General features: G+C 44.0%; 1 protein-coding gene across 1 annotated transcript; it reads right to left on the bottom strand.

The window, feature by feature from the left end:
* Positions 1–46,083: 46,083 nt before the first annotated feature.
* DUSP26 (dual specificity phosphatase 26) lies at positions 46,084–131,490 on the bottom strand. The gene is made up of 4 exons (XM_069766509.1): positions 131,382–131,490; positions 56,009–56,180; positions 53,968–54,179; positions 46,084–48,658 (listed from the first exon to the last, which is right to left on the bottom strand). The coding sequence occupies exons 2-4, from the start codon at positions 56,170–56,172 to the stop codon at positions 48,465–48,467; spliced, it is 570 nt and encodes a 189-aa protein (XP_069622610.1). The 5' UTR covers positions 56,173–56,180; positions 131,382–131,490; the 3' UTR covers positions 46,084–48,464.
* Positions 131,491–144,179: the final 12,689 nt, after the last annotated feature.

The following is a 144,179-nucleotide window of genomic DNA, read 5'->3' as shown; positions in this document are numbered from 1 at the left end:
TCACCGCTGTACTTAGCAGAGCTTCAATCAGCAAGATATCTTGAGTAAACAGTATTTACTTCATACTGGATAAACATGAGATACAATTCAGTGTCACACAGTCCGTGCACTGAACACAACACATTCATGAAGAAAAGCAAAACCGAAAGTAAGAAAAGCAACCAACCACTGAGAGCTTCCCTCCCCACATTACAGCAAGTATATAACTTTACACACTATCGCCATCTGCCTGTCTGGTTAGTATAAAGTCCTCCTTTCACTTATAATAAGTCCCAATCTGTTGCATATGCCAACAGTTTCTACTGTTTAGCCACATGAGGGGCTCTGCAAACGCAACGTGACGCCCGCAGAGCATTCCATCAAAGTCTGCATTTCAAAACGTTACTACTTCAATTCCGAGCCCCGGCATGTGCCCAAACAGTAGTTTACCCCCACATATGGGGTATCACCGTACTCAGGAGAAACTGGACAACAAATATTGGGGTCAAATTTCTCCTGTTACCCTTGGGAAAATTAAAAAATTCTGGGCTAAATAATTATTTTTGAGGAAAGAAAACGTATTTATTATTTTCACGGCTCTGCATTATAAACTTCTGTGAAGCACTTGGGGGTTCAAAGTGCTCACCACACATCTAGATAAGTTCCTTTCGGGGTCTAGTTTCCAAAATGGGATCACTTGTGGGGGGTTTCTACTGTTAAGCCACATCAGGGGCTCTGCAAACGCAACGTGACGCCCACAGAGCATTCCATCAAAGTCTGCATTTCAAAACGTCACTACCTCACTTCCGAGCCCCGGCATGTGCCCAAACAGTGGTTTACCCCCACATATGGGGTATCAGCGTACTCAGGAGAAACTGGACAACAACTTTTGGGGTCAAATTTCTCCTGTTACCCTTGGGAAAATAAAAAATTGCAGGCTAAAAGATCATTTTTGAGAAAATAATTTTTTTTTTTTAATTTTCATGGCTCTGCGTTATAGACTTCTGTGAAGCACTTGGGGGTTCAAAGTCCTCACAACACATCTAGATTAGTTCCTTTGGTGGACTAGTTTCCAAAATGGGGTCATTTCTGGGGGATCTCCAATGTTTAGGCACACAGGGGCTCTCCAAACGTGACATGGTGTCCGCTAATGATTGGAGCTAATTTTCCATTTGAAAAGCCAAATGGCGTGCCTTCCCTTCCGAGCCCTGCCGTGCGCCCAAACAGTGGTTTACCCCCACATATGGGGTTTCATCGTACTCAGGACAAACTGGACAACAACATTTGGGGTCCAATTTCTCCTATTACCCTTGGCAAAATAGGAAATTCCAGGCTAAAAAATCATTTTTGAGGAAAGAAAAATCATTTTTTATTTCATGGCTCTGCGCTATAAACTTCTGTGAAGCACCTGGGGGTTTAAAGTGCTCAATATTCATCTAGATAAGTTCCTTGGGGGGTCTAGTTTCCAAAATGGGGTCACTTGTGGGGGAGCTCCAATGTTTAGGCACACAGGGGCTCTCCAAACGCGACATGGTGTCCGCTAACAATTGGAGCTAATTTTCCATTCAAAAAGTCAAATGGTGCGCCTTCCCTTCCGAGCCCTGCCGAGTGCCCAAACAGTGGTTTACCCCCACATATGAGGTATCGGCGTACTCGGGAGAAATTGCCCAACAAATTTTATGATCCATTTTATCCTATTGCCCATGTGAAAATGAAAAAATTGAGGCGAAAAGAATTTTTTTGTGAAAAAAAAGTACTTTTTCATTTTTACAGATCAATTTGTGAAGCACCTGAGGGTTTAAAGTGCTCACTAGGCATCTAAAGAAGTTCCTTGGGGGGTCTAGTTTCCAATATGGGGTCACTTGTGGGGGAGCGCCAATGTTTAGGCACACAGGAGCTCTCCAAACGCGACATGGTGTCTGCTAACGATGGAGATAATTTTTCATTCAAAAAGTCAAATGGCGCTCCTTCCCTTCCGAGCCTTACCATGTGCCCAAACAGTGGTTTACCCCCACATATGAGGTATCAGTGTACTCAGGAGAAATTGCCCAACAAATTTTACATTCCATTTTATCTTGTTGCCCATGTGAAAATGAAAAATTTGAGGCTAAAAGAATTTTTTTGTGAAAAAAAAGTACTTTTTCATTTTTACGGATCAATTTGTGAAGCACCTGGGGGTTCAAAGTGCTCACTATGCATCTAGATAAGTTCCTTGGGGCGTCTAGTTTCCAAAATGGGGTCACTGTGGGGGAGCTCCAATTTTTAAGCACACGGGGGCTCTCCAAACGTGACATGGTGTCCGCTAAAGAGTGGAGCCAATTTTTGATTCAAAAAGTCAAATGGCGCTCCTTCCCTTCCAAGCCCTGCCGTGCGCCCAAACAGTGGTTTACCCCCACATATGAGGTATCAGCGTACTCAGGACAAATTGGACAACAACTTCCGTGGTTCAGTTTCTCCTTTTACCATTGGGAAAATAAAAAAATTGTTGCTAAAAGATAATTTTTGTGACTAAAAAGTTAAATGTTCATTTTTTCCTTCCATGTTGCTTCTGCTGCTGTGAAGCACCTGAAGGGTTAATAAACTTCTTGAATGTGGTTTTGAGTACCTTGAGGGGTGCAGTTTTTAGAATGGTGTCACTTTTGGGTATTTTCAGCCATATAGACACCTCAAACTGACTTCAAATGTGAGGTGGTCCCTAAAAAAAATGGTTTTGTAAATTTTGTTGTAAAAATGAGAAATCGCTGGTCAAATTTTAACCCTTATAACTTCCTAGCAAAAAAAAAATTTTTTTCCAAAATTGTGCTGATGTAAAGTAAACATGTGGGAAATGTTATTTATTAACTATTTTGTGTCACATAACTCTCTGGTTTAACAGAATAAAAATTCAAAATGTGAAAATTGCAAAATTTTCTAAATTTTCGCCAAATTTCCGTTTTTATCACAAATAAATGCAGAATTTATTGACCTAAATTTACCACTAACATGAAGCCCAATATGTCACGAAAAAACAATCTCAGAACCGCTAGGATCCGTTGAAGCGTTATTACCTCATAAAGGTTAAATAAATAAGGCAGCACACTGCAGCGCTAGAACATACAAACTTGAAATACGAAATTTGAACTGCATTACTGCACTAGAAATATGAAAAATGAGAGCGTTTAGCGCATAAAAATGGCCAATTTTATGTGTACCTGGTAGCCACTTTACGGCATCTCTCTTATACCAGGTCCTACGCTTGCCTTACCTCGCTGAGAATAAACGTCTCCATCTGAATGGGTACATGTGAAACCTCTTCCTAGACTAAAATTCTCTCTCTCTATGGAGGGGTATTGGACCTGCTGTAATTAAAACACCTGTGGCTAGAAGGCGGAGTGCACGATCAGAAGGCTAGAGAATACATTTCAAAAACCTGACCTGCACATCCAAACATAGACTAAGTGTGAACAGGTGCTGAACCTAGAGTCGCCAACTCGTATATAGTTAAATAAATAAGGCAGCACACTGCAGCGCTAGAACATACAAACTTGAAGTACGAAATTTGAACTGCATTGCTGCACTAGAAATATGAAAAATGAGAGCGTTTAGCGCATAAAAATGGCCAATTTTATGTGTACCTGGTAGCCACTTTATGGCATCTCTCTTATACCAGGTCCTACGCTTGCCTTACCTCGCTGAGAATAAACGTCTCCATCTGAATGGGTACATGTGAAACCTCTTCCTAGACTAAAATTCTCTCTCTCTATGGAGGGGTATTGGACCTGCTGTAATTAAAACTCCTGTGGCTAGAAGGCGGAGTGCACGATCAGAAGGCTAGAGAATACATTTCAAAAACCTGACCTGCACATCCAAACATAGACTAAGTGTGAACAGGTGCTGAACCTAGAGTCGCCAACTCGTATATAGTTAAATAAATAAGGCAGCACACTGCAGCGCTAGAACATACAAACTTGAAATACGATATTTGAACTGCATTACTGCACTAGAAATATGAAAAATGAGAGCGTTTAGCGCATAAAAATGGCCAATTTTATGTGTACCTGGTAGCCACTTTACGGCATCTCTCTTATACCAGGTCCTACGCTTGCCTTACCTCGCTGAGAATAAACGTCTCCATCTGAATGGGTACATGTGAAACCTCTTCCTAGACTAAAATTCTCTCTCTCTATGGAGGGGTATTGGACCTGCTGTAATTAAAACACCTGTGGCTAGAAGGCGGAGTGCACGATCAGAAGGCTAGAGAATACATTTCAAAAACCTGACCTGCACATCCAAACATAGACTAAGTGTGAACAGGTGCTGAACCTAGAGTCGCCAACTCGTATATAGTTAAATAAATAAGGCAGCACACTGCAGCGCTAGAACATACAAACTTGAAATACGAAATTTGAACTGCATTACTGCACTAGAAATATGAAAAATGAGAGCGTTTAGCGCATAAAAATGGCCAATTTTATGTGTACCTGGTAGCCACTTTACGGCATCTCTCTTATACCAGGTCCTACGCTTGCCTTACCTCGCTGAGAATAAACGTCTCCATCTGAATGGGTACATGTGAAACCTCTTCCTAGACTAAAATTCTCTCTCTCTATGGAGGGGTATTGGACCTGCTGTAATTAAAACACCTGTGACTAGAAGGCGGAGTGCACGATCAGAAGGCTAGAGAATACATTTCAAAAACCTGACCTGCACATCCAAACATAGACTAAGTGTGAACAGGTGCTGAACCTAGAGTCGCCAACTCGTATATAGTTAAATAAATAAGGCAGCACACTGCAGCGCTAGAACATACAAACTTGAAATACGAAATTTGAACTGCATTACTGCACTAGAAATATGAAAAATGAGAGCGTTTAGCGCATAAAAATGGCCAATTTTATGTGTACCTGGTAGCCACTTTACGGCATCTCTCTTATACCAGGTCCTACGCTTGCCTTACCTCGCTGAGAATAAACGTCTCCATCTGAATGGGTACATGTGAAACCTCTTCCAATACTAAAATTCTCTCTCTCTATGGAGGGGTATTGGACCTGCTGTAATTAAAACACCTGTGACTAGAAGGCGGAGTGCACGATCAGAAGGCTAGAGAATACATTTCAAAAACCTGACCTGCACATCCAAACATAGACTAAGTGTGAACAGGTGCTGAACCTAGAGTCGCCAACTCGTATATAGTTAAATAAATAAGGCAGCACACTGCAGCGCTAGAACATACAAACTTGAAATACGAAATTTGAACTGCATTACTGCACTAGAAATATGAAAAATGAGAGCGTTTAGCACATAAAAATGGCCAATTTTATGTGTACCTGGTAGCCACTTTACGGCATCTCTCTTATACCAGGTCCTACGCTTGCCTTACCTCGCTGAGAATAAACGTCTCCATCTGAATGGGTACATGTGAAACCTCTTCCTAGACTAAAATTCTCTCTCTCTATGGAGGGGTATTGGACCTGCTGTAATTAAAACACCTGTGGCTAGAAGGCGGAGTGCACGATCAGAAGGCTAGAGAATACATTTCAAAAACCTGACCTGCACATCCAAACATAGACTAAGTGTCAACAGGTGCTGAACCTAGAGTCGCCAACTCGTATATAGTTAAATAAATAAGGCAGCACACTGCAGCGCTAGAACATACAAACTTGAAATACGAAATTTGAACTGCATTACTGCACTAGAAATATGAAAAATGAGAGCATTTAGCGCATAAAAATGGCCAATTTTATGTGTACCTGGTAGCCACTTTACGGCATCTCTCTTATACCAGGTCCTACGCTTGCCTTACCTCGCTGAGAATAAACGTCTCCATCTGAATGGGAACATGTGAAACCTCTTCCTAGACTAAAATTCTCTCTCTCTATGGAGGGGTATTGGACCTGCTGTAATTAAAACACCTGTGTCCAATACCCCTCCATAGGGGGTACCTGTTCACACTTAGTCTATGTTTGGATGTGCAGGTCAGGTTTTTGAAATGTATTCTCTAGCCTTCTGATCGTGCACTCCGCCTTCTAGCCACAGGTGTTTTAATTACAGCAGGTCCAATACCCCTCCATAGAGAGAGAGAATTTTAGTCTAGGAAGAGGTTTCACATGTACCCATTCAGATGGAGACGTTTATTCTCAGCGAGGTAAGGCAAGCGTAGGACCTGGTATAAGAGAGATGCCGTAAAGTGGCTACCAGGTACACATAAAATTGGCCATTTTTATGCGCTAAACGCTCTCATTTTTCATATTTCTAGTGCAGTAATGCAGTTCAAATTTCGTATTTCAAGTTTGTATGTTCTAGCGCTGCAGTGTGCTGCCTTATTTATTTAACTATATACGAGTTGGCGACTCTAGGTTCAGCACCTGTTCACACTTAGTCTATGTTTGGATGTGCAGGTCAGGTTTTTGAAATGTATTCTCTAGCCTTCTGATCGTGCACTCCGCCTTCTAGCCACAGGTGTTTTAATTACAGCAGGTCCAATACCCCTCCATAGAGAGAGAGAATTTTAGTCTAGGAAGAGGTTTCACATGTACCCATTCAGATGGAGACGTTTATTCTCAGCGAGGTAAGGCAAGCGTAGGACCTGGTATAAGAGAGATGCCGTAAAGTGGCTACCAGGTACACATAAAATTGGCCATTTTTATGCGCTAAACGCTCTCATTTTTCATATTTCTAGTGCAGTAATGCAGTTCAAATTTCGTATTTCAAGTTTGTATGTTCTAGCGCTGCAGTGTGCTGCCTTATTTATTTAACTATATACGAGTTGGCGACTCTAGGTTCAGCACCTGTTCACACTTAGTCTATGTTTGGATGTGCAGGTCAGGTTTTTGAAATGTATTCTCTAGCCTCCTGATCATGCACTCCGCCTTCTAGCCACAGGTGTTTTAATTACAGCAGGTCCAATACCCCTCCATAGAGAGAGAGAATTTTAGTCTAGGAAGAGGTTTCACATGTACCCATTCAGATGGAGACGTTTATTCTCAGCGAGGTAAGGCAAGCGTAGGACCTGGTATAAGAGAGATGCCGTAAAGTGGCTACCAGGTACACATAAAATTGGCCATTTTTATGCGCTAAACGCTCTCATTTTTCATATTTCTAGTGCAGTAATGCAGTTCAAATTTCGTATTTCAAGTTTGTATGTTCTAGCGCTGCAGTGTGCTGCCTTATTTATTTAACTATATACGAGTTGGCGACTCTAGGTTCAGCACCTGTTCACACTTAGTCTATGTTTGGATGTGCAGGTCAGGTTTTTGAAATGTATTCTCTAGCCTTCTGATCGTGCACTCCTCCTTCTAGCCACAGGTGTTTTAATTACAGCAGGTCCAATACCCCTCCATAGAGAGAGAGAATTTTAGTCTAGTAAGAGGTTTCACATGTACCCATTCAGATGGAGACGTTTATTCTCAGCAAGGTAAGGCAAGCGTAGGACCTGGTATAAGAGAGATGCCGTAAAGTGGCTACCAGGTACACATAAAATTGGCCATTTTTATGCGCTAAACGCTCTCATTTTTCATATTTCTAGTGCAGTAATGCAGTTCAAATTTCGTATTTCAAGTTTGTATGTTCTAGCGCTGCAGTGTGCTGCCTTATTTATTTAACTATATACGAGTTGGCGACTCTAGGTTCAGCACCTGTTCACACTTAGTCTATGTTTGGATGTGCAGGTCAGGTTTTTGAAATGTATTCTCTAGCCTTCTGATCGTGCACTCCGCCTTCTAGCCACAGGTGTTTTAATTACAGCAGGTCCAATACCCCTCCATAGAGAGAGAGAATTTTAGTCTAGGAAGAGGTTTCACATGTACCCATTCAGATGGAGACGTTTATTCTCAGCGAGGTAAGGCAAGCGTAGGACCTGGTATAAGAGAGATGCCGTAAAGTGGCTACCAGGTACACATAAAATTGGCCATTTTTATGCGCTAAACGCTCTCATTTTTCATATTTCTAGTGCAGTAATGCAGTTCAAATTTCGTATTTCAAGTTTGTATGTTCTAGCGCTGCAGTGTGCTGCCTTATTTATTTAACTATATACGAGTTGGCGACTCTAGGTTCAGCACCTGTTCACACTTAGTCTATGTTTGGATGTGCAGGTCAGGTTTTTGAAATGTATTCTCTAGCCTTCTGATCGTGCACTCCGCCTTCTAGCCACAGGTGTTTTAATTACAGCAGGTCCAATACCCCTCCATAGAGAGAGAGAATTTTAGTCTAGGAAGAGGTTTCACATGTACCCATTCAGATGGAGACGTTTATTCTCAGCGAGGTAAGGCAAGCGTAGGACCTGGTATAAGAGAGATGCCGTAAAGTGGCTACCAGGTACACATAAAATTGGCCATTTTTATGCGCTAAACGCTCTCATTTTTCATATTTCTAGTGCAGTAATGCAGTTCAAATTTCGTATTTCAAGTTTGTATGTTCTAGCGCTGCAGTGTGCTGCCTTATTTATTTAACTATATACGAGTTGGCGACTCTAGGTTCAGCACCTGTTCACACTTAGTCTATGTTTGGATGTGCAGGTCAGGTTTTTGAAATGTATTCTCTAGCCTTCTGATCGTGCACTCCGCCTTCTAGCCACAGGTGTTTTAATTACAGCAGGTCCAATACCCCTCCATAGAGAGAGAGAATTTTAGTCTAGGAAGAGGTTTCACATGTACCCATTCAGATGGAGACGTTTATTCTCAGCGAGGTAAGGCAAGCGTAGGACCTGGTATAAGAGAGATGCCGTAAAGTGGCTACCAGGTACACATAAAATTGGCCATTTTTATGCGCTAAACGCTCTCATTTTTCATATTTCTAGTGCAGTAATGCAGTTCAAATTTCGTATTTCAAGTTTGTATGTTCTAGCGCTGCAGTGTGCTGCCTTATTTATTTAACTATATACGAGTTGGCGACTCTAGGTTCAGCACCTGTTCACACTTAGTCTATGTTTGGATGTGCAGGTCAGGTTTTTGAAATGTATTCTCTAGCCTTCTGATCGTGCACTCCGCCTTCTAGCCACAGGTGTTTTAATTACAGCAGGTCCAATACCCCTCCATAGAGAGAGAGAATTTTAGTCTAGGAAGAGGTTTCACATGTACCCATTCAGATGGAGACGTTTATTCTCAGCGAGGTAAGGCAAGCGTAGGACCTGGTATAAGAGAGATGCAGTAAAAAGTGGCTACCAGGTACACATATAATTGGCCATTTTTATGCGCTAAACGCTCTCATTTTTCATATTTCTAGTGCAGTAATGCAGTTCAAATTTCGTATTTCAAGTTTGTATGTTCTAGCGCTGCAGTGTGCTGCCTTATTTATTTAACTATATACGAGTTGGCGACTCTAGGTTCAGCACCTGTTCACACTTAGTCTATGTTTGGATGTGCAGGTCAGGTTTTTGAAATGTATTCTCTAGCCTTCTGATCGTGCACTCCGCCTTCTAGCCACAGGTGTTTTAATTACAGCAGGTCCAATACCCCTCCATAGAGAGAGAGAATTTTAGTCTAGGAAGAGGTTTCACATGTACCCATTCAGATGGAGACGTTTATTCTCAGCGAGGTAAGGCAAGCGTAGGACCTGGTATAAGAGAGATGCCGTAAAGTGGCTACCAGGTACACATAAAATTGGCCATTTTTATGCGCTAAACGCTCTCATTTTTCATATTTCTAGTGCAGTAATGCAGTTCAAATTTCGTATTTCAAGTTTGTATGTTCTAGCGCTGCAGTGTGCTGCCTTATTTATTTAACTATATACGAGTTGGCGACTCTAGGTTCAGCACCTGTTCACACTTAGTCTATGTTTGGATGTGCAGGTCAGGTTTTTGAAATGTATTCTCTAGCCTTCTGATCGTGCACTCCGCCTTCTAGCCACAGGTGTTTTAATTACAGCAGGTCCAATACCCCTCCATAGAGAGAGAGAATTTTAGTCTAGGAAGAGGTTTCACATGTACCCATTCAGATGGAGACGTTTATTCTCAGCGAGGTAAGGCAAGCGTAGGACCTGGTATAAGAGAGATGCAGTAAAAAGTGGCTACCAGGTACACATATAATTGGCCATTTTTATGCGCTAAACGCTCTCATTTTTCATATTTCTAGTGCAGTAATGCAGTTCAAATTTCGTATTTCAAGTTTGTATGTTCTAGCGCTGCAGTGTGCTGCCTTATTTATTTAACTATATACGAGTTGGCGACTCTAGGTTCAGCACCTGTTCACACTTAGTCTATGTTTGGATGTGCAGGTCAGGTTTTTGAAATGTATTCTCTAGCCTTCTGATCGTGCACTCCGCCTTCTAGCCACAGGTGTTTTAATTACAGCAGGTCCAATACCCCTCCATAGAGAGAGAGAATTTTAGTCTAGGAAGAGGTTTCACATGTACCCATTCAGATGGAGACGTTTATTCTCAGCGAGGTAAGGCAAGCGTAGGACCTGGTATAAGAGAGATGCCGTAAAGTGGCTACCAGGTACACATAAAATTGGCCATTTTTATGCGCTAAACGCTCTCATTTTTCATATTTCTAGTGCAGTAATGCAGTTCAAATTTCGTATTTCAAGTTTGTATGTTCTAGCGCTGCAGTGTGCTGCCTTATTTATTTAACTATATACGAGTTGGCGACTCTAGGTTCAGCACCTGTTCACACTTAGTCTATGTTTGGATGTGCAGGTCAGGTTTTTGAAATGTATTCTCTAGCCTTCTGATCGTGCACTCCGCCTTCTAGCCACAGGTGTTTTAATTACAGCAGGTCCAATACCCCTCCATAGAGAGAGAGAATTTTAGTCTAGGAAGAGGTTTCACATGTACCCATTCAGATGGAGACGTTTATTCTCAGCGAGGTAAGGCAAGCGTAGGACCTGGTATAAGAGAGATGCCGTAAAGTGGCTACCAGGTACACATAAAATTGGCCATTTTTATGCGCTAAACGCTCTCATTTTTCATATTTCTAGTGCAGTAATGCAGTTCAAATTTTGTATTTCAAGTTTGTATGTTCTAGCGCTGCAGTGTGCTGCCTTATTAATTTAACTATATACGAGTTGGCGACTCTAGGTTCAGCACCTGTTCACACTTAGTCTATGTTTGGATGTGCAGGTCAGGTTTTTGAAATGTATTCTCTAGCCTTCTGATCGTGCACTCCGCCTTCTAGCCACAGGTGTTTTAATTACAGCAGGTCCAATACCCCTCCATAGAGAGAGAGAATTTTAGTCTAGGAAGAGGTTTCACATGTACCCATTCAGATGGAGACGTTTATTCTCAGCGAGGTAAGGCAAGCGTAGGACCTGGTATAAGAGAGATGCCGTAAAGTGGCTACCAGGTACACATAAAATTGGCCATTTTTATGCGCTAAACGCTCTCATTTTTCATATTTCTAGTGCAGTAATGCAGTTCAAATTTCGTATTTCAAGTTTGTATGTTCTAGCGCTGCAGTGTGCTGCCTTATTTATTTAACTATATACGAGTTGGCGACTCTAGGTTCAGCACCTGTTCACACTTAGTCTATGTTTGGATGTGCAGGTCAGGTTTTTGAAATGTATTCTCTAGCCTTCTGATCGTGCACTCCGCCTTCTAGCCACAGGTGTTTTAATTACAGCAGGTCCAATACCCCTCCATAGAGAGAGAGAATTTTAGTCTAGGAAGAGGTTTCACATGTACCCATTCAGATGGAGACGTTTATTCTCAGCGAGGTAAGGCAAGCGTAGGACCTGGTATAAGAGAGATGCCGTAAAGTGGCTACCAGGTACACATAATATTGGCCATTTTTATGCGCTAAACGCTCTCATTTTTCATATTTCTAGTGCAGTAATGCAGTTCAAATTTCGTATTTCAAGTTTGTATGTTCTAGCGCTGCAGTGTGCTGCCTTATTTATTTAACTATATACGAGTTGGCGACTCTAGGTTCAGCACCTGTTCACACTTAGTCTATGTTTGGATGTGCAGGTCAGGTTTTTGAAATGTATTCTCTAGCCTTCTGATCGTGCACTCCGCCTTCTAGCCACAGGTGTTTTAATTACAGCAGGTCCAATACCCCTCCATAGAGAGAGAGAATTTTAGTCTAGGAAGAGGTTTCACATGTACCCATTCAGATGGAGACGTTTATTCTCAGTGAGGTAAGGCAAGCGTAGGACCTGGTATAAGAGAGATGCCGTAAAGTGGCTACCAGGTACACATAAAATTGGCCATTTTTATGCGCTAAACGCTCTCATTTTTCATATTTCTAGTGCAGTAATGCAGTTCAAATTTCGTATTTCAAGTTTGTATGTTCTAGCGCTGCAGTGTGCTGCCTTATTTATTTAACTATATACGAGTTGGCTACTCTAGGTTCAGCACCTGTTCACACTTAGTCTATGTTTGGATGTGCAGGTCAGGTTTTTGAAATGTATTCTCTAGCCTTCTGATCGTGCACTCCACCTTCTAGCCACAGGTGTTTTAATTACAGCAGGTCCAATACCCCTCCATAGAGAGAGAGAATTTTAGTCTAGGAAGAGGTTTCACATGTACCCATTCAGATGGAGACGTTTATTCTCAGCGAGGTAAGGCAAGCGTAGGACCTGGTATAAGAGAGATGCCGTAAAGTGGCTACCAGGTACACATAAAATTGGCCATTTTTATGCACTAAACGCTCTCATTTTTCATATTTCTAGTGCAGTAATGCAGTTCAAATTTCGTATTTCAAGTTTGTATGTTCTAGCGCTGCAGTGTGCTGCCTTATTTATTTAACTATATACGAGTTGGCGACTCTAGGTTCAGCACCTGTTGACACTTAGTCTATGTTTGGATGTGCAGGTCAGGTTTTTGAAATGTATTCTCTAGCCTTCTGATCGTGCACTCCGCCTTCTAGCCACAGGTGTTTTAATTACAGCAGGTCCAATACCCCTCCATAGAGAGAGAGAATTTTAGTCTAGGAAAAGGTTTCACATGTACCCATTCAGATGGAGACGTTTATTCTCAGCGAGGTAAGGCAAGTGTAGGACCTGGTATAAGAGAGATGCCGTAAAGTGGCTACCAGGTACACATAAAATTGGCCATTTTTATGCGCTAAACGCTCTCATTTTTCATATTTCTAGTGCAGTAATGCAGTTCAATTTTCGTATTTCAAGTTTGTATGTTCTAGCGCTGCAGTGTGCTGCCTTATTTATTTAGCTATATACGAGTTGGCGACTCTAGGTTCAGCACCTGTTCACACTTAGTCTATGTTTGGATGTGCAGGTCAGGTTTTTGAAATGTATTCTCTAGCCTTCTGATCGTGCACTCCGCCTTCTAGCCACAGGTGTTTTAATTACAGCAGGTCCAATACCCCTCCATAGAGAGAGAGAATTTTAGTCTAGGAAGAGGTTTCACATGTACCCATTCAGATGAAGACGTTTATTCTTAGCGAGGTAAGGCAAGCGTAGGACCTGGTATAAGAGAGATGCCGTAAAGTGGCTACCAGGTACACATAAAATTGGCCATTTTTATGCGCTAAACGCTCTCATTTTTCATATTTCTAGTGCAGTAATGCAGTTCAAATTTCGTATTTCAAGTTTGTATGTTCTAGCGCTGCAGTGTGCTGCCTTATTTATTTAGCTATATACGAGTTGGCGACTCTAGGTTCAGCACCTGTTCACACTTAGTCTATGTTTGGATGTGCAGGTCAGGTTTTTGAAATGTATTCTCTAGCCTTCTGATCGTGCACTCCGCCTTCTAGCCACAGGTGTTTTAATTACAGCAGGTCCAATACCCCTCCATAGAGAGAGAGAATTTTAGTCTAGGAAGAGGTTTCACATGTACCCATTCAGATGGAGACGTTTATTCTCAGCGAGGTAAGGCAAGCGTAGGACCTGGTATAAGAGAGATGCCATAAAGTGGCTACCAGGTACACATAAAATTGGCCATTTTTATGCGCTAAACGCTCTCATTTTTCATATTTCTAGTGCAGTAATGCAGTTCAAATTTCGTATTTCAAGTTTGTATGTTCTAGCGCTGCAGTGTGCTGCCTTATTTATTTAACTATATACGAGTTGGCGACTCTAGGTTCAGCACCTCTTCACACTTAGTCTATGTTTGGATGTGCAGGTCAGGTTTTTGAAATGTATTCTCTAGCCTTCTGATCGTGCACTCCGCCTTCTAGCCACAGGTGTTTTAATTACAGCAGGTCCAATACCCCTCCATAGAGAGAGAGAATTTTAGTCTAGGAAGAGGTTTCACATGTACCCATTCAGATGGAGACGTTTATTCTCAGCGAGGTAAGGCAAGCGTAGGACCTGGTATAAGAGAGATGCCGTAAAGTGGCTACCAGGTACACATAAAATTGGCCATTTTTATGCGCTAAATGCTCTCATTTTTCATATTTCTAGTGCAGTAATGCAGTTCAAATTTCGTATTTCAAGTTTGTATGTTCTAGCGCTGCAGTGTGCTGCCTTATTTATTTAACTATATACGAGTTGGCGACTCTAGGTTCAGCACCTGTTCACACTTAGTCTATGTTTGGATGTGCAGGTCAGGTTTTTGAAATGTATTCTCTAGCCTTCTGATCGTGCACTCCGCCTTCTAGCCACAGGTGTTTTAATTACAGCAGGTCCAATACCCCTCCATAGAGAGAGAGATTTTAGTCTAGGAAGAGGTTTCACATGTACCCATTCAGATGGAGACGTTTATTCTCAGCGAGGTAAGGCAAGCGTAGGACCTGGTATAAGAGAGATGCCGTAAAGTGGCTACCAGGTACACATAAAATTGGCCATTTTTATGCGCTAAACGCTCTCATTTTTCATATTTCTAGTGCAGTAATGCAGTTTAAATTTCGTATTTCAAGTTTGTATGTTCTAGCGCTGCAGTGTGCTGCCTTATTTATTTAACTATATACGAGTTGGCGACTCTAGGTTCAGCACCTGTTCACACTTAGTCTATGTTTGGATGTGCAGGTCAGGTTTTTGAAATGTATTCTCTAGCCTTCTGATCGTGCACTCCGCCTTCTAGCCACAGGTGTTTTAATTACAGCAGGTCCAATACTCCTCCATAGAGAGAGAGAATTTTAGTCTAGGAAGAGGTTTCACATGTACCCATTCAGATGGAGACGTTTATTCTCAGCGAGGTAAGGCAAGCGTAGGACCTGGTATAAGAGAGATGCCGTAAAGTGGCTACCAGGTACACATAAAATTGGCCATTTTTATGCGCTAAACGCTCTCATTTTTCATATTTCTAGTGCAGTAATGCAGTTTAAATTTCGTATTTCAAGTTTGTATGTTCTAGCGCTGCAGTGTGCTGCCTTATTTATTTAACTATATACGAGTTGGCGACTCTAGGTTCAGCACCTGTTCACACTTAGTCTATGTTTGGATGTGCAGGTCAGGTTTTTGAAATGTATTCTCTAGCCTTCTGATCGTGCACTCCGCCTTCTAGCCACAGGTGTTTTAATTACAGCAGGTCCAATACCCCTCCATAGAGAGAGAGAATTTTAGTCTAGGAAGAGGTTTCACATGTACCCATTCAGATGGAGACGTTTATTCTCAGCGAGGTAAGGCAAGCGTAGGACCTGGTATAAGAGAGATGCCGTAAAGTGGCTACCAGGTACACATAAAATTGGCCATTTTTATGCGCTAAACGCTCTCATTTTTCATATTTCTAGTGCAGTAATGCAGTTCAAATTTCGTATTTCAAGTTTGTATGTTCTAGCGCTGCAGTGTGCTGCCTTATTTATTTAACTATATACGAGTTGGCGACTCTAGGTTCAGCACCTGTTCACACTTAGTCTATGTTTGGATGTGCAGGTCAGGTTTTTGAAATGTATTCTCTAGCCTTCTGATCGTGCACTCCGCCTTCTAGCCACAGGTGTTTTAATTACAGCAGGTCCAATACCCCTCCATAGAGAGAGAGAATTTTAGTCTAGGAAGAGGTTTCACATGTACCCATTCAGATGGAGACGTTTATTCTCAGCGAGGTAAGGCAAGCGTAGGACCTGGTATAAGAGAGATGCCGTAAAGTGGCTACCAGGTACACATAAAATTGGCCATTTTTATGCGCTAAACGCTCTCATTTTTCATATTTCTAGTGCAGTAATGCAGTTCAAATTTCATATTTCAAGTTTGTATGTTCTAGCGCTGCAGTGTGCTGCCTTATTTATTTAACTATATACGAGTTGGCGACTCTAGGTTCAGCACCTATTCACACTTAGTCTATGTTTGGATGTGCAGGTCAGGTTTTTGAAATGTATTCTCTAGCCTTCTGATCGTGCACTCCGCCTTCTAGCCACAGGTGTTTTAATTACAGCAGGTCCAATACCCCTCCATAGAGAGAGAGAATTTTAGTCTAGGAAGAGGTTTCACATGTACCCATTCAGATGGGGACGTTTATTCTCAGCGAGGTAAGGCAAGCGTAGGACCTGGTATAAGAGAGATGCCGTAAAGTGGCTACCAGGTACACATAAAATTGGCCATTTTTATGCGCTAAACGCTCTCATTTTTCATATTTCTAGTGCAGTAATGCAGTTCAAATTTCGTATTTCAAGTTTGTATGTTCTAGCGCTGCAGTGTGCTGCCTTATTTATTTAACTATATACGAGTTGGCGACTCTAGGTTCAGCACCTGTTCACACTTAGTCTATGTTTGGATGTGCAGGTCAGGTTTTTGAAATGTATTCTCTAGCCTTCTGATCGTGCACTCCGCCTTCTAGCCACAGGTGTTTTAATTACAGCAGGTCCAATACCCCTCCATAGAGAGAGAGAATTTTAGTCTAGGAAGAGGTTTCACATGTACCCATTCAGATGGAGACGTTTATTCTCAGCGAGGTAAGGCAAGCGTAGGACCTGGTATAAGAGAGATGCCGTAAAGTGGCTACCAGGTACACATAAAATTGGCCATTTTTATTCGCTAAACGCTCTCATTTTTCATATTTCTAGTGCAGTAATGCAGTTCAAATTTCGTATTTCAAGTTTGTATGTTCTAGCGCTGCAGTGTGCTGCCTTATTTATTTAACTATATACGAGTTGGCGACTCTAGGTTCAGCTCCTGTTCACACTTAGTCTATGTTTGGATGTGCAGGTCAGGTTTTTGAAATGTATTCTCTAGCCTTCTGATCGTGCACTCCGCCTTCTAGCCACAGGTGTTTTAATTACAGCAGGTCCAATACCCCTCCATAGAGAGAGAGAATTTTAGTCTAGGAAGAGGTTTCACATGTACCCATTCAGATGGAGACGTTTATTCTCAGCGAGGTAAGGCAAGCGTAGGACCTGGTATAAGAGAGATGCCGTAAAGTGGCTACCAGGTACACATAAAATTGGCCATTTTTATGCACTAAACGCTCTCATTTTTCATATTTCTAGTGCAGTAATGCAGTTCAAATTTCGTATTTCAAGTTTGTATGTTCTAGCGCTGCAGTGTGCTGCCTTATTTATTTAACTATATACGAGTTGGCGACTCTAGGTTCAGCACCTGTTCACACTTAGTCTATGTTTGGATGTGCAGGTCAGGTTTTTGAAATGTATTCTCTAGCCTTCTGATCGTGCACTCCGCCTTCTAGCCACAGGTGTTTTAATTACAGCAGGTCCAATACCCCTCCATAGAGAGAGAGAATTTTAGTCTAGGAAGAGGTTTCACATGTACCCATTCAGATGGAGACGTTTATTCTCAGCGAGGTAAGGCAAGCGTAGGACCTGGTATAAGAGAGATGCCGTAAAGTGGCTACCAGGTACACATAAAATTGGCCATTTTTATGCGCTAAACGCTCTCATTTTTCATATTTCTAGTGCAGTAATGCAGTTCAAATTTCGTATTTCAAGTTTGTATGTTCTAGCGCTGCAGTGTGCTGCCTTATTTATTTAACTATATACGAGTTGGCGACTCTAGGTTCAGCACCTGTTCACACTTAGTCTATGTTTGGATGTGCAGGTCAGGTTTTTGAAATATATTACCTCATAAAGGGACACTGGTCAGAATTGCAAAAAACGGCAAGGTCTTTAAGGTCAAAATAGGCTGGGTCATGAAGGGGTTAAGTTTGCCAGTGCCGTATGCTGAAAAACAGCCCCATACAATAATGTTCCCACCTCCAAACTTTACTGTTGGTATGCTCTTTTTAGGGTGATATGCAGTGCCTTTTGGCCTCCAAGCATGTTATGTATCATGGCATCCAAAGAGTTCTATTTTGGTCTCATCTGACCAGACTATATTCTCTCAGTATTTCACAGGCTTGTCTAAATTTTGTTGCACATACTTTAAATGTGCTTGAACATGCTTGTTCTTCAGCAATGGACTCTTGTATGATGAGTATGCATACAGGCCATGGAGACACAATTGTACCTGCTGATTCCAGATCTTTCTGTAGCTCTCCACAGGTGTTCTTTTGCTTTTGGATAACTCTTATTTTCACTACTCTGTCTGTAATCTTGCAGGGAGTGCCTGGTCATGTCTGGTTTATGGTAAAATGAAGTGCTTTCCAATTCCGGATTATGACCCCAACAGTGCTCACTGGAACTGTTAGTAGAAATTCTTATGTTACCAATGCTATCAGCATGTTTTGTAACAATAAGGTTGAGAAGGTCTTGAGACCTCTCACTGGTATACCCATCATGTGATGTTTCTTGTGTGACACCTTGGTAATGTGATACCTTTTTTATAGGCCATCAATTGAATCAGCTGATATTATTTTTCACTAAGCGGCAGGATTGCTTTTTAATTACTGATAGATTTCAGCTGTTGTCATGACTTTCTATTGCTTTTTGCATCTCTCTTGCTTCATGCGTTCAATACTTTTTCCCTGTATCATAGCTCATTATTAAACATAATTTAATTTATGGACATCTATGGTTTGATTTCTTTACCTGTGTGGATTGAATGCGTTGTTACTATTTCATGTCAATAGCACCTTTAGAAATATATTTACTGTGAAAATTGGTGACATGTTCAATATTTATTCCACACACTATATAAATGCATTTAGAGCAGGTAGACTGCTCACAGTAGCACAAGAAACATGCAGTCTAGCAGTGTCCGTTGAAAAACAGTCCAGGGACTGTTTGAAGACTTGACCATAACAATAGTTACACGGCCAAATCAAGTAACGCCTAGTTGAAGTGTACCAGGAATGAAGACTAGAGGGCTTTGGCTTCCATACATTACGCCACCCTACACAGGAGTAGGACTGGTGTGTTGTTTTCACTTTGATGCCTCTTCATTGCATTACCCATTTGGTCTCCAGACCAATCTCTGGCTATTATTCAATCTAAGATAGAAGTGGGACTCATCACTGAAAAGGACAGACCTACATTGCCAGAATTCCAGTGTAAAAGCTTTGAAAAGTAGCAAAATTTAGGAACAACTCGGATTTTTCACACCACTTTAGGCTACTTTCACACTAGCGTTTTTCTCCGGGCGTCGAGAAGCGTCATTGCGATGCATCGACGGATGCGTCGCAAAGACAGGAAAACAGATACATTATTTCGACGGATGCGTCGGCAATTCGCTAGACGGTTCCGTAGAAAAAATGGATCCGTTGTATCCGTTGTTTCCATTTTTTTCATCCGTTTCATTCGTTTTTATGACAGATCCGTTTTCCACGCCTAAGAGTGGGAGTCTCCTTTTATGTGATTGGCTACTGGAAAATATGGTAAAGTATATACAGACAGTTTTTACAGCCCATCTTTGAAAGGGTTTAGAGAAAGTGGCAGAGATGGAAGGAGTGCTTGGGAGGATTGCGAGCGTGGTTACCGATGTGATTTTTGAGACTGTTAAATATTAATTATTCTTATTTTTATTCTGTACCGAGCACATGGTTTCTTGCTGACACTATCAAAAGCTATTTCTGTGTATGTAGCTCAGAGTATAAGTTAACTCCATATACAGAGGACACGTGATCTGTGTTGAACATATATAAACGTCTCTTAGGAGGGTGTGGGGTCTTTTTGTCACGTGGGACGGTCACCTCCTTCCTTCACCATCATTCTCCATGGACATGAGACAAGGAATAACAGCTGTTAGCTACTCCATGCCATGATGACTTCAAAATTCACACAGACAGACGGTTTTACCATTCAGGATCTTGGGAAAGATGAGTAACAAGACAAGCGCTGATATCTACACATGGACAATCTATTTTTATGTTTTCTGCAATTTGGTTTTTCTGTGGACTAGTCAATAAACCACTATACTTCTCTTCAGAATACCATGACATTTTTCTTTTAAGAACAACGCACCTGGTTAAGTCTTGATTAAATATTTTTGCGCAATAACGATTTTTAACAGAGACCAATCGCCTGGATATCATGGTTCGGGAGCAGGAGGCGGCAGCAGCAAAAAGACGGTGGAAGCGTCACCCTCGACGTCACAGACTATGGATTCATCCCATTAACGCACTGCGGATGACCCGGGGCGTCTGTTCTACCCTGTACATGGAGTTACGGCAAAACCCGGAGAAATTCTATAATTATCTTCGGATGAGGCAGGACCACTTTGATGTGTTGCTGGAAAAAGTCGGGGATGTCATCCAAAGGCAGGACACATGCATGAGGTCTTCCATTACACCGGCGGAGCGGCTGATGGTGACCCTGCGGTAAGTTAAATTTTTTTTTATCAAATTGCTCATATGTAATGCCATGCCAGCATATTTTAACGAATAGAAAACAACATCAGCAGTGAACATGGTCCCCAAAATACAGCGCTGTACACAGCGTTGCATTTTCTGGACCATGTAAATATTTACCATGTATGGGCCCATGTATGCAGAGATGTAAAAATGTTAATGTTTCATGTGCACTGCAACATCCTTACCCCCCAAAAAAGTGGCATTTTTAAATTGGTTACAAACAAATAAATAAATTTATTTAAATTGCTTTCAAATGTCATTTAGCTGTCTTTACAATCTTTTATAACTCTTGTCTTGCTTTTTCACAGCTTCTTGGCTACAGGAGAATCTCTAACATCACTACACTACCAGTTTCGACTTGGAATATCGACCATTTCAGGAATAGAGAAAGTGAGCTTCCAGGCGATATGGGATACCTTAAGACACAAAAGAGAATGGTAAAACCAAAAACACTCAGTTTGAAAAAATGTTTGCAGTAATCCGCAAGTGCTAGTAAAAGATGTAAATAACAGGGTATTTGGTTGATACGTTTTTTGCAAAAAATGTATACTAAGCTGCTCTACCAATCTTCACGGTATACCCTTATCAGAGCAGTCCTAACTAATGTATGCAATCCCTATCTGATGTATTTAAAAACCTGATCATCTGTATATTACCTGTGTGAACAGGGTTCAGAGAGGAAAAATCCATGTGTGCATACAGGGCAGAACAGCTTTTGTGCAGCTAGCCCAAGAGGAGTGGTGGAACTCCCCAGTCTTGTAGACACAAGAGAACAATTATGGAAACAGGAACACATGGGCTACTTGCACAGTGAACAAGTCTGTATGATCATGTTCACACACCACCAAGAAACCCGAAGACACAAAAGAGAATGGTAAAACCAAAAACACTCAGTTTGAAAAAATGTTTGCAGTAATCCGCAAGTGCTAGTAAAAGATGTAAATAACAGGGTATTTGGTTGATACGTTTTTTGCAAAAAATGTATACTAAGCTGCTCTACCAATCTTCACGGTATACCCTTATCAGAGCAGTCCTAACTAATGTATGCAATCCCTATCTGATGTATTTAAAAACCTGATCATCTGTATATTACCTGTGTGAACAGGGTTCAGAGAGGAAAAATCCATGTGTGCATACAGGGCAGAACAGCTTTTGTGCAGCTAGCCCAAGAGGAGTGGTGGAACTCCCCAGTCTTGTAGACACAAGAGAACAATTATGGAAACAGGAACACATGGGCTACTTGCACAGTGAACAAGTCTGTATGATCATGTTCACACACCACCAAGAAACCCAAAGACACAAAAGAGAATGGTAAAACCAAAAACACTCAGTTTGAAAAAATGTTTGCAGTAATCCGCAAGTGCTAGTAAAAGATGTAAATAACAGGGTATTTGGTTGATACGTTTTTTGCAAAAAATGTATACTAAGCTGCTCTACCAATCTTCACGGTATACCCTTATCAGAGCAGTCCTAACTAATGTATGCAATCCCTATCTGATGTATTTAAAAACCTGATCATCTGTATATTACCTGTGTGAACAGGGTTCAGAGAGGAAAAATCCATGTGTGCATACAGGGCAGAACAGCTTTTGTGCAGCTAGCCCAAGAGGAGTGGTGGAACTCCCCAGTCTTGTAGACACAAGAGAACAATTATGGAAACAGGAACACATGGGCTACTTGCACAGTGAACAAGTCTGTATGATCATGTTCACACACCACCAAGAAACCCGAAGACACAAAAGAGAATGGTAAAACCAAAAACACTCAGTTTGAAAAAATGTTTGCAGTAATCCGCAAGTGCTAGTAAAAGATGTAAATAACAGGGTATTTGGTTGATACGTTTTTTGCAAAAAATGTATACTAAGCTGCTCTACCAATCTTCACGGTATACCCTTATCAGAGCAGTCCTAACTAATGTATGCAATCCCTATCTGATGTATTTAAAAACCTGATCATCTGTATATTACCTGTGTGAACAGGGTTCAGAGAGGAAAAATCCATGTGTGCATATAGGGCAGAACAGCTTTTGTGCAGCTAGCCCAAGAGGAGTGGTGGAACTCCCCAGTCTTGTAGACACAAGAGAACAATTATGGAAACAGGAACACATGGGCTACTTGCACAGTGAACAAGTCTGTATGATCATGTTCACACACCACCAAGAAACCCGAAGACACAAAAGAGAATGGTAAAACCAAAAACACTCAGTTTGAAAAAATGTTTGCAGTAATCCGCAAGTGCTAGTAAAAGATGTAAATAACAGGGTATTTGGTTGATACGTTTTTTGCAAAAAATGTATACTAAGCTGCTCTACCAATCTTCACGGTATACCCTTATCAGAGCAGTCCTAACTAATGTATGCAATCCCTATCTGATGTATTTAAAAACCTGATCATCTGTATATTACCTGTGTGAACAGGGTTCAGAGAGGAAAAATCCATGTGTGCACACAGGGCAGAACAGCTTTTGTGCAGCTAGCCCAAGAGGAGTGGTGGAACTCCCCAGTCTTGTAGACACAAGAGAACAATTATGGAAACAGGAACACATGGGCTACTTGCACAGTGAACAAGTCTGTATGATCATGTTCACACACCACCAAGAAACCCGAAGACACAAAAGAGAATGGTAAAACCAAAAACACTCAGTTTGAAAAAATGTTTGCAGTAATCCGCAAGTGCTAGTAAAAGATGTAAATAACAGGGTATTTGGTTGATACGTTTTTTGCAAAAAATGTATACTAAGCTGCTCTACCAATCTTCACGGTATACCCTTATCAGAGCAGTCCTAACTAATGTATGCAATCCCTATCTGATGTATTTAAAAACCTGATCATCTGTATATTACCTGTGTGAACAGGGTTCAGAGAGGAAAAATCCATGTGTGCATACAGGGCAGAACAGCTTTTGTGCAGCTAGCCCAAGAGGAGTGGTGGAACTCCCCAGTCTTGTAGACACAAGAGAACAATTATGGAAACAGGAACACATGGGCTACTTGCACAGTGAACAAGTCTGTATGATCATGTTCACACACCACCAAGAAACCCGAAGACACAAAAGAGAATGGTAAAACCAAAAACACTCAGTTTGAAAAAATGTTTGCAGTAATCCGCAAGTGCTAGTAAAAGATGTAAATAACAGGGTATTTGGTTGATACGTTTTTTGCAAAAAATGTATACTAAGCTGCTCTACCAATCTTCACGGTATACCCTTATCAGAGCAGTCCTAACTAATGTATGCAATCCCTATCTGATGTATTTAAAAACCTGATCATCTGTATATTACCTGTGTGAACAGGGTTCAGAGAGGAAAAATCCATGTGTGCATACAGGGCAGAACAGCTTTTGTGCAGCTAGCCCAAGAGGAGTGGTGGAACTCCCCAGTCTTGTAGACACAAGAGAACAATTATGGAAACAGGAACACATGGGCTACTTGCACAGTGAACAAGTCTGTATGATCATGTTCACACACCACCAAGAAACCCGAAGACACAAAAGAGAATGGTAAAACCAAAAACACTCAGTTTGAAAAAATGTTTGCAGTAATCCGCAAGTGCTAGTAAAAGATGTAAATAACAGGGTATTTGGTTGATACGTTTTTTGCAAAAAATGTATACTAAGCTGCTCTACCAATCTTCACGGTATACCCTTATCAGAGCAGTCCTAACTAATGTATGCAATCCCTATCTGATGTATTTAAAAACCTGATCATCTGTATATTACCTGTGTGAACAGGGTTCAGAGAGGAAAAATCCATGTGTGCATACAGGGCAGAACAGCTTTTGTGCAGCTAGCCCAAGAGGAGTGGTGGAACTCCCCAGTCTTGTAGACACAAGAGAACAATTATGGAAACAGGAACACATGGGCTACTTGCACAGTGAACAAGTCTGTATGATCATGTTCACACACCACCAAGAAACCCGAAGACACAAAAGAGAATGGTAAAACCAAAAACACTCAGTTTGAAAAAATGTTTGCAGTAATCCGCAAGTGCTAGTAAAAGATGTAAATAACAGGGTATTTGGTTGATACGTTTTTTGCAAAAAATGTATACTAAGCTGCTCTACCAATGGGATACCTTGCACATGGAGTACATTCCACAACCAACAAGGGACATCTGGCTGCAGAGTGCAGAACAGTTTGAAAAAATGTGCCATTTCCCTAATTGCTTGGGGGCAGTGGATGGGAAACACATCCGTATAGCAAAACCGGCAGGAACAGGCTCGGAGTATTACAACTACAAGAAGTACTTTTCTATCGTACTCATGGCCATAGCAGATGCCAACTGCAAATTTATGGCTGTGGACATTGGAGCCTATGGACGGTCCAACGACTCCCAAGTGTTCAAAACTTCACCGATGGGCCGTTGTTTGTATGGCGATACATACGACTTTCCACCAGCCAGACCACTCCCGGGAACAACAGGACCACCTATGCCGTATGTCTGTGTGGGTGATGAGGCCTTTCAGTTGTCTCCACACCTCCTCAAACCGTACTCAAGCCAAAACTTGACCAGAACGACAAAAGTGTTCAATTATCGCTTAACAAGAGCAAGAAGAGTGGTGGAGTGTGCATTCGGCATTCTTACAGCAAAGTGGCGCGTACTGCTCACCGCCATAACTCTGCACATACGAACTGTGGATGAGGTTGTGAAGGCCTGCGTGGTCCTCCATAACTATGTACTTTCCAAGGAGCCCGTTTCCGTGGATGATGATGATTTGGAGACCACCCTGTGGGATTACCACAGCAGCTCTGTACGTTCTGCCGGTTCTGTTACCAGAATGAGGGACAACTTTGCTGAGTATTTTGTTTCACCTGTGGGTATGGTGCCATGGCAAGATAACATTGTGTGAACTTTTATTTCAGTTCTTGGTGATAAATGTTTGTATATTATGTTTTTTTATTACCACCAACTTCATAATTAGTTAAATACACTTTGGTATATGTGGTGTAATAAAACCAATGTTTATACGTTCAAACGTGTGGGGTGTTTTTATGTACAATTATTAAAAACATATCAAATGAATCCACCATAAGCAATTATTTTTTCAACCAAAAACATAATTTATTGAAACATTAAATTACTAACAAACATTTGAAAATATGTAATATAGTTTGGTTGACTGACCAAATAGTGTCAACATTTTTTTTTTTTGGCATTTTTTATTTTTTAGGGTACAATGTCAATTTCCTTTTTTCCCTTTTTTTTTTTAATCAACACATTTTTTTTATTTTTTTTTTGCTTTTTTGTTTTTTTACACCAAAAAAAAATTCACAACATAACAGCAAATTAATAAAAAAACAACAACAAAATTACAAATCCGTAAAATGTTGGGTGGAGATAGTAGCGGAGGGGCTGGAATGTTGGACCACGTCGATAGGTGGGGAACGCGTTTGTGGTGCAGAGTGCAGAGTACTAATACTGACCTACAAAGCCATCCACAACCTGTCTCCTCCATATATCTCTGAACTAATCTCCCGACATCTTCCCTCACATGATCTCCGGTCCTCTCAAGACCTCCTTCTCTCCTCCACACTTATTCGCTCCTCATCCAACCGCCTCCAAGACTTCTCCTGAATATCCCCCATCCTCTGGAATTCTTTGCCCCAACACGTCCGACTATCAACCACATTCAGATCCTTCAGACGGAACCTGAAAACTCATCTCTTCATGAAAGCCTACAGCCTGCACTGACCCCGCTGCCGCCTCATCACTACCGAAGCTACCGCCTCACCAACACCGGAGCTCCTGCAACCCTCAACCTACTGTCTCCTTCCCCATAATCCTGTAGAATGTAAGCCCGCAAGGGCAGGGTCTTCACTCCTCTGTATCAGTCTGTCATTGTTAGTTTGTTTACTGTAAGTGATATCTGTAACTTGTATGTAACCCCTTCTCATGTACAGCACCATGGAATCAATGGTGCTATATAAATAAATAATAATAATAATGGGGAGAAAAAGCAGTAGCCCGAGCTGGGGAGGGTGTAGTAGGGCTAGGGGTAGGAAGAGTAAAGGGGAAGGAAAGCTTGACGAGGAAAACATTGGGGAAGACATTGTGATTTGAGGCCGGGATGGGAATTGGGACTGGGTTTGGTTTTGGGACTGGGGTTGGTATTGGGACTGGGTTTGATATTGGGACTGGGGTTGGTATTGAGATTGGGGTTGGTATTGGGAATGGGGTTGGTATTGGGACTGGGGTTGGTATTGGGACTGGGGTTGGTATTGGGACTGGGGTTGGTATTGGGACTGGGGTGGGAAATTTGTAGTGGCAGTGTGGGGAGGTGTGGGAGTGTGGCTCATGACCCGCAGTAGAGCAGCATGGCAGTCGTGCATTACCTGCATCTGCTGGTCAAGAGATAGCTTTTCCATGCTCCTGAGCATTGATTGGAAAAAAAGGTTGGCCGGTGATTGACTTACATCTGAATGCAGCCTATTCAAGCGACTGCTGGTTTCAGTGTAGGTTTCACTGATGCGTGCTTGCACCATGCTGAAACCAGCAGTCACTTGCTCTCCCAAAATCTTGAAAGAGTTTTGAAAGGATGCATTCAGGTGCAAGAACTCAGGAGCATAGCTCCTTAACGGACCCCTCTGTCGCTGCTGCCACAAACCTAACGGTGGTCTAGAGGTGGCAGGATCAGAGGGGTGTGGTAAAGGGAACGCTACGTCTGGACCAGCAGATTCCAGTAACGAGGGCTGCGATGTTTCTCCAATGCTGGTGGCTGAGGATGTGGATGGGGTAGAGGTACCGTAAGGGCCAGATGAGGGGTCAGAGGGATGTGGCCTACCGACGTGGCCCTCGGTGACGGACTCCTGAGAGATCGCTACAGAGGGGTCCGAGGTTGTTGCAGGCGCCCGGTGGCTGGAGAAGGTGCTGTGAAATAGACAACAAATAACAATTAATATTGATTTGAGGCAAAGCCCTGACTGAAACCAAACAAAGAAGGTACAATTGGTCATTCGATGCCCTGTTGAATACTTACACTCTTTGCAGCATACTCTCATGGAGGAAAAACAGGGCCGGCCCATGTTTGTATGTAGTCCTTAGGCATCCTGAGCCACTCGGGGCCTGCATCTCCTTGTTGAACTCCCTCTTGTAGCGATCTCTGTGTGACCGCCACCGCTTCCTAACCCTTTCACCTGTAAAGACAAGAATACAATCAAGTGTTAGTTATAACGCATTTCATTCTGTTCAAAACATAACTGTAAACTTCATACTTACATTCTTCACTCTGCTGGCTTGGATCAAGGTCCTCCCACCTTGGCAAAACTCCCAAAGCCGACGTGTCACATATGTGTCTGCATGGCGGCGGTCACCCATATGCCAGAGCGGCTGCCGTTCGCGGACCTCCTCAATAAGACGGTCCACATCGATGCCCATTGTGTCCTCTGTGTCTGAATCGGCAGCGCGCTGTTGATATTTATAAAAAAAATAAAAAGAACATTACTACACTGAATCCAAAATAGATTATAATAGAGGCTCCCCCCAAAAAAAACCCACACCTGATGGCGACCGCGGCCACGAGAACGTCGGCTCCGGGAGCGGCTGGGAGGATCTTGCTGTGCAGCAGACTGGAAAACATTAACAAGAATTATGTTAAAGTTATGCATATGTTGTATGTGTACTGTTATGTATGATGTCATGGTTTTTATGTGTTGGTTGCTCAGTGATGCGTGAAGCTGTTTTGACAAAACTTACACTCTCTGCGCCCTCTCCTTGTGTTTCTCCACCCCTCTCATCTCCTTCTGAGAGTCCCTCGGCAGATTCAGCTTCCTGTGAAAAAGAATAAAGGCATATAGTGATAAAAAAACATTTTACGTGCAGCTACATCATATGTAAACATTGATAATTACCACAAAACGCTGCCGCTGTGGAGAAGGGCTCTCAGAAGAAGACATCGTTCCTGGACTCGGCACTTGTCCCAGTTGGCTCTGCAAGTATAAAAACCCTTGTAATCTACTATACACATTCAAATTGAAGCTGTAGTTGTAGGGTCTTTAATACTTACACCAGCAAAGCGGCTGTGGCCCCTGGGTTCCTTCCGAGCGGCTGTGGTCCCTGGTGGGCGGTGTTCCTTGGTGGGCCTCGGCACTTGTCTCTGTTGGCTCTGCACGTATGACAAGTTTATATGGTTAGAAACAAACCCCCAAAGTCCCAAATGTAAATGCTGTAATAACCACCCTGCTGACATTATCAGAGCAATGTTCATGCAGGCCACCTGCGAAAGTTTGGAGATACAAAACACCCCAAAAAATAAAAGACCCTCCAGTCTGAGCTGGATTCCATAATGGTATTGTATGTGCTACCTTTAAAACCATTTACCCCTCACCTCACCCCCCCAAAAAAAATATATCTTTTAAACTTGAAAGGCCTACACACCAGTTCAAAATGTATTGATTATACATGTGATTTTAAAAGATCCAACTGAATCAGATTTCATTTCCCTTCTTAAAAAAATATTAGATTACCTTTTATCTTTAAAAAATAAACCCTGCACCAACACAGTTTTGCCTGTGTGGACATTAGTACATACACCAGTTACAAATTTACCTTTGTGAAATGATACAACGGAGATATTTCATAAACATTTTATTAATTTTTTTTTGTTTCTAAATTTTTTTAGTGTCTTATCATCACAATAGGAGCAATACTGCTCTTTATTTTAAATACAAGTACATTACATGGAAATTAATTCAGCAATAAAACACAAAAAATATATGTTGAAAAACAAAGATCACACATGCTTGACACATGCTGACACACGCTCTCAAACTAACCACAGGCTGCACAAATCGCACAACTTGCTAAATACATCACATAAAAAAAACAAAAAACACGTGCATGGACGCATGCACCCGCACACAGACACATGCACGAAAGCACACATGTGCAGGCATAAAACGGACGAACATACCCAAAAGCACACAGCCGTACGCATACGCAAACACAAACACACATGCACGCACACAAAATAACACAGCCGGCCAAAAGCACAAGGCACACACAGACACGCACACACCCACAGACAAATGCAAAAATGGCAGGAATCAGGCTGGAGCTCAGCTGTCTGGATTCACAAGGGCAGGCCTTAGGCTGGAGCAGGACTCTTGGAGGACGCTGGCTGGTGCAGTACGATGTCAGGCCTCTGGCTGTATACAGGTTTTAGCTCTGGTTCAGGTTTAGCTCTGGTTCTGGTTCAGGTTTAGCTCTGGTATAGCTCTGACTGTATTCAGTACGTCACAAACACATGCACAAGCACACATGCACACAGACGCACGAAACAATTCCAGTATATATACTCACTCTGGAATGCTGCAGCTTTAAGGCCTCTGGACACTGGCAGGCAGGCTTGGCACAGGCTGGCAGGCTGGGCAGATGCTGGCAGGCAGTCTGGCTTCTGTCTTCAGTCTTTGGCATATCTGTGGTTGAAGGCTCAGGCCTGGTTTATATAGATTGGGTGCTGTCTGGTGAAATTGGCAACAAAATCCAGCTTCTGAGCATGCTCAGTGTATAAAACTGTATTGCAGTGCTGCATTCTGTCAAAAAACATGTCCCGACACATCCGCCGCTCATAGACCGCCATTGTAGCCAACGACGCATTAATAAGGAAGCGTCGCGACATGTTTTTACTGCGCAAACAAAAAACGTTACAATCAACGTTTTTTCCAGACGATGTTTCGGGACATTCCGACGCATCCGTAGAAAAACGTACACAACGCATGACAATCCGTCTCGATGCGTCGCTAATGCAAGTCTATGGGAAAAAAACGCATCCTGCGGGAGATTTTGCTGGATGCGTTTTCTTACCAAAACAACGCTTTTCGACGCCCGGAGAAAAACGCTAGTGTGAAAGTAGCCTTAACTTTACCAAAATGGGCAGAGCTGAGGCGGGAGGAGGACACAGCAGGGATGGAATAACACAGCTCATCTAACTCTTGACAGACTGTGGTGTTCTGTACTCAAGAGATCTGACTCCAGTATCTGGTGTAGTGAACAGAGGAGCACACCACGCCACGCCACGCCACGCCACGCCACACCAACTTCTTCACAAATCAGGAGCATCCAACTTTAGCATGCATGCCCTTCATCAAGAACAACGTGAAAAATGCTGGTCTTGATTAAATGAGCCCAGAATTCATTATTAAAGGGAACCTGTCACCCCGTTTTTTCAGATTGAGCTATAAGTACTGTTAAATAGGGCCTGCGCTGTGCGTTACTATAGTGTATGTAGTGTACCCTGATTCCCCATGTATGCTGAGAAATACATTACCAAAGTCGCCGTTTTCACCTGTCAATCAGGCTGGTCTGGTCAGGTGGGCGTGTTCACAGCGCTCTTTTCTTCTCCAGCTTTCCGTTGGTGGCGTAGTGGTGTGCGCATGTCCAAGGTCCGAATTCCCTGCGCCCACGTGAAGACACAGCGCGCGATCTGCGCTGTTATCCCTTGCATCGGTGGGGGCGGCCATCTTCCTGGGGCCGCGCGTGCGCAGATGGAGTGCTCTGCTGCACGGGGCTTCAGGAAAATGGTCGCGGGATGCCGCGCGTGCGCATTAGAGATCGCGGCGGCCATTTTTCCAAAGCCGAGATGCAAACTCGGCTTTGGAAAAATGGCCGCCGCGATCTCTAATGCGCACGCGCGGCATCCCGCGGCCATTTTCCTGAAGCCCCGTGCAGCAGAGCACTCCATCTGCGCACGCACGGCCCCAGGAAGATGGCCGCCCCCACCGATGCAAGGGATAACAGCGCAGATCGCGCGCTGTGTCTTCACGTGGGCGCAGGGAATTCGGACCTTGGACATGCGCACACCACTACGCCACCAACGGAAAGCTGGAGAAGAAAAGAGCGCTGTGAACACGCCCACCTGACCAGACCAGCCTGATTGACAGGCGAAAACGGCGACTTTGGTAATGTATTTCTCAGCATACATGGGGAATCAGGGTACACTACATACACTATAGTAACGCACAGCGCAGGCCCTATTTAACAGTATTTATAGCTCAATCTGAAAAAACGGGGTGACAGGTTCCCTTTAAGTTTTCATTCCAAGGCTTTTCCAATTCAGAAATTAAAATAGCCTTGATAACATAGTAACATAGTTAGTAAGGCCGAAAAAAGACATTTGTCCATCCAGTTCAGCCTATATTCCATCATAATAAATCCCCAGATCTACGTCCTTCTACAGAACCTAATAATTGTATGATACAAACACAAACACAAACACACATGCACACACACAAAATAACACAGCCGGCCAAAAGCACAAGGCACACACAGACATGCACACACCCACAGACAAATGCAAAAATGGCAGGAATCAGGCTGGAGCTCAGCTGACTGGATTCACAAGGGCAGGCCTTAGGCTGGAGCCTATTTTTATTAGAAGTTATAATTAGGGTTGAGCGACTTTTGTTTTTATAGGATCGGGTCGGATTTCACGAAACCCGACTTTTTCAAAAGTCGGGTCGAGTGAAATCGGCCGATCCTATAGAAAAGTCGGGGTCGGGGTCGGCCGAAACACGAAACCCAATGCAGTGCATTGGGTTTCTAATGGTTCCCAGGGTCTGAAGGAGAGGAAACTAATTCCTAATAGGTATATACTCACCCTCGGACGTGCCCTGGTTCTAACCCGCAGCCTTCCTTCCTAAGAATCAGCGCTTGAAGGACCTTTCGATGACGTCGCGGCTTGTGATTGGTCGCGTGACGCCCATGTGACCGCTCATGCGACCAATCACAAGCCGCGACGTAATCGAAAGGTCCTTCAGGCGCTCATTCCTAGGAAGGAAGGCTCCCGGTTACAACCAGGGCACGTCCGAGGGTGAGTATAGCAATATTTTTTATTTTTATTCTTTATTTTACACTTAAATCTGAATTCCGATACCGATTACCGATATCTTAAACATATCGGGAATCGGTATCGGAATTCCGATTCCAGATTCAGAAGATCGCCGACCTCATGGCCGACCCCACACAGGGGTCGGGTCGGGTTTCATGAAACCCGACTTTGCCAAAAGTCGGCGACTTCTGAATCTGGCCGACCCGTTTCGCTCAACCCTAGTTATAATTGCTATGAATATTGTTAAGTTATCCAGGTAAATGTCTGACGTTTCTCTACTATTTTTAAGTCCAGATGTTTGATATTACCCATATGAGGTTGATAAATTATCCAAGGGAGAGTTGTTTAGCCTGTGCAAGCCATCGCTTATGAACTTATGTATTGTGTTTCATGCAGATGACATAGATGAAGACAGCAGCAATTGCTCCAGTAAAGACGAAATATATTTAAGGAATTGGCTTTTAATAGTCTTTTTATTGATTTTGCCTCTGATAGCCCTCCTAATCCTATTTGGCAAAAGGAATCTAATGAAATATTTTCCAAACAGGTAAGTTATGGTAGATTTTTTTGCCTGCTTTTACACAATTAGTACAATTTACAACTGAAGACCACCATTAAAAATTGGAAACAATTTAAAAGAAGCACCCCATAGTGTAAAACTGCATAAAGATGATATAGAGTGGTGTACGAGAATATCCATTCACCGATTAGAGCTCTGCATATATCCGACACAACGCTGAAGCAAACTATTGTTGATCTCAGGGCTGCCGCTCCACTAGCTGGACCAGATGCAATACAATTCACTAAGTTAAAAACACAGTGGCAGAGGCGTAGCAAGGGGCTCAGCTCCAGGGGGGACAAAACATTTGAGTGGGCCCCTAACTGGTAATCCTAATTTCAACTGTGGTGGTGCAGCCTAATGATGGGTTTAGGGAAACTTTAGCGGACAGCCGCGCTGTTATGGTGACCTCATAGTGGTAGATACCATTCCTGCATAACATACAAGTGATCACAGTACAGTTATAGATAGTGACTTACAGATAACGTTCTTTCTTATGGAGTCGTTCACTTTTCTCATCTTTTCCATCTTGTCCAGACTGACTTGACAACTTCTCCAGCCACAACTCGTCTGCAGAGATTACAGCAAAGACACATTTGACTTTTCATGTTTCCAGCACTGTTCCTCATCTATCCCCAACCTGCACCAACTCTTGATTGATACCCTAATATTGAGCCACTGCTGACGTGTCCCTATTACTGAACTGTGGTACAAGAATGGCTCCTCTTACTGTTCCACGTAATAATGATGACCACCACTATGTCCTTTACATAATAATAATCCTTTGTCCACATTTTTCCTCTGTATGGAATGTAATCAGGGCGGTAATGGCCCGATGGGGGCAGGCATGTGGCGCTGTTGTTGCCTAATGGCATCCTGTGATAATCTAATGTCTTTTGCATCAGGGGACTCATGTGCCTGACGCCTACGCTTATATGCATTGTTTTTGTCCCAGTGATGCTGTTGCTCTTTATGAGTCTCATTTGCCCTTTGTTGTCTTCGACGTTGTGCCTTTGCTGCTTTCCTTTCATTGTGATTGGCGCAGTTTTTATGAGGAGCCATGTTGGCGTTGATATTTGCTTTTTAAAGGTGTTTTCCCACGAACAAAGTTAATTTTAATAATTGCCTGTGTCTGACCATGTACCGAACATAATACGGCCCCTGGGGGGGGGGGGAAGGAAATACAAAAGACAATACTGACATTACAGCAGGAGATCGCAGAGGATTTATTTTGTGAGGTAAAATATTTTTGAAAAACAGTCAGTGAAATATTTTACCTCACGAAATCAATCCACTGTGATCCCCTACTGTAATGTCAGTATTGTCTTTTGCTTCCTCCCCTGCCCAGGATATGTGGTACGCTCCGTACATGGTCAGACACAGGCAATTTTTAAAATGAACTTTCGTTCGTGGGAAAACCCCTTTAATGTGACCGGCTTCCTCTGCCTGTAGACACGTCGCGCATCTGCTGTCGGGATCAGCCGAATAATTCACTGCACCTGCGTGTAATTCGCACAGGCCCAGTAAATCAGACCACCGCCATCTTTGTGTAGACAGATAGCGGCGGTCACATTAAAACTGCACAAAAATGTAAGCAGTTCTTCTTTGCTTGATGGCTTGTGATTATCCATCTTCCTCTTGATTACATTCCAGAGGTTTTAATTGGGGTTCAGGTCTGGAGATTGGGCTGCCCATGACAGGGATTTGATGTGGTGGTCCTTCATCCACACCTTGATTGACCTAGCTGTGTGGCATGGCGCATTGTCGTGCTGCAAAAAAAACAGTTCTCAGAGTTGGGGAACATTGCCTGAGCAGAAGGAATCAACTGTTTTTCCTTGATAACCTTGTATGCGGCTTGATTCATACGTCCTTCGCAAAGATTAACCTGCCCAATTCCAGCCTTGCTAAAGCATCCCCAGATCATCACCTGGTAATCTAATGGTTAGACGAAGACCTGGAGAGGTGTACAAGCCACAGTGTCTTGCACCCACTGTGAAATTTGGTGGAGGATCGGTGATGATCTGGGGATGCTTCAGCAAGGCTGGAATTGGGCAGGTTGTTTTTTGCGAAGGATGTACTGTATGAATTAAGCTGCATACAAGGTTTTCCAGCAAGACAGTGCTTCATGCTACACATTAAATCCCTGTCATGGACAGCCCAGTCTCCAGACGTGAACCCTATTGAAAACCTCTGGAATGTAATCCAGAGGATGATGTATAGTCACAAGCTATCAAATAAAAAAGAACTGCTTACATTTTTTCGCCAGAAGCAGTGTGAAAGACTGGCGGAAAGCATGCCAAGACACATGAAAGCTGTGATTAAAAATCATGGCTATTCCACAAAATATTGATTTCTGAACTCTTCCTGAGTTAAAACATTAGCATTGTTATTTCTAAATGATTATGAACGTGTTTTCTTTGCATTATTTGAGGTCTGAAAGCACTGTTGTTTTTTTTTAAATTTTGACCATTTTTCTTTGTCAGAAAAAAAAAATTATTGCTTGGAAATTCAGAGACATGATTTCAGAAGTTTATAGAATAAAAGAACAATTTATATTTTACTCAAAAATATACCTATAAAGAGAAAAATCAGACAAACTGAACATTTTTCAATGGTCTCTTCATTTTTGCCAGAGCTGTATATACATTGCTCAAAAAAATAAAGGGAACACTAAAATCCCACATCCTAGATATCACTGAATGAAAGATTCCAGTTGTAAATCTTTATTCAATACGTAGTGGAATATGTTGAGAAGAATAAAACCTAAAAATGATCAACGTAAATCACAACTAATATCCCGCGGAGGTCTGAAGTTGGAATGCTGATCAAAATCAAAGTGGAAAATGAAGTTACAGGCTGATCCAAATTCAGTGGAAATGCCTCAAGACAAGGAAATGATGCTCAGTAGTGTGTGTGGCCTCCACATGCCAGTATGATCTCCCTACAGCACCTGGGCATACTCCTGATGATTTCTCCAAAGAAATGCTACCCCACCCCATAACTGACCCACTGCCAAACCGGTCATGCTGAAGGATGTTGCAGGCAGCAGATCACTCTCAACGGCATCTCCAGACTCTGTCACGTTTGTCACTTGTGCTCAGTGTGAACCTGCTTTCATCTGTGAAGAGCACAGGGGGCCAGTGGTGAATTTGCCAATCCTAGTGTTCTGTGGCAAATGCCAAGTATCCTGCTTGGTGTTTGGCTGTGAGGACAACCCCCATCTGTGGACATCGGGCACTCAGATCATCCTCATGGAGTTGGTTTCTAACTATTTGTGCAGACATGCACATTTGTGGCCTGCTGGTGGTCATTTTGCAGGGCTCTGGCAGTGCTTCTCCTGTTACTCCTTGCACAAAGACTGAGGTAGCGGTCCTGCTGCCGGGGTTTTGGCCTCCTATGGCCCCCTCCCCATCCTCTAGTGTACTGGCCTGTTTCCTGGTAGGGCCTCCAGCCTCTGGACACTACGCTGAGAGACATAGAAAAACTTCTTGCCACAGCTTGCATTGATGTGCCATCCTGGATGAGCTGCACTACCTGAGCCACTTGTGTGGGTTGTAGAGTCCATCTCATACTACCACGAGCCAATAATTTCCATCTGTTGTCTATTCCATTTGCACAACAGCATGTGAAATTGTCAAACAGTGTTGCTTCCTAAGTGGACAGTTTGATTTCACAGAAGTTTGATTTACTTGAAGTTATATTCTGTTGTTTAAAGGGAATCTGTCACCTGAATTTGGCAGGCTATGTAAATGCCCTGTTTTTGGTCAGATGGGCGGTGTTTCTTCTTTTTTCCTCCACCCCATCCTTCCCCGCAATATTTTCCGGAATTGGAGTCGGTGTCCTCCATAGTTCGCGCGTGCGCAATTCAATCTTGTCTCGCGCACGCGCAGTATGCTTTGCCCATTTGTGGGCAAAGTCGAAAAGCATTACTGCGCATGCGCCGGTGCACTATGTTCCAGCAGTATTTCTCTGTATTCCGGGACATAGTGCACCGGCGCATGCGCAGTAATGCTTTTGGCTTTGCCCACAGACTGGCAAAGCATAGTGCGCGTGCGCGAGACAAGATTGCATTGCGCACGTACAAACTATGGAGGTCACCTACTCCAATTTCGGAAAATATTGCGGATAGCGAGGAAGGATGGGGTGGAGGAAAAAATAAGAAACACCGCCTATCGGACCGAAAACAGGGCATTTACATAGCCCGCCATATTCAGGTGACAGATTTCCTTTAAGTGTTCCCTTTATTTTTTTGAGCAGTGTATATATAAATATACAGTTGTGCTCAAAAGTTTACATATCCCGGCAGAATTTTTGCTTTCTTGGCCCTTTTTCAGAGAATATGAATGATAACACCAAAACTTTTTCTCCACTCATGGTAAGTGGTTGGGTGAAGCCATTTATTGGCAAACTACTGTGTTTTCTCTTTTTAACCCCTTCATGACTTTGGGATTTTTCATTCTTCCGTGTTCGTTTTTCACTCCCCTCCTTCCCAGAGCCATAACTTTTTTATTTTTCTGTCAATTTGGCCATGTGGGGGCTTATTTTTTGCGGGACGAGTTGTACTTTTGAACTACATTATTGGTTTTAGCATGTCGTGTACTAGAAAGCAGGAAAACAATTCCAAGTGCGGTGAAATTGCAAAAAAAGTGCAATCACACGCTTGTTTTTTGTTTGGCTTTTTTGCTAGGTTCACTAAATGCTAAAACTGACCTGACATTATGATTCTCCAGGTCAGTACGAGTTCATAGACACCTAACATGACTAGGTTATTTTTTATCTAAGTGGTAAAAAAAAATTCCAAACTTTGCTAAAAAAAAAAACAAATTGCGCCATTTTCCGATACTCGTGGCGTCTCCATTTTTCGTGATCTGGGGTCAGTTGAGGGCTTATTTTTTGCGTGCCAAGATGACGTTTTTAATAATAGCATTTTGGTGCAGATACGTTCTTTTGATCGCCCGTTATTGCATTTTAATGCAATGTCGCGGCGACCTAAAAAACGTAATTCTGGCGTTTCAAATTTTTTTATCGCTACGCCGTTTATCGATCAGGTTAATGCTTTTTTTTAATTGATAGATCGGGCGATGCTGAGCGCGGCGATACCAAATATGTGTAGATTTGATTTTTTTTTATTGATTTATTTTGATTGGGGCGAAAGGGGGGTGATTTAAACTTTTATATTTTTTTTATTTTTTTCACATTTTTTTAAACTTTTTTTTTACTTTTGCCATGCTTCAATAGCCTCCATGGGAGGCTAGAAGCAGGCACAACTCGATCGCCTCTGCTACATAGCAGCGATCTGCTGATCGCTGCTATGTAGCAGAAATGGAGGTGTGCTGTGAGCGCCGACCACAGGGTGGCGCTCACAGCCACCGGTGATCAGTAACCATAGAGGTCTCTAGGACCTCTATGGTTACCATCCTGACGCATCGCTGACCCCCGATCATGTGACGGGGGTCGGCGATGACGTCATTTCCGGCTGCCTGGCCGGAAGCGTTAGTTAAATGCCACTGTCTGCGTTTGACTAGTTAATAGGTGTGGGCAGATCGCGATTCTGCCCGCGCCTATTACGGGCACATGTCAGCTGTTCAAAACAGCTGACATGTCCCGGCTTTGATGCGGGCTCACCGCTGAGCCCTGCATCAAAGCAGGGGATCTGACCTCGGACGTACTATCCCGTCCGAGGTCAGAAAGGGGTTAAATCATAATGACACCCCACAATATGCCTCCTTAGGATCTCTTTAGAGTGGTACATTCACATAGGTAACATCAAGGTAAATCATAAAAAATTGAAAGAATTGGAGTACTCACCCAGATCCTTCTTGATGTGCAATTTTAATCCATGGTAAAATGTGACATCAAACCATATTAAAATGCCAAGTGCAGGTATCAGGGGACCTATGCAGATGAGAGAGCCTGACCGACTATGGCCGTTTCGCGCTTGCTTAGCGTCTCTACGGGTCCATGCATGGATATAATATTATATATATATATATATATATATATATATATATATATATATATATATATATATACGTATATGCATACACAAAAGCTCCATCATACTCTCTAACAACATTTGAACAGATATTTAATCTAAACCCATATCTTAGGGCACTGTCTCACTCCTCTATGCATATCTAAACCATACCACCCACAGACTTCAGCTGACTTATGCACCTCGAAGGGAATCTGATATTGGCTCCACACTAACTGATGTATAATAACGGTTGTGTTATTTTTCTACATTATACGGTTGTGCAGGCCTGCTTAAGTCCATTCTATTTCCTTCTTTTTCTTGGTTATAATATAATAGTGGACTTGGCATTGCACCTGGTTTATCATTATTTTTCTTTTACAGCTAGAGTGCACCCTTTACCTATATCTTGTGCCACACTAACTGATGTTGACTAGACCAAATTTGGTCCTCTACCACAAGTGGCCTACTTATTACCTTGATCCTTTGATCCTAGAGACCAGTTACAAAGTCATTATGAAATGGAGCCTGACTCCAGCCAGAGTAGCCAAAGCTGTTACTGACGATTCCTCTAAATGTTTTAAAGGATCTATAGGATATATGTACCCTATATGCTTCCTTTGCCCAAAAGCACAAAGACTTTGCATTTGAGTGTGTTTCTTCATTCTCTCAGTTACAGGTCATGAACAAAAAACCCCTGGGTAGCTTTATTAAATAAAGGCATCTACAATATTCCCAAATATTCCCATACTTTCATTTCTTTCATATTTATTGCTGTCAAACAAACTTTCACCTCAGCCTGGAAAAAACAGGAATTGATTTCTCATAAGTATAAATACAGATCTCTTGGTATATGATTAATGAGAAACTTTCATCTGTATTATCTGATAATGTAGACAAATTTGAGACAATACGGTTGCCTTTGCAGAATGAAGCAATGATACTCCATTTGCGACACCACCTCAACGTTTACAAGTCGTTCTAGACTCTGGCTTTTCTTAACAAATCCTACCTATGATATAGGATTTGACTTCCTCTCAGGCCCCTCTCCATCCTTTCCCCTCTTTCTTCTTTCCTGCTATTCCCTCTAGTATTTTTATTTCTTAAATTTTAAGGTAAAAATTTGTACATATGTTTTTGAAAATACTATTGCATTGATTATGTTTTGAAACTTTAATAAAAATTATCGATGTAAAAAGACAAAAAAAGCTATCGATGATCCTGGAGGTCCCTTCCAACTATAACATTCTATGATTCTATAGCAACAAAGGTAGAAGTATGGGAGTTTATATGGGGTGTGGTTCTGTCCCATTGGCCACAGGAGGGAGATGATCATAACCGGTGACCTGGTGGACAGCACACTCGCCCCCTAGTCTAGCAGAGCTGAACCACAGGTCTCAACCAAACTAATCACAGGCTGGACAGTGTCTGTGGATTGAAGCAAATGTAGTTGGAGCAAGTACGGGAAGACGTGTGAAAGTGTGTGGAAGACATTCCTGAGCTTTTTCTGCAGACGATACTTGCTTCAGGCAAGCAAAAGCTGTCAACAGAGAAGATAGGGCATTTACAACAGAGTGCACAAAGTGGTTTACTGAGCATCTTGGCCACAGTATAGATGCGTCATGCATCCTTATTAGCATGTTTGATTTAACTTCAGTTTTTGAAGAATGGAAGCATTGATTAAAACACTGAGGCTGTGTGCCCACGATGAGTTTTTGGTGAGTTTTTGATGCTGCATATTTTCAGAGTGTCAGAGACGCAGCATCTTACAGTTCCAGAAAAGTGGCTGGAATTTATAAAAATTTCATGCCCAATGTGCCTTTTTTTTTACTCAGCGTAAACTGATCTTCGGTGGGTGTTTCAAATCCACAACTTGTCAATTTCCCTTGCTGGTATGCTGAGTTTTATATGCACATTTTTCCCATAGAATTGTGTGAGATGCGGAAAATTTGCAGTTAAAAAAACACGTAAAAAGCATAATGTTATACGCACATGACTGTATCAATAAAGTTTTGTCGAAGAGGAGTACCAGGAAGTATGAAAAAATAAAGCTGCTTTATTAAAACCATGACATACTAACAAGGGACAAAAAAGTGTCAAAAATGCGATACAAACAAGTGTAAAAACTCAGAAACACAATGAAAAAAATGCAAGTGTAGGATTTCATTTACTTAACAGGTATAGAAAATCTACAACATCAAAACTTATCAAAAGGTTATTGTGTGAACATAGCCTAAAGCCCTGATCCATCAAGACTGGTGATTTTCATGCCTCTCCTGATGAGGTGGTGTGGGAGAGTCAAACGTTTCTGTTTCATTATGAGGCACAAACCTTTTAATTATTCCAGTGTGTCTGACAAGTTTTATCACAAATCTCCAGTCAGGAATGCCACAACTCATCAGGGAATTAGACAAGTATAGAGACACCCCCATCACATCTCCGTCCTGACCCAGCTCTGCCCGTTTTGGTGAAATTGTGCAAAACTGGCCTGAAATTTCTAAGCTTTTTATGCCAGTTTTCTGGTGTAAAAGCCTTGATTAATTGAGGCCTATAGGTGTGATTTTTATAGGCGCTACAGTATATTCCCAATAAGGCTTTCTTCATAGTTTATACTGTCAGTTTGGTCGGAAAGACTCCATTAAATATATATATTGATATTGTAGGGATTCATACTTTCAGTTAGGCATTAGGTAGCATTTACACAGGCACTGGACTCGTATCAGCTTCCACCAGCAGACTCCACACACTGTTCTGTTTCCCAACGCACCAAAGACCCAGTAAACCCATTTCCTGGTTCTAGTAAAAAGCTTGGCGGGTGCTTCTAATCAAACCCTGCAAGGCTAGGATTTAACTATGTCCTATTGCTACAATATGGAAGTGAATAACCCACAGCTGCACACATAAACACGCCATGTCCTCCATTGAGGCGGCTCTCCGTGCCAGCTCTCCACTGCCGCTAAATGAAGATCTAGATTTTCAGAATCCCATAACATGCAAGAGGGTAATCTTGATCTGCCAATCTTAGCCATGGAGATCCTAGCCTGATGACTTAAGTGAATATTAATAGGATTATTATTATTATCATACACTGTGATGTTCATAGTCTAACTAATCATTTCATTTTCTATTGATTTCCTAAAGAACTGATGAAGAATCCAGTCCTAGTTCATCTGAAGTGAATACTATCACTGTGGAGATGACGGCTGAAGTTGACAAATGATTGTTCTTATATTCGTCATCGCGCCCATTCATCTGTCATTATTAGAAAAGTTTCCGCATCAGTTATAGAAAAAAGTTGAGATGTTCCAATGTACATTGTTTGTGTCAGATAAACTTATATTAAATTTTAGTTGTGTATGGTTATCTTTTTTTTTTTACATAGAACTCAGATGTTATACTTCAAGAACATTTGTAGCTACACATGTCTATAGCATGTTTCCTTTTTCACCATGATAGATCACAGTAGAAAAGTCACTGGTCACCTTAGCATCGTGGGATCCATTTTTAAAAATTCCATGATGAGTATGAGAAATATCTATCAATTATTTGTTTAATGATATTTAATTAGTGGTATTGCCTTATAACAGGCCCACCTGATTCATGCTTATCCTTATGATAATAGGATATCCCACTGATTATACTCATCATCAACCATACACAGGATAGGTGATCAATGTCTGATTAGTGGGAGGCCAATACCCTGGAGACAAAGGTTGCCAAATACTTATGTAGGAATATATCGTATCCTTCCTTTGAGAAATGCTAATACAGAAGGATGGTGAGCAGAACCTAATTACTCCTCTATCACCAAATATATCCATGTATGACTAACCTGCTCCAACTAATTCCAATAATAAGTTATTTAGATGTCTGTCTGGTGCCAACATATTTTTGGATATCCTATCATAAATCACAAATTCTAAAGAGTGACAAACTGTTCCTTGCCATCAATATATGAAAGAAAAGTAATAACCGTTTCACTTTTCGCTCATGGCAGTGATGTACTATTCTTCTCTAAGTTGGGTCAGAAAGTAGCGACTATTCAGGCTCTTTTCATGGTTTCTTTCTCCCTTTAGGTTATTGTATTTATGACGCTGACTGGGGATTTGGTGTCAATATTCCTTAAAGCCGTATTACTGTTTGAGCAAATATAGATTATAAATTGTATTATTCTAAAAATGTATAAGATTTTTTTATACAATTACTATTTTACTTCAATATGTCTGCTTGCGGTCATTGAAGGTGTAGGACTTGTTACGGTACAGTTATCAGATCTGTGTCTCGTAGCAAGTCCAGCACATGTGATCCTGACATGATCACGACAGATTTTATCCCCTGGACGTAAGCAATGATGTGTTACGCACTTACCTTGCCTTTAGGGTCTCTTCCGATATGTCTGGCACCCTTTACTATGCTTCATGTCGGGTCTTACAATCGACACGCATTCCTCAGTGACCTCATCTCTCAATTAACGCACAATTAGACACACCCCTTTGTCTGAGTATTGATTTTGTAATGTGATGCTTTTTGGAATTTGCCACCATCCAGTTGCCATCATCTGCTCATACTCCTGTGATTTCTACAATTTTCACCTAATACTCCTTAAGACCTGCTAGGTAATCTATAAGAGTTTTTACCTGCTTCTAAGCAGCCAGCTTATAAGCAATCTAGTAAGCAGTATGTAATTCCCCAATCCCCTCTGAATAGAACAAAAAATACTATTGATTATACCCCCATATGGTGCTGTGCGGTCCGGTCTGACCACGGTCACTGGTCTTAATCCAGCGCCTCCTCTCTCGTCACAATCACCATTCTCTTGCTTACTTCATGTGGATGACACATGACATCATCCGCACAATATCCCCCAATCACACTCCTGCGCAGGCGTACTTTGCGCTGCATTGCTGAGGGCATAGTAAAGTATTGTATTATGCATGCACCTGGAGAGACCAAAGAGCACTGATGACCCAGAAGTAAAGCTGGTGCATTAAAGGTGCTAGCATCTTCACCAAATAAGACATGTGAGGAGCTTCTAACCTGATCCACATTAATGAGGGCGATGAATGGAAGACAGCATACAGTACCCCTGATGATCATTATGAATATCTAGTTATGCCTTTAAAATTATGCAGTGCACTCGCTGTGTTCCAGCACTTTGTGAATGATGTCCTATGCGTAGTCTATCTGGATGATATCATAATCCTCTACACTTAAGCTCTCACTGTCTTCTGCTCTCCTCCATTATGAAGCGACTGTGACAAAACCATCTTCATGTCAAGTTGTAAAAATGTGTCTTTGAGCATCATGAACTAGTGTTCCTTATTTCTATTAGAGGTCTAAGAATGGATCCTGTATTGCTATTTTGGATTTATCACAACCAAATGGTCTCAAAGACCTTCAAAAGATTAATCAACTTTGCAAATTATTACCGTTAAGCCATTAAAAACAACAAGCGGTTGCTATTCTTCATGCCTCTTGGAGGATCCCATTTCTTGGAATGGATTGGATTTCGCAATTCGAGCATTACATGAACTTAAATCTTTTTTCTTTTTGCTCCTGTTCTACACCATCCTGAAGTCAATAGGCCATTTTACCTCAAGGTGGATTCCTCAGCTATTGGTGTAGGGGCAGATCTTTCACAAAATTCCTGTTGAGCAAACAATCATCCCCGTGGATTCTTTTTCCAGAAATTTTCTCCAGCAGAACTGAATTATTCCATTGGTAATTGTGAGCTCTTAGTCATTTACTTAAAGGAGCCAGTTCCCCTGTGACCATTTATACTGACCACAAAAATCTGGAAGATCTTCAGTCAGCCCATAGGCTAAATGTCACGACTCTGTTGTCCAGTGTCCCGGGACCAGGGGATCTTTCCCTATCCCTAACACTAGCTCGCCCTGTTTCCCAGATTACCTCTGATGGTGAAGACGCCGGGGCCACGTACCTTGCCTTAGCTCCTGAATCCATGCTTAGTCTGTACCCTTCCCCCACTCAGGGAAGAGGGGAGTAGTACTGTACCCTAATGCACCAACCAGGCTAACAATGCAATACGAACAGGGATAAAGGAAAATACCAATCATACAAATATACTCACACAAACAACAGAGGTGTACACTGGGGAATGGTAGGAGAAGTAGGAGGAGAAGGGGAATTAGCACACACCCAAAACCTAGCAACGGTTACAGATGAATCCACCAAACTCTTTCTCAAATAACAACCACCAACCTACAGTCATGCAGCATAAGCTACTCTGACAATGAGTGCTAGCCAGAGCCCAGATTATATAGGAAATGGGAGTGGCTAACAGTGAATAGCTCAACCTTAATGCAAGAAAGCTTCCAGCTCTCAACTGTGCAGATTACCCCCTGCACTGCTAAAATCAGTCTGCACCATTAAATATAAAGGTGAAGTGCTTCTAATCAGTGCAGGAGTAGGAGAAATAAGACGCTGCGGTTTTCTGGCTCCTCTCTGTCACGATAAACCTAATACTAAATCTCTGCCAAGCTCAATGCTCATTTTTCTCACAGTTTGACTTAATCCTCACCTATTCTGTTGCCAATGAACACTGCAGGGCTGATACCCAATCTTGATACTTTGATCTTGTGATGCCTTCTGAAGATGTGCTCTCGCATGTAGTTGAAACAAATTAACCTAATTTAGGTGGAGAATTATAAGAAGAAGGGATAGTAGCAAGGATACCTTCCATTTCAAAACCTGTTCCTGTAGAATGACAGTTTCCACTCCTACCCTGGGCACCCTCCATTGGTAGTTTATAGAGCAGTTCTCTTATTCACGGCTCTCACGTTCCTGATCTGCATGCTTGTTCAAAATCCCTGTTATTACTATTCATAAATAAAGTGATTTTGTTTTTTCTTCTGGTTTTCAGCTTCCGACAAAGATGTCATCTATATGGCTTACAACGCAAAGTTTTTATTAGATACTTCATACTGTGGCTTGCACCACCTGTAGTTCCATACTAGTCAGCCTGGTTGACTTTCTAGGACTCAACAGTTAAATCCTCTTCACGGTCTCTTCCGATGTAAGCACATTTTAAATTCAGCTCTTGGAAAAAAACGAAATCTGTGCTGTGATTGGTTTCTATGGGCAACTAAGCCAGTTTTGCTTTTATTTTCAGTCATTGGCCGTTTACCACTGATGTTACATTAACTACAGCCCTTTACTTTTTCATCGCCCTTTTTGAACCACCATGTATTTTGTCATCCAACAAAGGACAATAATCTTATATATTTATCACATACTCATATGCAGAGTAACATATTTATTGTAGACCGTTTTCTGTGTAATTCATGTAAAAATATTATACTTATATTCATCACTAATGCAATTCAAAATCACAGAGTTAGTAAGACTATTATCATTCACAAGCATTGCTGCTGAAACATATACATCATTTTAATAAAGGTATCTTCCTTGTTTAATCTGAGTTAATATAATATGCAAATTGTTGAGATTTCAAGAAATGGAAGAATATCTATGTTTCAAAATCTTGTCTTGTCCCAAACGTTTCCATCACAAATAGACTAAACCCAATATAGATGTCATGACATTTTTACAAACTGGGATGATGATGTTTACTGCTTCATCTGTCCTCTATACAGTATGTGCTCCTTCACTTTTTTAGGCCTTCGAGATTATTTGCAGGGATTTTGATCTCTCAACTTGATTTTTGGATTGGAGGGACTTTTTTAAATTGATAAAAAAAAATAATCAAATCTCTATCGTAAGGCCAATTAAAGATAACTTGTCAGGACAATTTTACCAATGACTCTAGTGGTATAGCTGTATAGGTCCTAAAACAATGCTAAAAATGAGATTTGCTTTGACGTAATCCAATTTGCCAGGGTTAAGAAAACAAGCTGTGAAGCCATATGCAAAAAATCCATGAAGTTCCATTGGGACATGTTAACGCACTGTAATTTTCACTTACTTTCAAAACTTAAAGGGTATATCTAGGATTTTATGAAAAGCAAAAAGTGAGCCTTAGCACTAACAGGCAAGTAGTTGCTGCCTTCCTGCCTGTTGTGCACAGCTCTGTTCTTCCACGGCACAGAGCAGTCACAGACCGCTCCTGGCGGGGATTCAACTGCCTCTGGTGACACCACATCGACAGAGCACCGGATTCTTTTCCATTCCACTCTGTTGAGAAGGCGGGACTTCGAAAATCATTCTGATTGACAGCCAAATTTTTCCTGCCTAACTGGTGAAGACGGTTGTCAATTAAAATGATGTCGGAAGTTACGCCACTTTCATAGAGCAGAACAGAAAAGAAGCCGCCACTTTGTTGACGTGACACCAGGAGAGGCAGTCTGTGACCACTCTGTCGGGGATGAACCACGCCGTGCACAACAGGCAGGTAACTGGGCACATAGTTGCTAGGCTCCGAAATGGTACCATGGGCGACCACAAAACTGGTATAATTTTTGTTTTTGTTCTAGGACCTACACAGCCATGTCATATTTCATTAGGAATATCATCCACAAAGATTCCCAGTTAAACAGGAAGTTTGCTCTGAATTCTTTTGGTGCCACCACCTATTAAAATGATCCTCAGAGATGTATCGATGAAATAGGGCTTGCAATTTTGTGATGACCCTGTGACAATGGTGGGCCTGGTCATTTCCGTTTATCTTCCTTAGTCACAGCTGACAGACATCACACAATAATGGTACTTAAGTAGTGATGAGTGGATCATCTGCAGAGGATCAAATGTAAATTAGCTGTAAAGTGTAAGGACTTAAAATCCTTTTTATTTCTCACCTTTAGGCCTCCTTCACATGTCCGTGTTTCCAACACGAATGGTATCCATTTTTTTAAGTATACCGCACGTACCCATTATAACCTATGGGGCTGCTCACATGTCTGTTTTTTTCTGGCAGCACAGATGACAAGGGCCAATACAAGTCTGTGGGTCCATGAAAAACACATACTGCACATGGATGGCATCCATGTGTCATCAGTGTGCTGTCCATATTTAATATTGCAACGTATAGGAGAAACGTTGTTTAATTCTTTTATCCATGCTGGAGTAACACCGATGGTAAAAACAGACACATTGATGGAAAACAATGATGACAGCAGTACTGGTTAAACACGGATGTGTGAATTAGGTCTTCAAGGGTAAGTTCTTATTGTCAGCGGGGTTCTCTCGCTCTTCTCCCTCACATGTATTTTCCAAGCAACTTTCATTATTGAGATTAGTTTGAATTTATTCAAAACAAATTAAATTACATTTGGTGAAAATTCAGCAAAATTGCAAATTCGAATTTCCAAAGCTCTGCTCATCTCTAGACGCAAGGTTGAATGCTATGTTTTTGCGAAAGAAAAATAAATAACTGAGAGCAATAGGGTACCTATGCTACCAGAATTGGTATGGTAAGTGTGTTACATTTTGGCTTATTTATTTTGTTTTACTTTTTTCCTTATTAAAACTAACTTGTGAATTGTGGAGAATGCTAACCTTTGCCATTTTTGAAATATTGTTTTCTTAACAATGCTAATCAATGCCTATCTTACAACATGATGAAACGAAAACAAGTTGTTAGATAGCCCTGGAATATATAATCGAATTCTCCCTAAGGAGCAAATGAATCTTAGTTGCTGGCTGGAAAACATTTAAAGCAGTCTGTTAACGCTTTCCTCTCAAGGTGTTGTCTAGCTCAAGTAACTGACGAAGAAATCCACGATTAGGGATGATTCCTCTTCGGTCCTTTACTGTGTTAATAGCTTCAACCAAAGTCATGTGATGGTAAATCATGAGATATGCAAGAACCAGTGTGGCTGATCTGCTAACCCCCACGGCACAATGCACCAAAATTTTGCCTAGCAAAGAAAGCAAAATATTGTTTTAGTAAACAATTATAATAGTGTGCATTATATCCCATACTTAAATGGAAGCTGTCGTGCGAAAATTGCTATTAACCTGCAGATATGGGGTTAATCTGCAGGTTAATAGTGTTCTGAATACACCAGAGCCCGCACTGAAAGCCTGGCCAATGGAAAGAAATTAACTTTATTCCTCCCATCAACCTTGGGCTTTTAGTCATAGGGGCGCGGTGGACTAGAAGGTTCTGTGTCTCTATAAAATATGTGAGCTCCCTGTGTAGTGGGGCACGCCTGTGACATTTTAACAGAATTTTCAGCTGGTGTAATGTCATTAATGTCCCCAAAAACAACGCATTAACTATTATTAGTAACTAGCTATTCAACCCGTTCTACGCCCGGGTGGCAAGCATTTATATTGGTATATGGTCTCCATCCTGTCATGTGCTGCTCCATCCTGCGTCCCCATCCTGTCATGTGCTGCTCCATCCTGTGTCCCCATCCTGTCATGCGCTGCTCCATCCTGCGTCCCCATCCTGTCATGTGCTGCTCCATCCTGCGTCCCCATCCTGTCATGCGCTGCTCCATCCTGCGTCCCCATCCTGTCATGTGCTGCTCCATCCTGCGTCCCCATCCTGTCATGCGCTGCTCCCATCCTGCGTCCCCATCCTGTCATGCGCTGCTCCCATCCTGCGTCCCCATCCTGTGATGCGCTGCTCCCATCCTGTGATGCGCTGCTCCCATCCTGCGTCCCCATCCTGTCATGTGCTGCTCCATCCTGCGTCCCCATCCTGTCATGTGCTGCTCCATCCTGCGTCCCCATCCTGTCATGTGCTGCTCCATCCTGCGTCCCCATCCTGTCATGCGCTGCTCCATCCTGCGCCTCCATACTGTCATGTGCTGCTGTTAGGGCACACGGGATGCGTGCCCACTGGGAGAGACACAGTTCAGACTTCTGCGACCATCGGTCAAGCTGAGAGCAGGAGCGGAACCAGAGTGACAGTGAAATTGCTCAGTACGTCTCCCTATCTTTTTCAGGCTGGCTGAGGTAGTACCACATATGCAAACCAACAAAACAGCAAAGCAGAGAGGCAAAAGCAAAAACAGATAAGGCAGACAATTAAGGAAATCGTGACCAGGGTGGGTTTTTGGTGCTAGGACTTGTCAGAACGGTCACTATGTCCGAGTCTGACAGCCGACTGACCTTTATCTCGGCACGGAAACACTGGAGGGTTATAGGTAAGATGAATGATTTTCTTACCTAGTAGGAGGTGCACTTCTCCACCCTCGAGTGGTCCGGTCCAAGATTGGAGGTCTTCTTCGCGGCTGGTCAGGTTCGAACTCTCGTCCTAGCCCCACGTTGGGCGCCAAATGTTAGGGCACACGGGATGCGTGTGTTCTCATCTTAGTTGTCTGCTGCCAAATTGGATGTGAGGTATTACGGCCGGAGAAATCAGGACACAAATGCAAGCAATTGTCTCTCAAAGACTTCTCGATCTTTATTCGTGGGACCGCTCTTTTTATGGAAAAATTGGGCAGTCTCAGCACATTACATCATGGGTTTTTCCAACTTAACACTTATCAGAAAACTCTTTTGATCTTACATGTTCTATGTTATTATCTTTATTACTATAGTACCATAATTCTAATGATTATTACTTTTAATCTATTCCTGTACCATTATCGCCCTAATGGTGCCTCTTGGGTCAAGCTGACAACTGTCTCTGCACGTATTCTACTTATCTTTGGTTTATTGGCGATCGATTCACCTTCGTGCAGATACATTTACTCTAGATAAGGGTAGGGGATTTACACAGCCTTTCTTAAAGTCCATCTGGATACTAGGTGTATCCTGGTACATCCTGGTACAGAGTGATCAACAGAATTTAGTCTTGTGACAGTGAATCAGAAAACCTTAAAGCTACACAAGTCTAATGTTAAGCAAAGCGTCCATATTGGTTTGATTTAAGTATATCTTCATATGCCATACATTCTCCCCTTAACACTGCTCCCATCCTGCGTCCCCATCCTGTCATGCGCTGCTCCATCCTGCGTCCCCATCCTGTCATGCGCTGCTCCCATCCTGCGTCCCCATCCTGTCATGCGCTGCTCCATCCTGCGCCTCCATACTGTCATGTGCTGCTCCCATCCTGCGTCCCCATCCTGTCATGTGCTGCTCCATCCTGCGCCTCCATTCTGTCAAGTGCTGCTCCCATCCTGCGTCCCCATCCTGTCATGCGCTGCTCCATCCTGCGTCCCCATCCTGTCATGTGCTGCTCCCATCCTGCGTCCCCATCCTGTGATGCGCTGCTCCCATCCTGCGTCCCCATCCTGTCATGTGCTGCTCCATCCTGCGTCCCCATCCTGTCATGTGCTGCTCCATCCTGCGCCCCCATCCTGTCATGTGCTGCTCCATCCTGCGTCCCCATCCTGTCGTGCGCTGCTCCCATCCTGCGTCCCCATCCTGTCATGTGCTGCTCCATCCTGCGTCCCCATCCTGTCATGCGCTGCTCCATCCTGCGTCCCCATCCTGTCATGTGCTGCTCCATCCTGCGTCCCCATCCTGTCATGCGCTGCTCCCATCTTGCGTCCCCATCCTGTCATGCGCTGCTCCCATCCTGCGTCCCCATCCTGTCATGCGCTGCACCCATCCTGCGTCCCCATCCTTATGTGCTGCTCCATCCTGCGTCCCCATCCTGTTATGTGCTGCTCCCATCCTGCGTCCCCATCCTGTGATGCGCTGCTCCCATCCTGCGTCCCCATCCTGTCATGTGCTGCTCCATCCTGCGTCCCCATCCTGTCATGTGCTGCTCCATCCTGCGCCCCCATCCTGTCATGTGCTGCTCCATCCTGCGTCCCCATCCTGTCGTGCGCTGCTCCCATCCTGCGTCCCCATCCTGTCATGTGCTGCTCCATCCTGCGTCCCCATCCTGTCATGTGCTGCTCCATCCTGCGCCCCCATCCTGTCATGTGCTGCTCCATCCTGCGTCCCCATCCTGTCATGCGCTGCTCCCATCTTGCGTCCCCATCCTGTCATGCGCTGCTCCCATCTTGCGTCCCCATCCTGTCATGCGCTGCTCCCATCCTGCGTCCCCATCCTGTCATGCGCTGCTCCCATCTTGCGTCCCCATCCTGTCATGCGCTGCTCCCATCTTGCGTCCCCATCCTGTCATGCGCTGCTCCCATCCTGCGTCCCCATCCTGTCATGCGCTGCACCCATCCTGCGTCCCCATCCTTATGTGCTGCTCCATCCTGCGTCCCCATCCTGTTATGTGCTGCTCCCATCCTGCGTCCCCATCCTCATGTGCTGCTCCATCCTGCGTCCCCATCCTTATGTGCTGCTCCATCCTGCGTCCCCATCCTTATGTGCTGCTCCATCCTGCGTCCCCATACTGCCTCTGACCCGCTCGGCGCCGAGTGCTGGGGGGCCTGAGCAGGCGGGGACACCGGCGCGCTGTGGGGGTCAGGTGCCGGTATCGCCGCCAGCTCAGGCCCCCCAGCACTTACTATATTCACCTGTCCTGCATATCGGCTATATTCACCTGTCCTGCGTTCCACCGCTGAGCGCCGCCATCTTCCCGGTCTCCTGGCTGTGACTGTTCAGTCAGAGGGCGGCGCCTGCGCGCATTAAGCGCGTCATCGCGCCCTCTGAACTGAAGGTCACAGGCCGAAGACCGGGAAGATGGCGGCGCTCAGCGGTGGAACGCAGGACAGGTGAATATAGCCGATACTCACCCTCCTGGCGGTCCCTGCTTCTCTGTTGGAGATCGCGGTGTGCGTTCAGTGTGAACGCACACCGCGATCTCCCGGGAGCGTCACTCTGTGAGGCCCAGACTGCGCCGGCGCTTGCGCCTGCGCAGTCTATAAAGGCTTCGGACAGAGTGACGCTCCCAGCGTTATATTATAGATATCACTTGGTTCAATGGTCTGATATTGGCACTAGAGTTGCATCTGTCAGACTCATATTGAGGTACTAGTATTCTCGTGAAATAAGAAGTCAAATTTGCTCTCCTCCTTGTTATTACATGTAGAATTGTGGTACTCATCTGGGGTCACAAATTGAGGAGACAAAATAAGAGGCTATGTAAATGAAAATTATATGCGTTTTTATGGGACATTGACCCACTTAAATTTACTGTTTTTTGGGGGATCAAGTCGCTTTCTCTAATTTTTAAAATGTTGCTGGATATTGCGAGACAATACTTCTATTTCCTCGTTTTTTAAATGTTTTTATTTTTCATATCAAATCAATACTGTCCTCATTAGTTTTGTATATCATCTCACTTCTTTTTTGAAAGATAAACCATAGTAACGTAGTAACATAGTTAGTAAGGCCGAAAAAAGACATTTGTCCATCCAGTTCAGCCTATATTCCATCATAATAAATCCCCAGATCTACGTCCTTCTACTGAACCTAATTGTATGATACAATATTGTTCTGCTCCAGGAAGACATCCAGGCCTCTCTTGAACCCCTCGACTGAGTTCGCCATCACCACCTCCTCAGGCAAGCAATTCCAGATTCTCACTGCCCTAACAGTAAAGAATCCTCTTCTATGTTGGTGGAAAAACCTTCTCTCCTCCAGACGCAAGAATGCCCCCTTATGCCCGTCACCTTCCTTGGTATAAACAGATCCTCAGCGAGATATTTGTATTGTCCCCTTATATACTTATACATGGTTATTAGATCGCCCCTCAGTCGTCTTTTTTCTAAACCAGATCGCCTTTTTAGAAAAATCAGATGAACAACATTTTTATTATTATTTTTTGCTTTAATTAACAATTAATAATTTTGGCTTAAACTTTATGTAATCTTTACATGGATACAGTATCTATACAAATAAAGTGAAGTGTAACTTCACTAAAAATTGCCATTTTTTGTGAAAAAATGATGTTCTATATGGCAAAATGTGTCACTATTGGACTCCAAAAAGCTGGTACAAATCCTTTGAGAAATCTCCCCCATTATGTTTATTTTTATACATCTGCTAGAAATAGCATAATGCATAATTTACATATGTTACATATGTATAAGTTTATTTATATTAGTATATCAGTGGCAATTATTGCAGTCTCCTGCATGACACTCCCACCCTGAGCATGGCTTCTGATGGCCCGTCACTGCCATCAGCAGCCTCTATTGAGCACCACTGCCATGTGCTAGTTTCCCATTACACCACAAGCATGCAACAATTCTCTAGAGAACCACAAATGGTTTCTAACGTCATTTTTTTCTGTATGATCACAAACCAAAATGGCTGCATTATCGTTTCCATAGAATTTGCTAACCAGCATTCCCAGTGGTCTTACCTCTTTCTCTGAGTGCCCGGTGAATAAAATCTGCTGCCTCATTGAAATGTACGCTCATATCAAAAGTGGGGGAGTCCTGAGCGTCAATCCCCATGTACGAAATGTTCATTCCTTTGTAGTATTCCTCTCCTCCTCTGAAGCGACTGTGCGTAGCGTTCAGGATGTGGGTAATACGCATCTGATAGAGTTCACCTTTATTGGCCGCTATCTCCCTGGACTCGGAATAAACAATACATGATAAGGAATTACATTTTTCTTACATGCAGGGACATTGTGATAGAATGGAAACCATGCCATTGGAAAATTTCAGGTAGAATTGTACCAATGATTATCATAGTAATCACAGTCTACAGTATTGAAGTTAGTTTGGATGACTTGGTCACGTGTCAAGCGTGGCACATCGGGTTCTGTGGCTTGGTGAAACAAACTCAACTAGGTTTTGTGTAACCATCAGCAAGAAATTGGGGGTGGTGTTGGAGTGAGAAGGTGTCAGGAGGACCAGCTCCAGGAATACACCAGGTCTTGAATGTCAAAGTCTCAGTAGTCCCCTCTTCACTTAAAGGTACTGTCACACTAGACGATATCGCTAGCGATCCGTGACGTTGCAGCGTCCTCGCTAGCGATATCGTCCAGTGTGACAGGCAGCAGCGATCAGGCCCCTGCTGGGAGATCGCTGGTCGGGGAAGAAAGTCCAGAACTTTATTTCGTCGCTGGACTCCCCGTAGACATCGCTGAATCGGCGTGTGTGACACCGATTCAGCGATGTCTTCACTGGTAACCAGGGTAAACATCGGGTAACTAAGCGCAGGGCCGCGCTTAGTAACCCGCTGTTTACCCTGGTTACCAGCGTAAAAAAACAAACAGTACATACTTACATTCAGCTGTCTGTCCCTTGCCGTCTGGTTCCTGCACTGACTGCTGGCCGTAAAGTGAAAGCAGAGCACAGCCACAGCGGTGAGTCACCGCTGTGTGACTCACCGCTGTGCTGTGCTTTCACTTTCACTTTACGGCCAGCAGTCAGTGCAGGAACCAGATGGCAAGGGACAGACAGCTGAATGTAAGTATGTACTGTTTGTTTTTTTACGCTGGTAACCAGGGTAAACAGCGGGTTACTAAGCGCGGCCCTGCGCTTAGTTACCCGATGTTTACCCTGGTTACCGGGGACCTCGGGATCGTTGGTCGCTGGAGAGCGGTCTGTGTGACAGCTCTCCAGCGACCAAACAGCGACGCTGCAGCGATCCGGATCGTTGTCGGTATCGCTGCAGCGTCGCTAAGTGTGACGGTACCTTTAGATTTTTCCTTCTCACCTTTTTCAGTCAACAAAATGTTATCATGTTTTTGTGTGTGTGTGTGTGTGTGTGTGTGTGTGGGGGGGGGGGGGGGGTACAACATTAACTTTTATCATTACCATTAGGAGGGTCATGAAACTTTCTTTTATCTTTTTAGTCCATTTTTTCAGGAGGTTAACTGACCAAAAACACAGCCATTCTGACAATTCAAATTTTTCCCTCGTTCTAGTGTTCACTAGTTCACCGTTTGGGATAAATATTGTAACATTATATTAGTTCCAATAGTTATGCATGTGGCGATATCAAAAATATTATTAATTATAAATTATTCATTTATTTTTTTAGAATAGGAGTGATTTCATTGTTTAGATACTTTTTTTAGATTTTAAAAATATGTATTTTTTCACCATTTTTTTTATTGTGGCCTGTAATGGGGGTTGTTTTACATTCTACAATTTCCTACAACTAAAATAATATACCCCACAAGAGATGACAGTAGGAATAAGAAAAAAATTGGTAGAATAGTAAGAATAATGGGCAATATTAATGTCAGGACCACTGAAGTTTGATAAATTGGATTTTCACAAATTGGTTGGTTTACAATTCACTGCCCATTGATGGATAAACTGTATATGGACACTGTACATCATGTCATAATTTGATGATATAGCAAAAGTATGAGTCTATATAGCAGTTTTTCACAGCAAATATGGGTCTATGCATAAAATATCGTTTTCTTGAACGTGACTTACTGATCTCCCAAGTAGAGCCCTGGCCACACCTCATCCGCATGGTTCCGTATACATTTCCCAGTATACAGTATCTTTTCCAGGTCAAACACACTAAGTATTGGGTGGCTGGCTCGTTGTAATGGTCCCCTAACGAATGGGCTGCGATAAGAAGATCTGGAAGTCATGATATGCTCTGTAAGATGAATTAAAAGGGTTAATGTAAGACTTTATATTACGCTGCAGTTAGGCATAGAAAGTATCATTTCTTTATTTTTTTTATTTTGTGCTATTAAAAAGTGATGTTGCCACTATTTGGGAAGTGCACATGACATAACCAGGAACAGGGACTGGTGGCCACATGCCCTGAATCTTTGGTCGAGTGCCACTAGGATGCTGATACAGTTGGATTTTGTGGTAGGGCAGGGAGCCGTAGGCTGCACCAAGTTCATCCTTTAGGATGGAGACTGATGTCAATGCGCGAGCCCACCCTCCATGCAAGTTAGAAGAGGACTCTGTGGCTCTGATTAAGTGAGTATTTTTGCAGGCTGTGTCAAAAAGGTAGCATTATTTGGTGTATGCAGTTAGGAGTCATCATTACTTTATATAAGAGGGCATTAACAATTTCTAAAGGATTCGTTCAGGGGTCATTCATTGTTTTAAGGGAGCACTTAGGAGGTATTATTATAGGGATAAGGGTGAGATACTTGCCTTGCCCTTGGTGCAGGTAACCTATGCTACGCTACTGCTTACATGATACCTTGAGGATCTCATTATTGACATTATCACAGTGGTAAAAGCAATGTAACAAATTGGCACTCCTTTTTTAATAGGGTAGAATGTGCAGGGAACCTCTGTTCATAGGTTTGGCAAACAATGGAGTGAATGTGTAAGCTGATGATTATGGAAAAAGAGGTGGCCTACATTAAAATCACGAGGCAAATGTTGTAATGGTGCTCTTCCTTTACACACACCCCAAAAATAATATTCGGAGGAGTAGGCCAGCTCATACATCCCAGATTAAGGAGGAGGAGAGAGACATAATGCAGCAGATACACAGTTATTATGGCAAAACTGAAGCCCCTTAGTGTTTTCACCCACTACTATACCACTTTTATGGCCCATTATATGGTATAATGCCCCCCCCCCCAAATTCCCCTGATCGTGCATGATACCCCAACAGTGAATTTTCTTCTTAATTTCACTCCATAGTCCCCACACATGCACAGCATGATGACATAACAGTGCCTCCAGCAAAGAGTGATGCCACAACAGTGGCACCCACAAATTATGATGGTGCCACATTTACTTCAACACAGTATAATACCTCCCACAGCATGATGCCCCTAAAGTGCCCCCCACACAGTAGGATGGTCCCATAACTCCCCTAAATAAAGCATGATGGCTCACAGCCCCTATACACAGGTAGCATAAGGGCCTCCACATTTCTTGTCATGTTCAATGATTTGGGAAACAGACAGTATTGTGTTATCGTAATGTTATGTTGTTCTGTTTCATTGCTATGCAATAAGGTTTGCACTCTTTAGAAGTTTGTACTTCTTCTCTCCCTGACTCTGTCTTATGTAGCTCTGATGACAGTAATCTCACCCTTCTCCATTTTTTTTCCTCATTATTGTCTATCAGCCATTTTAGAAGCCCATGTGTTTGCAGCTCTGGTCACAAAAGTTTTTTATTCCACTGTACATGTGCATATCTACAAGAATTCAGCTGGAAAATAAGACCGATCCAAGCTTTTCCTACGCAGAACCCAGTGGCCCTGATTTATCTCCTCTAAAGTTTGAGCATTCACATTCTAACATCAGAAACCACAGTGATCCAGTGTCAGTGAAAAAGACTGACATTTTTCCCACACCTACATCAGCTCCAGACAAGAGCAGCCAAGATAAAAGAGTTGAAAATCAGTGTCATGTTCCATGATTTGTGCCAGCTTGAGGAACCGGACACCGACGGAGAAATCAGAATAGCCATCTCTACATGCCACACATCTATGGCACCAAGGTTGAAGCTGAGGCCTCATCACTCTGGATGCATATCGAGCTGGTCATCGGCCATGCAGGCTAGTATTAACTCGATTTGCATTTCCAAGTGCTTCATGAGAGAAGGCATCACATGAAAAACATTGCTACTGACCACAGCTTACGGTGGTTAGCATACCTCCAGCGGTATTAGGACATGGAACATTCGTCATTTGGATTGTTTGTTGGTGGCAGTGTTTGCAAGTTGCAGCTTTCCTAATTTGAAGAAGGATTTTCTATTAAACTTGGATTTTCCTACTGTCGTGGACTTCAGACCACCAAACTGTTATAGTTATTGTTGCATGTATGTGTGTTTTTTTATCTCTCCAGTCACAGATAGACGGTGGACATCATCAGATGACAGTACGTCAAAATAGATCATCGTTAAATCTAAAGATTTCAGACGGAGAGTGTCATGTCCCATGATTTGGGAATGATACACACAGTACTTCATAAGCACTGTGTTATATTATGCTGTTTTGTTGCTATACACTGTGGCGTTGCGCCTGCTGTTTGTGTTGGAGAACGCTCCCTTGGCAGCGGATTAGCGTTGTCAGGCATGGTTTTTCACACAAAACAGTCCATACGGTTTATTAAAATGTCATAAACCGCACCCTAAGCCAGGTTGCACATCACCGGCTTACAAATAGTCCATTACTTCATCACGTATGGCTTTACAAAGCATTCACTAGTCACCCCTGTCTCTCTCCATGGCCGGGTGACTGCACAGTTCAGTAACTGTCCTTTGTCAGTGCACATAGTTCTTTCTCCATACCCGGGGTTACCTCTCAGGAGCTCCTGCTCCACAGGCTGACTCCTCGTCAGTCCAAGGTCCTCAACAGGATGGCGTCTTTCTCAATTTAGGGCCATCCCAGGCTCTGCATACACATGTGGCCTGTCCGGGTGCTATTCAGGGTGTTCGTCCAACACCTAGGCCACCAGGTCCAAGGTCTCTCCACGTGCTCTTCAGAAAGTCTCCACTTGCCAGAACTTCCAACACAGACCTGACCTCTTTCAGGACCTACAACACAGACCATTCAGGTCCAAACACTCTGACCATGTGACCAAACCCTGGTCACATTATGTAGCTGTAACCACCCCCATAGATGGGAGGTGTGTGTGGTTAGCCAGTACCGCCCAGCTCTCCAGCTAACCCCATAAGCCCCCCTTATATGTAAGTAAGCACAACAAACACTTGTTGAACTGTAAGTCCCAGCATAACCATATCATTTTGGGCATACAGTGCAGAGAACCTCTGCGACACATTTACAACAATGTCAGTCTCTAATTCACCATCATAATTATGCCTCCAAGTGCATCCTGAAGCGCACACACAGCCCCCCTGACTGTAACATGGGTTATTGCATCACAACACTAAGGTTTGCGCTCTTTAAAAGTTGTCCTTCCCCTATCCCTGTCTCTCTCTGATGTCAGTAAACACCACCCTTGTTCCCCATTCTTCTTCCTCTTTACTCTCTATCAGCCATCTTAGAAGACCATCTGTTTACCGACTGTATGTGTGCATATCTACAAGAATTGAGCTGGAAAATAAATCTTCTTTTGGAATCTTCATACATGCCTCCTACAGTCGAGTTCAAGATATCTGAGGACATCACTCTAGTGAAAGAGATAGCCTAGAAACGGCATCTCTGCGCCCTACACTTGCAGTTTATTTATGGAGTCAGAATAGTGCTACACCCAGGAAGTTGTCTCCTACAGGCAGTATGAGGGCTCCTACGCACAATATGACCCCCACAGACCTCACAGGTAGTGTAAGGGCCTTGACACACAGTATGCTACCTACGCCCCCTCACAAAGTAGGTACCATAGATACCGTTGAAATTGTGATGACAGGCAGGAGGAGTTAGGGTTGCGGGCCCCTGAGAAAAGGGATGATGTGCAATCAAATGTCAAGTCTGCATGTCTTTAACCTCATTTAATTGTTGCTGTGCCTTTCCCTCTCTTCTTTGCACTTCTAGATTTGACTACTGGGAACCAAATACTGACCTACAGGGATGAATTTACCTATAAACACAATAGGCAAAGGGAAAAGACTGTTTTTCTGTCTTTAGACAGATATATACTACAACACAAATGATATATACTACAACACAAAAACTTTAAAAGAAACCTTCAAAAGTATTAAAATATAAAAAAATAGATAAATTTGATATTGTTGTAATTAACCTGCAGAATGAAGGTAAAGTCAGTGATAAAAAGTTACAAAAAAAAACAGAATTGCTGGTTACATAACACTTAACACTTAATTGCTGGTTCACATAACACTCTGGAACCCTCTACCACAACACATCAGACTCTCGCCTACCATCGAAACCTTCAAAAAGAACCTGAAGACCTACCTCTTCCGACAAGCCTACAACCTGCAGTAACCACCGATCGACCAAACCGCCGCACGACCATCTCTACCCTCACCTACTGTATTCTCACCCATCCCTTGTAGATTGTGAGCCTTCGCGGGCAGGGTTCTCATTCCTCCTGTACCAGTTATGACTTGTATTGTTTAAGATTATTGTACTTGTTTTTAATATGTATACCCCTCCTCACATGTAAAGCGCCATGGAATAAATGGCGCTATAACAATAAATAATAATAATAATAATAACTTACAAAAATAGAATGAAAAGTAATAAAAAAATGTATTTACCTCAAAATAGTATCTAACACAAACTCAACATCTAAATAAGCACATATTAAATTGTTTGGGTTAGTAGTGTGTTATGATGCGGTGGTTTAGGAGCAACATGGAACGAGCTCTGAAGGAAGTGGTAACTGTACTGACCGCAGTCCCTAAGCTCAACACAACACTAGAAGTAGCCGTGGAATGCTCCTAACTCTCCCTAGGCATCTCGTCACAGCCTAAGAGCTAACTACCCCTAAAGAAAGAAGCAGGAAAACTATCTTGCCTCAGAGAAAATCCCCAAAGGATAGATTAGCCCCCCACAAATAATGACTGTGAGTGGAGAGGGAAAAGACATACACAGAATGAAACCAGGATGAGCACAGGAGGCCAGGCTAGCTAAATAGATAGGACAGGATGGAATACTGTGCGGTCAGTATAAAACACTACAAAAATCCATGCAGAGTTTACAAAAAATCTCCACACCTGACTAAAGGTGTGGAGGGCAAATCTGCCTCCCAGAGCTTCCAGCAAGACAGAATTAATTCACACTGATAAGCTGGACAAACATAGAAAGGACAGAATAGATAAGTCCACAATCTATGGACAGAAAAGAGCAAGCAAAAACTTAGCTTAGCTGAACTGGTCAGGATAACAGGGAACTCCAAAGAGATGTGAATCCAACCAGGAACCATTTACAAGTGGCACTGGCTGAAGAAAGAGCCAGACCTAAATAGCTGAGCAGAAGAGACGATAAGTGGAGGCAGCTGATGACAGCTAACTCCAAGGAGCAGCCATACCACTAGCAACCACAAGAGGGAGCCCAAGAGCAGAACTCACAAAAGTGCCACTTACAACCACCGGAGGGAGCCCAAGAGCGGAATTCACAACAGTAGTGTGAGATAGTGCTACCTAAGTGTGTTGGGGGACACACACTTGGCACGGGATTAAAGCACACAGGAGCGGTTTTTAAATCAGTCTATTTGGTTTAAATCAGTCCCCTTGTCTGGGGTTACCTTCCACGAGCTCCGCTTCTCACGCTGACTCCTTGTCAGTCCTGGCTTCGCCAACACAGAAGCCGTCCCAGGCTCTGTAGGTACATGGCCTCTCCGTGTGATCTTCAGGAGATCCATCCCCAGATGGGACTGTCCAACACACAGGTCACTGTTCTGAACAGGTAATTCAGAACCACAATGGACCTTGAAGTTCAGAGCACACAAGGTGACCTGACATTTACCAAAAACATAGGACAAGCTCTGAGACGTGGAAACTCTGCTGACCGCAATTCCTAATCCTAACACACCACACTAGAGGTAGCCGTGGATTGCGCCTAACGCTCCCTATGCAACTCGGCACAGCCTGAGAAACTAACTAGCCCTGAAGATAGAAAAAACAAGCCTACCTTGCCTCAGAGAAATTCCCCAAAGGAAAAGGCAGCCCCCCACATATAATGACTGTGAGTAAAGATGAAATACAAACACAGAGATGAAATAGATTTAGCAAAGTGAGGCCCGACTTACTGAATAGACCAAGGATAGGAAAGATAGCTTTGCGGTCAACACAAAAACCTACAAACAACCACGCAGAGGGGCAAAAAGACCCTCCGCACCGACTAACGGTACGGAGGTGCTCCCTCTGCGTCTCAGAGCTTCCAGCAAGCAAGAAAAAACCAATATAGCAGGCTGGACAGAAAATATAGCAAACAAAAAATAACACAAGCAGAACTTAGCTTATGCAGGATAGAGAGGCCACAGGAACGATCCAGGAGGAAGCAAGACCAATACTAGAACATTGACTGGAGGCCAGGATTGATGATCCAGGTGGAGTTAAATAGAGCAGCACCTAACGACTTAACCTCATCACCTGAGGAAGGAAACTCAGAAGCCGCAGTACCACTCTCATCCACCAAAGGAAGCTTATAGACAGAACCATCCGCAGTACCACTCACGACCACAGGAGGGAGCTTGCCCACAGAATTCACAACAGGTCACTCAGTGCCAAAGCTCCACCACATTCTATTCAGGGGGATAGCACTCCCAACGCATAGACTTTTCCAGGACCTTGCACATGGACCATACAGATCCAAACACTCTCCAACATGTGACCAAACCCTGGTCACATTATATAGCTGTAACCCCTCCCATAGGTGGAAGGTGTGTGTGGTTAGCCAGACCCACCCAGCTCTCTGATTAACCCTGCAAGCCTCCCTTTTAAGCAAACAAACACAAATACTTGTGGGACTACAGGTCCCAGAACAACCTTACTTCAGGCTTACAGCCCAGACTCCCTCTGCGACACATACCGGCCATTTACAATCCTGCCGGTCACTGTTTCACCATCACCATTACAGATACGCCTCCATGCATATCCTGAGGAGCACATACAGCGCCCCCTGGCTGTAACATGGGTCACTGCATCACAGTAGATACACAGCATGTCCAGACATCGCAGTCCATCCTAAGACAATGAATGTCAGACATGTGAAAATCACTAAACCACCTGTACCCACAGACTCCCGAGATGCAAATCTAGTACTGCAGATTCGGGACTATTTCTGCCATTACCACTCCTACTACAAGCAAAGCTATGGCCTCAAGCCTGATTGGGGTAGAGGACTATCGGGACAAGGAAGTAGATAGGGATATATACCGTATATATACTGTATATATAAATATACACGCTTATTTATATATAATATATATATTTTTTAAATATCATGGGCTGGAGAAGATGTGATTGGCTGGTGGGAGGGAGGGGTTGGGGATAAGCTTAAACTACAGAGGTGGAAGTCAATACCTTGTCTTTTAACACAGCATACTGCTCTCCAGCTCCTATTTAATGGTTGGTAGTTTGGGTGGAGTGTTGAATAGTTGAAGTGCACTGTTATAGCAAACCTTTTTCATAGGTCTTTGGTGATGGTTGATAACAACAACCCCAAGTAACTCTTCACCATTGTTATGAGCATACTGGAAGTTGTAAGGTTATGTGATACACGTGTACATAGACGTGCACTGACCTTACACTGCAATTTATCGTTGGTCTTAATGCTGTATTCATTTACTGATGGTGGTTCTTGTGATGTATTCCTGTATTGATAGTAGTCCTGGTGATGTATTCATGTACTAATGAAGGATTTGGTGATGTATTCCTGTACGGATAATGGTTGTGGGGATTTTAGAACATGACTATAGCCATAGATATCCTAACGGTGGTTCTAATGATGAATTCATGAACTAATAATGGTTCTGGGGATGTGCTCATGTACTGTTGGTGGGTCTGATGATTTATTCCTGTATTGATGGTGGTTCTGGTTTCATCAACTGATGGTAATTCTAGTTATATATTTATAAACTGATGGTGGCTCTGGTGCTGTATATATGTACTGATTGCGTTTCTAGTGAGGTTTTCCTTTACTAATGGTGGTTATGGTCATGAATTAATGTAATGATGATTGGTACATCAATACAACACTAAAACAATGATGCTTCCGATGCTGCATTCATGTACTGATGTTGGCACTAGTGCTGTATTCATGAACAGATGGGCATTATAAATTACCAAAACATAAAGTTATTTACCCTATATGGTAAAGAGAAAAAAATCAAAATCCCAGAATTACATTTTTTGCCACCTCTCCTCCCTAAAAAAATGCAATGAAAAGTGATCAAAACATCATATGCACCACAATTTGGTATAACTAAAACCGCAAGCTCACTACACAAAAAAAAAGTTTTACACAGCTCCATTGATGGAAAAAGCAAAAATGTTATGGGTCTCAAAAAATAACACCCTCAAACCGCAATTTTTACAATAAAAAAAAAAATTGAAAGTCTGGTATTATACTAAAGTGGAGAATTGTGTTCACAGGTCTACTTTACCATAAAATAAATTTTGTAAAAGCACAACCCAAAATGCACTGCAGGTTTACATTTTACTGTTGGGAGGAGCACTATTTAAATTTTTGCCACAGGCTGCAGGAAAGCAAAAATCATCTCTAGCCTATTTATTACATGTAGTATACAGCTCTGGCAAAAATTAAGAGACCACCACATCAAAACCCTGTCATGGGCAGCCCAATCTCCAGACCTGAACCCCATTGAAAACCTCTGGAATGTAATCAAGAGGATGATGGATAGTCACAAGCCATCAAACAAAGAAGAACTGCTTACATTTTTGCACCAGAAGCAGTGTGAAAGACTGGTGGAAAGCATGCCAAGACACATGAAAGCTGGGATTAATAATCATGGTTATTCCACATAATATTGATTTCTGAACTCTTCATGAGTTAAAACATTAGTATTTTTGTTTCTAAATGATTATGAACTTGTTTTCTTTGCATTATTTGGGGTCTGAAAGCACTGGGTATTTTGTAATTTTGATCATTTCTCCTTTTCAGAAAAAAAAATGCAAAATTTATTGCTTGGAATTTCAGAGACATGTTGTCAGAAGTTTATAGAATAGATTAAAAATGTATATTTGTATGTTTTACTCAAAAATATACCTATAAGGAGAATAATCAGACAAACTGAACATTTTGCAGCGATCTCTTAATTTTTGCCAGAGCTGTATGTGTTACATGACGATTTGTTAATAAACAGCTGGTGTGACCATTAAATACAGTAGGAGGCAGTCAGTGTCTATTTCTGGTGTATTGATTCTCGTAGTATAAAGGTAAAGGCTTATTTTGCAGTTCTGCTGCAGGGTCCTGTGAATAAAAGCCATGTCCCTGCTCTCTCGTACCTACTTGGTACTCTATAAATAAAGCCTGGTCTTATTTAATGCACCTCACATAAATTCCGGTATCTTCATTACGTGGTTTATATGCTGGTCCAGTAATAATATGCTGGCGGAGAATTGCACCTAATCATATTTTATTAACTTTACAATTCGAACAGGTAGATGAAGATTTTGGAGCTGAACGTCTCCTTTATAAAATTACTGTTCTCGTGATATTGCATATTATAATAGGTTGCATATTAAAAAGATTTCATCCCATTCTTACTTTTAATGACTTTATTTTAATTGTATTTGCATATTACAATATTTGCAAAGTCATTAAATAGTTATTATTTCTCTGCATAGCTAATCGAGATTCTATGTTGTGCCAGAAACATCTCACGTTGTGTAATCACCTCATTCCCTTTCATCCTAATACCCTCCTAGTGTATGTAATAGCTGAAATGTTCTTAGTACTCTGCATTGTGACCTTCATTGCTTACTTCTGGTCGTTACATAACGCCCAACCAGTTCTAACATGTCAAAATATGTTAGGAACCCATCCTGTTGACAGAGTGAATAGTTATCAGTTCAGTCATACACTTCCAGGAGGTGGAACAGATGAATGGAATAATGAAGTTCTAAAAATAGATGTTTCATAATTTTTATTTCCATTACACCTTTATCATAATTACCTTTCCTGGAGTTTGGTCTTTGACCAACCAAAATTTCAATCTTTTGCTAAATTTGGTGACTTGTATCTGTTAATTAGGAGGGCAGGATGTATGTGTTGTGATCCATTATCTCCAAAGGGCTGAGATGCCTGTCACTAGCATTTTAGCATTAGTTTGCTTCTCGCTATGTGACACGTTAGTTCTCCGGTAGAATTTGTACCCTTTTGGGTTTACAGGTAAGTATCATTGGTAAGGAGTTGATGAGTGTTTTTTTAGCTCGATTGGTTGGGTTGTAAAGTCAAGATTTTTGCTACCGGCCTAGGATCAGTTCTACAGGCCAATGATCAGTGCATACAGTACACATTTTCATTTGACCTACTCATGGTGAATAGAAACACTTGAATGTATTTTACCCACTACAAGTAAGACTTTGTGGGCAGAATGGTAAGTCCAGTCTAATGATAATTTAAAAGAAATGTACCAATTTCCCGATTTACACTTCAAACGGATTGTCCAGCCTAACAAGTCATTACCACCTCTCCCTTAGTAGTAAGGTCAATTTAGCTCAAATTAATCTAATACAAATTCCAACAAAATGTCTTTGGCTGATTTTTGTGTCTACTCAGTGTAGTCATCATCAGAAAAAAAAAGTCTACTATGATCTGCCAACGGGAAGTGGGTTATTTTCAAGATGGCCGTTGAAAACCGTCAAAATAGGCAAATTCCTCTATACTTTTTGTCTGCATCCACCCAGGAGTAAGGACTTGCGATATTTTATATTTGAATGCACTAATAAAGACTTTCAAGATTTTAAGGAGCTGGAATCTACACCTATTTTCTTCATGTATACATTCTTGCCATGCAGGACTTTAAAGAAATCATATACAACACAAGTGAACAGCACAAAGATTCCACTGTCTCAAGAATTGAAAGCGATACCCTAGACATTTCAAAAATGTATGCAAAGGTGTCACCAATGTTCACTTTTCTCAGCTGACCCCTCATTGAGAAATAACATCAATGGTATTGTGACGAAGGAAGACGTCAGTGTGCATGAGTACAAGTCAGTGGGAAGGAGCGTTGTGCACAGTATTTGATTTTCATTTGATTTTTAGAGGACCAACAAAGCAAAGACCCTGGGTAGTTTATCTGAAGTCACAGTTGCATAGGGCAAAAGCATTGATCCTGGCTTACTGTTCCAGCGATTTCTTGCAGTCTCTAAGACAGAACAACTAGATCTGGAGGAGATGATGTATGAGCTTAGTGCATACCGACCCATCACTGTTTGAGGACTTGCACATTTCGAGAAAGACAGATAAACCACAGTTAGCCCATGCCATTCATACGTGTATTAACAATCAAACTTCAACTGATACAGTTATGTGTATGGAAAGATATGTTATTGATGGAGGCTACTTGATACGCAAACAAAAGTGGAAAAAGGAAGATACATATTGAAAAAGCCAGAGTATATGCATACTTTACAATTAAACACTACAGGATGGCAACTGTTGTGTTTCATGGGTATGTGTCACACACAGTGTAGGACAGACTAAGTGCAACACAAAGGGATAAGGGAAGGGAAACCAAACACTAGGGAAGGGGGAGGTGGACACCCCTAGACTGATCTTACATCACCCTGTCTGTCCTACCATCCCTATATAGGTTCCCCACCTATTGCTAAACAGGATACCTAGTCCCTGTGTGACCCTGATGATAAGCCCTGTACCAGGAAGGACAGGATGACCCTAGTCAATCCCACTAACACTAAAGACAGTAAGGATAAATGAAACCAGGTGGAGATTTAGCTTGAGTAGACTCAGAGAGAAACGTTGATGTCCTCCAAACTCCAAGAGGAAGCTAGCAGACTGCAACAGCTCCAAGCTTCAACAGTGAAGTGGAAATAACACCGGCACCTCCAAACAGGAAGTAGGGAGTTATAAACACCCAGGTCCAAGTGTGGTGATTAGCATCGGGGTGAGGTGTCCACTATTCTGCAAAGCAAACCAAGGAGACCCTCTACAACAGATGCAGTGCAATGGTCTGCAGCCTCTGACACATCTGTGACAGTATGGCAGAGGTCCTTCAGTAAAGGATAATGCACTTAGGAGAAGACAATGAAAAATCAATCTTCCAATAGTTCATTTCACCAATGATACTGAGTTTGAAGGGAAGCAGGAAGAATTCCTTTCAGTCAGATGCAGGGCCAGTTTTAGACAAATTGGGGCCCTGAGCTGACTTTGTAAGTTTGCCCACTGACAAAGACTTGAACAGTCTATAATTTTAAGGGTAGCTGAATTTTAAAATTGAGAGATAGAATATCAAAAATAAAATCCAGAAAATCACATTGTATAAATTATATACATTTATTTGCATTTTGCAGTGAGAAATAGGTAATTGATCCCTTACCAACCATCAAAAAGTTCTGGCTCCTACAGACCAGTTACACGCTCCTAATCAACTCGTTACCTGCATTAAAGACAACCGTCTTACATAGTCACCTTTATAAAAGACTCCTGTCCACAGACTCAATTAATCAGTCAAACTCTAACCTCTACAACATAGGCAAGGCCAAAGAGCTTTCTAAGGATGTGAGGGACAAGATCATAGACCTGGATAAAGCTGGAATGGGATACAAAACCATGAGTAAGGCACTGGGTGAGAAGTAGACAACTGTTGGTGCAATAGTAAGAAAATGGAAGAAATACAAAATGACTGTCAATCGATATCAATCTGGGGCACCATGCAACATCTCATCTTGTGGGATATCCTTGAACATGAGGAAGGTGAGAGATCAGATTAAAACTACACGGGGGGGACTTTTTAATGATCTCAAGGCAGCTGGGACCACAGTCACCAAGAAAACCATTGGTAACACATTACGCTGTAAAGGTTTAAAATCCTGCAGTGCCCACAAGGTCCCCCTGCTGAAGAAGGCACATTTGCAGGCCCGTCTAAAGTTTGCAATGAACACCTGGATGATTCTGTGAGTGATTGGGAGAAGGGGCTGTGGTCAGATGAGACAAAAATTGAGGTCTTTGGCATTAACTCAACTTGCCGTGTTTGGAGGAAGCCTAGCCTTTGCTGGTTAGATTATATAGAGGGACCCCATATCAATTTTTTTCTGGGTTCGACTTGTAAACTAGCCAGTAAAGGTTAAGCAAACAGCTGTGAGCTGATATTATTAGCTTGGGAACCGTTATGACTATTTTCTCCTTCCCAGAATATTAACATCAGCCCTCAGACATTGTCTATCCCTCTGCTGGTCATGAAAGTTACCCTGGAGCTCGAGCAATTTTTCTAATTTTTTTTTGTAAAAATGAACAGTTGCTGTTTGGTTATAGCCTATGTAGGTTCATTCTGTTAACGCTCCTACATAGACTCGTTACAATGGGTGCGTGCGTATGTTTGTGTGCTTGTGCATGTGTGTGTGTTTACTTTCCAGCTTAGTAATGAGGGTATCTGGCTGACACCTTTTCATTCCTCAACCTAGGGCTTGGTGTCAATGACAGCTGCTGACATCAAGCTCTAATCCCATTACCCTGATTCTACTGCATCAGAATGAAAAATAAGGTTTTGAACAAATAAATTACATCATAAAACTTTTTTGTAAATATCTTTATTTAGCTCAAAAAAGCCTTCATTGCTGTACAAAAATGAGCCAAAAAGACGCGGAAAAACACGCAATTTTGCTGCAGTTTTTGCTGCCAGAAGATGCAGAAACTTTGCAGAAATTTCTGCAAGCAAACACTCAATGTGCGCACATAGCCTAAGGCTGGAGTCACACTAGCAATTTTAAAATCTGTCCGATTTTGTTCCTGCAAAGTCAGATGAGTGTAATGCAATGTCTTGTGTTTTTCATGCAAGTACAATCAGATTTTTAACACCTCCGTTTTACATCCTAAGGCCGGTTTCACACGTCCTGATATTTCCGGTACTGGAAAAAATGGTACTGGAGATGTCAGTGTCCATGTGTGTAATACATGTGGCACATGTGTGGCAACAGTGTGCCAGCTGTATGCCGCATCAGTACCACACGGTGGGTGACAGGGAAACAGTACAGTAAACGCTGTTCCCAGGCGCCGGGAGCTGAAGATGACTCTCATCATTATCCCCTGCTGTGTCAGCGATCAGAACGAGCAGGGGAGAATGATGAGAGTTGTATTCATGTGAGAATAATAACAGCAGGTGGCGGCTTACATCTGCTGCCGCTAATAAAAGTGACAGCAGGAGAGGCTGATGGGAGTATTTAAAAAATGGCGTGGGGTCCCCCCCATTTTTGACAACCAGCCTTGCTAAAGCTGACAGATGGAGGATGGTATTCTCAGACTGGTAAGGGGCCATGGATATTGACACCCCAGCCTAAAAATAGCAGTCCGCAGCTGCCCAGAAAGCACATCTATTAGATGTGACAATTCTGGCGCTTTGCCCAGATCTTCCCCCTTGTCCTGTAGCAGTGGCAAGTGGGGTTCATATTTGTGCGGTTGATGTCACCTTTGTATTGTCAGGTGACATCAAGCCCACGGCTTAGTAATGGAGAGACGTCTATTAGACACCTATCCATTACTAATCCGATAGTTATCTGGTAAATAAAGACACAGCCAGAATCAAGTCATTTATTAGAAATAAAACAAAACAAACTATTCAATTTTTATTTAAAAATAACAAACACTGTTATACTTACCTAATGCCTAATTCCACTGAATCCCTCTTATCCTGTAATAAAACAAAAATTAAAAACAACAATATCCCTCACGTTTCCATCGTTCTGTCTCACGCTGTAAGCCATATCTGGGGGATAATTAGTTTTCAACCTGGACGGTGCCAAGGTGCAACCGTCCAGGCTTAGAACCAGTGGTGAATGAGCTGCTGCGAGTGCAGCCTCAGTGACTAGCGGTGACATGATCAAGGTTACTGTGGTTCACTGAGGCTGCGTTCCCAGCCAGGCTAAACTGTGGTGACCTCAGTTCACCGCAGTTCAAGCTCAGTGACTTCACCGCAGATCACAGTGAGAATTCCAATTCTGACGCTTAGCCTCCACTCTTCCACATGCCCTGGTGCAGTGGCAAGTAGTGTAATAGTTGTGAGGTTGATGTCAGCTTTGTAATGTCAGCTGACATTAAGTCAAGGGGTTAGCAATGGAGAGGTGTCTATCAAAACCCCCCATTACTAACCCCATAGTCAAATTAATGGTTGTGCGCACATATTAAGTTTTTCACGTGGACCATGTGTCTGTGTGAAAAACCTGCAGACATGTCTGCACCACCATCGAATACAATGGGTGTGCATGTGTCCGTATTTGCGATCCTTAAAAAAAGTCCATTGATCAGTGGTGGATGGTGCTGGAGTCGAATCAATCTGATATTAGTGACCTATTCATATATATGCTCTACTTTTTCATGTTTTGCCTTGTTACTTTCTAGCAGATCATTATGCTTGCTAATTTATAGAACGCCAAAATACAATAAACTTGTCAAATCTTGAAGCCGGCTCAGCAAATTCTTCTGGTTTGTGCTGAAAATGCTGCATTACTTTGTATAACCAGGGGAACAATTCAGCTTGTTTTTGTAATAAGAAATCTCTATATATTTCTCAGCAAAACCCTGTGAAGAAAGGTCGTTCGTATGCTAAAAAATGACATCTGCTTTTTCTTCCGGCCTTCTGTTGTATTGGATCCCTAATTGTACAATGTGAGCTTCACAGTCAGGGGCCAAGGTGCCAATGTAACCATGCCGAATCCATAGAGGCTGGTATAATACAGAACTGGGCTTCTTTGTCTATGCTTGGCTAATTTAGTAGTGTTAGATTATAATAAGTGCTGGATTATAATACTCTCTAGTATATGATTAAAATGATTGCATATATGCGTTACAAAACATTACTTGTTTCAAGCTTCTCTTTAGATTACTGCTAAATATATTATTAGATTATTAGATATAATATTAGATTACTGCTAGATATATCAGCAGAGAAGGTGCCCATCCAAGTTCAAAATCTTCCAGCCTCCAAATAGACATGCATATCTAAATGGGTAGAGTAGAATAAGCTAATGTCAGACACCCCATGAGAACAAATGATTGAGAGTATGGAAATTTTGTTCCTTCTTTTCCGCGACATTAGTCATGGCTAGTGTTGAGCATTCCGATACTGCAAATATCGTTTATCAGCCGATATTCGCTGTATCGGATTTCTGATACTGAGTTCTGATACCTTCACAATAACGAATACCGGAATCGGAAGTTCCTATAGTGCAATGATGCACTATAATGGAGTGAGGGCGTTGCATGGGCGGAGACTGCGTGTCTGTGTGTGCGGGCGGGGTCTGTGCGTGACAGTGGGGGGTCTCTGCGGGCCTGCTGGGGGTCTGTACGGCCCTGCTGGGGGTCTGTACGGGCCTGCTGGTGGTCTGTGCGGGCTGCCGGGGGTCTGTGCGGGCCTGCCGGGGGTCTGTACGAGCCTGCCGGTGGTCTGTGCGGGCTGCTGGGGATCTGTGCGGGCCTGCCGGGGGTCTGTGCGGGCTGCCGGGGATCTGTGCGGGCCTGCCGGGGGTCTGTGCGGGCTGCCGGGGATCTGTGCGTGTGCAGCCATCGTCCGATGTGACAACAAGTCCTATCGGGCTGTGCCTGCTACAATGACAGTGATTGACACATTAACCAATGATGGGACAGTAGTGGTCCCATCATCCGGCTAATGTGTTGAATATAAAAAAAAAAAAAACACAAACATACAACATACTACATAAAACATACTACATACATACTACATACATCCAACATACTACATGCAACATACATACAACATACTACATACATACAACATACATACATACTACATACATAGAACATACATACTACATACATACTACATGCATAATACATACATACTACATACATACTACATACATACAACATACATACTACATACATACTACATACATACAACATACATACAACTTTCTACATACATACATATATGCATACTACATACCTACAACATACATACTACATACATACATACAACATTCTACATACATAATGCATACATACTACATACATTCATATATACAACATACTACATACATACAACATACCACATACATACTACATACATACAACATACATACTACATACATACAACATACATACTACATACATACAATACATTACATACAATACATACAGTACATATAGACATACAGTACATATAACATAGAGTACATACTCACCATCACTTGTCACTTTGTTCCCCGAAGCCAGTGTCATCTGTAAAAAATATGAAAATAACAAACAAACAATATACTCCCTGATACACAGAAATCCACGAGTGTCCCACGACGATCTCCCATGGAGATCGGCAGCATCAGCTGATGCGACAGCTCACTAGGGGCTTCAGGAATACAATGACGGGAGGAAGGTATACTTCTGCAATGTATTCCTCCACCGCTGTAGAAAAATAGTCCCTAGTCTCACTTTTGGCATTGCTGTGTGAGAAATTTCCCATGCAGCAAATGCCATAAAGTGAGACTCGAAACTAAGGTAACCTCTCAGTGATGCACTGCAGGAGCCATTGTCTCCTGTCAGTGTGTCACTGAAGGTCCTATAGAGCAGTGACATCACCCGATGTCACTGTTCTATAGGGGAGATCGTCGTGGGACACTCGTTATTAATTGGAATCCGGCGGACAGGTAGTATACAGTTTATTATTTTACGTTTTTTGCATGCGCTGAAGTATGGTAAGTATGGTTAAATGAAGAATATTAACCCCTTCCCGACCCATGACGCCACGTAGGCGTCATGAAAGTCGGTGCCAATCCGACCCATGACGCCTATGTGGCGTCATGGAAAGATCGCGTCCCTGCAGATCGGGTGAAAGGGTTAACTCCCATTTCACCCGATCTGCAGGGACAGGGGGAGTGGTAGTTTAGCCCAGGGGGGGTGGCTTCACCCCCTCGTGGCTACGATCGCTCTGATTGGCTGTTGAAAGTGAAACTGCCAATCAGAGCGATTTGTAATATTTCACCTATTATAACTGGTGAAATATTACAATCCAGCCATGGCCGATGCTGAAATATCATCGGCCATGGCTGGAAATACTAATGTGCCCCCACCCCACCGATCGCCCCCCCAGCCCCCCGATCTGGCCGGTACACTGCTCCGGCTCCCCTCCGTCCAGTGCTCCGCTCCCCCCCGTGCTCTTGTCCGCTCCCCCCGTGCTCCAATCACCCCCCCGTGCTCCAATCACCCCCCCTGCACTCCGATCCACCCCCCCGGTGCTCCGTTCCACCCCCCCGTGCTCCATTCCAGCCCCCCCGTGCTCCGTTCCACGCCCCCCGTGCTCCGTTCCACCCCTTCCGCGCTCCGATTCCCCCCCCGTGCTCCGATCCCCCCGTGGTCCCCCCCCACCCCATCATACTTACCGATCCAGCCGGGGTCCCGTCCGTCTTCTCCCTGGGCGCCGCCATCTTCCAAAATGGCGGGCGCATGCGCAGTGCGCCCGCCGAATCTGCCGGCCGGCAGATTCGTTCCAAAGTGCATTTTGATAACTGAGATATAATCTATCTCAGTGATCAAAATAAAAAAAATAATAAATGACCCCCCCCTTTGTCACCCCCATAGGTAGGGACAATAAAAAAATAAAGAAATTTTTTTTTCCACTAATGTTAGAATAGGGTTAGGGTTAGGGTTAGGGGTAGGGTTAGGGGTAGGGTTAGGGTTAGGGGTAGGGTTAGGGTTAGGGTTAGGGGTAGGGTTAGGGGTAGGGTTAGGGTTAGGGTTAGGGGTAGGGTTAGGGTTATGGGTAGGGTTAGGGCTAGGGCTAGGGTTTCGGTATGTGCACACGTATTCTGGTCCTCTGCGGATTTTTCCGCTGCGGATTTGATAAATCCGCAGTGCTAAACCGCTGCGGATTTATGGCGGATTTACCGCGTTTTTTTCTGCGCATTTCACTGCGGTTTTACAACTGCGATTTTCTATTGGAGCAGTTGTAAAACCGCTGCGGAATCCGCACAAAGAAGTGACATGCTGCGGAATGTAAACCGCTGCGTTTCCGTGCAGTTTTTCCGCAGCATGAGTACAGCGATTTTTGTTTCCCATAGGTTTACATTGAACTGTAAACTCATGGGAAACTGTTGCGGATCCGCAGCGTTTTCCGCAGCGTGTGCACATACCTTTAGAATTAGGCTATGTGCACACGGTGCAGATTTGGCTGCGGATTGGCCGCTGCGGATTCGCAGCAGTGTTCCATCAGGTTTACAGTACCATGTAAACATATGAAAAACCAAATCCGCTGTGCCCATAGTGCGGAAAATACCGCGCGGAAACGCTGCGTTGTATTTTCCGCAGCATGTCAATTCTTTGTGCGGATTCCGCAGCGTTTTACACCTGCTCCTCAATAGGAATCCGCAGGTGAAATCCGGACAAAAAACACTGGAAATCCGCGGAAAATCGGCAGGTAAAACGCAGTGCCTTTTACCCGCGGATTTTTCAAAAATGGTGCTGAAAAATCTCACACGAATCCGCAACGTGGGCACATAGGGTTAGGGTTAGGGTTGGAATTAGGGTTGTGGTTAGGGTTGTGATTAGGGTTATGGCTACAGTTGGGATTAGGGTTAGGGGTGTGTTGGGGTTAGTGTTGGAGTTAGAATTGAGGGGTTACCACTGTTTAGGCACATCAGGGGTCTCCAAACGCAACATGGCGCCACCATTGATTCCAGCCAATCTCGTATTCAAAAAGTCAAATGGTGCTCCCTCACTTCCGAGCCCTGACGTGTGCCCAAACAGTGGTTTACCCCCACATATGGGGTACCAGCATACTCAGGACAAACTGCGCAACAATTACTGGGGTCCAATTTCTCCTGTTACCCTTGTGAATCTAAAAAAATGCTTGCTAAAACATAATTTTTGAGGAAAGAAAAATGATTTTTTATTTTCACGGCTCTGCGTTGTAAACGTCTGTGAAGCACTTGGGGGTTCAAAGTGCTCACCACATATCTAGATAAGCAGACCATTCCATCAAAGTCTGCATTTCAAAAGTCACTACTTCCCTTCTGAGCCCCGACGTGTGCCCAAACAGTGGTTTACCCCCACTCATGGGGTATCAGCGTACTCAGGAGAAACTGGACAACAACTTTTGGGGTCCAATTTCTCCTGTAACCCTTGGGAAAATAAAAAATTCTGGGCTAAATAATTATTTTTGAGGAAAGAAAACGTATTTATTATTTTCACGGCTCTGCATTATAAACTTCTATGAAGCACTTGGGGGTTCAAAGTGCTCACCACACATCTAGATAAGTTCCTTTCGGGGTCTAGTTTCCAAAATGGGGTCACTTGTGGGGGGTTTCTACTGTTTAGGCACATCAGGGGCTCTGCAAACGCAACGTGACGCCCGCAGAGCATTCCATCAAAGTCTGCATTTCAAAACGTCACTACTTCAATTCCAAGCCCCGGCATGTGCCCAAACAGTAGTTTACCCCCACATATGGGGTATCACCATACTCAGGAGAAACTGGACAACAAATATTGGGGTCAAATTTCTCCTGCTACCCTTGGGAAAATTTAAAAATTCTGGGCTAAATGATTATTTTTGAGGAAAGAAAACGTATTTATTATTTTCACGGCTCTGCATTATAAACTTCTATGAAGCGCTTGGGGGTTCAAAGTGCTCACCACACATCTAGATAAGTTCCTCTCGGGGTCTAGTTTCCAAAATGGGGTCACTTGTGGGGGGTTTCTACTGTTAAGCCACATCAGGGGCTCTGCAAACGCAACGTGACGCCCACAGAGCATTCCATCAAAGTCTGCATTTCAAAACGTCACTACTTCACTTCCGAGCCTCGGCATGTGCCCAAACAGTGGTTTACCCCCACATATGGGGTATCAGCGTACTCAGGAGAAACTGGACCACAACTTTTGGGGTCCAATTTCTTCTGTAACCCTTGGGAAAATAAAAAATTCTGGGCTAAATAATTATTTTTGAGGAAAGAAAACGTATTTATTATTTTCACGGCTCTGCATTATTAACTTCTATGAAGCACTTGGGGGTTCAAAGTGCTCACCACACATCTAGATAAATTCCTTTGGGGGTCTAGTTTCCAAAATGGGGTCACTTGTGGGGGGTTTCTACTGTTAAGCCACATCAGGGGCTCTGCAAACGCAACGTGACGCCCACAGAGCATTCCATCAAAGTCTGCATTTCAAAACGTCACTACTTCACTTCCGAGCCCCGGCATGTGCCCAAACAGTGATTTACCCCTACATATGGGGTATCAGCGTACTCAGGAGAAACTGGACAACAACTTTTGGGGTCAAATTTCTCCTGTTACCCTTGGGAAAATAAAAAATTGCAGGCTAAAAGATCATTTTTGAGAAAATAATTTTTTTTTTTTATTTTCATGGCTCTGCGTTATAAACTTCTGTGAAGCACTTGGGGGTTCAAAGTCCTCACCACACATCTAGATTAGTTCCTTTGGGGGTCTAGTTTCCAAAATGGTGTCATTTCTGGGGGATCTCCAATGTTTAGGCACACAGGGGCTCTCCAAACGTGACATGGTGTCCGCTAATGATTGGAGCTAATTTTCCATTTAAAAAGCCAAATGGCGTGCCATCCCTTCCGAGCCCTGCCGTGCGCCCAAACAGTGGTTTACCCCCACATATGGGGTATCAGCGTACTCATGACAAACTGGACAACAATATTTGGGGTCCAATTTCTCCTATTATCCTTGGCAAAATAGGAAATTCCAGGCTAAAAAATCATTTTTGAGGAAAGAAAAATTATTTTTTATTTTCATGGCTCTGCGTTATAAACTTCTGTGAAGCACCTGGGGGTTTAAAGTGATCAATATGCATCTAGATAAGTTCCTTGGGGGGTCTAGTTTCCAAAATGGGGTCACTTGTGGGGGAGCTCCAATTTTTAGGCACACGGGGGCTCTCCAAACGTGACATGGTGTCCGCTAAAGAGTGGAGCCAATTTTTGATTCAAAAAGTCAAATGGCGCTCTTTCCCTTCCAAGCCCTGCCGTGCGCCCAAACAGTGGTTTACCCCCACATATGAGGTATCAGCGTACTCAGGACAAATTGGACAACAACTTTTGTGGTTCAGTTTCTCCTTTTACCATTGGGAAAATAAAAAAATTGTTGCTAAAAGATAATTTTTGTGACAAACGTTAAATGTTCATTTTTTCCTTCCATCTTGCTTCTGCTGCTGTGAAGCACCTGAAGGGTTAATAAACTTCTTGAATGTGGTTTTGAGTACCTTGAGGGGTGCAGTTTTTAGAATGAAAAGAAAAAGAGTTTGTAGCCAGCTCACCGGTAAATCACCGCAGGTGCACGGAACTCCGCTGCAGGAAGACGATCCAATCATCAGAGAAAAGAAAAAAAAAGTTGAATTCCAGCTCCTTAAAACATGACGTTTATTGTATCCAAATAAAAAATCCAAATGTCCATGGTGTGCAACCTCCCACCGGTAAGTGCCTGGGATGACAGAGATAAACGGCTACGCGTTTCGATCGGAGTGATCTTTATCAAAGCCATACCTGGATCAGGCAGCTTCTCCTACTTATAAGGAGGCTCACCCAACCAGATCATTCATTTGAGTCACATGGCAATTTGACAGGTCCTTTCATCTAAAATCATTGTTCTATATGTAACAACATAACAAAAATAAAGGATTAAAATCACATTCAGCAATAATGTAACATAACTTCATGTCTTTTATTCAATCCTGTTGGGACACAGGTGTTCAATTGGAAAATCCAATATGCTTCTCGTGTGAGAAGCCGGCGTCTAATGTCACCACCCCGACTAGGGGTATTAACCCGTTCTATGCCCTGAACCTGAAGAGTGACAGTGCTGCGTGCATGGTGCCTAACAAAATGTTTGGATGCTGCTGATATATTCCTGTCATTATTCTGAGTGTTACCTATGTCATATAAATGTTCCCTAATGCGTGTTTTCAATTTTCTGGACGTACAGCCCACATACGACAGGTTACACTCTATACATTTGATTTTGTATACCACATTGCAAGAATTACAATTGATGTACTGCTTTATATCAAATTTGATAGTTTCATCCGCATTATAAAATGTCTTTTCAATACTGGCGAATTTACATGTGCTACAATTTCGTGTGCCACACCTGAAAAATCCTGGATAATTTAACCAGGTTCTGATGGATTTATTTTTGGAGCAGAACAAGCTAGGGGCTATTTTATTACCAATGGTCGGGGCTCTTCTCGACACCACATTAATGCCAGAATTTAGTATGTTATACAGCTGCGGATCTTCATATAAAATAGGTAAATATCTGTTGACAATATCTCTAATTCTAGCGAACTGCGGGCTATATTGAAAGCATATGTATGGCTTTTGTTCCATTTGTAAATTTCTATGCTTTTGTGCTGTAACTAGTTCTTTACGATCTTTTCCTGCTACTATTTTTTTGGCCCGATTAATTGTCCATTGAGGGTATTGTCGATATGTTAATTTATTTGCTATTTGCTCGATTTCACCCTTGAGATCTTTTTCTGAACTGCAATTCCTTTTAATCCTGGTGAACTCACCCACCGGAATTGATTTAATTGTATGCCTGCTATGGCTGCTTTTGGCATGCAGTATTGTGTTACCCCTCACTGGCTTGTGATGTGTTCTGGTGACGATATTTGAATCTATTTGCCCCATGAGCTCCAGATCTAGAAATGATATACTTTTGCTATCTGCCCTATGTGTGAATCTAATATTGTACTCATTCTGATTCAGGTACTCCATGAAGCGCGGTATGGCAGACACATCACCCTCCCATATCATGAGCGTATCATCAATGTATCTGCCATACCACGCCACATATTCCAAATACGGATTGTTCACGGAAAAAACGCACTCCATCTCCCAGAAGGACATAACCAAATTAGCAAGGGAGGGAGAGTATTTCGCACCCATGGCCACTCCAGCTTGCTGCATATAAAATTGATTATCAAATGCAAAAAAATTACTAGTGAGCAAAAAATGTATTACCATCAGCAGATATTCAATCAAATCCTCAGAATACTGACTGAATTTGACAAGGTGATATTGGATCGCTCTTATTGCTAGATCGTGCGGGATGCATGTATATAAAGATATAACGTCGCAGCAGAGCCAGGAATAATTTTTTTGCCATATCTTACCATCAAAAATACGTAATACCTCCTTAGAGTCTTTTATATATCCAGGGGAACGTTTTACAAGTGGCTGGAGGAGAGAGTCTACCCATTGACAGAGTCTTTCATTGCAGGACCCGATTCCAGATACTATGGGTCGCATTGGGGGAATCCCCTCTTTTTTATGTATTTTAGGGACCCCATATATTATAGGAGTGACTGGACATTCAACTATTAGATATTCCATTTGTGTTTTAGTTAATACCCCCAGATCGAATCCCTCCTTGATAATGACATCTCTCTTTTTAATAATTTCTTGTGAGGGATTATTTGTTAGTTTCTTATACGTGATTTGATCAGATAATAGTTCCAGCATTTTTTTCTGATAGTCCACTGTGTCCAATACCACTACCACCCCTCCCTTATCTGACATTTTAATTGTAAGATCTGGCATATTTTGTAGCTCTCTTATAGCGTTACGTTTTTTTATAGATATATTCTTAGGGTTGTATTTATTATTAGTTTTTATTTCCTTGTTTAATTGTCTGAGTTCCCTTTCTATGTTTTCTTGAAATTTGTCCATACACTCAGATCTGGCCTGGATTGGATAATAGTAGGGATTTTTTGTAGTAAAATTCTTGGAAACATGCACCCGGTCACTATCCAGCAATGTATCTGAGCTGAGATCTTGTAGCGCAATTAGTGCTACTTGTTCTTTGAAGTCCATCTGTGAGTACTCATTATCCACCATAGGTGGTGCTACAGATCCTTCCTGACTTAATTCCTCTTCAGTATTTTGCTCCTGATAAAAATGTTTTCTGATGGTCAGGTTGCGGATAAATTTATTAGTGTCCATAATTGTTGCAAATAGGTCAAAATCCTGGTCAGGAACAAAATTTAATCCCAAGGATAAAACTTGGACCTGTTCTGATGATAAACTTCTGGATGACAGGTTAAGTACATTCGTATATACTTACCATGTGCCCAAACAGTGGTTTACCCCCACATGTGAGGTATTGGTGTACTCAGGAGAAATTTCCCAACACATTTTAGGATCCATTTTATCCTGTTGCCCATGTGAAAATGAAAAAATTGAGGCTAAAAGAATTTTTTTGTGAAAAAAAAGTACTTTTTCATTTTTACGGATCAATTTGTGAAGCACCTGGGGGTTCAAAGTGCTCACTATGCATCTAGATAAGTTCCTTGGGATGTCTAGTTTCCAAAATGGGGTCACTTGTGGGGGAGCTCCAATTTTTAGGCACACGGGGGCTTTCCAAACGTGACATGGTGTCCGCTAAAGAGTGGAGCCAATTTTTGATTCAAAAAGTCAAATGGCGCTCCTTCCCTTCCAAGCCCTGCCGTGCGCCCAAACAGTGGTTTACCCCCACATATTAGGTATCAGCGTACTCAGGACAAATTGGACAACAACTTTCATGGTTCAGTTTCTGCTTTTACCATTGGGAAAATAAAAAAATTGTTGCTAAAAGATAATTTTTGTGACTAAAAAGTTAAATGTTCATTTTTTCCTTCCATGTTGCTTCTGCTGCTGTGAAGCACCTGAAGGGTTAATAAACTTCTTGAATGTGGTTTTGAGTACCTTGAGGGGTGCAGTTTTTAGAATGGTGTCACTTTTGGGTATTTTCAGCCATATAGACCCCTCAAACTGACTTCAAATGTGAGGTGGTCCCTAAAAAAAATGGTTTTGTAAATTTCGTTGTAAAAATGAGAAATCGCTGGTCAAATTTTAACCCTTATAACTTCCTAACAAAAAAAAATTTTGTTTCCAAAATTGTGCTGATGTAAAGTAAACATGTGGGAAATGTTATTTATTAACTATTTTGTGTCACATATCTCTCTGGTTTAACAGAATAAAAATTCAAAATGTGAAAATTGCGAAATTTTCAAAATTTTCGCCAAATTTCCGTTTTTATCACAAATAAACGCAGAATTTATTGACCTAAATTTACCACTAACATGAAGCCCAATATGTCACGAAAAAACAATCTCAGAACCGCTAGGATTAGAGTTGAGCGACCTTGACCTTTTTAGAGTCGAGCCGGGTTTTGCGAAACCCGACTATGTCCAAAGTCGGGTCGAGTGAAATCGGCCGATTATGACGTAAAGTCGGGATCGACCGAAACACGAAACCCAATGCAAGTCAATGGGGCAGCATAGTCGGCAGTGAGTGGGGGCCAGGAAAACACCTAGAGTGGCCATTTTAATGTCAAAACCATCCATTCTTCTTAATGAAGCTTGTCAAGCGTAATTTACCTTATAATAATTGGAAGGCATTTGAAATTGGGGGTCATTTGGCTAAAGTTGTGGGGGGTAGGGCTGGTTCAAGTAATTAGTGGGCCCAGGAAATCTGGACCACGTCACGGCAGTGGAGCAGGGAGAGGTAAGTATTTCAACTTTGCAAGTGCTGTGAACCTGAGCAAGCAGGGGGGGCCCACTCGTTGGCATTGGCACTGGCACAGGGCCCCTCAAAGTACAGCGGTGTGTTTGCACGGCGGGGGCGCCTCCCACCGGCAGCAACACTTTTGCGTACTATGAGAGGCCCTGTGCCAGTGACGTCGCCAACTAGTATTCCTCCCCCCACCTGATGAAGGAACCTGCACTTTCATCTGCACCTTCCTCTTTGTCCCCGTGTAAGGTGGTATGGTATGCGGGAAGAGCAACCTGACTTTCAGCAGGGTCACAATGTTGTTGTGTAGCGTGCACGGGGAATGTTGCGTTATGGGTCAATGTACCAGCAGACTCATCTATCACTGGCTGGGCAATGGGCACGATGAAGTGGAAACACAGATATAGGCCCAAAGAAGAAAGTGGGCTAAATGCAGTTCAAAATTGGTAACACAGGAATAACCAGGGGGCATTGCAGTGGAGGACAACTGGAATGAGAGGCTGACACAGAGAGTAGGGCCAAATCAGTAAGTAGTCGAAATGCAGTTCAAAATTGGCAACCGTAGTAAACAGGCGGCACAGCTTTGTTCAGTGGAGGAGAACAGCAAGGAGTGGCAGACACCGATAGTAGGCCCCAAACCAACTAGTACGCCAAATGCAGTTGTTCCATTTAACCACAATTTAATGAGAGCCTGAAGATAGAAGCTCAGGAAAGGCAACCTGGGGAACACCTTGGAGTGTAACACACCATCTCTCTCCACCCCATACCCATTTTGTATGGCCTAATGCAGTGTACTTTTCTACAACTACTAAACGAGAGTCGGAAGACCGAAGCAATGGCAAGGAAACCTGGGGAACACCTTAGAGTGTAACACACCCTCTCTCTACACCCCATACCCAATTTGAAGGCCTAATGCAGTGTAGTTTCCAAGAACTACTAAACGAGAGCCGGAAGATCGAAGCTCAGGAAAGGCAACCTGGGGAACACCTTGGAGTGTAACACACCCTCTCTCTACACCCCATACCCAATTTGAAGGCCTAATGCAGCGTAGTTTCCAACAACTACTAAACGAGAGCCGGAAGATCGAAGCTCAGGAAAGGCAACCTGGGGAACACCTTGGAGTGTAACAAACCCTCTCTCTACACCCCATACCCAATTTGTAGGCCTAATGCAGCGTAGTTTCCGACAACTACTAAACGAGAGCATGAAGATCGAAGCTCAGGAAAGGCAACCTGGGGAACACCTTGGAGTGTAACACACCCTCTCTCTACACCCCATACCCAATTTGTAGGCCTAATGCAGCGTAGTTTCCGACAACTACTAAACGAGAGCCGGAATATCGAAGCTCAGGAAAGGCAACCTGGGGAACACCTTGGAGTGTAACACACCCTCTCTCTACGCCCCATACCCAATTTGTAGGCCTAATGCAGCGTAGTTTCCGACAACTACTAAACGAGAGCCGGAATATCGAAGCTCAGGAAAGGCAACCTGGGGAACACCTTGGAGTGTAACACACCCTCTCTCTACACCCCATACCCAATTTGAAGGCCTAATGCAGTGTAGTTTCCAAGAACTACTAAACGAGAGCCGGAAGATCGAAGCTCAGGAAAGGCAACCTGGGGAACACCTTGGAGTGTAACACACCCTCTCGCTACACCCCATACCCAATTTGAAGGCCTAATGCAGCGTAGTTTCCAACAACTACTAAACGAGAGCCGGAAGATCGAAGCTCAGGAAAGGCAACCTGGGGAACACCTTGGAGTGGAACACACCATCTCTCTACACCCCATACCCAATTTGAAGGCCTAATGCAGAGTAGTTTCCAAGAACTACTAAACGAGAGCCGGAAGATCGAAGCTCAGGAAAGGCAACCTGGGGAACACCTTGGAGTGTAACACAACGTCTCTCTACACGACGGAAGGGCTGATTCTTAGGAAGGAAGGCTGTTGGAAATAAGCATTGCGCGTCCGAGGGTGATTATATTCTTATTAGGTATATACTCACCCTCGGACGCGCCCTGCTTCTTTATTTGGAATGAATGTTTATTTGCAATGTGGTGTTGACTTTCTCTATTATTTTGGTAATTAATGATTTTATTATTTTCATTATTTTGCATCTTCTCGGCAATAATATAAAGAAGACGCGACAGGACAACACTCGGTGGATGCCATATGTGTGTTTTCAATTTAAAAAAACTTTCAGTTAACTACTTGCAGGAGAAAGTAATTGTAGCTGGTGGCCATTTTTAGTACTGTACCAGATTAGAGTTGTGTGTTTGTTTTTAATGTTAAAATGTCTGCATTTGATATCTCACCAGTATTTTCTTTTTTATAAGCAAAATACTTATTTTTATATTTTCTGATGTTGGTTCCAGGGGTACACGGCCAGCAGTGCCCTGGTCAGTGTAGTAGTAGTTGAAAGAATGGACCGCAGACAGGCATCGAAGGCCTAAAATAATAACACATGGCTGTAGGCAATTTTAAATTGGTTCCAGGGGTACACGGACAGCAGTGGTGTGGTCAGTGGAGGCCTAGTGGAAGGAGTGACCGCAGACAGGCATCGAAGGCCTAAAATAATAACACATGGCTGTAGGCAATTTTAAATTGGTTCCAGGGGTACACGGGCAGCAGTGACCTGGTCAGTGTAGTAGTAGTTGAAAGAATGGACCGCAGACAGGCATCGAAGGCCTAAAATAAAAAAATTGGGCTGGCTGTAGGCAATTTTAAATTGGTTCCAGGGGTACACGGGCAGCAGTGGTGTGGTCAGTGGAGGCCTAGTGGAAGGAGTGACCGCAGACAGGCATCGAAGGCCTAAAATAATAACACATGGCTGTAGGCAATTTTAAATTGGTTCCAGGGGTACACGGGCAGCAGTGACCTGGTCAGTGTAGTAGTAGTTGAAAAAATGGACCGCAGACAGGCATCGAATGCCTAAAATAATAACACATGGCTGTAGGCAATTTTAAATTGGTTACAGGGGTACACGGACAGCAGTGACCTGGTCAGTGTAGTAGTAGTTGAAAGAATGGACCGCAGACAGGCATCGAAGGCCTAAAATAAAAAAATTGGGCTGGCTGTAGGCAATTTTAAATTGGTTCCAGGGGTACACGGACAGCAGTGGTGTGGTCAGTGGAGGCCTAGTGGAAGGAGTGACCGCAGACAGGCATCGAAGGCCTAAAATAATAACACATGGCTGTAGGCAATTTTAAATTGGTTCCAGGGGTACACGGACAGCAGTGGTGTGGTCAGTGGAGGCCTAGTGGAAGGAGTGACCGCAGACAGGCATCGAAGGCCTAAAATAATAACACATGGCTGTAGGCAATTTTAAATTGGTTCCAGGGGTACACGGACAGCAGTGACCTGGTCAGTGTAGTAGTAGTTGAAAGAATGGACCGCAGACAGGCATCGAAGGCCTAAAATAAAAAAATTGGGCTGGCTGTAGGCAATTTTAAATTGGTTCCAGGGGTACACGGGCAGCAGTGGTGTGGTCAGTGGAGGCCTAGTGGAAGGAGTGACCGCAGACAGGCATCGAAGGCCTAAAATAATAACACATGGCTGTAGGCAATTTTAAATTGGTTCCAGGGGTACACGGACAGCAGTGGTGTGGTCAGTGGAGGCCTAGTGGAAGGAGTGACCGCAGACAGGCATCGAAGGCCTAAAATAATAACACATGGCTGTAGGCAATTTTAAATTGGTTCCAGGGGTACACGGACAGCAGTGACCTGGTCAGTGTAGTAGTAGTTGAAAGAATGGACCGCAGACAGGCATCGAAGGCCTAAAATAAAAAAATTGGGCTGGCTGTAGGCAATTTTAAATTGGTTCCAGGGGTACACGGACAGCAGTGGTGTGGTCAGTGGAGGCCTAGTGGAAGGAGTGACCGCAGACAGGCATCGAAGGCCTAAAATAATAACACATGGCTGTAGGCAATTTTAAATTGGTTCCAGGGGTACACGGGCAGCAGTGACCTGGTCAGTGTAGTAGTAGTTGAAAGAATGGACCGCAGACAGGCATCGAAGGCCTAAAATAAAAAAATTGGGCTGGCTGTAGGCAATTTTAAATTGGTTCCAGGGGTACACGGGCAGCAGTGGTGTGGTCAGTGGAGGCCTAGTGGAAGGAGTGACCGCAGACAGGCATCGAAGGCCTAAAATAATAACACATGGCTGTAGGCAATTTTAAATTGGTTCCAGGGGTACACGGGCAGCAGTGACCTGGTCAGTGTAGTAGTAGTTGAAAAAATGGACCGCAGACAGGCATCGAAGGCCTAAAATAATAACACATGGCTGTAGGCAATTTTAAATTGGTTACAGGGGTACACGGACAGCAGTGACCTGGTCAGTGTAGTAGTAGTTGAAAGAATGGACCGCAGACAGGCATCGAAGGCCTAAAATAAAAAAATTGGGCTGGCTGTAGGCAATTTTAAATTGGTTCCAGGGGTACACGGACAGCAGTGGTGTGGTCAGTGGAGGCCTAGTGGAAGGAGTGACCGCAGACAGGCATCGAAGGCCTAAAATAATAACACATGGCTGTAGGCAATTTTAAATTGGTTCCAGGGGTACACGGGCAGCAGTGACCTGGTCAGTGTAGTAGTAGTTGAAAGAATGGACCGCAGACAGGCATCGAAGGCCTAAAATAAAAAAATTGGGCTGGCTGTAGGCAATTTTAAATTGGTTCCAGGGGTACACGGGCAGCAGTGACCTGGTCAGTGTAGTAGTAGTTGAAAGAATGGACCGCAGACAGGCTTAGAAGGCCTAACATAACAAACTTGGGCTGGCTGTAGGCACTTTTAAATTGGTTCCAGGGGTACACGGGCAGCAGTGGTCTGGTCAGTGGAAGTCTAGTGGAAGGAGTGACCGCAGACAGGCTTCCAAGGCCTAACATAACAAACTTGGGCTGGCTGTAGGCACTTTTAAATTGGTTCCAGGGGTACACGGGCAGCAGTGGTCTGGTCAGTGGAAGTCTAGTGGAAGGAGTGACCGCAGACAGGCTTCCAAGGCCTAACATAACAAACTTGGGCTGGCTGTAGGCACTTTTAAATTGGTTCCAGGGGTACACGGGCAGCAGTGGTCTGGTCAGTGGAAGTCTAGTGGAAGGAGTGACCGCAGACAGGCTTCCAAGGCCTAACATAACAAACTTGGGCTGGCTGTAGGCACTTTTAAATTGGTTCCAGGGGTACACGGGCAGCAGTGGTCTGGTCAGTGGAAGTCTAGTGGAAGGAGTGACCGCAGACAGGCTTCCAAGGCCTAACATAACAAACTTGGGCTGGCTGTAGGCACTTTTAAATTGGTTCCAGGGGTACACGGGCAGCAGTGGTCTGGTCAGTGGAAGTCTAGTGGAAGGAGTGACCGCAGACAGGCTTCCAAGGCCTAACATAACAAACTTGGGCTGGCTGTAGGCACTTTTAAATTGGTTCCAGGGGTACACGGGCAGCAGTGGTCTGGTCAGTGGAAGTCTAGTGGAAGGAGTGACCGCAGACAGGCTTCCAAGGCCTAACATAACAAACTTGGGCTGGCTGTAGGCACTTTTAAATTGGTTCCAGGGGTACACGGGCAGCAGTGGTCTGGTCAGTGGAAGTCTAGTGGAAGGAGTGACCGCAGACAGGCTTCCAAGGCCTAACATAACAAACTTGGGCTGGCTGTAGGCACTTTTAAATTGGTTCCAGGGGTACACGGGCAGCAGTGGTCTGGTCAGTGGAAGTCTAGTGGAAGGAGTGACCGCAGACAGGCTTCCAAGGCCTAACATAACAAACTTGGGCTGGCTGTAGGCACTTTTAAATTGGTTCCAGGGGTACACGGGCAGCAGTGGTCTGGTCAGTGGAAGTCTAGTGGAAGGAGTGACCGCAGACAGGCTTCCAAGGCCTAACATAACAAACTTGGGCTGGCTGTAGGCACTTTTAAATTGGTTCCAGGGGTACACGGGCAGCAGTGGTCTGGTCAGTGGAAGTCTAGTGGAAGGAGTGACCGCAGACAGGCTTCCAAGGCCTAACATAACAAACTTGGGCTGGCTGTAGGCACTTTTAAATTGGTTCCAGGGGTACACGGGCAGCAGTGGTCTGGTCAGTGGAAGTCTAGTGGAAGGAGTGACCGCAGACAGGCTTCGAAGGCCTAACATAACAAAATTGGGCTGGCTGTAGGCACTTTAAATTGGTTCCAGGGGTACATGGGCAGCAGTGTATGGTCAGTGGAAGTCTAGTGGAAGGAGTGACGGCAGACAGTCTTCGAAGGCCTAACATAACAAAATTGGGCTGACTGTAGGCACTTTTAAATTGGTTCCAGGGTAACACGGCCAGCAGTGGCCTGGTCAGTGTAGTAGTTGTAGAAAGAAGGGACCGCAGACAGGCTTCGAAGGCCTAACATAACAAAAATGTCAAAACAATGGTATTGTCAGTGCCAGGCATTGAAGGATGTCAGCGGCTAGACTACACATTGGTGAAGCTGTGAGAGATAATTTTGCTAGTGGTAGAGCACTGTTTGAGCTGGGGGGGGGAACTGTCTTGTGGCCGGCGGTACAGGCACAGGGCCCCTCATATTACAACGGTGTGTCTGACGTTGGGTGCGCACCACCACCGCCAGAGACACTTTATTGTACTATGAGGGACCCAGTGGCAGTGCCGTCGACCAAAAGCGGCCACACCCACCTCTTCAGACAAACAGCACTCTCAAGGGTCCAAGCGCAAAGTGGCGATAGCACGGCCCCGTGTGGGGAGTTTGGCCATTTCGTGAGGTGGAAACATGTCGTATGCTGGACAATCAGGTGAAGAAAATTACGAGATTGGAAAAGTCATTCAGAATAGTCCACAGGCAAGACCTTTTCATAGGAAAGCTAGGTGTCAGCCGGGCAGGGTGGGGCAAAAGATTTTGAAATCCAGTTGTGGTTCATTTTAATGAAGGTTAGATCATCTACATTTTGGGTAGCCAGACGAGTCCTTTTTTCTGTTAGTATTGAACCTGCAGCACTGAATACTCTTTCTGATAGGACACTAGCTGCCGGGCAAGCAAGCTCCTGCAATGCATATTCTGCCAATTCTGGCCAGGTGTCTAATTTGGATGCCCAGTAATCAAATGGGAATGACGGTTGAGGGAGAACGTCGATAAGGGATGAAAAATAGTTTGTAACCATACTGGACAAATGTTGTCTCCTGTCACTTTGAATTGATGCTGCAGTACCTGTCCTGTCTGCGGTCATAGAAAAATCACTCCACAACCTGGTCAGAAAACCCCTCTGTCCAACGCCACTTCTGATTTCTGCCCCTCTAACACCTCTGGTCTGCTGGCCCCTGGAGCTCGTGTGAGAACGATCACGGGCGCTGTGTGCAGGGAATGCCAGAAGCAAACGGTCAACAAGAGTTGATTGTTTTGTTGCTAATATTAGTTCCAAGTTCTCATGTGGCATAATATTTTGCAATTTGCCTTTATAGCGAGGATCAAGGAGGCAGGCCAACCAGTAATCGTCATCGTTCATCATTTTTGTAATGCGTGTGTCCCTTTTGAGGATACGCAAGGCATAATCCGCCATGTGGGCCAAAGTTCCCGTTGTCAAATCTGCGGTTGTGCTTGGTTGAGGGGCAGTTGCAGGCAAATCTACGTCACTTGTGTCCCTCAAAAAACCAGAACCCGGCCTTGCCACGCCACCAATTTCCCGTGCCCCCGGGAAAGCTTCCTCATTAAAAATATACTCATCCCCATCATCCTCCTCATCCTCCACCTCCTCTTCGCCCGGTACCTCGTCATGTACACTGCCCTGACCAGACAATCGCTGACTGTCATCAAGGCTTTCCTCTTCCTCTGGTGCAGACGCCTGATCCTTTATGTGCGTCAAACTTTGCATCAGCAGACGCATTAGGGGGATGCTCATGCTTATTATGGCGTTGTCTGCACTAACCAGCCGTGTGCATTCCTCAAAACACTGAAGGACTTGACACATGTCTTGAATCTTCGACCACTGCACACCTGACAACTCCATGTCTGCCATCCTACTGCCTGCCCGTGTATGTGTATCCTCCCACAAAAACATAACAGCCCGCCTCTGTTCGCACAGTCTCTGAAGCATGTGCAGTGTTGAGTTCCACCTTGTTGCAACGTCTATGATTAGGCGATGCTGGGGAAGGTTCAAAGAACGCTGATAGGTCTGCATACGGCTGGAGTGTACAGGCGAACGGCGGATATGTGCGCAAAGTCCACGCACTTTGAGGAGCAGGTCGGATAACCCCGGATAACTTTTCAGGAAGCACTGCACCACCAGGTTTAAGGTGTGAGCCAGGCAAGGAATGTGTTTCAGTTGGGAAAGGGAGATGGCAGCCATGAAATTCCTTCCGTTATCACTCACTACCTTGCCTGCCTCAAGATCTACAGTGCCCAGCCACGACTGCGTTTCTTGCTGCAAGAACTCGGACAGAACTTCCGCGGTGTGTCTATTGTCGCCCAAACACTTCATAGCCAATACAGCCTGCTGACGTATGCCAGTAGCTGCCCCATAATGGGAGACCTGGTGTGCAACAGTGGCAGGTGCGGATGGAGTGTTTGTGCGACTGCGGTCTGTGGACGAGCTCTTGCTTCTGCAGGAGGACGAGGAGGAGGAGGAGGAGGGGGTGCGAACGGCTACAGACAACTGTTTACTAGACCGTGGGCTAGGCAGAACTGTCCCAAACTTGCTGTCCCCTGTGGACCCTGAATCCACCACATTTACCCAGTGTGCCGTGATGGACACGTAACGTCCCTGGCCATGCCTACTGGTCCATGCATCTGTTGTCAGGTGCACCTTTGTGCTCACAGATTGCCTGAGTGCATGGACGATGCGCTCTTTAACATGCTGGTGGAGGGCTGGGATGGCTTTTCTGGAAAAAAAGTGTCGACTGGGTAGCTCGTAGCGTGGTACAGCGTAGTCCATCAGGTCTTTGAAAGCTTCGCTTTCAACTAACCGGTAGGGCATCATCTCTAACGAGATTAGTCTAGCTATGTGGGCGTTCAAACCCTGTGTACGCGGATGCGAGGCTAAGTATTTCCTTTTTCTAACCATAGTCTCATGTAGGGTGAGCTGGACTGGAGAGCTGGAGATCGTGGAACTAGCGGGGGTGCCGGTGGACATGGCAGACTGAGAGACGGTGGGAGATGGTATTGTTGCCGCCGGTGCCCTAGATGCAGTGTTTCCTACTACGAAACTGGTGATTCCCTGACCCTGACTGCTTTGGCCTGGCAAAGATACCTGCACAGATACAGCAGGTGGTGCGCTAAATGGTGGTCCTACACTGCCGGAAGGGATGTTGCGTTGATGACTAGCTTCATTGGCCGAGGGTGCAACAACCTTAAGGGACGTTTGGTAGTTAGTCCAAGCTTTCAAATGCATGGTGGTTAAATGTCTATGCATGCAACTAGTATTGAGACTTTTCAGATTCTGACCTCTGCTTAAGGAAGTAGAACATTTTTGACAGATGACTTTGCGCTGATCAATTGGATGTTGTTTAAAAAAATGCCAGACTGCACTCTTTCTAGCATCGGATACCTTTTCAGGCATTGCAGACTGAGCTTTAACCGGATGGCCACGCTGTCCTCCACCAGGTTTTGGCTTTGCCACGCGTTTTGGGCAAGATACGGGCCCGGCAGATGGAACCTGTGGCGATGTTGATGCCTGCTGCGGCCCCTCCTCCTCCTCTGCTTCAGAACTGCTGCCGCCTGCACCCTGTTCCCCCAATGGCTGCCAATCGGGGTCAAGAACTGGGTCATCTAATAACTCTTCTTGTACCTCCTGCGCAACTTCGTCTGTGTCACCGTGTCGTTCGGTGGTATAGCGTTCGTGATGGGGCAACATAGTCTCATCAGGGTCTGATTCTTGATCAGCACCCTGCGAGGGCAATGTTGTGGTCTGAGTCAAAGGACCAGCATAGTAGTCTGGCTGTGGCTGTGCGTCAGTGCACTCCATGTCAGATTCAATTTGTAATGGGCATGGACTGTTAACTGCTTCACTTTCTAAGCCAGGGACGGTATGTGTAAAGAGCTCCATGGAGTAACCCGTTGTGTCGCCTGCTGCATTCTTCTCTGTTGTTGTTTTTGCTGAAGAGGACAAGGAAGTGACTTGTCCCTGACCGTGAACATCCACTAACGACGCGCTGCTTTTACTTTTACCAGTTTCACGAGATGAGGCAAAAGAGCTAGAGGCTGAGTCAGCAAGATAAGCCAAAACTTGCTCTTGCTGCTCCGGCTTTAAAAGCGGTTTTCCTAATCCCAGAAAAGGGAGCGTTCGAGGCCTTGTGTAGCCGGACGACGAACCTGGCTCCACAGCTCCAGACTTAGGTGCAATATTTTTTCCCCCACGACCACCTGATGCTCCACCACTACCACTACCCTCATTACCAGCTGACAATGAACGCCCCCGGCCACGACCTCTTCCACTAGACTTCCTCATTGTTTTAAAAACGTAACCAAACTAACGTTATTTGTTGCAGTCACACAACTTACACGGTGAGCTATAACTTCAGTATGATTTAGCTACCCCTTTACAGGTTGGTGAGACCACAGCGAAAATCAGGCCCAATGTTACACACTCTTTTTTTGGTGGCTGCAAATTAGAGAGATGCCCCACACGCAGGACTGTCACTGAAGCACAAATGTTAATATTAATGTCACACTATTATTTTTTTTTTATTTTTATTTTTTTCAGGAACACTTTAGAAACCCCCCAAAAAAAAAAAAATAGATTTTTGCAGGGAGAATTTAGAAAACAAATGTAACAAACTATATGCTTTCTATGGGCCACTGAGTGAGAGATGACGCACACAGGAATCAGGAGTGGCACACAAGCCCAGAGGCCAATATTTTTCTACCAATGATTGATGGAGTTATTTTCTCTGGTAGATTTTGGAACCCAAATCAAGGAAAAAAAATGTAGGCTTTCTATGGACCACAATTGGAGAGAGAGAGAGAGAGAGAGATGGCACACCCAGGAGTCAAGACTGGCACACAAGCAGAAAGGCCAATATTAATCTCCCACTGTTTTTTTTTTTTTTTTTTTTTTTTTTTTTTTTTTTTTCAGGGAGACTTTAGAAAAAAAAATAATAAAAAAAATATGATTTTATCAGGAAGAATTTAGAAACCAAATAAAATAAAATGATTTTTTCAGGGAGAATTTATAAAACAAATAAAAACAAAAATAGGCGTTCTATGGCCCACTGACTGAGAGATGACGCACACAGGAGTCAGGAGTGGCACACAAACCCAGAGGCCAATATTTTTCTACCAATGATTGATGTAGTTATTTTCTCTGGTAGATTTTAGAACCCAAATCAAGGAAAAAAAATATAGGCTTTCTATGGACCACAATTGGAGAGAGAGAGAGAGAGAGAGAGAGAGATGGCACACCCAGGAGTCAAGACTGGCACACAAGCAGAAAGGCCAATATTAATCTCCCACTGTTTTTTTGGTTGTTTTTTTTTTTTTTTTTTCAGGGAGACTTTAGAAATAAAAATAATAAAAAAAATATGATTTTATCAGGAAGAATTTAGAAACCAAATAAAATAAAATGATTTTTTCAGGGAGAATTTAGAAAACAAATAAAACCAAAAATATGCGTTCTATGGCCCACTGACTGAGAGAGAGAGAGAGATGGAACGCTTAGTACTGGCACACAAGCCCAAAGGGCAATATTAATCTCCCTTTTTTTTTCCAGGGAGAATTTCTGAAACCCAAAAAAAAAATAAAATAGGCTTTCTATGGCCCACTATTTGTGAGAGAGATGGGACGCTCAGGACTGGCACAGATGGCACGCTCAGGACTGGCACAGAAGCCCAGAGGCCAATATTAATCTCCCTTTTTTTCTGGGAGAATTTATAAAACCAAAAAAATATTTAAATAGGCTTTCTATGGCCCACTATTTGTGAGAGAGATGGCACGCTCAGGACTGGCACAGATGGCACGCTCACAACTGGCACACAAGCCCAGAGGCCAATATTAATCTCCCTTTTTTCAGGGAGAATTTCTAAAACCCAAAAAAAAAATAAAATAGGCTTTCTATGGCCCACTATTTGTGAGAGAGATGGGACGCTCAGGACTGGCACAGATGGCACGCTCAGGACTGGCACAGAAGCCCAGAGGCCAATATTAATCTCCCTTTTTTTCTGGGAGAATTTATAAAACCAAAAAAATATTTAAATAGGCTTTCTATGGCCCACTATTTGTGAGAGAGATGGCACGCTCAGGACTGGCACAGATGGCACGCTCACAACTGGCACACAAGCCCAGAGGCCAATATTAATCTCCCTTTTTTCAGGGAGAATTTCTAAAACCCAAAAAAAAAATAAAATAGGCTTTCTATGGCCCACTATTTGTGAGAGAGATGGGACGCTCAGGACTGGCACAGATGGCACGCTCAGGACTGGCACAGAAGCCCAGAGGCCAATATTAATCTCCCTTTTTTTCTGGGAGAATTTATAAAACCAAAAAAATATTTAAATAGGCTTTCTATGGCCCACTATTTGTGAGAGAGATGGCACGCTCAGGACTGGCACAGATGGCACGCTCACAACTGGCACACAAGCCCAGAGGCCAATATTAATCTCCCTTTTTTCAGGGAAAATTGATAAAACAAAAAAAAAAATTAAATAGGCTTTCTATGGCCCACTATTTGTGAGAGAGATGGCACGCTCAGGGCTGGCTGGCACAGATGGCACGCTCAGGACTGGCACACAAGCCCAGAGGCCAATATTAATCTCCCTTTTTTTCTGGGAGAATTTATAAAACCAAAAAAATATTTAAATAGGCTTTCTATGGCCCACTATTTGTGAGAGAGATGGCACGCTCAGGACTGGCACAGATGGCACGCTCACAACTGGCACACAAGCCCAGAGGCCAATATTAATCTCCCTTTTTTCAGGGAAAATTGATAAAACAAAAAAAAAAATTAAATAGGCTTTCTATGGCCCACTATTTGTGAGAGAGATGGCACGCTCAGGGCTGGCTGGCACAGATGGCACGCTCAGGACTGGCACACAAGCCCAGAGGCCAATATTAATCTCCCTTTTTTTCTGGGAGAATTTATAAAACCAAAAAAATATTTAAATAGGCTTTCTATGGCCCACTATTTGTGAGAGAGATGGCACGCTCAGGACTGGCACAGATGGCACGCTCACAACTGGCACACAAGCCCAGAGGCCAATATTAATCTCCCTTTTTTCAGGGAAAATTTATAAAACAAAAAAAAAAATTAAATAGGCTTTCTATGGCCCACTATTTGTGAGAGAAATGGCACGCTCAGGGCTGGCACAGATGGCACGCTCAGGACTGGCACACAAGCCCAGAGGCCAATATTAATCTCCCTTTTTTTCAGGGAGAATTTATAAAACCAAAAAAAAAAATAAATAGGCTTTCTATGGCCCACTATTTGTGAGAGAGATGGCACACTCAGGACTGGCACACAAGCCCAAAGGCCAATATTAATCTCCCACTGTATTTTTATCAGGGAGAATTTATACACCCCACAAAAAAAAATACAGAAAAATGAAAAGGCTTTCTATGGCCCACTATGTGAGAGAGATGGCACACACAGGGATGGCACTCTAGCAGAAATGCCAAATTGCCAATCTTAATCTCCCACCAAAAAAAAAAAAAAAAAAAAAACAGGGAATGTCCTACAATTACTATCTCCCTGCCTGCAGTAATCTCAGCCAGGTATGGCAGGCAGCTACTATCTCCCTGCCTGCAGTAATCTCAGCCAGGTATGGCAGGCAGCAATAAGGAGTGGACTGATGCACAAATGAAATAAAAAGTGTGGACAAACAAAAAAGATAGCTGTGCAGAAAGGAAGGAACAAGAGGATTTGTGCTTTGAAAAAAGCAGTTGGTTTGCACAGCGGCGTACACACAGCAATGCAGCTATCAGGGAGCCTTCTAGGGCAGCCCAATGAGCTACAGCGCTGAGGGGAAAAAAAAAAAAAAAAAAACTTCCACTGTCCCTGCACACCGAGGGTGGTGTTGGACAGTGCAAATCGCTGCAGCACAAGCGGTTTTGTGGTTAATGGACCCTGCCTAACGCTATCCCTGCTTCTGACAAAGCGGCAGCAACCTCTCCCTAAGCTCAGATCAGCAGCAGTAAGATGGCGGTCGGCGGGAACGCCTCTTTATAGCCCCTGTGACGTCGCAGACAGCAAGCCAATCACTGCAATGCCCTTCTCTAAGATGGTGGGGACCAGGACCTATGTCATCACGCTGCCCACACTCTGCGTTTACCTTCATTGGCTGAGAAATGGCGCTTTTCGCGTCATTGAAACGCGACTTTGGCGCGAAAGTCGCGTACCGCATGGCCGACCACGCACAGGGGTCGGATCGGGTTTCATGAAACCCCGACTTAGCCAAAAGTCGGCGACTTTTGAAAATGTTCGACCCGTTTCGCTCAACCCTAGCTAGGATCCGTTGAAGCGTTCCTGAGTTATTACCTCATAAAGGGACGCTGGTCAGAATTGCAAAAAACGGCAAGGTCTTTAAGGTCAAAATAGGCTGGGTCATGAAGGGGTTAAAATACTTTTTTCTGGCTGTGTCTTTATTTTTTATTTTTTTAACTCTTTCACTACACTATGATTAATAATGGATAGGCGTCTTATTGTGGGGCTGTTTTTCATCCAGGGGAGTGGGTCACTCAAAACTTTGACTGCGAACACTGCCATAAATAAAGAATGGTATCTAAACATCCCCCAAGGGCAACTTTTCCCTCCGATCCAGAAGCAATCATGTGATGAACATTGCTTTGATGGAGGCCAAGTCACAAGGCAAAAGTGATAACTAAGTGGCTCTGTGAACAGAACATTAACATTCTGGATTTGTGGCCAGGAAACTCCCCAGATCTCAATCCAATTGCAAACGTTCGATCAATCCACAAAATCGGGAGGATAAACAAGAACACAGAAATTGTGATAACCTCCAGGCGTTGATTAGGCAAGAATCAGTCGTCATCAGTCAGGATTTGGCCCAGAAACTGATATCCAGCTTGGTAGCGCAAAGGGCAGAAGTCTTGCTAAATAAGGATCAACCCTGTAAATATTGAGTCTCTGCCTAAACTTGATGTATTTGTCAATAAAAGTGTAAAAACTTCAGTAACCCTAGAAAAATCCAACTAAAAGGTCTAAAAACACTGAAGATTTTCAGATTGACACAAATTTCAGTTTTCACACAATTTGCTGTACTGTGTGAAAACTGAAATTTCTGTCATTCTGAGAACATTTGGTCATAATTGTATGCACAAGATTACTGTTCAATCCTACAAAATTGGAATATCTGATATTTTTGCTCCTATGTGCATGGAAACTTAAAGTCATCAGCATGATGATGACTTATCCCAAAGATAGGTAATCAATATCAAATTGGTGGTTGTCTGATATTGAAAACACTTTTATACAGAACTGCAACTCAGATTACCACTATGGCTGCAAATAAATACAGCATACAAAAGAACTACTGGGCACTCTGTAAGAATTTGAGCATGGGTGCTCAAGTAGGGTCTCCAGCCCGTTGAATCCAATGCGTAGAAAAACTTGGCACTCAACAATTTCTTGAAGAAGTCTAATAAAGATATTTATTTCACATCCAGACAAACAGTACAGTTAGTGCTCAATTGCTGCTAAACGTTTTCGGTCCAGTGCGGACCTTCCTCAGAGCAAATTTATCTGGAGCGCTGTATCTGGGTATGTGGTCAGTAAATTAAGTCTTCTGCTGAAAGCCAGTGATGGCCAATTTAGAAGCAATGTATGGAGACTGCGGTTCAAAGCAAGCTCTGCTGCTTGAATGTACGGTGGGACCACACTGCACATGCTGTGATTCCTGAGCGCTGGTGACGTGCTGAGATGCTAGGGAGAGCGTGCTTTCAACAGATGACTTAATTTCCTGACCACATACCCAGATACAGCGCTCCAGATAAATTTGCTCTGAGGAAGGTCCGCACTGGACCGAAAACGTTTAGCAATTGAGCACTAACTGAACTGTTTGTCTGGATGTGAAATAAATATCTTTGTTACACTTCTTCGAGAAATTGTTGAGTGCCAAGTTTTTCTACGCATTGTAAATAAATACGATTTTTCATGACAGGTTCTCTTTAACCCCTTTTGCGTTTTCGTTTTTAGCTCCTCTCCTTCTCAGAGCCATTACTTTTTTATTTTTCTATCAATACGGCCATGTGAGGACTTATTTTTTGCAGGACAAGGTGTACTTTTGAATGACACCATTGGTTTTACCATACCATGTACTAGAAAACGGGAAAAAAATTCCAAGTGCGGTGAAATTGCAAAAAAGTGCAATCCCACACTTGTTTTTTGTTTGGCTTTTTTGCTAAGTTCACTAAATGCTAAAACTGACCTGCCATTATGATTTTCCAGGTTATTGCGAGTTCATAGACACCAAACATGTCTAGATTCTTTTTTATCTAAGTAGTAAAAAATTTTTCCAAACTTTGCTAAAAAATTTTTTAAAAAAATTGCGCAATTTTCCGATACCCATAGCGTCTCCATTTTTCATGATCTGGGGTTGAGTGAGGGCTTATTTTTTGTGCGCTGGGATGACATTTTTAATGATACCATTTTGGTGCAGATACGATATTTTGATCGCCCGTTATTGCATTTAAATGTAATGTCGCGGCAACCAAAAAAAACGTAATTCTGGCGTTTTGACTTTTTTCTCACTGCGCCGTTCAGTGATCAGGTTAATCCTTTTTTTAATTAAAGGATTGGGTGATTCTGAATGCAGTGATACCAAATATGTGTATGTTTGATTTTATTTTTATTGTTTTATTTTGAATGGGGCGAAAGGGGGTTGATTTGCACATATACAGTACAGACCAAAAGTTTGGACACACCTTCTCATTTAAAGATTTTTCTGTATTTTCATGACTATGAAAATTGTACATTCACACTGAAGGCATCAAAACTATGAATTAACACGTAGTGTGAAACAACTGAAATTATGTCTTATATTCTAGGTTCTTCAAAGTAGCCACCTTTTGCTTTGATGACTGCTTTGCACACTCTTGGCATTCTCTTGATGAGCTTCAAGAGGTAGTCACAGGGAATGGTCTTCACTTCACAGGTGTGCCCTGTCAGGTTTAATAAGTGGGATTTCTTGCCTTATAAATGGGGTTGTGTTATGATCTGGTGGCCTTGGAGCAGCATGAGACGTACTCTGGAGAAGGTGGTCCCTGTACTGACCGCAAACCCTGAACCTAGCAGCGCAACTAAAAGCAGCCGTGGGGTTACCTAACTCTCCCTAGACCCCTCGGCACAGCCTAAGATCTAACTACCCCTAAAGACAGAAACAGGAAACCTATCTTGCCTCAGAGAAAATCCCCAAAGGATAGATAGCCCCCCACAAATATTGACTGTGAGAGGAGAGGGAAATAACATACGCAGATATGAAATCAGATTTTAGCATAGGAGGCCATACTAGCTAAAAAGAAAGAATAGAACAGAGTACTATGCGGTCAGTACAAAAACACTAGAAAATATCCACTGCAGAAAATACGGATCACCACATCTGACTAAAGACATGGGGGGGTATATCTGCATCTCCAGAGAAATAGCTAGGCTGCAAAAAATCCTTCACAGACCAAGCTGGACAAGACAAAAACATGAAAATGCACAGAACTATAAGGTCCACTGCAGGTGGACAGAAAAAACAAAGCCAGGACTTATCTTTGTAGAAAAACACAGCAAACTGGAGAGACCAGCAGGGAAGTGAATCCTTCAAGAACAATGGAATTAGTAGAAACACATGTCCACTCCTGCAATCCAGGCACAACTGCATTAACCTCTACAACCACCGGAGGGAGCCCAAAAGCTGAATTCACAACAGTACCCCCCCCTTGAGGAGGGGTCACCGAACCCTCACCAGAGCCCCCAGGCCGATCAGGATGAGCCCGATGAAAGGCACGAACCAAATCAACGGCATGGACATCAGAGGCAGAAACCCAAGAATTATCCTCCTGGCCATAACCCTTCCACTTGACAAGGTACTGAAGCTTCCGCCTCGAAAAACGAGAATCCAAAATCTTCTCAACAACATATTCCAACTCCCCATCGACCAATACAGGGGCCGGAGGATCAATAGAGGGAACAACGGGCTCCACATATTTCCGCAGCAAAGATTTATGGAAAACATTATGAATAGCAAACGAGGCCGGAAGCGCCAGGCGAAAGGACACCGGATTAATAATCTCAGAAATCCTATAAGGAACATTAATTCAAGGCTTAAACTTAGGGGAAGAAACCTTCATAGGAACATGACGGGAAGATAACCAAACCAGATCCCCAATCCGAAGCCGGGAACCAACAGACCGACGACGATTAGCAAAACGTTGAGCCTCCTCCTGAGACAGCACCAAATTGTCCACCACATAAGCCCAAATCTGCTGCAACCTGTCGACCACAGAATCCACACCAGGAAGGTCAGAAGGCTCAACCTGCCCAGAAGAAAAACGAGGATGAAAACCAAAATTACAAAAAAAAGGCGAAACCAAAGTAGCCGAACTAGCCCGATTATTAAGGGCAAACTCGGCCAATGGCAAAAAAGCCACCCAATCATTCTGATCAGCAGACACAAAGCATCTCAAATAGGTCTCCAAGGTCTTATTAGTTCGCTCAGTCTGGCCATTTGTCTGAGGATGAAATGCAGAAGAAAAAGACAAATCAATGCCCAGCTTGGCACAAAAGGCCCGCCAAAACCTAGAAACAAACTGGGAACCTCTGTCGGACACAATATTCTCCGGAATACCATGCAAACGCACCACATGCTGAAAAAACAATGGAACCAAATCAGAAGAAGAAGGCAATTTAGGCAAAGGCACCAAATGAACCATCTTAGAAAATCAGTCACAGACAACCCAGATAACTGACATTCTTTGGGAAGCAGGAAGATCGGAAATAAAATCCATAGAAATATGTGTCCAGGGCCTCTCGGGGATCGGTAATGGCAAAAGCAACCCACTAGCGCGGGAACAGCAAGGCTTAGCCCGCGCACAAATCCCACAGGACTGCACAAAAGAACGCACATCCTGCGACAAAGAAGGCCACCAAAAGGACCTACTAACCAAATCTCTGGTACCAAAAATCCCAGGATGGCCAGCCAACACAGAACAATGAACCTCAGAAATCACTTTAGTAGTCCTCTATCAGGAACAAACAGTTTCCCCACAGGACAGCGGTCAGGCTTATCAGCCTGAAATTCCTGAAGAACCCATCGCAAATCAGGGGAGATGGCAGAAAGAATCACCCCTTCCTTCAAAATGCCGACCGGCTCAAGAACCCCAGGGGAATCAGGAAAAAAACTCCTAGAGAGGGCATCCGCCTTAACATTCTTAGTACCAGGAATGTACGAGACCACAAAATCAAAACGGGAGAAAAACAGGGACCATTGAGCCTGTCTAGGATTCAGCCGTTTGGCAGACTCGAGGTAAATCAGATTCTTATGATCGGTCAGGACCACAATACGGTGCTTGGCCCCCTCAAGCCAATGTCGCCACTCCTCAAATGCCCACTTCATAGCCAACAACTCCCGATTGCCGACATCATAATTGCGTTCCGCAGGCGAAAACTTCCGAGAAAAGAAGGCACACGGTTTCATCAAGGAACCATCAGAATTTCTCTGAGAAAAAACGGCCCCTGCCCCAATCTCAGACGCGTCAACCTCAACCTGAAATGGAATAGAAACATCTGGCTGACGCAACACAGAGGCAGAAGTAGATCGGCGTTTAAGCTCCTGAAAGGCAGAAACAGCCGCGGAGGACCAATTTGTCACATCAGCGCCTTTCTTGGTCAAATCGGTTAGAGGTTTAACCACAATGGAGAAGTTGGCAATGAAACGACGATAAAAATTAGCAAAGCCCAAGAATTTCTGAAGGCTCTTCACAGATGTGGGCTGAATCCAATCATGAATGGCCTGAACCTTAACCGGATCCATTTCTATAGATGAGGGAGAAAAAATGAAACCCAAAAAAGAAACCTTCTGCACTCCAAAGAGGCACTTTGACCCCTTCACAAACAAAGCATTATTACGAAGGATCTGAAATACCATCCTGACCTGTTTCACATGAGACTCCCAATCATTGGAAAAAATCAAAATATCATCCAAATATACAACCATGAATTTATCAAGATAACTCCGAAAGATATCATGCATGAAGGATTGGAACACAGATGGGGCATTAGAGAGTCCGAATGGCATCACAAGGTATTCAAAATGGCCTTCGGGCATATTAAATGCAGTTTTCCATTCGTCACCCTGCTTGATACGAATAAGATTATATGCCCCTCGAAGGTCAATCTTAGTAAACCAGCTAGACCCCTTAATCCTAGCAAACATATCAGTAAGCTAAGCAAAGGCAAGGGATATTGAAATTTAACCGTGATCTTATTCAAGAGGCGATAATCAATACAGGGTCTCAAGGATCCATCCTTCTTGGCAACAAAAAAGAACCCCGCTCCCAACGGTGAAGAAGATGGCCGAATATGCCCTTTCTCCAAAGACTCCTTAATATAGCTCCGCATGGCGGCATGTTCAGGCACAGACAGGTTGAAAATTCGACCCTTAGGGAACTTACAACCTGGAATCAAGTCAATAGCACAATCACAGTCCCTATGCGGTGGAAGGGAACTGGACTTGGGCTCATCGAATACATCCTGAAAGTCTGACAAAAACTCAGGAACTTCAGCAGAGGGGGAAGAGGAAATTGACATCAAAGGAACCTGATCATGAACCCCCTGACAACCCCAACTAGTCACAGACATGGATTTCCAGTCTAACACCGGATTATGTAGCTGTAACCATGGAAAACCCAGCACAATATCTGTTGTGAATTCTGTTGTCGAGCTCCCTCCTGTGGTCATGAATGGTACTTCGGTGAGTTCGGTCCGTGGGCTCCCTCTGGTGGCTGTGAGTGGAGCTGCTGCTTCTGAGGTTCCTTACACAGGTGACGTGGTTTATCCTTTGGTTGGCTTCTCTATTTAACTCCACTCAGATCGTTACTCCATGCCAGCTGTCAATGTTTTAGCATTGGTTCAGTTCGCTCCTGGATCTGTCTGGTGTCCTGTCTTCTCCTGCAGAAGCCAAGTTCCTGATTGTTATTATTGTTCTTGTTTCTTTGTCCAGCTGGTTATCTTGATTTTGTCTTGCTAGCTGGAAGCTCTGGGATGCAGGGTGGCACCCCCGCACCGTGAGTCGGTGCGGAGGACCCTTTTGCACACTCTGTGTGGTCTTTTGTAGGTTTTTGTGCTGACCGCAAAGATTCCTTTCCTATCCTCTGTCTATTTAGTAAGTCGTGCCTCCCTTTGCTGAAACCTGTCTCATTTCTGCGTTTGTGACTTTCATCTTTACTCACAGTCATTACATGTGGGGGGCTGCCTATTCCTTTGGGGAATTTCTCTGAGGCAAGGTAGGCTTTATTTTCTTCTCTAGGGCTAGCTAGCTCTTAGGCTGTGACGAGGTGCCTAGGGAGCGTCAGGAGCGCTCCACGGCTATTTCTAGTGTGTGCGATAGGATTAGGGCTTGCGGTCAGCAGAGCTCCCACATCCCAGAGCTCGTCCTGTATGAGTTTAACTATCAGGTCGGGTGCTCCTAACCACCAGGTCATAACAAATATCATCATGCAAATTATGCAACACCAGAAAACGACAATCTTCCTGATGGGCTGGCGCCATGCGCATGGTCAGCTGTGTCCAAAACTGAGGTTTATTTTTAGCCAACGGTGTAGCATCAATGCCCCTCAAAGGAATAGGGTTCTGCAAAGGCTGCAAGGGAAAACCACAACGTCTGGCAAATTCTAAGTCCATTAAGTTCAGAGCGGCGCCTGAATCCACAAATGTCATGACAGAAAATGATGATAATGAGCAGATCAAGGTCACAGATAACAGAAATTTAGGTTGTATAGTACTGATGGCAACAGAACTAGCGATTCTCTTAGTACGCTTAGGGCAATCAAAAATAACATGAGCAGAATCGCCGCAGTAAAAACACAACCTATTCTGACGCCTGATTGTTTGACGTTCAGCTCTAGACAAAATCCTATCACACTGCATAGGCTCAGGGCTCCGCTCAGAGGGCAACGCCACAGTGTGCACAATTCTGCGCTCGCGCAAGCGCCGATCAATCTGAATGGCCAGGGACATAGAATCACTCAGACCAGCAGGCATGGGGAACCCCACCATAACGTCTTTAGCGGATTCAGAAAGACCCTTTCTGAAAATTGCCGCCAAGGCATCCTCATTCCATTTAGTCAGTACAGACCATTTTCTACATTTCTGGCAATACGATTCTGCCGCTTCTTGACCTTGACACAGGGCTAACAAAATTTTCTCAGCCTGATCCACAGAATTAGGCTCATCATACAACAACCCCAATGCCTGAAAGAACGAATCAACATCAAGCAAAGCAGGATTGCCAGTTTCCAGGGAAAATGCCCAATCTTGTGGGTCACCACGCAGCAGAGATATGATGATTTTAACCTGCTGAATAGGATCACCAGAAGACCGGGGTCTTAATGCAAAAAACAGTTTACAGTTATTTTTGAAACTCAAAAATTTGGATCTGTCACCAAAGAATAAATCAGGAGTGGGAATCTTAGGTTCTAAGGCAGGAGTTTGAACAATATAATCTGAAATACCCTGTACCCTAGCAGCAAGCTGATCACCCGAGAAACTAATTCCTGAATATTCATGTTAATACAAGACTCCGTAGCCACCCAGAGGTAAAGAGGGAGGAACAGACCATACAGGCTAAGGAAAAAAATGGCTCAAAATCTTTCCACCCTTCTTCTGAGATGCAATTAACTCATTGTTGGCCAGTTGTACTGTTATGATCTGGTGGCCTTGGAGCAGCATGAGACGTACTCTGGAGAAGGTGGTCCCTGTACTGACCGCAAACCCTGAACCTAGCAGCGCAACTAAAAGCAGCCGTGGGGGGTACCTACCTCTCCCTAGACCCCTCGGCACAGCCTAAGATCTAACTACCCCTAAATACAGAAACAGGAAACCTATCTTGCCTCAGAGAAAATCCCCAAAGGATAAATAGCCCCCCACAAATATTGACTGTGAGAGGAGAGGGAAATAACATACGCAGATATCAAATCAGATTTTAGCATAGGAGGCCATACTAGCTAAAAAGAAAGAATAGAACAGAGTATTATGCGGTCAGTACAAAAACACTAGAAAATATCCACCGCAGAAAATACGGATCACCACATCTGACTAAAGACATGGGGGGTATATCTGCATCTCCAGAGAAATAGCTAGGCTGCAAAAAATCCTTCACAGACCAAGCTGGACAAGACAAAAACATGAAAATGCACAGAACTATAAGGTTCACTGCAGGTGGACAGAAAAAACAAAGCCAGGACTTATCTTTGTAGAAAAACACAGCAAACTGGAGAGACCAGCAGGGAAGTGAATCCTTCAAGAACAATGGAATTAGTAGAAACACATGTCCACTCCTGCAATCCAGGCACAACTGCATTACCCTCTACAACCACCGGAGGGAGCCCAAAAGCTGAATTCACAACAGGGTTGGGACCATAGGTTGTGTTGTGTGTTATGACTCGGTGGTTTAGGAGCAACATGGAACGAGCTCTGAAGGAAGTGGTAACTGTACTGACCGCAGTCCCTAAGCTCAACACAACACTATAAGTAGCCGTGGGATGCTCCTAACTCTCCCTAGGCACCTCGTCACCGCCTAAGAGCTAACTACCCCTAAAGATAGTTTTCCTGCTTCTATCTTGCCTCAGAGAAAATCCCCAAAGGATAGATTAGCCTCCCACAAATAATGACTGTGAGTGGAGAGGGAAAAGACATACACAGAATGAAACCAGGATGAGCACAGGAGGCCAGTCTAGCTTGATAGATAGGACAGGATGGAATACTGTGCGGTCAGTATAAAACACTACAAAAATCCACGCAGAGTTTACTAAAAATCTCCACACCTGACTAAAGGTGTGGAGGGTAAATCTGCTTCTCAGAGCTTCCAGCAAGACAGAATTAATTCATACTGATAACGCTGGATAAACATAGAAAGCACAGAACGGATAAGTCCACAATCTGTGAACAGAAAAGAGCAAGCAAAAACTTAGCTTTGCTGAACTGGTCAGGATAACAGGGAAATCCAAAAGAGATGTGAATCCAACCAGGAACCATTTACAAGTGGCACTAGCTGAAGGACAGAGCAGGCAGAAATAGCCGAGCAGAAAAGACGATCAGTGAAAGCAGCTGCTGACAGCTAACTCCAAGGAGCAGCCATACCACATGAAACCACAAGAGGGAGCCCAAGAGCAGAACTCACAAAAGTGCCACTTACAACCACCGGAGGGAGCCCAAGAGCAGAATTCGCAACAGTACCACCCCCTTGAGGAGGGGTCACCGAACCCTCACCAGAGCCCCCAGGCCGATCAGGACGAGCCAAGTGAAAAGCACGAACCAAATTGGTGGCATGGACATCGGAGGCAGCAACCCAAGAATTATCCTCCTGACCATAACCCTTCCACTTGACAAGATACTGAAGCCTCCGCCTCAAAAAACGAGAATGCAAAATCTTCTCAACCTCATATTCCAACTCTCCCTCAACAAACACCGGGGCAGGAGGATCAACCGAGGGAACAACGGGCACCACATATCTCCGCAACAAAGATCTATGGAAAACATTATGAATGGCAAAAGAGGCTGGAAGGGCCAAACGAAAAGATACCGGATTAATAATTTCAGAAATTTTATAAGGACCAATAAACCGAGGCTTAAACTTAGGGGACGAAACCTTCTTAGGAACATGACGAGAAGATAACCAAACCAAATCCCCCACACGAAGCCGGGGACCAACACACCGACGGCGGTTAGCAAAACGTTGAGCCCTTTCCTGAGACAACGTCAAATTGTCCACCACATGAGTCCTAATCTGCTGCAGCCTGTCCACCACACAATCAACACCAGGACAATCAGAAGGCTCAACCTGCCCAGAAGAAAAGCAAGGATGAAAACCAAAATTACAATAGAAAGGTGAAACCAAAGTAGCCGAACTAGCCCGATTATTAAGGGCAAACTCAGCCAATGGCAAGAAAGACACCCAATCATCCTGATCAACAGACACAAAGCATCTCAAATAGGTTTCCAAGGTCTGATTAGTTCGCTCAGTTTGGCCATTAGTCTGAGGATGAAACGCCGAAGAAAAAGACAAATCAATGCCCATCCTAGCACAAAAGGCCCGCCAAAATCTAGAGATAAACTGGGAACCTCTGTCAGACACAATATTCTCCGGAATGCCATGCAAACGAACCACATGCTGAAAAAACAATGGAACCAGATCTGAGGAGGAAGGCAACTTAGGCAAAGGTACCAGATGGACCATTTTAGAGAACCGGTCACAAACAACCCAGATAACAGACATCTTCTGGGAAACAGGAAGATCCAAAATAAAATCCATGGAAATATGCGTCCAGGGCCTCACAGGGACCGGCAAAGGCAAAAGCAACCCACTAGCGCGGGAACAGCAAGGCTTGGCTCGGGCGCAAGTCCCACAGGACTGCACAAAAGCACGGACATCGCGTGACAAGGAAGGCCACCAAAAGGACCTAGCAACCAAATCTCTGGTACCAAAAATCCCAGGATGACCAGCCAACACTGAACAATGAACCTCAGAAATCACCTTACTCGTCCATCTATCAGGAACAAACAGCTTCCCCACAGGACAGCGGTCAGGCCTATCAGCCTGAAATTCCTGAAGCACCCACCGCAAATCAGGGGAGATGGCAGAAAGAATCACCCCTTCCTAAGAATGCCAACCGGCTCAAGGACTCCAGGAGAATCAGGCGAAAAACTCCTAGAGAGGGCATCAGCCTTAACATTCTTAGATCCCGGAAGATACGAGACCACAAAATCAAAACGGGAGAAAAACAGAGACCATCGAGCCTGTCTAGGATTCAGCAGCTTGGCCGACTCGAGGCAAACCAGATTCTTATTATCAGTCAAGACCACAACGCGGTGCTTAGCTCCCTCAAGCCAATGTCGCCACTCCTCAAACGCCCACTTCATAGCCAACAACTCCCGATTGCCGACATCATAATTGCGTTCCGCAGGCGAAAATTTTCTGGAAAAATAGGCACACGGTTTCATCAAAGAACCATCAGACTCCCTCTGAGACAAAATGGCCCCTGCCCCAATCTCAGAAGCGTCGACCTCAACCTGAAAAGGAAGAGAAGCATCCGGCTGACGCAACACAGAGGCAGAAGTAAATCGGCGTTTAAGCTCCTGAAAGGCCTCAACAGCCGCAGAGGTCCAATTCGTCACATCAGCGCCTTTCTTCGTCAAATCAGTAAGGGGCTTAACCACACTGGAAAAGTTGGCAATGAAACGGCGATAGAAATTAGCAAAGCCCAAAAATTTTTGAAGGCCCTTCACAGATGTGGGTTGAATCCAGTCATGAATAGCTTGGACCTTAACAGGATCCATTTCTATAGACGAGGGAGAAAAAATAAAACCCAAAAAAGAGACCTTCTGAACTCCGAATAGGCACTTAGACCCCTTCACAAATAAAGCATTATCACGAAGGATCTGGAACACCATCCTGACCTGCTTCACATGAGACTCCCAATCATCGGAAAAAATCAAAATATCATCCAAATATACGACCATGAATTTATCAAGATAATTGCGGAAAATATCATGCATGAAAGACTGGAACACAGATGGAGCATTAGAGAGCCCAAATGGCATCACAAGGTATTCAAAATGGCCTTCGGGCGTATTAAATGCAGTTTTCCATTCGTCACCCTGTTTAATACGAACAAGATTATATGCCCCTCGGAGGTCAATCTTAGTAAACCAACTAGCCCCCTTAATCTGAGCAAACAAATCAGTAAGCAGGGGCAAGGGGTATTGGAATTTAACCGTGATCTTATTAAGAAGATGATAATCAATACAGGGTCTCAAGGAGCCATCCTTCTTAGCAACAAAAAAAAACCCGCTCCCAATGGTGACGAAGAGGGTCGAATATGCCCCTTCTTCAAAGACTCCTTAACATAACTCGGCATGGCGGCATGCTCTGGCACAGACAGATTGAAAAGTCGGCCCTTAGGGAACTTGCAACCAGGAATCAAGTTAATAGCACAATCACAGTCCCTGTGCGGTGGAAGGGAACTGGACTTGGGCTCATCAAATACATCCTGGAAATCCGAAAAAAACTCAGGGACCTCAGAAGAGGGGGAAGAGGAAATTGACATCAAAGGAACGTCACTATGTACCCCTTGACAACCCCAACTAGTCACAGTCATAGTTTTCCAATCCAGCACCGGATTATGTTCCTGTAACCATGGAAAACCCAGTACAACAACATCATGCAGGTTATGCAACACCAGAAAACGGCAATCTTCCTGATGTGCTGGGGCCATGTACATAGTCATCTGCGTCCAGTACTGAGGTTTATCTTTGGCCAAGGGTGTAGCATCAATACCCCTCAAAGGAATAGGGCTCTGCAAAGGCTGCAAGGAAAAACCACAGCGCCTGGCAAATTCTAAGTCCATTAAGTTCAGGGCAGCGCCTGAATCCACAAATGCCATGACAGAAAAGGACGACAATGAGCAAATCAGGGTCACAGATAAGAGAAATTTAGGCTGTATAGTACTAATGGTAACAGACTTAGCGACTCTCTTAGTACGCTTAGGGCAATCAGAGATAACATGAGTAGAATCACCACAGTAAAAACACAGCCTATTCTGACGTCTGAATTCCTGCCGTTCTGTTCTAGTCAAAATCCTATCACATTGCATAGGTTCAGGACTCTGCTCCGAGGACACTGCCAAATGGTGCACAGCTTTGCGCTCGCACAGACGCCGATCAATCTGAATGGCCAGAGACATAGATTCGCTCAAACCGGCAGGCGTAGGAAAGCCCACCATAACATCTTTAAGGGCTTCAGAAAGTCCTTTTCTGAAAATAGCAGCCAGAGCCTCCTCATTCCATTTAGTGAGCACAGACCATTTTCTAAATTTCTAGCAGTACAACTCTGCCGCTTCCTGACCTTGACACAAGGCCAACAGGGTATTTTCTGCATGATCCACAGAATTAGGTTCGTCATACAATAATCCGAGCGCTTGAAAAAATGCGTCTACGTTCAATAATGCCGGATACCCTGTTTCAAGAGAAAAGGCCCAGTCCTGAGGGTCACCATGCAGCAAGGATGTGATGATTTTTACTTGCTGAATGGGATCACCTGAAGAACGGGGTTTCAAAGCAAAAAAAAATTTGCAGTTATTTTTAAAGTTCAAAAACTTGGATCTGTCCCCAAAAAACAAATCAGGAGTAGGAATTCTAGGCTCTAAAGCCGGAGTCTGGACAACATAGTCCTGGATACACTGTACTCTTGCAGCAAGCTGTTATGCCAGAGCATATATCCTGAACCACCCAGATATCAAGAGGAAAAAAAAGACAAACCAGTGCACAGAAAAAAAAAATGGTTCAGAACTTTCTTTTCCTTCTTTTGAGATGCATTTAATTCATTTTTGGCCACTTGTACTGTTATGACACGGTGGTTTAGGAGCAACATGGAACGAGCTCTGAAGGAAGTGGTAACTGTACTGACCGCAGTCCCTAAGCTCAACACAACACTAGAAGTAGCCGTGGGATGCTCCTAACTCTCCCTAGGCACCTCGTCACCGCCTAAGAGCTAACTACCCCTAAAGATAGTTTTCCTGCTTCTATCTTGCCTCAGAGAAAATCCCCAAAGGATAGATTAGCCCCCCACAAATAATGACTGTGAGTGGAGAGGGAAAAGACATACACAGAATGAAACCAGGATGAGCACAGGAGGCCAGTCTAGCTTGATAGATAGGACAGGATGGATGTTGTGAATTCTGTGGCTGAATTCACTCCTGTGGTCACAAGTGGTACTGCAGCTTCTGAGCTTCCTCCCTCAGGTGTTCTGGTGAGCTCGTTAACTGCTTCATTACTTAACTCCGCCTGATGCTGCTATCCTTGCTCCTTGTCAATGTTTCAGTGTTGGATCTGAGCTTCTCCTGATTGTTCCTGTGACCTGCTGCTCTGTATAGCTAAGTGCTTTTTGCTTTTTTGTTGCTTTTTTTCTGTCCAGCTTGTCTTTTGTTTTGCTGGTAGCTCTGAGACGCAAAGGGTGTACCGCCGTGCCGTTAGTTCGGCACGGTGGTTTTTTTTTTTTGCCCCCTTTGCGTGGTTTTGCTTTAGGGTTTTTTGTAGACTGCAAAGTTCGCTTTACTGTCCTCGCTCTGTCCTAGAATATCGGGCCCCACTTTGCTGAATCTATTTCATCCCTACGTTTTGTCTTTTCGTCTTACTCACAGTCATTATATGTGGGGGGCTGCCTTTTCCTTTGGGGAATTTCTCTGGGGCAAGTCAGGCCTTTTTTTCTATCTTCAGGCTAGCTAGTTTCTTAGGCTGTGCCGAGTTGCCTAGGTAGTTGTTAGGCGCAATCCACAGCCGCTTTTAGTTGTGTTTAGGATAGGATCAGGTGTGCAGTCTACAGAGTTTCTACGTCTCAGAGCTCGTTCTTGTATTTTTGGGTATTTGTCAGATCACTGTGTGCGCTCTGATCGCTAAGCACACTGTGTTTCTGGATTGCCTTCATAACACCTGTCATTAGCAAACATAACAGTACAAGGAGCCTAACTAATGATTCTCAATAGAGGGAAAGAAAAAGTTCTGACATCATTTTTTTTTTTTTTTTTCTGCTCTGTGTTCACTTTTTTTTTTTCCCCTAGACATTTGGGTGATTCTGGACACAGGTGTGGACATGGATATTCAGGGTCTGTGCTCTTCAATGGATAATCTCATTATAAATGTACAAAAAATTCAAGATACTATTGATCAGAAATCTATGTTAGAACCAAGAATTCCTATTCCTGATTTGTTTTTTGGAGATAGAACTAAGTTTCTTAGTTTCAAAAATAATTGTAAGCTATTTCTGGCCTTGAAACCTCATTCTTCTGGTAATCCTATTCAACAGGTTTTGATTATTATTTCTTTTTTGCGCGGCGACCCTCAAGACTGGGCATTTTCTCTTGCGCCAGGAGACCCTGCATTGAGTAGTGTCGATGCGTTTTTCCTGGCGCTCGGATTGCTGTACGATTAGCCTAATTCAGTGGATCAGGCTGAGAAAAATTTGCTGGCTTTGTGCCAGGGTCAGGATGATATAGAAGTATATTGTCAGAAATTTAGGAAATGGTCAGTACTCACTCAGTGGAATGAATCTGCGCTGGCAGCTTTGTTCAGAAAGGGTCTCTCTGAGGCTCTTAAGGATGTCATGGTGGGATTTCCTATGCCTGCTGGTTTGAATGAGTCTTTGTCTTTGGCCATTCAGATCGGTCGACGCTTGCGCGAGCGTAAATCTGTGCACCATTTGGCGGTACTGCCTGAGGTTAAACCTGAGCCTATGCAGTGCGATAGGACTATGACTAGAGTTGAACGGCAGGAATACAGACGTCTGAATGGTCTGTGTTTCTACTGTGGTGATTCCACTCATGCTATTTCTGATTGTCCTAAGCGCACTAAGCGGTCCGCTAGGTCTGCCGTCATTGGTACTGTACAGTCCAAATTCCTTCTGTCCATTACCTTGATATGCTCTTTGTCGTCGTTTTCTGTCATGGCGTTTGTGGATTCGGGCGCTGCCCTGAATCTGATGGATTTGGATTATGCTAAACGTTGTGGGTTTTTCTTGGAGCCTTTGCGGTGTCCTATTCCATTGAGAGGAATTGATGATACACCTTTGGCCAAGAATAAACCTCAATACTGGGCCCAGCTGACCATGTGCATGGCTCCTGCACATCAGGAAGTTATTCGCTTTCTGGTGTTGCATAATCTGCATGATGTGGTCGTGTTGGGGTTGCCATGGCTACAAACCCATAATCCAGTATTGGATTGGAATTCCATGTCGGTATCCAGCTGGGGTTGTCAGGGGGTACATGGTGATGTTCCATTTTTGTCGATTTCGTCATCCACCCCTTCTGAGGTCCCAGAGTTCTTGTCTGATTATCAGGATGTATTTGAAGAGCCCAAGTCCGATGCTCTACCTCCGCATAGGGATTGTGATTGTGCTATCAATTTGATTCCTGGTAGTAAATTCCCTAAAGGTCGATTATTTAATTTATCCGTGCCCGAACACGCCGCTATGCGCAGTTATGTGAAGGAATCCCTGGAGAAGGGACATATTCGCCCATCGTCATCACCACTGGGAGCAGGGTTCTTCTTTGTAGCCAAGAAGGATGGTTCGCTGAGACCGTGTATTGATTACCGCCTTCTTAATAAGATCACTGTTAAATTTCAGTATCCCTTGCCATTGTTATCTGACTTGTTTGCTCGGATTAAGGGGGCTAGTTGGTTCACTAAGATAGATCTTCGTGGTGCGTATAATCTGGTGAGAATCAGGCAAGGAGATGAATGGAAAACTGCATTCAATACGCCCGAGGGTCATTTTGAGTATCTAGTGATGCCGTTCGGACTTGCCAATGCTCCATCTGTGTTTCAGTCTTTTATTCATGACATCTTCCGTGAGTATCTGGATAAATTCCTGATTGTTTACTTGGATGACATTTTGATCTTCTCAGATGATTGGGAGTCTCATGTGAAGCAGGTCAGAATGGTTTTTCAGGTCCTGCGTGCTAACTCTTTGTTTGTGAAGGGATCAAAGTGTCTCTTCGGTGTGCAGAAAGTTTCATTTTTGGGGTTCATCTTTACCCCTTCTACTATCGAGATGGATCCAGTTAAGGTCCAAGCCATCCAGGATTGGATTCAGCCGACATCTCTGAAAAGTCTGCAAAAGTTCCTGGGCTTTGCTAATTTTTATCGTCGCTTCATCTGTAATTTTTCTAGCATTGCCAAACCATTGACCGATTTGACCAAGAAGGGTGCTGATTTGGTTAATTGGTCTTCTGCTGCTGTGGAAGCTTTTCAGGAGTTGAAGCGTCGTTTTTGTTCTGCCCCTGTGTTGTGTCAGCCAGATGTTTCTCTTCCGTTCCAGGTCGAGGTTGATGCTTCTGAGATTGGAGCAGGGGCGGTTTTGTCACAGAGAGGTTCTGATTGCTCAGTGATGAAACCATGTGCTTTCTTTTCCAGGAAGTTTTCGCCCGCTGAGCGTAATTATGATGTGGGCAATCGAGAGTTGCTGGCCATGAAGTGGGCATTCGAGGAGTGGCGTCATTGGCTTGAAGGAGCTAAGCATCGCGTGGTGGTATTGACTGATCATAAGAACTTGACTTATCTCGAGTCTGCCAAGCGCTTGAATCCTAGACAGGCCCGTTGGTCGTTATTTTTTGCCCGCTTCGACTTTGTGATTTCGTACCTTCCGGGCTCTAAAAATGTGAAGGCGGATGCTCTGTCTAGGAGTTTTGTGCCCGACTCTCCGGGTTTATCTGAGCCAGCGGGTATCCTCAAGGAAGGAGTCATTGTGTCTGCCATCTCCCCTGATTTGCGGCGGGTGCTGCAAAAATTTCAGGCGAATAAACCTGATCGTTGTCCAGCAGAGAAACTGTTCGTCCCTGATAGGTGGACTAATAAACTTATCTCTGAACTTCATTGTTCGGTGTTGGCTGGTCATCCTGGAATCTTTGGTACCAGAGAGTTAGTGGCTAGATCCTTCTGGTGGCCATCTCTGTCACGGGATGTACATACTTTTGTGCAGTCCTGTGGGATTTGTGCTAGGGCTAAGCCCTGCTGTTCTCGTGCCAGTGGGTTGCTTTTGCCCTTGCCGGTCCCAAAGAGGCCTTGGACACATATTTCGATGGATTTCATTTCTGACCTTCCCGTTTCTCAAAAGATGTCAGTCATTTGGGTGGTCTGTGATCGCTTTTCTAAAATGGTCCATCTGGTGCCCTTGGCTAAATTGCCTTCCTCCTCTGATTTGGTACCTTTGTTCTTTCAGCATGTGGTTCGGTTGCATGGCATTCCTGAGAATATTGTTTCTGACAGAGGTTCCCAGTTTGTTTCAAGGTTCTGGCGAGCCTTTTGTGGTAGGATGGGCATTGACCTATCCTTTTCCTCGGCTTTCCATCCTCAGACTAATGGCCAGACCGAACGAACCAATCAGACCTTGGAAACATATCTGAGATGCTTTGTTTCTGCTGATCAGGATGATTGGGTGTCCTTTTTGCCGTTGGCTGAGTTCGCCCTTAATAATCGGGCCAGCTCGGCTACCTTGGTTTCTCCATTTTTTTGCAATTCTGGGTTCCATCCTCGTTTCTCTTCAGGACAGGTTGAGTCTTCGGACTGTCCTGGTGTGGATTCTGTGGTGGATAGGTTGCAGCAGATCTGGACTCAGGTAGTGGACAATTTGATCTTGTCCCAGGAGAAAGCTCAACTTTTCGCTAATCGCAGACGCCGTGTGGGTCCCCTACTTCGTGTTGGGGATCTGGTTTGGTTATCTTCTCGTCATATTCCTATGAAGGTTTCCTCTCCTAAATTTAAACCTCGTTTTATTGGTCCGTATAGGATTTCTGAGGTTCTCAATCCTGTGTCTTTTCGTTTGACCCTCCCAGACTCCTTTTCCATACATAATGTATTCCATAGGTCGTTGTTGCGGAGATACGTGGCACCTATGGTTCCATCTGTTGAGCCTCCTGCCCCGGTTTTGGTGGAGGGGGAATTGGAGTATATTGTGGAGAAGATTTTGGATTCTCGTGTTTCTAGACGGAAACTCCAGTATCTGGTTAAATGGAAGGGTTATGCTCAGGAAGATAATTCCTGGGTTTTTGCCTCTGATGTTCATGCTTCCGATCTTGTTCGTGCCTTTCATGCGGCTCATCCTGGTCGGCCTGGGGGCTCTGGTGAGGGTTCGGTGACCCCTCCTCAAGGGGGGGTACTGTTGTGAATTCTGTGGCTGAATTCACTCCTGTGGTCACAAGTGGTACTGCAGCTTCTGAGCTTCCTCCCTCAGGTGTTCTGGTGAGCTCGTTAACTGCTTCATTACTTAACTCCGCCTGATGCTGCTATCCTTGCTCCTTGTCAATGTTTCAGTGTTGGATCTGAGCTTCTCCTGATTGTTCCTGTGACCTGCTGCTCTGTATAGCTAAGTGCTTTTTGCTTTTTTGTTGCTTTTTTTCTGTCCAGCTTGTCTTTTGTTTTGCTGGTAGCTCTGAGACGCAAAGGGTGTACAGCCGTGCCGTTAGTTCGGCACGGTGGTTTTTTTTTTTTGCCCCCTTTGCGTGGTTTTGCTTTAGGGTTTTTTGTAGACTGCAAAGTTCGCTTTACTGTCCTCGCTCTGTCCTAGAATATCGGGCCCCACTTTGCTGAATCTATTTCATCCCTACGTTTTGTCTTTTCATCTCACTCACAGTCATTATATGTGGGGGGCTGCCTTTTCCTTTGGGGAATTTCTCTGGGGCAAGTCAGGCCTTTTTTTCTATCTTCAGGCTAGCTAGTTTCTTAGGCTGTGCCGAGTTGCCTAGGTAGTTGTTAGGCGCAATCCACAGCCGCTTTTAGTTGTGTTTAGGATAGGATCAGGTGTGCAGTCTACAGAGTTTCTACGTCTCAGAGCTCGTTCTTGTATTTTTGGGTATTTGTCAGATCACTGTGTGCGCTCTGATCGCTAAGCACACTGTGTTTCTGGATTGCCTTCATAACACCTGTCATTAGCAAACATAACAGATGGAATACTGTGCGGTCAGTATAAAACACTACAAAAATCCACGCAGAGTTTACTAAAAATCTCCACACCTGACTAAAGGTGTGGAGGGTAAATCTGCTTCCCAGAGCTTCCAGCAAGACAGAATCAATTCATACTGATAACGCTGGATAAACATAGAAAGCACAGAACGGATAAGTCCACAATCTGTGAACAGAAAAGAGCAAGCAAAAACTTAGCTTTGCTGAACTGGTCAGGATATCAGGGAAATCCAAAAGAGATGTGAATCCTACCAGGAACCATTTACAAGTGGCACAAGCTGAAGGACAGAGCAGGCAGAAATAGCCGAGCAGAAAAGACGATCAGTGAAAGCAGCTGCTGACAGCTAACTCCAAGGAGCAGCCATACCACTTGAAACCACAACAGGGAGCCCAAGAGCAGAACTCACAAAAGTGCCACTTACAACCACCGGAGGGAGCCCAAGAGCGGAATTCACAACAGTTGTACAGAAGTCTGGTGGATACACAGCTGATAGTCCTACTGAATAGACTGTTAGAATTTGTATTATGGCAAGAAAAAAGCAGCTAAGTAAAGAAAAACGAGTGGCCATCATTACTTTAGGAAATTAAGGTCAGTCAGTCCGAAAAATTGGGAAAACTTTGAAAGTGTCCCCAAGTGCAGTAGCAAAAATGATCAAGTGCTACAAAGAAACTGGCTCACATGAGGACCGCCTCAGGAAAGGAAAACCAAGAGTCACCTCTGCTTCTGAGGATAAGTTTATCCAAGTCACCAGACTCAGAAACAGCAGCTCAGATTAGAGACCAGGTCAATGCCACACAGAGTTCTAGCAGCAGACAAATCTCTACAACTGTTAGGAGACTTTGTGCAGCAGGCCTTCATGGTAAAAAAGCTGCTAGGAAATCACTGCTAAGGACAGGCAACAAGCAGAAGAGATTTCTTTGGGCTAAAGAACACAAGGAATGGACATTAGACCAGTGGATATCTGTGCTTTGGTCTGATGAGTCCAAATTTGAGATCTTTGGTTCCAACCACCGTGTCTTTGTGCGACGCAGAAAAGGTGAATGGATGGACTCTACATGCCTGGTTCCCACCGTGAAGCATGGAGGAGGAGGTGTGATGGTGTGGGAGTGCTTTGTTGGTGACACTTTTGGGGATTTATTCAAAATTGAAGGCATACTGAACCAGCATGGCTACCACAGCATCTTACAGCGGCATGCTATTCCATTTCCATTTGCGTTTAGTTGGACCATCATTTATTTTTCAACAGGACAATGACCCCAAACACACCTCCAGGCTATGTAAGGGCTATTTGACCAAGAAGGAGAGTGATGGGGTGCTACGCCAGATGACCTTATATTTTTGGCCAGATGATTATATTTTTAAACACATTTTTTTTTCCTTTTGGCATGCTTCAATAGTGTCCATAGGAGACTAGAAGCTGCCATAGCCCGATCAGCTTTGCTACTTAGAGGCGATGGTCAGGTTGCCTCTATGAAGTAGAATTGCTGACTTGCTGTGACAGTCGACCATTGGGTGGCGCTCACAGCAATCCGGCACTGACAACCATAGAGGTCTCCAGGAGACATCAGGTTGTCATGTCGACACACATTTTTGTGCTGGCTTAGTTACCTGAATGAACATATTTTAGACATTCCTGCCTTTTATTTGAGTCATCAGACCATATGTCGCACCATGATTTTTGACCATAACACAGTAAAAAAAAAATGTATGCATAAGAAAGAGGTTTTCCAGCTATAGAAACATTTTGAAAAATGCTGCATTGTGTCACTGACGTCATGGTCCCCACTTCAAAGTGGTTGGGGCCTGTTCACATGTCTGACTTGCTCATATGAGGGGTTTTCACAGCTAACACTCGTACCTATGTGAACTGTTCACATACCGGAATCTGATTTTTAACTCTGACTGAGTGGTCTGTGGAAACTATTGACGAAATGTCCGATTTTGAACCGAGCATCAGAACAAAATGGTCAATACAAGTCTATGGGTCGTAAAAAGATCGGTCCGCACTCGGATAGCATCTGAGTTTCATCCGATTTTCGCAGACTGTCAGAAAGGAGAAGGTGGAGAAACTTTTTTTTTCCATCCATGCATGAGAAAAACTGATGGCACTCTGACCAAACGCTGATCCAAATAATCTGTTTTTCTCATATGTGAGATAATTGGATGTGTGAATGAGCCCTTATAAGGCACTGGACCACTGAGGCCATTGATTGATTAAAGAGGTCTCATGTCAGTCACTTGTATGCAAAGACTGGTAGGACTGGTAGGACTTCTCTGCTGGAGTACTGAGGGAAGAGAACAGGTAAGTACAGTTCATTTTATAACATCTGCATTTTTAAGATTTTTTTCAAGGACTAAAGGACGCCTTTAAGCAGAAAGGAGCAACAATATTTTTCTTTGAAGGTGGCGGTGGCCCCTATTCCTTACAGGGCTATTTTTGCTGATATAAAAGTTGCACATATGATGCGTTTTTCTTACAATCTGCGCTGAAGAAAAACAGCATGATCCAAAAATAAGTGTCGCAATAACTTATAAAACATTATAATTTCACAATCAGTTCCTGATTATAGAGCTTCAGAAATGCTTTGTCCTTGTCCCTTACAGCACCGATCTAGGCCAGCCTGGTACAGCAGCCTCTATGATATATTTTGGTTTCCCGTTCAGCGATCCAAGACAAGTCTGTAAACAGTTGTTTTGTAAGTGCTAATTTTCCTAATTATGGTGCCTATTGCTAGACGTGATCTCGATGACAATGCTCTCCACTGGAAGGAAAGAAACTTGGAAGCTGACTTATCTGCACCACACAGCCGCGCTAATCTCCCTGGTAACAGGTGCTTTCCCAAATAATAAGGGAGTGACACAGTGATGGCAGCCAGCCACAGATTGGGTTTAATTATAGCCGAAGCAGACCCAGACGGAGCACAACTGCGAGCAATCTTTACTTTCCATCCACCTGGTATTCTCATCACAGCAAATCTCTGCATTAGCTTTGTGGAGCAGCGGTGTTATTGTTTACAGAACGTCCTAAGGGCTCTGCTCATAAAAGTAAGACTTTATATAAAAAGAATATGTATTTTTTATCTGTGTGTTTCGCCTTGGGACTTCGGGTCGGATTTTCTTTATCCATCCGGCATCCAGCTTAAATGGAAGGTAACCAACTATGGCCATGTCCACAGTTTCTGTGTTTGGTCAGTATTTTACCTCAGTATTTGTATTGTAAGCCAAGATCAGGAGTGGAACAATCAGTGGAACAGTATAAGGCTGGAGTCACACTAGAGTATGGCATCCGATGCGAGAACATCGGATGCGGTATGCTAATAACCCTCGGCTCCTCCCGTGCTGTGAATGGGGCGGAGTGTCCTGCGTCTGTGCCCCGAGCCTCTCGCACAGAGCGTAACAGGCGGAGAAATTAGTTTCTCCATCTCCTCCATTGCTGGCGTCAGTGTATATCGCACCGCACTCTGATGATATCCGAGTGATGTGCGTTGTGTCACTCGCACCCATAGACTTATATGGGTGAGAGTGAGTCAAGACTCGGCCGAGTCTCGGTGCCAATTGCAGCATGCTACGATTGTTCTCGCATGCCGATTCGGCATGAGAATATAATCGTAGATGTGATCTGCCCCATAGAATAACACTGGGCCGAGTGCTATGCAATGTTTTATCGCATAGCAGTCGCCCATGTTGTAACGGTGGTGTGACTTCAGCCTAAAGGAAACATGTCACCATTTCTGTATTTTTTACCCACTCCTGGTTTTGGCGTACAGATATAGAGGTAAAAACTCACCAAATACTCAACTTGTGCACGTGGTGCAAGGCCTCGTTCCAACAATGAGTATTGGATGAGTTTTTGACGTAGTAGATTTTCTGCACCTATTGTTCATGAGATTTCAATAAATCCCATCTACTTTGCTGCGACAGTAAGGCCTGTCCCACACGTCCAGATAATTCCGGTACCGGAAAAATCGGTACTGGAGTTATCCGTGTCCGTGTGTCCGTGAGCTCACGTAGGCCATCCGTGTGGCACACGTGCCGACTGGGTACCACACGGAGCATTCAATGCAGGAGACAGCGCTAGAGATAAGCGCTGTCCCCTGCATCTGGTGCTGAAGCCGCCATTAATATCTTCTCTCCAGCAGCGTTCGCTGGAGAGAAGATATGAAAAATCCTTTTTTTTTTTCCTGTTTAAAATAAAGATCCCTGTCCCCACCCACCCCCTGTGCGCCCCCCCGCTGTTAATAAAATACTCACCCGGCTCCCTCGCAGCGTCCTCTCCGCGCCGCATCTTCTCCTGTATGAGCGGTCACGTGTTGCCGCCCATTACAGTCATGAATATGCGACTCCACCCCTATGGGAGGTGCAGCCGCATATTCATGACTGTAATCGGCGGCACCACGTGACCGCTCTTACAGGAGAAGGTGCAGCGCGGAGAGGACGCTGTGAGGGAGCCGGGTGAGTATTTTGCAAATATGGAAGTCAAAATGGGTAAAATAATTGCAGAAAGAGCAGACACTGACTGTGGCATAGCTAAAATTTGAAAAAGTAGACGTGTGCACAGCCGTAAAGAGGTGCCAGGGTAGGTTCCCATACCGTATTATGTAGCAAAAACTCGGCACTCAACTTAACGTAAGACAGGTGATTTATTGGTGTCCACAAAATAACAGAAACATTTCGGTCCTACATCTGGACCTTCATCAGTCACAGTTGATAAATGTGAGGGAGCGAGTGGACCCATAGCATTGCTGATTGTGGAATGAATTCACACTTGTGTGTGAGCGCTGCCTGTATGTGGGTAGTATAGCCCCAAATGAAGTGATATGCCTTAAAATATCAGGACATAAGTGCCGTGCCTGTGTGGGATGCGGAATCCACAGCTAGTCCATGCGGTCCATGCATGCACGGCACTTATGTCAACTGTCAGCACATTTATCAACTGTGATGACGGTCCGGATGTAGGACCGAAACGTGTCTGTTATTTTGTGGACACCATTAAATCACCTGTCTTACGTTAAGTTGAGTGCCGAGTTTTTGCTATATAACTAAAATTTGGACCTAGATTCCCAATTGAATGGCAGTCAGCTGTATGGGCCCATGTAGCATTCTAGATCCTATAAATACATAAGTGTTCGCCCCCCTATGCAATAATGTCCCCATCCTCGCCCCTTCCTGTATTAATGTCCCCTATGCTGGCCCCTTTATTTAATAATGCCCCGCATCCTGGGTCCCTTCCTGTAATAATGTTCCCCATCCTGGCTCCTTAATTTAAAAATAGCCCCTTCTTTTATAAATGTCCCCCATCCTGGGCTCCTTGCTGCTATAATGTCTCGCATTCTGGGCCCCTTTCATTAATAATGTCACCCATCCTGGGTCTCTTCCTGTAATAATGTCCTCCATCCGTGCCTTTTATTTAATAATGTCATCTATCCTGGGCCTCTTCTTATGATGGGCATGCTGACATCAGCTGCAGGCCTCTGATTGGCTGGTGGCATGTAATTTTACTCCAGTTCCTGACTAGGGTGAGATTTTTGGTGGGACAAACTGTGGCGTGCATGTACCTCTTTATGAATAAGGAGCATCTCACGCTACTACACCACCTCATCAAGTCTGGTGAGAAAACAGCTGGCCTTGATGAATCGGAGCCTGAGCTGTGAAATAATTCTTACATATACTGTACCCCCTTCCTTCAAATTCTGACCACAGAGTTGAAAGCCGAGTAAATGCTCAAAGAGGTCATATAATAATGATAACAGCTGTGCCCTCAAGAAAAGTGGCTCAATGAGCTGCTGCTCACATTTCCCCTAGTTATGATCTTCACTGTTGAGAGGGTGTCAATCCAAAGGCGGAAAATGTCAGTGATTGATCCCGTGTCTGGCAGAATAATGGCCTTGTAGGATATTTGCTTGTTCTTCCAGTTACCTATGACGTTCTCTCCTTTACAACAATTTCGCTTTTCTTGACCTGTGAACACATCTTTATGTGTGAGTTTATTTTCTCTGTATTTTTTCAGAATTTGTACTTGTGTTTTTTTTATGCCCTCACATGTTAAAGTCTGAATTTGCATATGTTTCTTCTTCTTACGCTGTGTCCTAAAATCTTTGCAATGTTTTTTTTTTGCTGGTTTTGTTTATGCATGTACAGCCTATGGGGAAATGCATGAAAAAAAAAAACACACCAAGAGTATACTGCTTTTTTAAAAAAAAAAAAAAAAAAAGAAGAAAGAAAGAAAGCAACATGCCAAAAATGGCATGCAATAAAGTGACATGGGAGACGGAGCGTCATCTGACGCTTTCTCCTCCATCATTCTTTTCAACTGTATCAGCATCTATGATACAGTTGAGATGCACGGAGGGGGCGACGCTGGCGCTGGGCCCCCCTGGCTTACGTACCACATGGTAGTCACTGGCTGGGGCCCCTGTGGGAGTGGGGACCCTCAGCAAATGCCTAGTCTGCCGGCCCCTAACTCTGGCCCTGCATCTACTGTCAGCTTTCCACAAGAACAGCACATGGACCAAAAATATGTTCATGTTACTGTAGGTTTTAGGGTAGGTTCACATGAAAGAGTTTCATGCAGAATATTTGGTTTTTTTTTTCTCACTTGTCATCTGTGCACAATTCTTTTTTTTACAGTAGCTATTAATCACTTACAAAACCATGTACAGTTTCATATGTTACAGAATAGCAATGTAACCTTAAAAATTGGATGATACACTGTGACTCTGTGGCACCTCAGGAGTCAGGATGCCACAGTGGCAATGCCTCCCTCACAGGGGGTGATATCATGCCTGGAAGCAAGAAGAGATTCCCTTAGCAGGTACATCAGCATGCAACACTTTCCTGACTCCAGACCCAAATGGGAGCCCTAGCACCTGATTTTAGGGGAGCTTCCCTGATAAGTTCTGGTCTGGAGGCGGGGTTAGTCAGTCAGAGTTAGGGCTCATCTCCACTTGCTAGGAAAACGGACGAGTGCAATCCGATAAAAAAAATCGGATTGCACTCGGACCAATGTTAATCAATAGGTGACATTCCATTAGCGATTTTTTTCTCAGCCGAAAACGAACTGAGAAAAATCTGTGTCGGCTGAGAAAAAAAATCGCAGCATGCTGCGTATTGCTGAGATTCTCGGACGAGACTCGCCAATGCAAGTCAATGGGTGCGAGAAAAAAAACACACAGCACTCGCACCATGCGAGTGCTGTCCGATTTTTACGCACCCGTGTCCTTAGAAAAGCTGGCAATTCAGCGCAGAGTACAGTAAAATCACACTGACAGGTTAGATGAGAGTAGATATATACACATAGAATAGGTATATATACATATATATATGTCAGGGAGACACCTATATATATACATATATATATATATATATATATATATATATATATTTTTTTTTTTATATTTAATGCAGCGCTAGACAGCTTTAAAGCTGGTAATTCAATTACCGGCTTTTGCTTTCTCCTTCCTAAACCCGACATGATATGAGACCTGGTTTACATACAGTAAACCATCTCATATCACCATTTTTTTTGCATATTCCACACTACTAATGTCAGTAGTGTGTATATGCAAAATTTGGGCGTTCTAGCTATTATATTTAAGGGTTAAATGGCGGAAAAAATTGGCATGGGCTCCCGCGCAATTTTCTCCGCCAGAGTAGTAAAGCCAGTGACTGAGGGCAGATATTAATAGCCTGGAGAGGGTCCATGGTTATTGGCCCCCCCTGGCTAAAAATACCCGCCCCCAGCCACCCCAGAAAAGGCACATCTGGAAGATGCGCCTATTCTGGCACTTGGCCACTCTTTTCCCATTCCCGTGTAGCGGTGGGATATGGGGTAATGAAGGGTTAATGCCACCTTGCTATTGTAAGGTGACATTAAGCCTAATTAATAATGGAGAGGCGTCAATTATGACACCTATCCATGATTAATCCAATTGAATGAAAGGGTTAAATAAAACACACACACATTATTAAAAATTATTTTAATGAAATAAAAACAAAGGTTGTTGTAATATTTTATTTAACGCCCAATCCAATCACTGAAGACCCTCGTTCTGTAAAAGAAAAAACATAATAAACCAACAATATACTTACCTTCCGCAGATCTGTAAAGTCCAACGATGTAAATCCTTCTGAAGGGGTTAAAATATTTTGCAGCCAGGAGCTTTGCTAATGCAATGCTACTCCTTGCTGCAAAACCCCGGAGAATGAAGCTAAATATAGATCAATGAGCTATATTTAGCTTCATTTGCGGTGAGGCGCCCTCTGCTGGCTGTTCATAGATCGTGGGAACTTTCCTTGAAAGCTCCCAGGCTTTCTAGGAAAGTTCCCACGATCTATGAACAGCCAGCAGAGGGCGCCTCACCGCAAATGAAGCTAAATATAGCTCATTGATCTATATTTAGCTTCATTCTCCGGGGTTTTGCAGCGAGGAGTAGCATTGCATTAGCAAAGCTCCTGGCTGCAAAATATTTTAACCCCTTCAGAAGGATTTACATCGTTGGACTTTACAGATCTGCGGAAGGTAAGTATATTGTTGGTTTATTATGTTTTTTCTTTTACAGAACGAGGGTCTTCGGTGATTGGATTGGGCGTTAAATAAAATATTACAACAACCTTTGTTTTTATTTCATTAAAATAATTTTTAATAATGTGTGTGTGTTTTATTTAACCCTTTCATTCAATTGGATTAATCATGGATAGGTGTCATAATTGACGCCTCTCCATTATTAATTAGGCTTAATGTCACCTTACAATAGCAAGGTGGCATTAACCCTTCATTACCCCATATCCCACCGCTACACGGGAATGGGAAGAGAGTGGCCAAGTGCCAGAATAGGCGCATCTTCCAGATGTGCCTTTTCTGGGGTGGCTGGGGGCAGGTATTTTTAGCCAGGGGGGGGGCCAATAACCATGGACCCTCTCCAGGCTATTAATATCTGCCCTCAGTCACTGGCTTTACTACTCTGGCGGAGAAAATTGCGCGGGAGCCCATGCCAATTTTTTCCGCCATTTAACCCTTAAATATAATAGCTAGAACGCCCAAATTTTGCATATACACACTACTGACATTAGTAGTGTGGAATATGCAAAAAAATGGTGATATGAGATGGTTTACTGTATGTAAACCAGGTCTCATATCATGTCGGGTTTAGGAAGGAGAAAGCAAAAGCCGGTAATTAGATTACCAGCTTTAAAGCTGTCTAGCGCTGCATTAAATATAAATATATATATATAGGTGTCTCCCTGACATATATATATGTATATATACCTATTCTATGTGTATATATCTACTCTCATCTAACCTGTCAGTGTGATTTTACTGTACTCTGCGCTGAATTACCGGCTTTTCAAAGGAGACCCGTGCGTAAAAATCGGACAGCAATACGGATGTCATACGGATGTTGCGATAAAAAAAAAAAAAATCGCATGACACTTGCATGGCACTCGCATGGCACTCGCAGACGTTACATCAGTTTTTTCGGTCCGTAGATCGGACCGTTTTTTTCTCACATAAGTGGAGATGAGCCCTTAGTCTGAGGAAGAGGACGAAAATGAGGAGACCCTGAGGGATTGGAGCTGCAACTGAGCTCTCCCCGGACTGAGCGCCAAGGATCGGGCACGGAGTCCATGGTTGTTTGGGAACTGCAGGCCCAGCAACTACTGTAAAACCAGAGGACCGGAGATTGCAAGTCTCCTGGTCCCATCTGACACCTGAAGGCACAGCGGCATACCAGAGCCTGGAGTTACCACGAGGGCGTGACACCTGAACAGGCTCAAGCTGCCTGCCATGCGGGTAGTGTTCCATTTAATGGACAGTCAGTAAGAGGGACTTGAATAAAGCATAAAGCATCAGAAACCCAGAGAACAGCGCAGCAGGGAGGCTTCCATCCCCACCTGGCTAAGGGGATTCCGAATTTCTTCCAGGCTGCCCGGATCTTCAATACCACCTGTTACCTGTGCTCCGGACTGCACCTTTGACCAGGAATTACAGGTAAAGATAACTGCAGCCATTGTGTCCTCTATTCCTTTTTCCAGCACCCTCAGTCCTGCATCCCAGCGTCCACTATCCCTTATAAACTGTAACGATAGCCCTGGGTTCCTGCTCCACCTGTGGGGGAGCAGAACCATCCCAGCTGCATCACCATCGGCCCCAGCGGACTCCCTAAGCAGCGTCGGCCATTTATAGCCTAATACCACAGGTGGCGTCACGAACAATCCCCTACAAACATTCCCTCATCCCTTTTATTGCGCGCCCAGGGCCACGGACCAGGCCACCGCTGCTGTGACCACCCTTTTAAGAGCCGTGCAACTCAGTTACGAGAACCCCATGGCCCTAGCGGGTGTTGCAACTCCGAATGGGATCAGATTTTTAAGATAGTATTAAAATCAGGCTTTGTTCACATTTACATTGTGGCTTCTGAGGCATCACTCTAGTCAGAAAGTTAACTGTGCTGTTCTATTCAGTAAAGCCAGTAATTTTACTCCTATGCTAAAAAAAAACCCCGATTTCAATCAGTATTTTGAATTAGATTTTTCAATCTTCTGTGTTGGGTCAGTTTTTCCATCAAAGCTTCTTCAGTTTTTCTGATACGAAAAAAAAAACCTGATGGAGGTTTCTCAAGCTTCTCCCAGCAAACAGGAAAAAATGGACAGCACAAGAATGCAACGTGGATCCCATCTGTGTTCTGTGCATATTTTTGACTAAGGCCGGGGTCACACTTGCAAGTGCAATGTGAGAAACTCACGCATCAATACCCGGCACTGCCGCTGGCACTCGGGAAATGAGTGTGTGGCTGCATAGAAATACATGCAGCCGCATGCTCCGGTCCCAAGTGCCAGCGGCTGTGCCGGGTATTGATGCGAGAGACTCACGTGAGTTTCTTGCATTGCACTAGCAAGTGTGACCTCGGCCTAAGCCAAAGATTTGCATTTGGCAACTTGATCCATAAGCAACATAAAAATGGACATCCCCGTTTTGTTTTTTCCAAAAAAAAGACATGAAGACGGTTCCATAGACACGGAAAACATAGAACATGTACATGAAAAGCAGAAGTCTGAATGGGACCTTACAAATATATACCAGTCTGATGGATGCCAAAAGAACATTCTTGTAGCAAGCATCTGTAGCCATTATATTGAAGGTTTTGGTGCATTTTGATGACAACATGGCACACTTGCTGGCATAGCTGGCCACCTGTTCAAAGTGAATGATGGTGACCATGCTCTGTATATCTAGAGAGATTAAAAAGCAAGAGGTGCTCCCTATGTAACACCGTGGGCAACAGGTAAGGGTGAGTTGGAAACTTGTTACTCCCAACTACCTGAAGATTCATGTACACTGCTCAAAAAAATAAAGGGAACACTAAAATCCCACATCGTAGATATCACTGAATGAAATATTCCAGTTGTAAATCTTTATTCATTACATAGTGGAATGTGTTGAGAACAATAAAACCTAAAAATGACCAGCGTAAATCACAACTAATATCCCATGGAGGTCTGGAGTTGGAATGATGCTCAAAACCAAAGTGGAAAATTAAGTTACAGGCTGATCCAACTTCAATGGAAATGCCTCAAGACAAAGAAATGATGATCAGTAGTGTGTGTTGCCTCCACGTGCCTGTATGATCTCCCTAAAACACCTGGGCATGCTCCTGATGAGGCGGTGGATGGTCTCCTGAGGGATCTCCTCCCAGACCTGGACTAAAGCATCCGCCAACTCCTGGACAGTCTGTGGTGCAACGTGATGTTGGTGGATGGTGCGAGACATGATGTCCCAGATGTGTTCAATCGGATTCAAGTCTGGGGAACAGGCGGGCCAGTCCATAGCTTCAATGCCTTCATCTTGCAAGAACTGCTGACACACTCCAGCCACATGAGGTCTGGCATTGTCCTGCATTAGGAGGAAACCAGGGCCAACCCACCAGCATATGGTCTCACAAGGGGTCTGAGGATCTCATCTCGGTACCTAATGGCAGTCAGGCTACCTCTGGCGAGCAAATGGAGGACTGTGTGGCCCTCCAAAGAAATGCCACCCCACACCATTACTGACACACTGCAAAACCGGTCATGCTGAAGGATGTTGCAGGCAGCAGATCGCTCTCCACGGCATCTCCAGACGATGTCACGTCTGTCACATGTGCTCAGTGTGAACCTGCTTTCATTTGTGAAGACCACAGGGCGCCAGTGGCGAATTTGCCAATCCTGGTATTCTGTGGCAAATGCCATGCGTCCTGCACAGTGTTGGGCTGTGAGCACAATCCCCATCTGTGGATGTCGGGCAGTCAGACCATCCTCATGGAGTCAGTTTCTAACCGTTTGTGCAGACACATGCACATTTGTGACCTGCTGGAGGTCATTTTGCAGGGCTCTGGCAGTGCTCCTTCTGTTCTTCCTTGCACAAAGGCTGAGGTAGCGGTACTGCTGCTGGGTTGTTGACCTCTTACGACCCCCTCCACATCTCCTGGTGTACTGGCCTGTCTCCTGGTAGCGCCTCCAGCCTCTGGACACTACGCTGAAAAACACAGCAAACCTTCTTGCCGCAGCTCGCATTGATGTGCCATCCTGGATGTGCTGCACTACCTGAGCCACTTGTGTGGGTTGTAGAGTCAGTCTCATGCTACCATGAGTTTGAAATCACAACCAACATTTAAAAGTGACCAAAACATCAGCCAGAAAGCATTGGTACTGAGATGTGGTCTGTGGTTCCCACCTGCAGAACCACTCCTTTATTGAGTGTGTCTTGATAATTGCCAATAATTTCCATCTGTTGTCTATTCCATTTGCACAACAGCATGTGAAATTGATTGTCAAACAGTGTTGCTTCCTAAGTGGACAGTTTGATTTCACAGAAGTTTGATTTACTTGGAGTTATATTCTGTTCCCTTTATTTTTTGAGCAGTGTATCATCCAATCGTGGCTGCTGCTCCGGCTGCTGTACTCAGAGCAAATGGAGATAGGACATAGCATGTAGGAAAGGGGAGTTCGGTGTGGTGAATCCTGGGCCCTTCTGCTGACAAAGGTTAAACCAGGCGGTAAGTATCAAACCCTTCCAATTTATTGCAACGCGTTTCATAGTATAAGTTATACCTGAGGAAGGAGTAGGTTATACTCCAAAATGTGTTGCAATAAATTGGAAGTTAATTACACTTACCGCCTGGGTTAACCTTTGTCAGCAGCAGCGCCCGGGATCAACCCCACTCCTTTCTTTACATGCTATGTCCTCTCGCCATTTGGTGTGAGTACAGCGGCCGGAGCATCAGACACAGATTATATATCATGCTATGTCTATAGCATAAGACAGCAAAGTGCACTAAATTATTAATGTATTTTCTTTTAATATCATGAAGGCAATTGTTACATCTGTATGTTATGTGGATGAGGGTCTATGGATAGGTTTGTTGTATGCGGTGGGATTGCATGGTGAAAAACATCTTAACGTTTTTTTCACCACCAAAAATCAAGTTATTCTTGTTCAAAAGGAAAGGTGATAACTTGCTGACTGCTGGGACCCCAAGTGATCCTGAGAACGGGCCTTTAAAACCTAGAAACCTGGGATCTGCAGCCTCATCCTGAATGGAGTGGAGGTGTGCACGCTCAGCCTCCATTCCATTCATTGTCTGTGGTACGTGTCGGAAATAGCCGATGGCTGCACTCTGCGGTACCACCTTCACTCCATTCAAGATGGGGCTGGCATAGTCATACTTTCTGGGTTCCACATCTCAAGACAGTTGGGGGTCCCAGTCGTCAGACCACATTGATCAGCATGTTATCCCCTATCTCATGGGTATAGAATAACTTGTTTTTTTTTTTTTTGGGGGGGGGAAACCCTTCAATGATATGCCATAGGTAATGCTTTTAATAAAAAAGAAAGACAGTACTCAAATCCTTTTAAAGTTAGTTAGCAAGAGAGTAAAACAAATTGGAACAAAGGGTAAAATATAAAAACTGTAGCTGAACTGAACTACATAGGGTTGCCTTACTTGCACATGATTAAAAACTCATTGCTCTTAGCAGATCGACTTGCAGTTCTATGTAAAACCACAGACAACACATCATCATGTTCCAAGCTGTTTCCTGCTACGTCTGATGAAATCGGTGCTGAGACCTACATGTGTGATTAGGAGGCAGCAAATCGATTCTCCCCGTCTCCCTCCAGACCATAGCTGGACAATAAAGAAGACACAACTTACCTCCGTGTAATGGAGTCTAGCAGCGAGCGCCGGTGTGTGGGGTTAACACGTAACTTGTTTTTGTGCGCCTTAATTATAATCCCTGCTCCGCTGCACTAGGAAACCGCTCAGTAAACATCTATTTTAAGCTGTGACAAGTGCAGATCCGGGAAGGGAGACAAGGAAACAGTCAGACATGTCTAGTTAATGATATATAAACACTTTACATTATGGCGGCACCTTCTCTCCCGCTTTCATTACCGTCGATATTGGTATTTTTTGTTAGCAATGTATAAATTACAGGTAAATGATTTCTTCTCATTGTGTGTCCCTCAGACAGTCCAGTGAATGGACAGCAGCGCAAAATAATCCTCTAATTGAATGCAGCATTGGGGGAAAAAAAAGGAAAATAATGAGTCATTTGCGGCATCATTTATTTTTTTTGTTACCATTTTCTTGTAGATGCCAGTTTAATTTTCATATGAAAAGAAAATGTCCACCTGTCTAATCTGCAGCTGGTATTAGGAAAAAAAAAAGGAAATAAATGGCAGTCATCATCTTTACTTTTGGCAGAAAACAAGCCTAATTTTTAGGACAAAATCAAAATGACATAAAAAAAAAATTGATGCCCATAGCAACCCGCAGAGGTCAGGAACATAATCAATGTAATGGCTGTTAAGGGCAACAATCGCTCCATGCAGCGCGGGTGCTGGGCGTGGTATACAGTCAGCACATAAGTAAGAGTAACTGCTGTAAATAGAGCCAGCAGTTTAGTCCATGGCATTGTGACAGTGGCATTTATGTGGTTGGAAATTGGAAGCTGTCGCTTCTGATGCCCATCCCTTGCTCTCTACAACATGATTTCTTGGTGATGTAATGTGGACCTGAGTGGTAGCCATACGCAAGGAGCTCGTATCCATAAGGCAGGAAAGCTGCTCACGCGCCTCGCAGTTGCTGTGTGCCATTCTCACTCAAGCATTCTCTCTTGGATCCTTACACATCACACATTGCAGAGAAGGTGGCGCCAGTCTCTTACTCACTATCCGTTTCCTGTTGGTTCAGCTCTGCCTTTTCCGGGTCTGGCCAGCGTCACTTTCGGTGACTCTACCTTCAGCAACACCTCCTGTGCTCGCTGTTCTCCAACTGACGTGCCACATTTCATTTTGAATCACGTCTTCCTTTGGCACGCACCCTCGTCTTGGGTCGGGTCTTAGCTGTAGGGCATACCATCTTCCAAGCCAACACTCCAGTAGGCTAGGCACACTTTTGAGCGCTCAAGTGCCATTCATTCCCACGTTAGGTGGTCTTTCTTCTTTTCACCGCAGCCGTCGCCATCCTAGAGTCCACACTTCTGGCCGTCATCTTGGGCTGTTTCACTTGAGACACCCTCTCGTTTTGCGCCACAGGTCTTATCCTCACATATATAATCCTGCCGATTATGCCAAATGTAATGTGGACAGCGGTGATAGCTGTCTGCAAGGCTCTTGTTTCCACATGGCAGACAAGATGATCACTCATCTCGTAGTTGCTGCTCGCCATCCTTGCTCTCATTCTCTGCTCCTTACAACTCACAGTTACAATGGAACTGCCATAGCAGCAAAGCGGACCTACTGAAGTCCTCCGTGTAAGTCTCTGTTTGTTCCTGGCTTGCAGTATTGCATTGTATTATACAAGCCATCAAGTAATCACTGTTTCAAGTCTAAGTGAGATCAATAATACAAACCTAAAAAAAATATCTGTAGAATTTCTTCACTATTGTATGACTTTCTCTACCTATCTCTGTTGCTCATCCCACCATCAACTTAACACTCAACTACTCCAACACTGAAATTAACTTTTTGGACACCATCATTAAGCTGCAGAACAAAGAAATAGAAGCCAGTCGACCGCCCAACATACCTTAAATGGGATAGTTTCCATCCAAAAGACATAAAACTCTATTGCCTACAGCCAAGCCATCAGATACAATTGTATATGTTCCAACCCCATGGATAGGGATGAGCACCTTGTTCGCCTCAGAAAGACCTTTTAGAATCATGGCTACCATCCAAGAACAATTCAAAACCAAATTACAAGAGCAACTAGAATATCAAGGAATCACTTGCTACATTACAAAGATAAAGTAGAAAATAACCGGGTGCCTCTAGTAGTCACCTACAATCCAAATCTGGAGGTGCTAATGGGAGCTGCACGGGAATTACAACCTTTACTGCAAAAAGATGCCCGCTTACAATCCATTTTTCCAGACCCCCCACTACTGTGTTTTAGGCAGCCCCCAAATCTAAGAAGTATCATTGTCAGAAGCTCCCTGTCCTCTCAAGCAGCTGAAGGAACCTTTCCTTGCAACCAGAAAAAATTTAAAACCTGTCCATTTATAATGACCACGGACAAGATAACGTTCCTCAATTCACATCAGGACTACAAGATTCCAGGTACTTTCAGCTGCATCACATCTAATGTGGAGAACCTAATTATTTGTACTAAAAGTCCAACTGGGGGTCTGTATGTAGGGGAGACTGGGCAAAAACTGAGAACAAGGATGAACTCTCCTCGCCACACAATAAGAGAAAGAAGAATAGATCTACCTGTGGCAATACATTTTTGTCTCCCTGTCAACAGCATCATTGACATGAGATTTCTCGTATTAAAGGGTAAGTTCAAATCTCAGAAAGACAGAAGAGTATGGGAATATAAACTGATGACACACTCAGTGCAGGAATGAATGTGTTGCATGGATTTATGTCTTTTTACAGCAATTAAGGAATTTGCTCCTAAGACCATGTGGGGGCATCATAACACAGAACCAGACCCCAATCAGAAGACAATAAAACATTCACACTCCCTATCTATGACCTGTTCCAATATTTATGGACACTCTCACATAATGGTAGTTCTGCTTCACGTCACCTGTCTTATCTATGGCATTATTTCTGGGCTGTATTGTGCATAAATATGTGATTCTTCAGAATTTGTATTAGTCTATGCCTGATGAAGGGACCTGAGTAGTCTAGAAAGGTTGCAATTTGTTACCATCTTTTCAGTTAGCCATTAAATGGTTTCAACCACTGAGGACTCTCACTTCTAAATATTTTTCTATCCACTAGCTAACACGGTACCAAGATATATATCTTTCCTATCTCTGTTGCTAAATTCTGACCTGAGACATCCTTTCTCTCTACAGATTCACCACAAAATAGCTGCTGTATTCCCTGCCTCAGCTTTTATACAGGCTATAATAGTCACTCAAGATTGCCTGTAATATACATTGTGATGCGATAGCTGCAAGGCATTATGGAGAAGCCTGCTCAGCTGTGTCCATGGTCACGTGGAGCCTTCTCTGGCTGATTCAACCTTTTGCAATTTGTAAAATGGCAGCAGACATTTTGGCAATTCACCTGGATAAAATCTCAAATTGTTTGAATTTGCCAGGTACAACAAATTCCTTACAACTTGACTTAAATAGCTTATCTCAAATCCCCCCTGTGTTGGCGTAGAAACCTTCTTTTCTCTAAATGTAGACAAGGTCCCCATTTTAATAGTTAGAGCCATGAATATATATAGATGGACAGATCTCTGTATTGAAATTTGATATTTTTATATTTATTAGATCATTGTTTTTTTCTAATCTAAGCAGCCCTTATTTTGATAATCCAACAAGAAAAAATAAAAGAAAGTGCACTCACCGGTCCTTCTGAATTATTCAGCCTTTATTCAGAACATACACAGGTGACTTACGGGAGAACGTGGAAAAACGGACGACGGCCGTTTCGTGCAACTGCACTTCTTCGGACCCATAGCACGAAACGGCCGTCGTCCGTTTTTCCACGTTCTCCCGTAAGTCACCTGTGTATGTTCTGAATAAAGGCTGAATAATTCAGAAGGACCGGTGAGTGCACTTTCTTTTATTTTTTCTTGTTGGATCCATGCATTTTACTGCTTTCAAGTGCACCCAGTTGTCCTCTCGGCATCTGCAGACCCAGCAGCGGCACATAGCAGTGGTCTTTTATGGTTTTCAGTGGTCATAAATGAGAGCAGTGACATGTCTTTTTTCTTGTACTTAGTGCTTATTTTGATAATTTTTGCACTGTAGTCCACACATTTAATTTAAACTGCTCACAATCCACATTTAGACACAAAATGCATGTCAGTTAATCAGGAGGAAGTAGTGCTGGCTAGGGAAAAGAGATGGAGTGTCAAAAGCTTCAGATCTACCAAAGCTCTTCATTCTCATTTGCATATCAATTCAAAATCTGACTTCTCAGTAAATGCACCCTTCGATTCCTGAAGTATGGCCCCTTTTCCCTGTATGTAAATGTAGTCTTTTTTAGTTTGACATGGTCTTCATTAGTGTTGAGCGATACCTTCCGATATCGGAAAGTATCGGTATCGGATTGGATCGGCCGATATTCAAAAAATATCGGATATCGCCGATACCGATACCCGATCCCAATGCAAGTCAATGGGACCAAAATATCGGAATTAAAATAAACCCTTTCTTTCCTTGTAGGTTCATTCTACATGAAGGAAAACAACTAAGAATAATGCAGGATGTATTTGGGGAGGTGGCGGAGACATTAAAGTCATAGAGGTTTAGCCCAATCAAATAGAATAGCATGTTTTTTGTTTTTCTTAAAGACGTTCAGAGTGACAAAGATATTGACTATGTAAATATTTTTTTTAGTTTGTCAGATATTGATGTTTCACTATTCCACGCCCTTCCCCTTCTTTTTTTTTTACTTTTCCCACACTTTCATCTTCATCATCATCAGCATCTTTGACATCAACTTCGTCTTCACCTTATTCATCTTCTTCTTCATCTTCTACCTATTTTTTTTTAATTACATTCTTCATATTCATTTTATTCAACTATTATTATTCTTCCTATTCTACTTCTTCATCATATTCTCATTTGTGACAGGCATTCCCGTAGTTGTTATCTATAAATGTTTGAAGATTACACCTTCCGTTCTGCCAGTCACAAAAGTTACATTTGTCCGCGTTCAGTTTGGCCTGCAGCATCAGGCTTTATCCAGGGGCACCACGAGGAGGAACGGACTCACCCCCATACACTGCTTAGTCTTCTTCTGCATATAATTTAGATAATATCTTTTGCTCTGATATTAAGTGTTATGCGTAATGTTCTTCTGCTCTTTGTTCTGCAGCCTCTTGTTCTTCTGCTTCTCGGTCTTCCATGTCGTCGTCTCCAGGGTCGTCGTCTCCAGGGTCGTCGTCTCCAGGGTCGTCGTCTACGCCGTCGTCGTCATCGGGGTGGTCTTCCGGGTCGTCGACTTTAGGGTCTTCAACTTGGAAATGTAGCAGAAGGTACAAGAAGGCTGAGAAAATGCCAAGAACCAGCTGATGGAACTGGAACTCGGATGGCTACCCGAAGGTTCAAGAGCCTATGGAACTACCGAGGACCAGCTGACGTTACTGGAACCCGGTTACTAAGCAGGAGGTACCCGTGCTAAAAAGCACTACCAAGGACCGCCTGACGTTGGCGGAACTCGGATACCCAGAAGGAGGCACCTAAGCCAAAGGCTCTGCCCGGAACCAGCTGACGTTACTGGAACCAGGATGGGGAGCAGAAGGTACAAGAGCAAAAGACACTGCCGAGAACCAGCTGACTGTACTGGAACCCGGATGGGTAGCCGAAGGTCCAAGAGCCAATGGAACTACCGAGGACCAGCTGACGTTACTGGAACCCGGATACTAAGCAGGAGGTACCCGTGCCTGAAAGCACTACCAAGGACCACCTGACGTTGGTGGAACTTGGATACCCAGAAGGCTGTGCTGTGTCACATTACAAAGGAAAGTCCCACCTCCAGGACGGTTGGACGGTGTGAGGGGACACATTACATGAGTGTGTAGTTCAGCGTTTGCAAGGAGCATAATTTCAAGAGCGACCTTTTCCTCGTGCAGTATTAGTGCTGCACAAGGTGGCTCTTTCAGTAACAAACTCCTAGGGGGGGGGGGATGGTTAGGTCCCCTTACATTTTAGTTGTGCCAGCGTGGCGGTCGCATGACACGTTGCCGGATACACAGCTGGGGATCAGCTGACGTTACTGAACCTCAATAACAGAGGAGCGACTGTTGACTGTGCAGACAGCACTTCCAGGCACCAACTGGCGGTGTTAGAGCCCAGGGACAGCAGGAGGAGCAGATTGGAGGTATTGCCGCACACACAGCTGGGGATCAGCTGACGTTACTGAACCCCAATAACAGAGGAGCGACTGTTGACTGTGCAGACAGCACTTCCAGGCACCAACTGGCGGTGTTAGAGCCCAGGGACAGCAGGAGGAGCAGAGGAACAGAGTGTAGGCTTATACTGTAAAACCGTCCCTGAGGTGGGAATTTCCTTCGTAATGGGACGCAGCACAGCTGTCATTCCTATCCCCTTGGTGCCGTGCGCTGCCTCCTCAGCGTTGTTTTAAGCTGTCACGGAGCCTGCGCTGTTCTGTTATCCCTTGGCCATGCCCAATTAGCGCTGCCTGTCTTCTGACATAATTTGGTGTCAGGCTGTCAGTGCCTGTGCGTCCACGCTGCTCCAGATCTCACCTCGCAGTGTCGTCTATTGTAATCCCACTGCGGGCCTTGGATCCATGGACATGCACAGTGCAAATCCTCGACTCTCACTCCCCTCCTTCCCTCTTCTTCAAACTGTGCGGCGTCACGGCCGTGGCATGCTATTAGGGATCAGCTGACGGCGCACAGTCTAAAGAAGGCGGAGGGAGATGGGCGAGAGCCCGAGGTGAAGATATGCACTGCGCATGCCCATGGATCCCAGGCTCGCAGTGTGATTCAATCAGAAGACACTGCGAGGCGGGTTCTCGGGCAGCGCGGGCGCACAAGCGCAGCCATCCTGACACCAAATTATGTCAGAAGACAGGCAGCGCAAACTGGCCATGGCCAAGGGATAACAGAACAGCGCAGGCTCCGTGACAGCTTAAAACAATGCTGAGGAGGCAGCGCATGGCACCAAGGGGGTAGGAATGACGGCTGTGCTGCGTCACATTATGAAGGAAAGTCCCAGCTCCGGGACGGTATAACGGTATCAGTGAACACATTTTATAAGTGTTAAGTTCTGCGTGTGCAAGGAGCTAAAATAAAAGAGCTACCTTTTCCTTGTGCAACATTACTGCTGCACAAGATGGCTCTTTCAGTAACAACCGCCGAGGAGGGGGGGGTCACAGGTTCCCTTACATTTAGGTTGTTGTGCCATCATGGCGGTCGCAGGACACATTGCCGGCTACACAGCTGGGGATCAGCTGACGTTACTGAAACCCAATAACACTGGGTCGTATGTTTAGACTGTGCAGCCTGCACTTCTGAGCCGCAACTGGCGGTGTTGGAGCCTAGGAATAGCAGTTCAGGTGGTAGAAAGATGAACACATCAGGAGACCTGGATGACACCCAATTACTTAATCAGGCAGAAGAGTGGCAAATTCCTGCGAGATCCAGGCCTGGTTCATTTTCAGGAAAGTAAGCCGGTCAACGTTATCGGAGGATAGTCGCATGCGACGGTCTGTTAGTACACCACCTGCGGCACTAAAGACACGTTCCGATAAGACACTAGCCGCAGGGCAAGCCAGCACCTCCAATGCATACTGGCTTAGCTCTGGCCATGTATCCAGCTTAGAGACCCAAAACTTGAACGGGGAAGAGCCGTCTGGGAGTACACTAAGAGGGCAAGCCATGTAGTCTGTCACCATCTGACGGAACCGTTGCCTCCTGCTGACTGGAGCCGCCGGTGATGGTGTAGACATTTGGGGCGGGCACACAAAAGTTTTCCACAGTTGTGCCATACTTGGCTTGCCTTGGGTAGAGGCACTGCTTCTGCTCCCTCTTTGTGCAGAGCCTCCTCCTCCACTGCCTCGACGCACTGAGCTGCTTTGTAAAGCACTAGCAGCACTCCTCTCAGTTGGACTGGAGAAGATGATGGAATTCACCAGTGTGTCGTGGTACTCCCGCATTTTACGCTCCCGGGTCAACGCCGGGATGAGGTTTTGGACATTGTCACGGTAGCGAGGATCGAGGAGGGCGTACACCCAATAATCAGGCACGTTGAGAATGTGGTTGATGCGGCGGTCGTCTCTCAGGCACTGCAACATGAACTCAACAATGTGCTGCAGACTGCCAACTGGCCCAGAAACGCTGTCCCCTGCTTGAGACATGATCTCTGCCCGCTCTTCATCACCCCACCCTCGCTGTACACACTGACCACTGGACAATGGTGGAACTCCCTCCTCTGGACGTAGCTCTTCCTCGTCCATTGACTCCTCCTCATCCTCCTCACAAAGGGTCCCCTGCCGACCCCTTTGTGAGGAACCACGTGGCGCTGACTGTCCAGAACCTGATGGAAAAGGTGACTCCTCATCCTCCACCTCTTCCACATCATCCCTTATCCCTTGCAGGGTTTCTTGAAGCAAGCAGATAAGGGGGACAGTCATGCTGACTAGTGCATCATCTGCACTTGCCATCCACGTGGAATAATCAAAAGGACGCAAAACCTGGCAGACGTCCTTCATAGTGGCCCACTCTGTGGTTGTGAAGTCAGATCGGCGCTGACTGCGACTTCTTTGCGCCTGATGCAGCTGGTACTCCATTACTGCTTGCTGCTGCTCACACAACCGCTCCAACATATGTAACGTGGAATTCCACCTGGTAGTTAGGCCACATATGATGCAATGTTCAGGAAGGCGAAACCGACGCTGCAGAGCAGCAATGCGGGATCTTGCCAAGCTGGAACGCCGCAAGTGAGCACACTCTAGGCGGGCCTTGTGCAGAAGTGCATCAAGATCCGGATAGTCCCTCAGAAAACTCTGCACAACCAAATTGAGCACATGTGCCAGACATGGGATCTGAGTGAGGTTGCCAAGGCCTAAAGCTGCCACCAGATTTCGGCCATTGTCACACACTACCATGCCTGGCTGGAGATTCGCTGGCACAAACCACACATCGCTCTCCTGCTTTAGGGCATTCCAGAGCTCCTGCGCTGTGTGGCATCAATTCCCCAAAGAAACTAATTTCAAAACGGCCTGCTGACGTTCGGCCACGGCTGTGCTCATGTCAGTCGTAACAGGTAAACGTTCACGGGTCCATGTGGAGGTGGACTGTGACGGATCCTGCAGCGAGGAATCTGAGGAACTGGTGTAAGAGGAGGAGTCAATGCGTACAGACTGGATTCCTGCAATCCTTGGAGTGGGCAGGACACGTCCTGCGCCACTCGCACGGTCTGTACCCGGCTCAACAACATTAACCCAATGGGCAGTGATGGAAAGGTATCGCCCCTGTCCATGTTGACTGGTCCACGCATCTGTGGTGAGGTGGACTGTTGTGAATTCTGTGGCAGAGCTCCCTCCTGTGGTCACAAGTCGTACTTCGGCTGGTTCTCTCTGTGAGCTTCCGTTGGTGGAGGAAAGTGGTACTGCGGCTTCTGAGTTTCCTTCCTCAGGTGATGTGGTGAAGTCGTTAGGTGCTGCTCTATTTAACTCCACCTAGTGCTTTGATCCTGGCCTCCAGGCAATGTTCTAGTATTGGACCTGTTTCCTCCTGGATCGTTCTTGTGGCCTGCTTGCTGGAAGCTCTGGGATGCAGAGGGTGTACCTCCGTGCCGTTAGTTTGGTACGGAGGGTCTTTTTGCCCCCTTTGCGTGGTTTTTGTAGGGTTTTGTGTTGACCGCAAAGTTACCTTTCCTATCCTCGCTCTGTTCAGAAAGTTGGGCCTCACTTTGCTAAATCTATTTCATCTCTACTAGGGTTGAGCGACCTTCACTTTTATAGGATCGGGTCGGGTTTCACGAAACCCGACTTTTGGAAAAGTCGGGTCGAGTGAAATCGGCCGATCCTATAAAAAAGTCGGGGTCGGCCGAAACTCGAAACCCAATGCAGTGCATTGGGTTTCCATGGTTCCCCGGGTAAGAAGGAGCGGAAACTCTCCTTCAGGCCCTGGGATCCATATTTAAGTGTAAAATATAGAATTAAAATAAAAAATATCCTTATACTTACCCTCTGACGCGCCCTGGTACTAACCGGGAACCTTCCTTCCTTAGAATCAGCCTTCCAGGACCTTCGGTGACGTCGCGGGTGACGTCGCGGCTTGTGATTGGCCGCGCGAGCGGTCACATGGGCGGCCGCGCGGCCAATCACAAGCCGCGACGTCACCGCGACGTCACGGCAAGGTCCTAGAAGCGCGGATTCGAAGGAGGAAGGCTGCCGGTTAGTACCAGGGCGCGTCAGAGGGTAAGTATTGCAATATTTTTTATTTTAATTCTATATTTTACACTTTAATCTGAATTCCGATACCAATTCCCGATATCTTAAACATATCGGGAATCGGGATCGGAATTCCGATTCCAGATTCAAAAGATCGCCGACTTCATGGCCGACCCCCCACTGGGGTCGGGTCGGGTTTCATGAAACCCGACCTTGCCAAAAGTCGGCGACTTTTGAACAATTTCGACCCGTTTCGCTCAACCCTAATCTCTACGTTTGTCTTTTCATCTTAACTCACAGTCATTATATGTGGGGGCTGCCTTTTCCTTTGGGGTATTTCTCTGAGGCAAGGTAGGCTTATTTTCTATCTTCAGGCTAGCTAGTTTCTCAGGCCGTGCCGAGTTGCATAGGGAGCGTTAGGCGCAATCCACGGCTGCCTTTAGTGTGGTCGGAGAGGATTAGGGATTGCGGTCAACAGAGTTCCCACGTCTCAGAGCTCGTTCTTGTTTTTTGGGTTATTGCCAGGTCACTGTATGTGCGCTGACCTCTATGTACATTGTGGTACTGAATTACCTTTCATAACAGTACTGGAGGCCCAAAGTACTAATGATTCCCAATAGAGGGAAAAAAGAAGTTGTGAGACCATTTTTTTTTTCTTTGCACTGTGTTTTGCCTTTTTTTTCCCCTAGACATTTGGGTGGTTCAGGACACAGGTGTAGCAATGGACATTAAAGGTCTGTCTTCATGTGTGGATCAGCTCACGGCAAGAGTACAAAGTATTCAAGACTTTGTGGTTCAGAATTCTATGTTAGAACCGAGAATTCCTATTCCTGATTTGTATTTTGGAGATAGAACTAAATTTCTGAGTTTCAAAAATAATTGTAAACTATTTCTGGCTTTGAAACCTCGCTCCTCTGGTGACCCAGTTCAACAAGTTGGGATCGTTATTTCTTTTTTGCGTGGCGACCCTCAGGACTGGGCATTTTCTCTTGCGTCAGGAGATCCTGCATTAAGTAATATCGATGCATTTTTCCTGGCGCTCGGATTGCTGTACGATGAGCCTAATTCTGTGGATCAGGCAGAGAAGAATTTGCTGGCTCTGTGTCAGGGTCAGGATGAAATAGAGGTATATTGTCAGAAATTTAGAAAGTGGTCCGTACTCACTCAGTGGAATGAAGGTGCGCTCGCAGCTATTTTCAGAAAAGGTCTCTCTGAAGCCCTAAAGGATGTCATGGTGGGATTTCCTATGCCTGCTGGTCTGAATGAGTCTATGTCTTTGGCCATTCAGATCGGTCGACGCTTACGCGAGCGTAAATCTGTGCACCATTTGGCGGTATTACCTGAGCTTAAACCTGAGCCTATGCAGTGCGATAGGACTTTGACCAGAGTTGAACGGCAAGAACACAGACGTCTGAATGGGCTGTGTTTCTACTGTGGTGATTCCACTCATGCTATCTCTGATTGTCCTAAGCGCACTAAGCGGTTCGCTAGGTCTGCCACCATTGGTACGGTACAGTCAAAATTTCTTCTGTCTGTTACCTTGATCTGCTCTTTGTCATCGTATTCTGTCATGGCATTTGTGGACTCAGGCGCTGCTCTGAATTTGATGGACTTGGAGTATGCTAGGCGTTGTGGGTTTTTCTTGGAGCCCTTGCAGTGTCCTATTCCATTGAGAGGAATTGATGCTACGCCTTTGGCCAAGAATAAGCCTCAGTACTGGACCCAGCTGACCATGTGCATGGCTCCTGCACATCAGGAGGTTATTCGCTTTCTGGTGTTGCATAATCTGCATGATGTGGTCGTGTTGGGGTTGCCATGGCTACAAGTCCATAATCCAGTATTAGATTGGAAATCCATGTCTGTGTCCAGCTGGGGTTGTCAGGGGGTACATGGTAATGTCCCATTTCTGACTATTTCGTCATCCACCCCTTCTGAGGTTCCTGAGTTCTTGTCTGATTACCGGGATTTATTTGATGAGCCCAAGTCCGATACCCTACCTCCGCATAGGGATTGTGATTGTGCTATCGATTTGATTCCTGGTAGTAAATTCCCAAAAGGTCGACTGTTTAATTTATCTGTGCCTGAGCACGCCGCTATGCGGAGTTATGTGAAGGAGTCTTTGGAGAAGGGGCATATTCGCCAGTCATCGTCGCCATTAGGAGCAGGGTTCTTTTTTGTAGCCAAGAAGGATGGTTCACTGAGACCTTGTATAGATTACCGCCTTCTAAATAAGATCACGGTTAAATTTCAGTACCCCTTGCCATTGTTATCTGATTTGTTTGCTCGGATTAAGGGGGCTAGTTGGTTCACCAAGATAGATCTTCGTGGTGCGTATAATCTTGTGCGTATTAAGCGAGGCGATGAGTGGAAAACTGCATTTAATACGCCTGAGGGCCATTTTGAGTATCTAGTAATGCCATTCGGACTTGCCAATGCTCCATCAGTGTTTCAGTCCTTTATGCATGACATCTTCCGAGAGTACCTGGATAAATTCCTGATTGTGTACTTAGATGACATTTTGATCTTCTCGGATGATTGGGAGTCTCATGTGAAGCAGGTCAGAACGGTGTTTTAGGTCCTGCATGCTAATTCTTTGTTTGTGAAGGGA

The sequence above is a fragment of the Ranitomeya imitator genome, chromosome 4, assembly GCF_032444005.1.
Source record: "Ranitomeya imitator isolate aRanImi1 chromosome 4, aRanImi1.pri, whole genome shotgun sequence".
Lineage (NCBI taxonomy): Eukaryota > Metazoa > Chordata > Amphibia > Anura > Dendrobatidae > Ranitomeya > Ranitomeya imitator.
Note: the sequence above shows the minus strand (reverse complement) of the source record. Positions and strands in the feature narration are given on the sequence as shown.

Excerpts from the sequence above, each read along its gene's own strand:
- DUSP26 (XM_069766509.1), bottom strand. The coding sequence starts at position 56,172 with ATGACTTCCAGATCTTCTTATCGCAGCCCATTCGTTAGGGGACCATTA. Across the intron at positions 54,180-56,008 it reads GGGCTCTACTTGGGAGATCA|GGAGATAGCGGCCAATAAAG; the intron begins GTAAGTCACGTT and ends TTCCGAGTCCAG. Across the intron at positions 48,659-53,967 it reads CCGGGCACTCAGAGAAAGAG|GCAAAATTTTGGTGCATTGT; the intron begins GTAAGACCACTG and ends TTTCTTTGCTAG.